The following is a 129,280-nucleotide window of genomic DNA, read 5'->3' on the forward strand; positions in this document are numbered from 1 at the left end:
TCTGTTCTCTTTTTAATTCTGTTCTAATTTTTATTATTTGCTTTCTTCTGGTGCCCAAGGTCTTCTTTTACTGTTCTCTTTCTATTTGTTTGAGTCATAGGGTTAATTCTTCGATTTTGGCCCTTTCTTCTTTTTGAATGTGTGCATTTATTGGTATAAACTGACCTCTGAACACTGCTTTTGCTGTGTCCCATGGGTTCTGGTAGGATATGTTTTCATTCTCATTTGATTCTATGAATTTCTTTATTCTATCCTTAATTTCTTCTGTAAATCAATAGTTTTTTTTTTAGCAGGGTGTTGTTCAGTCTCCATGTGTTTGATTATTATTTTTTTTTCCTTGCTTTTTCTGTTATTGATTTCTACTTTTATGGCTTAATGGTCAGAAAAGATGCTTTGTAATTTTTCGATGTTTTGGATTCTGTTAATGCTTGCTTTTTGGCCTAATATATGGCCTATTCTGGAGAATATTTCACGTGCTTTGGAAAAGAAAAGAAAGTACACTTGGCCGCTGTTGGGTGGAGTGTTCTGTACACGTCTATGAGGTCAAGTTGGTTGATTGTGGCATTTAGATCTTCCGTGTCTTTATTGAGCTTCTTTCTGGATGTTCTGTCCTTCACCAAAAGTGACGTGTTGAAGTCTCCTACTATTATAGTGGAGCTGTCTATCTCTCTTTTCAATGGTGTTAGCGTTTCTTTTTTTTTTTTTTTTTAATGTATTTTGGAGCCTGTCATGGGGTGCGTAAATATTTATTATGGTTATGTCCTCCTGATGTATTGACCCTTTAATCATTATATAGTGTCCTTTCTTATCCTTTCTGGTGGATTTAACTTAAAAGTCTGTTTTGTCAGAAATTAATATTGCCACTTCTCCTTTTTGGTTGTTGTTTGCTTGATATATTTTTTACCATCCTTTGAGTTTTAGACTTTTTGTGTCTTTAAGTCCAAGGTGTGTCTCTTGTGGGAAGCATATAGAGGGTCGTGTTTTTTTAATCCATTCTGTCATTCTCTGTCTCTTTATTGGTGAATTTATTCCATTTACTGTCAGCATAATTATTGATAGGTATGAGTTTAATCCTGTCATTTTGGTGTCTTTCTTTGTGTCTTGTTGACGGTTTCTTTTTTTCCACTTAGTTTTCTGCACTGTCATTTTTCTTGATATATTTTCTTTTCCTCTTTTTCATTGTTGTTGATTTTGTATTTGCTGCATCTTTATGTTTTTCCTTTTTTATTTTGATGTGTAGGCTTGTTAGTTTCCTTTGTGCTTAATATTTACCCCTTTTTTCCTTAGTTTAAGCCAATCCTTTATTTCTTTTTATCACCTTGAATTCCTCTCCAAATGAAAGCTCTGTGTGTACATTTTTTAGTCCCTCTTTTTTGTTTTAATGCTCTCATCTTTTACATAATGACATCTCTGTTTCTCTGTTTTGGTTGTCTTAGCTTTGGTTTATTTTTTTTTGATTTCCCTGTCTGGGTTGATATCTGGTTGCTCTGACCTGTGTTCTAGTTTTGGGTTGTTAGCTGATGTTATTGACTTTCTAACTGGAGGACTTCCTTTAGTATTTCTTGTAATTTTGGTTTAGTGTTTGCAAATTCCCTAAATTTCTGTTTATCTGGAAATGTTCTAATTTTGCCATTAAATTTGAGAGACATTTTCGCTGGATACATAATTCTTGGCTGACATTTTTTTTCCTTCAATACTTTATATATGTCATCCTGTTGCCTTCTTCCCTGCATGGTTTCTGCTGAGTAGTCTGAACTTAGTCTTATTGGCTTTCCTTTGTAGGTGACTTTTGGTTTATCCCTAGCTGCTCTTAAATTTCTCTGTTTATCTTTGGTTTTGTCAAGTTTGATTATGTGTCTTGGTGACTTTCTTTTGGGATCTACCCCGTGTGGGGTTTGATGAGTATCTTGGATAGATATCTTCTCATCTTTCACGATATCAGGGAAGTTTTCTGCCAACAAATCTTCAACAATTCTGTCTGTATTTTCTGTTCTCCCTCCCTGTTCTGGTACTCCAATCACCCATAGTTTATTCCTCTTTATAGGAAAAAAAAAAAAAAAAAAAGAGTCCCACATAATTCTTAAGATTCCTTCATTTTTTTAAATTCTTTTATCTGATTTTTCCTCAACTATGTTGGTGCCAACTGCTTTATCTTCAATCTCATTAATTCCGACTTTGATTGCCTCAATTCTACACTTATAATTTTATTGTTAATCTTTTGGATTTCTGTTTGCTGTCTCTGTATAGATTCTTGGAGCCTACTAAATTTGTCTTTGTGCCCTTGTCTAATCTGCTTAAGTTCCTGTAATACTTTGTGTGTTGCTTGGCTTGTTCTGCTTTTTGTCTGCTCTCCTTCCTGCTCTCTTGAAGAGTTCTGTACGTTAATCTTTTGTATTCTACCTCTGTAATTCCAGGACATTCTCTTCATTCAGAAGATTTCTTGATTCTTTGTTTTGGGAGCTTGCTGAAGCAATCATCGTCTTCCTCTTTATGTAATTTAATATTGATTATTGTCTCTGAGCCATCAATGTTATTTATTGTATTTATTTATTTTATGTTTGTTTACTGTGTCCTAGCTTCCTGTTTTGATATGGCCAAATAGGCTTCTTAAATGAGCTAGTTTGATTATTTGCACCTTTGAAGCTCTAATGTCCCTTCACGAGGTGGTTAGAACTGCTACTAGATATGTGAGTCCAGGAGTCCATTCGCTTTTCTTGTATGGATTCAGCTGAGGTACCAGGTAGTCATTCTCCAAGGGTGTGGTGCAGGATCTCACCTTCAGTCCTAGATAAGCAGGGGTGAATGGTGTAGGCACAGGTATCTGGGTGCAGTAGTGGGTCACACACTGAGCAAGGCAGGGGGCTGACAACAGCCTCGAGTGTCTGTGAGGAAAGTGTAGGTGGGTGGGTTTTGCAACCAGACTATCAGCACCCAGTGCTGTTGGGTGTAAGGACTAGGAGGCACCACTCATTCTTGGACCCCTGTTGTGGGTGGCTTCGTGGCATGGGTGGAACCACTAGTTCCGAGGCACCTGTTGTGGGTAGGTAAGGACCTTCCTTAATAGGTAGAGCTGTGTCAGATGTCAGAAACCTGCCCCTCCATCATGTAGCTGAAACAGTTGAAGTTAGACTTCAGGTATATGCCCTGTTGCATTGTGCTAATGAGGGCCTATGCTGTTGAAATGGGCCCACACAGGTCTATCCAGGGGTGAAAGGCATTCAAAGACTGTGGACCCCTTATGCCTCTGCCTAGACAAAGGAGCTGTTTCTGCCCTGAGTTCCTGGCTTAGGGGAGCCAGCAGATTATTTTTTCCCGTGTTTGTTGATTTGTTCCCTCCCCAAGGCCAGCAGAATGATTCAGGGTGAGTATGGGGTCACTCCTCCAGTCCAGGGGATGCAGCTCGCTGGGACTCAGTACAGAGCAGGAAGGGAACAGATAAGTGGGAGACAGGTTTTTCCCAAAGGGGTATTTTTGGATCCATGAGGTAGGTTAAACACAGGTACTTATCTATTTGTTGATCTATGGCCACTTTTCGCTTGTTCTGGAGGGTTGAGCAGACTCTTTGCTACCTGTTCCCTCCCGATATGGAGAACGTGCCCCGAACTCCACTGCTTGCTTCATGGTGCTCATACCAGAGGAATCAGCCTGCGGGGTTCCAGTTCCCACAGGGGCAGGTCTAGCAACTTCTTGCTGCTTCTGAATCATTTCTCCCTCCCCCTGCCACTCAGTTCAATTCCTCAACTTTGCCTTTGATGTTCAGGGTTCGTAGCTTGTCGTATATAATCAATTCACTTTTTTCTGGTCTTTGTGTATAAGAGGGCCTACAGGAAGCATCTTATGACTCTTCCATCTTGGCCCCACCTCCCAGAGTCAATGTAAGGGGAAGGTAGGATAATTGATAAAGTAAGGTCCCTGAAGAAGTGATAGGCACTAGAACACTGTTGTGTCTCTCTAAGAGTAAGCAATTCCATAGACTAGTCATAATTTATTCAATTTACTCCTCCCCGGGCTCTTCCCTCATCACAGCAAAACAAACTCCCAGGTCTCAGTGACCTTAACAATAAAAAAAAGTAGGATACTTTAGATAATCTCAACAGTCTTTTTTGGTCCTGAACCTTTATATTTATTATTTTAGCTATAAAGTCAACCATTACAGAACTGAAAAGGACCTTCAGAGCTGCATGGTCCATCTCCCCGCTTCCAAGTTGAATCTGTTACATGTATTTTTGTCTCTGAAAGGCAGTTCCCAGGTATGTCAGTGAAACTTTGTTCAACTATGTTAAACTTCAGATTATAGAGGACAAATCTTCGCCAAGGGACAGCTGACCCAATCCATGAACAGAAATACCATCTTAATCAACTCTTGGGTCTGGATAAGTTGACTTCTTCGTAAAGAATTGACTCTTGAGCTGTCTAAACTGGAGTAACTTGTTTTGGGGCCTCTTTCTCCCAATTCATTCATTTTGATTTGACATCCTCATGAGTGCCTCCACCAGCAGGTGTTCAGAAAGGCTTAATAGGCCCATTTTTCACCTAACTAGGGGGCTGCAGAGTATATTGTTTAGACATGGAGCTTTTCCAGACTGTCTTGAATTTCTTAGTCCATCACAAGACAGTCATAGGTTAGTCTTTGGGACTGTGGGTAATACAAGTGAAGGTTTTCTTCCCTTTGTCTATTTTTAAGCATTCCTGCACTAGTAACAGAGATATGTATGGCCTATTTTACTTCATGACTCCAGCTTTTGTGCTGCTTTTCCTGAGGTATTTTTACAATAGTAGCAGTTGGCAAATTCTGTGCCAACCCCAGGAGAATCTTTCCCAAATGGGAGTGATGTCATTTCTTTTATATCTTTGGGGCAATCACCTTATAAATCTAAGTAGACTTAGTTATGTGACTTTCTGTGCCTTCCTTCTTGGTCATTTCTATGTGTGTTACGAACTGCTTTAGAATGCAGGAGTGCCTAGAGAAACTTTGTAGGCACACACCCAATTGGTGCTTGAAACGGCTCCCTAAGATAGCTTGCAATGAAACCTCCTGTCTCTCTCAGACTGGAAGAGATCATGTTCATGTTGATGACCCATGAGAATTCTGAGATAAGCATGTCCAGTCAGTTTTATCCCCTGTATGTTGGTGCGAGGGTGGGAACCATTCATGAGGGCACAGGTGAGGCAAAAGTGATCTGTATTTTCTCCCGAGGGATGCATAAAGCCCAACCTGAAGGCTGAGAGTATGGATAGTAGCCTGCCACAGAAAGTATCCTCATCCAGCCTCTGTCACTTCCTTCTCTACAAGACCTTGAATCTTGCTTCACAGGGAGGATTGAGACCAATGGTTATGAGCTCTTGCAAGGTCTTTCCATAACACCTGGAATCTCATTCACATCTACCACTCTCACCTTCATCACTTTTTTCTCAGGGAGAGCACAGTATTGATGAAGATCAGAGTCGGCACTTTCTCTTTTGGTCTAGATCCTGCCCTTTCCCAAGCCTCACAGTCCTTGCTTCATCAGTTATTTCTTCTCTCATATGTTTTCAAACCACCATTTCAGGAGGTAGCATATGATCAAGAACCAATGTTATTGAAGGAAGAGATCCAAGCTGCACTGAAGGCATTGGAGAAACACAAGGCCCCAAAATTGATGACAACATTTGAGAGCCCTGGAAACACTCACTTGTCTATTGCAACAAATTTGGAAGATAGCTACCTGGTCAACTGACTGAAAAAGATCCATATTTTTACCCATTCCAAAGAAAGGTGATCCAACAGAATGCAGAAATTATTGAACAATGTCATTAATATCACACAAAAGTAAAAGTTTGCTGAAGTCAATTCAAAAGTGGTTGCAGCTGTACATCAAAAAGGAGCTGCCAGAAATTCAAGCTGGATTCGGAAGAAGATATGGAACAAAGGATATCACTGCTGATGTCAGATGGATCTTGGCTGAAAGCAGAGAATACTAGAAAGATGTTTACCTGTGCTTTATTGATTATGCAAAGGCATTCAACTGTGTGGATCATAACAAATTATGGATAACATTGCAAAGAATGGGAATTCCAGAACACTTAATTGGGCTCATAAGGAACCTTTACATAGATCAAGAGGCAGTTGTTCAGACAGTAAAAGGGGATATTTCATGGTTTAAAATCAAGAAAAGTGTGCATCATGGTTGTATCCTTTCACCATGCATATTTGATGAGTATGTGGAGCAAGTAATCTGAGAAGATGGACAGTATGAAGAAGCACAGGGCATAAGGATTGGAGGAAGACTCATTAACAACTTGCGATATGTAGATAACACAACCTTGCTTGCTGAAAGAGAAGAGGACTTGAAGCACTTACTAAGGAAGAACAAAGACCACAGCCTTCAGTATGGATTACACTTTAACATAAAGAAAGCAAAAATCCTCGCAACCGGACCAATAAGCAGCATCATGATAAATGGAGAAAAGATTGAAGCTGTCAAGAATTTCATTTTACTTGGATTCACAACCAACACCCATGGAAGCAACAGTCAAGAAATCAAATGATGCACTGCATTTGCAAATCTAATGCAAAAGATCTCTTTAAAATGTTAAAAAGCAAATATGTTACTTTAAGGACTAGGGTGCGCCTGACCCAAGCCATGGTGTTTTTAATCATCGGCATGTGAAAGCTGGACAATAAGGAAGGCCAAAGGAAAATTGATGCCTTTGACTTATAGTGGTGGCGAAGAATATTGAATATACCATGGATTGCCAGAAGAACAAACAAGTCTGTCTTAGAAGAACAATCAGAATGCTACTTCGAAGCAAGGATGATGAGACTTCGCCTCATATACTTTGGACATGTTATCATGAGGGACCAGTCCCTGGAGAAGGACATCATGCTTAGTAAAGTAGAGGACAGTGAAAAAGAGGAAGACCGTTGACAACATGGATTGACACAGTGGCTGCAACAATGGGCTCAAATATAACAACGATTGTGAGGATGGAGAAGGACCAGGCATTGTTTCATTCTGTTGTACATAGGGTTGCTATGAATGGAAACTGACTTGATGGCACCTAACAACATATTTTCAAATATCTGCTTTCTTAAAAAAAAAAAAACTCCCAACTCTGCACTTCATATTCTGTCTCTCCTTCCATTTACAGCCAAGTTCCTGAAAAGAATCATCTATATGTAATGTCTCACCTCCCAATAACTCTTTAATCCTCTGCAATGAGACTTCTGCCTCTGCCACAGGACTGAAATCGCTCTGAGGCAAAGACATCCTCATTATCAAATTCAGGGTTCCTTTTCAGTTCTAACCTTCTTAAGTTCTCAGCAGCATCTGATACTTCGGACCACTTTATTCTCCTTGAAATTCTCTTGACATCACTGTCACCACATTTTCCCTTCTATGTCTTTGACTGAAAGTTCAGCCTCACTTGTGCTGTTCTTCACTTGCTGCCCCTTGAATGGTGTTATTTCCCAGGACTCCATCTTTACCTCTTATATTTTCTCAAATCCATGCTTTCCCCAGATGCTGCCATCCACATCCACTGCTCTTACTCTTATCCATGTACTGATGTCCCCAAGGTCCATCTTCCATTCAGACCTCTCCTCTGAACTCCTGGTATCGTCTGATTGTCTCAAAGCCACCTTGAACTCAAAATATATGAAGTTTGTTCACTTTTTTCCTAAACTGCCTACTCCTGTGGCACCTCTTCTCACTCAGCCCCCCAAGATTAGAACCAGTCCTGACCCCCTTTACTCACCAGCACCATATGTAAAGACTAAGTGCTGGAAAATGTAGCTCTTTTTTAGTTTCATAGCCACCATTTCTCTCTGTTACAGACTTAAAGTCTCAAAGATTGTTGTGAAAATAAAATAAGATGCCACACACACACTGATTTGCACGGCATCTGATAAAATGTTGATTGAATCTATAAACAAGAAGTCAGTATTTCCAGGTGATTTTCTTGCTTGATATATATGGACCTTTAGGAATCAGCATTTCCTCTTTTTTAAGTCACTAAAATCTATGTGACTCACACACTACACTGAAATAGCAAGTAACTAAATGTAGTTGGCTGGCTTGTAAGATTTATGTACTGGGAGGCTCCTGAAATCGGCGAATTACTTAGATTTTGGAATCCTCAAGTGACTCGTGATGTGATTTAAGTTTCCACTGGAAATGTGTTAAAGAAAACAGAAATGTATGAATTTGGGTTTCTTTTAACCAGGTATCATTAATTTAAAATTATGTCTTCTCTTTGTGGAATCTCCCTTTTCTGGAACTTGGAGTGCTGGGTAGATACATGCTATAATGCAAGTCTCTGTCTATTTGCTCCCTCTTGTGACCTTTTCCTCTCTGTGAGGAGGAGTGCTCTGTGAGTATAAGTTTTATTTCATTGAACACTCAACCATGTGTAAAATGTAATGAGAAATAGTTTATTCTCTTTAATATTCTCCAGTACATTGTAAATTTTCTGACCTATCACATATTTATCACACAATGAACGTTGTTACATTCCTATTGATGAGGATGGGGGATTTGGCAGACATAGTACTTCAGATTCTGTTGGTGCGAGTAACAGAAACCCAACTCTACTCCCTTAAAGAATAAAGTAAATTTGTTGGCTTATGTAACTGAGATGTCCAGAAGCAGGGACGGCTTTTCTTCAATGCAGTCATCTTTGTCCTCCTCATGACGCTGAGTTCTAGTTGAGTTCTATCACTATCACATCAGTTACACAAGTTTTAACTGAGGATGTCACATGAATTGTAACCGTCCCTTGTAGTTGCGTTCTCTAAAGAGTCTGGTAGATTCTGGGCAGCTCTGCAGGCTGCTGTAGTGTGTGATGAGGGTCTAGTGAAGATTATTTTTTATTTAATCTAGGATGTTTTAAATTTTAAGTGGAAGATTTTTAGAGGATAAAAATGATTTTTATAATTAAAAATTCTAAGTGAATAAGCATTGGGGTAAGAAAGTATTCCCAAAGAACATTATTTAACCCTCATTTTAGAGATTTTCTGGCCTGGCCATCAGCAATATTTCATAAGAAAAAGATGGAGTTTGATTAATGCCAACTACCTAAAAATTAAATTTAAAAACTAAATGAATTAAAATTAAATGCTGTTTTTAAATGTTTCAAAATTATCATCCAAATAAATAGCCTACCTTACTTACCACAAATCAAGAGCAGCTTCAGGAAGCTGAAGCTATCAGCCATGCTAAGATACGAGAAAAATCACATTAGCAATTTCTCAGAAATATGGAAAAATGTTACAAATGGAATTGTTTCTATGGAGAATGCAATATACAATATCTGGAAACTGCCTAGAGTAGTTAGCTCTCTACTGTATCATTTCACCCTTTTTCCTGGTAAGAAAAGTAAATATACTGTTTGTATAGGTGGTGTGTGTATGTGTGTGTTTTCTGTTACCCTAAGTAAATGAAATGAATAGCCTCTCTTAAGATGGATTGCACAGTATGTGGAATTCACGCTTACTGTCTTCTAAGGAGTTACTTGTACATAAAATCTTATGGACACAAATTGAAAATATGTGTAATTTAAAAAAAAAATTTTATAAGCAAAGGAAAAAGAGCTTTAAAACTTAGGGCAGAGCATTTAAAATACTGTCTGATTTATAAACTTTCAAAAGCTCATGCTACTAAACAATTAAAAATGTCTATGGCTATACATATTTAGCTAATAGTAACTCTTCAACTAGCCACCCTATGGCATTTTGCATGCTCTTCTTCATTTTTTCTGTCTATATTTTATTTCATCTAGCTTTTTCAGAAATTTTATTCCTATTTCTGTCACACTGTCACCTTTTAGTCTGTCTTGCAAGAATGTAACATCAGCAGCCAAATGAACCTAGGGAAAAAAAAAAAAAAGGCTTGTGTAACTCAGTTTTTAAAAAAAGGTTTTTCACAGTCCTGCTTTCAGCTGTATTTATCCCATAAGCAGTTGACTTTATTTATGGAATAAGAGCCAGTTCTGTGTGCTAAGGGCCCTTTACTATGTGTCCTCCAGAGATGGTCTGGCTGTGTGTCAACCCCAAGGTATGAGTCTGGAAAGAGAAAGGCACTAGAGGACCTGGCCCAACTCAGATGGTTCTGGGGCAGACCCAGAGGTATGGGCCTCTGCCAATTTTTGCTCACAGTGCAGGGCTGAACTACAGCTCCATCTCAAGTAGAACACAAATTCCCAACTCAAAGATAGCCTCAATTTAGTGTGCAGCCCAAGCAGAACTTCCAAGGAGAAGTGGATCCTTAAATGGTTCCTCTCAGACTGATTTGCCATAAATCATTCTGTCTTTTTAGCTAAATCACATAATCATTTATCCTAACATTTAGCAATCACTTATGGCTTTTAATTTTTTTTTTTTATGGCTTTGAGAGCTTTGAAAAAAAATCAACTAAATGAATTATGGATATAAAATTAAAGACTGAAATCACAGACCTGAATATCTGATGCTCAGGTCTCTTCTGCAAAGTATTTCCCGCTTCCTGGACCCCGCTTTTTCATTACAATTTGTTCACATAGGAGAGCGTGGAACTCGACCTACACTCAGCAGAGTATTCATTCAGACTTATTTTAAGTCATTGGGATATATATGAAAAAATAAGAAAAACTATTCAATAAAAGCAAATAAAACCGAAACCAAACCCATTGCTGATGAGTTGATCCTGACTCACAGCCACCCTATAGGACAGGGTAGTACTGCCCCATAGGGTTTCCAAGGCTGTAATCTTTACGGAGCCAGACTACCTCATTTTTCTCCTGCAGAATGGCTGGTGGGTTCAAACCGCCAACCTTTTGATCAGCAAACACTTTCTCACAGTGCCACCAGGGCTCTTTTCTAAAAGCAAATACGTGAAAGTGTCTGTGTCTAGTAGGAAATTAAGAACTATTTATTGAAGCTAATCTGACTCGTTATGAGCTGGAATCGACTCGACAGCACTGGATTTGGTTTTGGTTTTAATCTGACTCAATTCTCTTATCTCACTAAGAATCCCTTGTCCAACCAGGCTGCATTTACCAAACAACAGACCTTGGTGGGACAAATTATCTAGCTCATACTGGGAAGAAAAACCATGTTTTTGTGATGCCCACCACTCAACAGAAGGCTGAGAATGCACTTTGAAATACAGAAGCCAAATTCACTCTCAATTTTTTTTTCCATAAAATCTTTTGTGTCTTTGTCAAAATTTAGCAGAAAATCAGTTAAAATAACATGGAGGCTAAGTTGAAGCTATTTTGGTATTTGGGGCCACAAAAGTTTGATGCCTATTTGTCATTTAGCATACGAATCAGCTGTTATTCATGAAAACTGGAGACTTCTTTATCTTATTTTTGACTTGGTTTTAAGTCAACCCTTTGCACATAAGCTCCCAGAACTCTTCCTTTCCTTTCCTTGCTCTCATGGCCACTGATTGCAGAGCAAAGCTAGAAAAATGCTAGGGTAGCAGCATGGGGAATGTGTGAATAATATATTATTTCTATTGTTTTACTATGTCCTTCCACTAATTATCACAAATAATTGAAAATAATATGCATGCCTCGTTATTGGGTAGGTCAACACATATCTAGCCTTTGGCTACTATCTGGTTGTACCACTCTTAATAGCTAAACTTCTGGAAAAACGAGACCTGTTGATTGTAATCATTTAGATTGTTACCTAAGCTGCTCTTGGCTCATTCATTGCGGTTGAATGGATTCCTACTCATAGTGACCCTACAGGACAGAGTAGAACTGCCTTATAGGGTTTCGAAGGAGTGGCTGGTGGATTCCAACTGCCAACATTTTGGTTAGCAGCCGAACACTTAACCACTGTGCCACCAGGGCTCCCTTGGATCATTAATCTGCGATTGTCTCCTTCTTCCTCTGCTTACCTTAAATAGCTTTTACCAAGGTCCTCCCTGACTTTTGGTTCCTAAATGTTGTAAATGTTTTTCAGATCTGGTTTTACTTAGCCTCTTTGCTGTACTTGATCTTGTTAATCATTAGCTCTTCCTAAAATCCTCTCCTTAATTTTTCTTTTTTAAATCAATGAATAATCCAAGTATGGAAACCAGCCTTGAACACAGCTCCCAATGATTCCCACATCCTGGTATTCATGTCCTCATGTGGTTCCCTCCTGCATTGCAACAGGGCTATGTCTGTGGCAAATAGCATACAGCAGAAGTGGTACTATGTCACTTCTGAGATTAGGTTATAAAAAAAACTATGGCTTCCATCTTGGGTTCGCTGTCTTTCCCTCTCACTCTTTCTCTGGTCATTTTTTTTCTGGTCAAAACCAGCTGCCATTTTATGAGTAGTTCTCCAAAGAGGCCATGTGACAAGGAACTAGAGCCTCTGGCTAACTGTTGACAATCATGTGAGTGAGCTTGAAAGCAGATTCTCCAGCCCCAGTTAAGTCTACAGAGACAGCAACCCTAGACAACACCTTGATAACAATCTCATTAGCGACTCTGTGCCAGAATCACCCAGCTAAGCTGCTTCTAGATTCTTGATCCTCAGAAACTGTGTGAGATAACAAATGTTTGTTGTTTTAAGCTGGTACATTTGGGGTTAATTGGTTATACGGCAATAGATAACTGGAAAAAAAAAAAACAGTTGTTGTTGAGGTGATTTTGACTCATGGTGAACCCAAGTGTGTCAGAGAAGAACTATACTCCATAGGGTTTTCAATGGCTGATTTTTTTGAAGTCAATTGCCAGACCTTTCTTCCAAGATGCCCCTGGCCTAGCTCTAAATGCCAGTGTTTTGGATAGCAACCGATTGTGTTAACCATTTGTATCACCCAGAAACTCCAGGTAACTAATACATTTGGCACAATGAAGTATGTTCTTTACCATTTCCAGGGCACCTCTGATAATCCCACAGAGTAAGTTACAGTAGCACAGAGAAGGTCGCCCAGCGGGGAGCTCTTCCACAAACTCCACTAGAGGATTCTTGTCCAGAATCAGAGAAAACTCATTTCTACTCAAATTGTTACAGGTCACATTTGGTGTAATTCCCAAGTACATCTTGAAAGCAACCTGATGAGAAGAAGATTAAAAAAAAAACTTAATAAAACTTGGTCAAGAGCAAATATCTATTAATAGGGAAACTTACTGTTACCAGCATTGCAACACAACATTGAGCATGTACAGCGTGTAGTCAGAACGCCCGGGTTCAAACTTACCTTTACAATTCATTGACCCTATGACTTGTGCAAATTTTTAAACATTTTAATTTTTAGGGAGCATCCTAAGGGACTAGTGTTCTGTGGCAATATTATGGCTTAGGAAACACCAGACTAAGGAATTATTTTCAGAAAAAAAATGTTTTTCAAACATAAATATCATCTAGGAGAGTAGGAAATTAAAATATTATCATAAACATACCAGCATATTTGTCACATTGAGCCTAGCAAAGTATAAGTTCCTGAATTCTTAGAAGGTTCCCAGGAGACATCTACTGCAATAGGAGGGTAACCATCAGAGCAGAGGATGCTACGGGCACACTAGGCTCAAGTGAGTTTTGGGAGTCGGTGGAACTCATGTTACTAAGGATAATCAGTCTCTGAGAAGGACCAAGTGGCAATGGTGGGAAGCACAGAAATACATGATAAAGTAACTTTTCAAAAAAAAGCTACCATTTTACTGTGTTCGAAATGCAGAAATGGAAGAAATCGTGGAGATTATTTCTTTTACAACTCTAGTTTCAGGAATGAGTAAACTAAGATTCAAAAAAGTAAAATGGTATATGGCCAAGTTCATACTGTAAGTTAGTTCCTTGCATCCTAGTCCAAGGCAATTTCTTTTCACAAAACATAAAGGCCTGGACTTTGAAATTCAGTAATGAAAATTTGTTCCCTTCCAAATGCCTTAATGAATTTAGTTTTTAAATTAAGAGTAATGTGGGAGAGAGATGGAGACTATTTCCTCAAATTAGGTATAATTAGAAGTACTAAAAGTTTCATCATTCACGCATTCAGCTTGTACTTACTGAGCACTGCCTATGGAGCACAGTGTCTGGCATAGGATGGGAGTTTAAGTTCTATCTCAAAAATTAAATTATTAAATGAGCATCCACTCTGTGTTTGAGACCATGATTAGCCACAGGATATATAATAAGATGTAGTTCCTGTTTTATAAGAGCTTATAAGGGGCGCTGATGATGCAGTGGTTAAGCGCTTGGCTGTTAACCAGGAGATTGGCAGTTAGAACTCACCAGCCCTTCCTAGGGAGAAAGATGCAGCATTCTGCTTTCATAAAGATTACAGTCTAGGAAACCATATAGGGCAGTTCTACTTTATCCTATAGAGTCACTAAGAGTTGGAATCAATTCAATGGCCCACAACAGCAAGAGTTCATAGCCAAAGAGGGGTTACAAACATTAAATAACATCAGTGGTGTGATAAGTCCTACAAGTACAATGTTATGGATTAGGAAGCAATTAGGAATGTATTTGGGAGAAATTCTGGGAAATATTCACAGAGAAAGAAACTTGTACTATATTCATGAAATTGAGTGAGAGTTTGTCAGATGGATGGGGAGGAGGCATTCTAGGCAAAGAGAAGAAGGCATGAGAAATACCATGACAAGTCCTTATGATGAGGTTTAGGGGAAGGTGAATGAGATCTATCATCCTGGAAGCAGTGGGGAGCCCCTAATGTGTTTCAAGCTAAAGCCGATTTGGGTTTTTGTTTTAGAAGAATCTCCTTGGTATTGGCATGGAGGACAGATTTAGGGTTGAGGGTTAAGGTGGGTGGTGAATTCAAAGGCAGAGATGCCAATCAACAGGTTACTGTGATAGCCTAGGAAAGAAATAATGAGGCACCGTCTCCTTTTGTCTTTCCTTCAAAACTCAAACCCTCCCTAATACTTTTCCATATAAATTTCAAAAACCCCAAATCCTAAAATTTAGTTCAAGCCTCTAACCCTAGGCAGTTTAAAAGGCTATATAACAAATTCCTGTCTTCCAAACCTTAAGTCAACTAGCAAGAGAAAAAAAACCATCATGAAACTCTAGGCTTGGAGATTCGACTTGGCCCCCAGTCAATTGGCTGGTACCCATTTCTGCTAATGTTGATTCCTTCAGCTGGAAAATTCCAAGACTGTTATTCGTCTGAGTATTTCTTTCTAATTCTCTATCCAAAGTGCCTGGAAATAATATAAAATTGGATGCTGTGTAATTTGAATTTACTCTTTTTGTCGGTGTGTAGGCAGCAGTTTCACGACCCAGTGTCCACCAGTAGGAGGCATTCTCTGGACATGGTTGGGAAATACTCATTCCTAGCAGATGACATTGTTTCCTTATCTGGCGGAATTCTGTCTGAGAAGGAGGACTGTTGTTTCTATGAAGAAAGAGCTAGCTCCACCCTCGGCTGCTGCCACAGCTGCTGTGCCCATAAACAAGGACATTTTCTCTCTTTGTGGACTTCCAACATGGATGCTTTTCAGGGGGTTTTAAAATTCCTCCTTAACCAGAAAACTGCTATAGGGTATAGCTTCATGGCTCTGCTGACCGTGGGAGGGGAGCGGCTCTTCTCCCTCGTGGCTTTTAAGTGCCCCTGCAGCACTGAGAACACAGTCTATGGGCTCGTTTTCCTCTTTGGTCCTGCTTGGGTGTTACTAATCCTGGGATTCTTTCTGAACAACAGGTCGTGGAGACTGTTCACAGGCTGCTGTGTGAACCCCAGGAAGATCTTCCCCAGGGGCCACAGCTGCCGCTTCTTCTGTGTCCTCGGCCAGATCACTCTGAGTTCACTGGTGGCTCCAATGATGTGGCTTTCAGTGGCTTTGCTCAACGGGACTTTTTATGAATGTGCCATGAGCGGGACAAAGAGTTCCAGACTCCTGGACCTGATTTGCAAGGGCAAGCCCAAAGAGTGTTGGGAAGAACTTCACAAAATATCTTGTGGCAAGACCAGCATGACACCCACTGACAATGAAGAACTGAAACTGTCACTTCAAGCCCAGTCTCAGGTAAGACGGCACAAATTCGCCTTTCCCAGCATGAGCTGGAAGCATTCTCTCTGTGCTCCTTTCAGCCAGGATTGAATCAGAGCCTTGCCAGAACATTTTGAAGCTAAATGGAAATTAGAGCATAATGCAGCATTAAGACAATCTCTGGAAAAGCTTTTTAGAAGTTGGATAGCATGATGAAATTGCTGACTGGACCATGCATTTTCCATTTCCAAAAAGGAAATATCCTTTGGGTTATGCATACGTAAATACTTAAGTACTTTAAAACAATCTCTCTGGGTTGACTTTGTAAATAATGCAGGGCACTAAATTACAAACTGGGTGTTAATGGCAAAGCTGCAATTAGAAATTACTGCCTCCTCTCAATTACTTTCAAACTGCCTATTATAATTTAGCTGAATCAAATGAGCTAATACTTTTTAAAGTTGCTTGTAGTATAATCAGTGTAGAGATTTCCTCGAACGATTTCTGGCAATTGCCCTCCCTATGTAAACATTGTCAAGACTGAGAATTTACCATATAAAGTAGGACTCAGCAGTCTTTAAATAGCCTTCAGTGAAAAGTGACTGTATTCTCCAGAGAGATTATGTCTTATACTCTTGTGCTGTACAGCTAAAGAAGTTCTTATATTACTTTTGGTGCTCAGGGTTTGGGGCATTGTATTATTTAACAGAAGGAAATAATAGCTTTACCCAAATGACGCAGGGAAATAGCTTGTCATTCCTCCAAGTGCATGAGAACAAATCCAGATGTGCAGCCTTGCCCTGGCCTCAGGAAAAGCCTGACTGCCTATCTGTGAGTAGTAGGATTGCATTCCCAAAACCAAAACAAGCAATAAGAGCAGACAAACAGACCCAGGATTTATCAGAAATGCTATTTGTTTCAAAGTAAATGCACTGAAGATAGTATAATTTCAGTTTTTTCAGCAAAGATTTGCCTTTATAACACATCAAGGCAAATTTTACTTTTAAGACCATACATTCCAAAGCTCGTTATCAGTCTAGTCTTACTATTTTCATAAGCTGATAAGTCAAAATATACTCCAAAGCAAAATCTTTTGTTTAATGCATAAAACACGTCTTAGATAAAACATGCCAGGCTCCCAAATGTCTTTCATCTTTTGTTGTAGGAAGGTATTAATTAGGAATGCTATGACACAATAAATGATTTATGACTGATGCCCTCAGGAACCAGGCTCCATTCAGTTAGTACCAGGTTCAAGCACTTATCGCTGTATGAGCGGTTCTTCTCTAAACGCTGGCATAAGGAAATCATGTACATCCTGTCATAGCTTACCTGGGCACACTTACCTGTTTACTTTTCAGTAGAATGAGAAGAGGCAGAGCCTGGGGCTGACTCCAGTGGGGAGGGTAGATGAGGTATGTAGACAAGGGGAGCTGTACCAACAGCAGGTGCTGACCACAGAGATTCAGATAGGCAGGAGGCCATGTACAGTCCAGGCCAACAGCTGGGTATGTGGGTGGTAGAGGTGGGGGTGGGAAAAGTACATTCATCCATTTATCCATCGGTGGAATGGAGAAACAAGAAATCCAGCTGGGTGACTTCTCCATTCTTAAGGAAGTTAGGGTAGAGTAGTGGAAAAAACTTGGCCTTAAAGTTGGCTAGTCTTGAGTTTAAATACTGACCTAGAGCTAGTCATTTGACCTCTCTGAGCCCCAGTTTTCTCATAAAAAACTAGTTGCCATGGAGTTAATTCCTACTCATAGTGATCCTATAGGACAGAGTAGAACTGCCCCACAGGATTTCCAAGGAGCAGCTGGTGGATTTGAACTGCTGACCTTTTGGTTAGCAGCCAAGCTCTTAACCACTGTGCCACCAGAGCTCCTATTTGCAGGTAATAAAACCTACCTTGCAGAGTTGTTGGAATGTTTAGAGATAGTGGGCACGAAGTTCTTGGTCCATGGTAGGTATTCCAAATCGATGAGATAACTAGGAGAGGTTAGGCAAGGAGACTCAAGCGGAATTGGACACCATTGAGGATTTGGGTAGGGGCACGCACCATGCTCTAGTTAGACTTGAGGAACTAAGAACTGAAGAACAACAAGGAGGCTCAGCATCCAGGCAAGGGAAAGTCAATGCTAAGTTCATGCAGTGGGAGAGGGGTCTGAAGCTGATCAAGTAGTCTGTGACTCAGGCAGAACTGATTCAAATACTGAGGTGAGATACCTGGTTGTGGGGAAAGAGGAAGGCAGAGGATGAAGAAAAGAGGAAGATCTGAGGGAGCCAGCCCCTGGAGATTCAAGGTAAATAAATATGAAAACTTTCACTTAACTGCAGTTGTGCCTTATTCATTAGTTTTAATAACAGAAAGATACTCTGAGCTCAGTAATGCTTTTACATAAATACACAATGAAACCTATGAGAGGCAGAACTCAACAGGACTGCTTTGCTTTTTGGATCTCTCAAGTTTTCCGTCTTTGATAGGGTACACGGTCTTACCACTTTTCTATCACTCCTTTTAGTGGAAAATATTTGAGTTTTCCTTTTCTGACAAGTTTCCACCTTATACAAGTTTCAGCTTTTGCAGGTTTTACTGTATATACATTTGAAAAGTAACAGTGTGTTATAACTGCCAGCAGCTACTGCATGTGCATATGTGTCCACACTGCCCTATGCACTCCATACATATCATCTCATTAAACCCCATAACTACCATCAGAAATAGGTGACCCCTTTTTTATAATAGAGGAAACTGAGGCACAGAGATCACCATAGTAAAGCGAAAGCTGGTATCGTTTGGCTACTAACCGAAATGTTGGTGGTTTGAATCCACCCAGATGTACCTGGGACAAAAGGCTTGGTGATCTACTTCTGAAACAAGGGCATTGAAAACCCCATGGAGCGCAGTTCCACTTTAAAACACACGTGGTTGCCATGAGTTGAAATCGACTCAATGGCAACTGGTTTTGATTGTTTTCAGTGGGAATCAAGAGCTTATTATTCTGCTAGTACAGACAATCATGGCACCTGTATAGAGTCTCAGACCCTTCACAATACTCCCTGTTCTGAGCCAGGGGTTGGGAACTACTGACCTAAAGCATTGGAGCTTATTTGTGGTTCTGTTACGTTCTGAAGAAACTGGTTCATTTGAATATTACTGTTTCAATTTTCAAATTGGCCTATCTGCAGAGAAATACTAAGATCATTTAATTAAAATGTCAAGAGACATTTTGAAGGAGATTTGTTTGTTGTCCAAACATGAAATTAACTCCAGTTATGAAAAAAATAATTGGAACAAAAAATATTTCAAGGATAAATTGAAGTATCTAGCCTTCTGGTTTTATAATTTAGTAAACGCAACACACAAAAAAACAAAACAACGACAGTTGAATCAGTTTGTATTTTGAGGGAAGTTTGTTTTTTTTCCAATTACCAAAATTCAGAAAGATAATAATCCTGAAGATTTAGAATGACCTTAATTTATTTTCCAGCTTCTAAGCAGGCTTTAATTTCTTATAACTTCAGTTTCCTTAATGTATTATGGCTGGTTCTATTTACCGCTGATAACGAATAATGATATTTCTCTCAAGTAAAATCCATTTAAATGTAATACATTTAAACAAAGTAATGTCAGAAAAACTGGTTACCTAGCCAGGTATATGCGTTCATCAATGCCTAAAAACATTGGATTAAGGAACTGGTCATTTACCCAAATGACCACATTTACTCAAACATAGAATTCTTTCCTCTAATAGTTAATACTATTTGAGGGGTTGGTTCATCCAATTCTGGGATAATCTATATTCTTCTTTTGCCTGCCTTCTGGTTATTTCCTTGAATAGCAACAATAGTGGGTAGGAGAATAGAGACTAGGCAAGCTTTAACTTTATTGTGACAGTTGAAAATTTTGTTTAAAAAATAAGATGAATGATTTCAAATGAGGTATGGCAATGGCTATGTAGTTCATTTAGCATACACTTCCTGATAACACTACCTCAGACCTCTGAAAAGCAGCTTTGCTTTTACATGCTCTCAATATTTCTCTCTTCCTAAGATTCTAGGATGGTGCCTGATCTGTTCTGCATCTTTCTTCTCCCTGGTCACCACTTGTTATGCCCGCTGCCGATCTCAAGTTAGCCACCTTCAGCTGAGTTTCTGGAAGACATACGCACAAAAGGAGAAGGAGAAGCTGGAAAATATGTTCCTGGACTATGCCAACAAGCTGAGTGAGAGGAACCTGAAGTGCTTTTTTGAAAACAAGAGGCCAGAGGCCTTCCCCTTGCCCTCCTTTGCGGCCTGGGAGGCTGCTTCAGAGCTGCATTCTTTCCATCAAAGCCAGCAACACTACAGCACCCTCCACAGGATGGTGGAGGGTGGTCTGGATCTCAGCCCTGAGGAAAACGAGACAACAATGGTGCTTGTGGATACCACCCACAAAATGTAGCTCATCCTCCATCACTGACTCAGAGTATACTCATCTAAGATCCTCCTACTGCATCAACAGTGACCTGTATATCTGTATTTTCATCCATTTAGCGTTTCTTTACAAGACAATGACACAAAGGAAGCAGCTTTGAAGCACCCAAACAGAGTCAGATGGGCTCAAGCTGAGGCTGAATGACTGGTGTAAAGGATGGTGACAAAAGTCCTCTGGCATTATTGGTTGGGGTTTTGGCTCAGTGGCCCCTAAGGTCCCTTCAAGTTCTAAGATTTCAAGTTCTCAGACACATGCAAGAGGATCTGCCACCCTCTGCAAATATTGGCATGGCACCTGGGGGCAGAAGCAGTGTCTCATGAGTGAGGGAGGCACTCTTAACTTAGACTGCCCTACACAGTACACAGCAGGATCTCAGGTGTGACTATCAGGGGTCCTTGTCCTGCATATCTATCCTACTGTCTTTTGAAGAATGTATGAAATTCTACCATTTGAAATTCATTCCCTCGGAATCTGAAGATCTCAGTTCTCAAAAATAGCCAATTTAAAGGAGACGATGTCTAAAATTTAGAACTTTTAACTTGTTTTCCCAGTATTCTGAAAATATGCCACTGCAGGCAGGGCCACATTGTGACCTTCTTTGGCCCTAGGGACTCTTACCTTTGTGGGCCCCTTCTACATTAAAAAAATATACATTTATGACCACATTGATATAAAGATGAATATATTAATATTATATATTAAAACATTTTCTCCAACCTAAAAGTTCATTAGTTGTCAATTTAAAACACTTTTGTGGGCCCCTAATAGTATCGTGGGCCCTAGGCACACCACGGTGCCTCCTATATCTAATGGTAAGTTGGGCCTAAGTGGAGGTCAGAGTATACTGTCCAAAGCAGTGCTGGTGCAAAATGTTTTTACAGTTTCAAGTTTGCCAGAAATAAGACAAATTTTTGTATTCTTCTATGTAATATATCCATATATATATGGACTCCTGGTGGCACAGTGGTTAAGAGCTCAGCTGCTAACCAAAAGCTTGTTGGTTTGAATCTACCAGTCGCTCCTTTGAAACTGTATGGGGCAGTTCTACTCTGCACTATAGGGTCGTTATGAGTCAGAATTGATTTGACGGCAGCAGATTTTACATATATTTATATATATACTAAAAATGGGTTTATACATGTATATGTTCATATATATATATAAATATATATATATATATTCCAAAAAACCAAAACCAGTTGCTGTTGAATCAATTCTCATAGCACCCTATAGGACAGAATAGAACTGCCCCCGTAGGGTTTCCAAGGAGTGGTTGGTCGATTCGAGCTGCCAACCTTTTGGTTAGCAGTAGAGCTCTTAACCACTGCACCACCAGTGCTCCACATATATATATATACACACACACACACACAACACACATATATATGTATATTTTTAATGTGTGTGTGTATATATATTTATATATATATAACATATTTAATTCTTTGCAAATCTCTGAATGGTACTGATGCTTAAGGAAGAGGCACTATGTGTTATGCTGTGGTTCATACTTTTTATTACCCGGAATCCTTGTCCTGTTTGAGAAGCCCAGAGATTAACTCTTAATTACCACAAAACATAATTGCAAACTGAGGGCAAGACCCTGCAGGTGTAAGACCCAGAACATAGCTTTGGGAACTTGGAGGTGCAGGGTCAGATGTGTGTGTGTGTGTGTGTGTGTGTGTGTGCATGTGTGTGTGTGTGTGTAAAGCAAGGACAGGACAAGCATAAAAAGGGGTAGAAGTATCAGTATGAAGGGAGACAGAAGTCACCAAAGACAGATGTTCCCATTTAACTCTTTTTGATTCAGAGCTATCATGCCTTAACTGCTGCTGAGCTGGGAGAGGGTATGTGGGAATGGGCCACTGCCCACTGCATCTCTTGGGGTGGGTGAGAAACTGAAACAGCAGTTATACAGGATTAGTAAGCAGCTGAGGATTTGGTAGTCAATTCTGGATGTATTTTGCTACCCAGGGACTTTCTACAGTTGGAAAATTTACACTCATGGCAATGGCAGCCCCATTCAAGAACATCCAAGCTCTCTAGTAACAAGCCACAGCTCAGAGCACTCTTCACTGTTGCCTGGTGAGTGGCAAAAGAGTTCTTCTTCCCTCTCTGGAGCAAGGTACCTCAACAGGTTCACATCCTGACTCCTAGTGGTGATTTCCTTCAGGATAGTAAGTACTTCACTCAGGATTAAAACTAGTCCAAGAAACTTGACATGGCCCATGGACATCTTTGCAGAATGGGGGTAGGAATAGGCGTCTGTTCTTGATTTAAGCCAGTATCCAGAGGCAGAGGAATAAGCCAGTTTTAGTAGAGGAGAATTTAGAAGTATGGGCAGTTGTGTCTGGATTGGATTCTCTAGAAGCAGAGTATGAGACAGAAAATCAACTGGAAGTGAACATAAACCTCTCAAGAGAAACCAGTAATCCAGATATACAAGAAAAGAACTGGTTTCAGGTAATGTTTTAGCCTGATCCCACAGGAATCTCTGGGATGTCAGCTGTTGGCTATGAGTTGTCCCAGGGCTGTTATAGTTAGTTGACATCAAGTCGATTCCAACTCAGGGTGACCCCATGTATGCAGAGTAGAATTGCTCCACAGGGTTTTCAAGACTGTGAACGTTCAGAAGCAGATTTCCAGGCCTGTCTCCCCAGGTACCTCTGGGTAGGTTTGAACCTCCAACCTTTCAGCTGGTATTGCTTAACCATTTGCACCATCCAAGGACCAGGCAGAGGAGGGTATTTCCCAGGCAATGCTGATGAGGAACCTCCAGTGACCCAAGAGAAATCCTCCAGAGAATGTTATACCACAGCAACTGGGGGATAAATCCGTTGCTGTTGAGTCAATTCTGACTCATAGCAACCCTGCAGGACAGCGTAGAACTAACCCATAGGTTTTCCAAGGAGCGCCTGGTGGGTTTGAACTGCCAACCTCTTTGTTAGCAGTTCAACTCTTAACTACTACGCCAGCAGGGTTTCCAACTGGAAGGTGGGTACCCTGAAATCAGAGATCTGGAGAGGGCACCAAAAAGGCCCCACAAATGACTGCTACAACAGTCCTCTTTAGTGGTCTGGAACTGAAGCATACCAGGCTGCCTCCCTTTCTTAGTTTCTAATTCCCTGACTCCAAAGAGCCAAACGTGGGTGTTGCTAATCTCCCTACCATACCATTCTGTTACATACAAGGAAACAGTTGGAGAACGTTCTTTGAAAAAACCTGATGCTTTCCCATACAAGGAATATATAGATTATACAAAAATTTGATGGCATATAACGGTGGTGTAGTGATTAAGTGCTACGGCTGCTAACCAAAGGGTTGGCAGTTCAAATCTGCCAGGTCCTCCTTGGAAACTCTATAGGGCAGTTCTACTCTGTCCTATAGGGTCGCTAGGAGTCGGAATCACCTTGACAGCACTGGGATTTTTAGTCAAATTTATCCCATGATTAAAATGTGTGCAAATATATATGGCTCTTTTTTTCTGTGTAGTTCACACTTTTTTTGTTGAGGCTCAATAAGTGAACTCAATAGTTTTAGGACACGTTCAGCTTATTCATATTTAATGTAAAAAGGTAAAAAAAGTTATTCAACAAAGATTACAAAAATAAGACATGGTTGACATATGATTACATAAGTCTATGTAATGTACCTTTAAGCAATACATTGCAAAACATATGTGTGCCCAAAATAATGTTTCAGAAATGTGTATGGTTTCCTACTTGAGACTTTGAAGTACCATTGAAAAAGTATACGTTTAATAAGAAAAGGATGAAATTATTCATTGAAATTAGGCATTTCAAAGCCTGATGATTCACTGGTTTGCTATAAAAAACGGGTTAAAAGACACAAAAATCACTGGATAGCAGAAAGCTGACACTTTTTCTCATTAGGTATTTCAAAGATTTATTCTACTTTAAAAACAAAAAACCAAACCCATTTGGATTCCAACTCATAGCCACCCTATAGGACAGAGTAGAACTGCCCCATGGGGTTTCCAAGGAGCAACTGGTAGATTTGGTTAGGAGTTGAGCTGTTAATCACTGTACCACCAAGGCTCCTTATTCTACTTTAGTGGTTCTGAATTCTCTAAGGCAAATATCTTATTTTCTAATATCTTTCTTTTTTCTCTGTTGTACAAGCCAGGGGATATGCAGCTTTCTTTGTAGGTAGTACTTAGACCTCTCTTGATATTCCCAAATCATTAAGAAAAATCAAAGACTTCCACGTGAGAGATTGGTTGCAAAGTATCTGCGTTTGTCAGTGGCTCTCAACACTGGCTGCACATAGGAATCACATGAAGAGCTTTAAAAGTCCTAATGCCTGGACCCACTCATCTCCCCATACCCCCCAGAGATTCTGATATAATTGTTCTGAGGTGAGGCCTGAACATCAGACTTTTAAAAGTGATTCTAATGTGTAGCCATAATGGACAACTACTAGTTTTATATGGCAAGTTAGTGGGAGTGTGGATGGTAGTGGGTGTGAAGTTGCAGTGTTTGATACATTATTTGGATTTCAAACAGTGGGGTGTGATAAATGGTTAACAACTGGCCCCTGGGGTGGGAGCAGGAACCCCTTATTTGAAGTGTTTTCCAATTTTAACGGTGTAATTTTAAGCCATCGATGTGATGTCACTGAATGCAGAGTTACAAAGAGATGCTAACGATGGCTTCTCTTGAGGTGGTATGAGCTTTCAAAGGAGCTTTTACAGCTAGCTAGCTTCTGTTTTATGCATTTATATTGGCTCTAGCTAAAAAAAAAAAAAAAAAAATTTTTCTATCTAAACTATCTTCAGTACATCTTTGGTGGTGCATCTGTGTCTCACTTCAATAAAATCTAATAGTGGTAAATTAAAGATAGCTCAAAGGATCCAAATGAGAGGTAGAGTCTTATTCTCCCCTTGAATCTGGCCCTAATGAGCCCACAGAATGTAGCAGAAGTAAAGCTGGATTATAAGAAGTGTTGCAATTTATGCCTTGGTTTCTTGCCATGCTAAATACAGGAGGAGTAAGCCATCCTATAAGAAGCACAACTACCCTGACACTGCAGTGCTGTGAAGAGGCCCAAGCTAGCGAAGTGGAGAAAGAGAGCAAGGCCCAGCAAGCTCCAGTTGTTCCAGACATGTAAGTTAAGGAGCCATTTTGAGCATTCCAGTCCCATCATACATGACATAGAGAAGAACCGGGGAACCCAACTACCAACCGGAACAAAGACGCAGACCTACGGCCCTAGTCAAGCCCTCCCGCCCATCTCTAGACATTTGAGCCACCCCAACTGAGGATGCAGACATTGTAGAGCTGTCCCCACCATAGCTTGTCCAAACTCCTGACCCAGAAAACCATGAGTATAATAAAAAGTTGTTTTAAGCCACTAAATTTTGTGGCAATATGCAGCAATAGGTAACTCGGACACCAACAGATGAAAATCAGAATTTACAAAAAGAGAAAAACTAGAGGCAAATTGGATTTATACATAGATTTATGGAAAGATTCTTTCTGCGCATGCGATTTTCCTCATTTTTTTTCCTCAGTTTTTTTGGTAATATATCCTCTGAGGCATGATTTGATAGATGCTGAATAGGTACCTCTCCCAAATAGCTCCACCAAAAGCTGAAATTCTACTCTTAATTATTTTTGCTTAAATTTTGTTTAAAAGGAACACATTGCTGTGGATTAAATTCTTTAATTAAACATATTACTGGGAGGACTAGCACATGAAGTTATCATTGGTTATTAATACTTAAGAAAAAGTTGAGTGGGAGTAAAAGATAGATTAGCCCTGAGTAAGTCAGAAACAAACAGGTCTTCTAGTCTGACTCCTCAAAATGTTGCCTTCAGACCGTCAGTATCACCTGAGAACTTGTTAGACATAAAGACTCTCAAATCCCATCCCAAACCTACTGAATCAAGTCTGCAGTTTAGCAAGATCTCAGGTGATTCTTATGCACCTTAAAATTTGAGACTCACTAGAACAGAGGTAGAAAACTTGGTGGTGTAGTGGTTAAGAGTTATGGCTGCTAACCAAAAGGTCAGCAGTTTGAACTCACCAGGCACTCCTTGGAAACCCCATGGGGCAGTTCTGCTCTGTCCTTTATGGGCTCTATGAGTCAGAATCGACTTGTGGGCAACGGGTTTGGTTTTTGTTTTAGAGCAGAGGTTCTCAAACTGTAGCTTGTATCAGAATCACCTGGAAGACTTGTTAAATTCTAGATTGCTGTGCCCCACCCCCAAAGTATCTGATTCATCAGGTCTGGATTGAGACAAAATAATTTGCATTTCTAACAGGTTCTCAGGTGATGCTGCTACAGGGACCACACTTTGGGAAGCCCTGCTCTAAAGCATAGTACAGCCTGTACTGGGGAAGGCACAGAAATTTCCAGAAGAAATTCAGAATCTTGCGCCCCTCCCCAGATCTACTGAATCATAATCTACATTTTAATAACATCACAAATTGATTGGCATGTACCTTCAAATTTGAGAAGCCCTGTTCTAGGGTATGTATCCAGGAGTGAGCAGAATTGCTGCAGCGTAGGGTATATGTATCTGCAAATTTATTACATAGCACCAAATTGTCTTTAAAACTGTTGTTTCAAAATTACCCTTCTACTAGCAGTGGAGAAGTGTTCCTATTGCTCTACATACTCACCAACTGTTAAATTCTCCAACTTTTTAATTTTCGTTCAACTGTTTAAATTAAAAAAAAATATTAATTTAAAATTTTTGGGAACAATATGGAGTATCATTGTGATTTTTAAAAGGTATAATTTTTTTTTTTTATTTCCTTAGTACTAATAAAGTTAGTCATTTTTTCACATTTTATTGTCATTTGTTTTTCTTCTGAAATGTTTTTCATTGTCTGTCCAAGTCTTTTGCCAGTCTTTTCTCCTGGGTATTCAAATTTCCTTATTGATTTTTAAGAATTCTGGCATGTCCTTTGTCAGTTACCTATTGCAAATATCTTCTTCAAGTTTGTGGCTTGCCCTTTTACTTTCTCTAGGATACCCTTTGGTAAACAGACAAGTTCTTAATTTTAAAGCAGTAAAATTTACTTTTTTTTTCTTATATAGTCAATGCTATTTAATATTTATTTTTTTATATTAATTATTTTGTTACCTGCACTCACAAAAATAGTCTATTACTTTTTCTGTAGAAGTATTATTATTATTTTTTTTCCTTTACATTAAAAATCTATTTTTTTTTTCCCAACATGTCCAGAACCATTTATTGAATTGGGGCCACACAAGGAGTGTGAGTTCTGTCCTCAATCCCTGTGAGGGCAGACTTGTTATTTATTCTCAAAGGAGACTTTCTTTTTCTCAACCTAAGGCTACTCTAAGTAGTTCCAATGCTTGGTGGGCCTTATTCCAAGGCAGAATAATTTAATTGGCCAAGGGTAGAGCCTGGGCATCAGGAGTTTTTGGAAAGCTTCCCGGGTGTTTCTAAGGAGGCTAGCATTGAAAACCACTGTCCTAGAGCATCACTGAAAGCTCAGGGCAAGTCTGAACCTCTGTTAGTCTTAGACTCTGCCATAAGCTAAGAATCACACCAAGCAGGACTGACCCAGAGTTTGGTTGACCTTCCCAGCGGGTCTCTGGATCCTTAGACCAGATAGGTTATTGCTGTAGCCTTAAGGGCTTTGTTTCCTAGAGTATTTACTCCATGGTTTTCATCTACCTGTAAAAAAACTTCATTGTAAAGTTATATTAATGAAATGCTTCCAAAGCTACTGCTATTTTTAATCCACACACTGAGATTTGTTTCATAAGCCTCTCATGAGTTCCAGCCAAATAAATTAAGCAATAGCAATAAAACTAAGAATCTCCAGTGGAAATTTAGGGCACCCTAGGTTTTCAAGCACTGAGATATCTGGAAGAGTAAAAAGTTCTCTCTGGAGCCTCTTTGATAACAGTACCAAGGAGATAAGACACCTAGATAAAGCCAGATTTCCTGAAAGTATTGATCACAAACAGAAGTGGAAGATGGACATTCGTAAATAAGGCAAGAGGCAGTGCTAAGTTATCCTAGTGACTTACAGGACTGACTGAGAATTGAGCCTTAAGAGATACTTCTCTGTGACTAAAGGAAAAAACAATGTTACACGAATATGGTAGCAATAAAAGTTTAAGGGTAATTGCCCTCCAGGTGCCTTTTCTTTATATTGGAACTCTGCCATAAGTAGCCAATATGGTCTTCTGGGTAAGATCCAACTAGTTTGCAAAATCCACAGACCTTGTTCCTGTGCATACACACACTCTTCTGCAAAAGAAAATTTTCTACACTTTTCCTCTTTTGCCCCTCCCAGAAGTATGAAGGAGAATGAATCAAGTGTGTGGGTGTTTATATAAAGCAGTTCTTGCCTACTCAGTGGGGAGAATCAAGCCTGGATGATTATGTTTGTTTAGATAAACTTCTCATTTTTAATAATCAGTCTGCATGTTTTTGGCCCAAATGGTAACAAGTCTCAAAACATTTTACAAATTGGTTTTGCTTTCAGTATTTCTCATTTTTCAAATATTGAGAGTTTTTTTACTTTTTTTTTTTTTTTAATTTTCTCCACGCCCTTCCTCTCTGTTTAGCAGTGCTTCTATCTATGAACATGGCCTGACATTCAACTAACTGTGATGCCAGCCTTCTCTGGAATGCTGTGCTGTGTTGTACTGTGACTTCGTCGGAATTCAACCCGTTTACCAAGGGCTCCCACTTATTTTAATACCATGTTGGAAAAAAGTAAAGCAATGCAAGAGACGCTCCCCTGCCGCCCGCCCCCCTCCCCCCCGCCACTAATTTGTGAGTTAGGCTTTGAAAAATAGTAATAGTGAAGAAAGATGTTATATGTAGGCTTAATCTGATTGGCTTCCATTGTGTGGTTGAGGTAGTGTCCTAGGAAAACACTGAGAATGAGACACAGCTGGGGCTTCAGCCCTTGGCGTCTCCCCTGGCTGCTACTGCGCTGAAAACTGCTCTCTCTGATCTAGTCTCCACCCAGTTTCCACCGTGCTGATTGTGCAGCTGCGTTCTGCACATCTGACAGACCCTTTCCGTTAATACCACGCCTTTCATCTGGTTTCTCCCCTTGAGTTCCACTCCCTGAGATGCCCGGTAAGCAACGCCTGGATCCCCAGCCCAACCTAGACTCTGAGAACTCTGGACCATTCCAATGCCTCTGTCCCTCTTCAATTATGTTTTGTTTTGGAGGGGACACATACAATAATGCCTAAATTCTCAAACATCCATTTTATTCTAGTATGATACAGTGGCAAGATAGCCAAAATATTTTAGGATTGGGGGATTTTTGTAACAGAGTCACAACTGTTGGCTGCCTTATGTGGGTGAAATAGGTGATATACATAAACTAAGCAGAGGGTTCGTAGGTAAAGTAAAAAGACAAAACAAAACAACAGTTGCCATTGAGTTGATTCCAACTCATGGCAACCCCATGTGTGTCAAAGTAGGACTGTGCTCCATAAGGTTTCCAATGGCTGATGTTTTAGAAGCAGATGACCAGGCTTTTATTCTGAGGAGCTTCTGGATGGACTTGATCCTCCAGCCTTTTGGTTAGTGCTGAGCACATTAACCATGTAAGATTCATAAATTACTGTTACTGATTTCCCAGACAGGAAGAACAAAGTTTTTGCTAATTACTCTCCTGTTCTCCGTGAAAGCTCTATCCAACTGAGGGGAGAGTGGTTGACTGGACAGGTTAGAGCCTTTCTTGGTAAGATTTTGAACATGAAACGCACATAGAAATTCACAGTTTGGGTGACTGATAAGACAAAGGATATCTGGAGAAAAAGCAGTAAATAAAAGCCATGAGGCAGGAAAAACCGTGAATGAGCAGAGAGGCACTGAGGTGGAAAGAAGAAAAAGAATAGAAAGATATTAGTAAGTACTTGCAAGAACAAAATAAGCAGAGAACAGTTGTCACCAAAATGGCTGAGGACCAAAGAGGGAACCACAAATGCCTGCTGCTGAGGCAACAAGACATACTAAATGATTTTCCAATTTCTGTTTTTCTATGAGGTCCAGTTGTTCTTGCGTCCCAGAATATGCTTACTGTAAACCCCTATGACCTGACATAACCCCAATGCTGGCAACCTAAAGGAGTCTATCTAAATGCAATTTGGCTCCATGATGGATTTTAGAATACATTTGAAACATTTTCTACAGTAAATGGAAATGTACTACATTACTGTAAAATGTATTATCTAATGACTTCATTATCTATTTAATGCTTGCATTTTGTAATCACAATTGACCTTAGAGTAGCAGGGATAAATCTTTCTCTTCTCCTGAAACTTTCTGTATTCATATAAACAGACAGTGGGAAAAAAATTTCAATAAAATTATCAAGATGAGTTCACTATCTATTATTTAAGAAGAAACAGCTATTTTTGTGTGCAGAATTCTATTCCAGTTCAGATCTTGTTATTGTGGACTTGTTGTGGGCAATCAGATATTTTTTGGAGTACTGTATTTTCAATATAGTCATCATAAGGGGGCCTCTCTGGCCCCTCTTTGGCAGGTGGTGGAGACTAGGGTGCGGAAGGAAGGGGTAAAACCAAATAAACCAAACTGGCTGCTGTCCAGTCAATTCTGACTCATAGCAACCCAATAGGACCAAGTAGAACTTCCCGATAGCTTCCAAGGAGCGCCTGCTGAATTCAAACTGCCGACTTTTTGGTTAGCAGCAGTAGCACTTAACCACTACACCACCAAGGTTTAGAGATGAATGTAGACTACGGCCCTCCTCTGCACAGAAATGCACATATGTGTGAAAAGATCTTCCGATGTTTTCTAAATTCACGTCAACAATATTTAATAAGTGTCTACAATATGCCGGTTTGCCATGGCACAGTGGGCCAAATCCTAAAAATGCTTGAAATTACCCCTTTCTTTGAAAAGCTTATAAACTAGATAGGGAAGAAAATTCCCAGAAACGAAAGGGAACTTCAGTGGATAATATAATAAAGCATCAAGTTAAACAAAGCTCATGTGTCTTACTGTAGCCTGGGAAAACTCTGTGCTATTTCTGCTCTGTTAAACGCTTTTGCTCTAGTTAGATAGAGAATGGATAGACACAAAAGAAGCCAGTCAAAAGCAAATTCTTGGAAGATAAACAGGCACAAAACACAATAAAAGTGTATTTCACAGGCTGATTATAACATTAAACTGAAAATCAGACTTATGTAGTTTTAGTTTTGTAATATTTTAAGTAAGGTTAATCGTTGAGTTCCCTTATCTTCTCAAGGTTGTTCTGTCATTTTCACTTAATTATCTCAACATTAAAACTTCTGCCTCATACAATGCAAACCAACTTTTACACTTTGGCAGAGTGAGACCTATGGACATTTCAGAAAGTGGACTCAGTTGATTTAAAGTCTTTGAGACCCTCACTTAGGCTTTCAGTCTATGACCTAGCTCCCACTACACCTTTCACTGGACAGTATCTTAAGTGCCAATCTGCCATTGTGCCTTGAATATTACTTCCCTGGACTTGCATGGAAGATAGTCCAAGTTAACAGCCAGTGGTATCCTAAGGTTCCTGGTCATATGTCATTTAATAGCACTTCTAACAATCAAATAGAGAGAGTAGATTTAACGGTCATGAGAGAGATTGAGAGAGAACACAGATTCGCTTATAGGAGTTAAGGAAGTAATTTCTAGGAAAAAAGCAGGCAGTGGCTCTTAAGTATTTATCTAATAATTTTTGCAACACTTAATAGATGAAAGTCCTTATTTCAGGAGAAATGTTTGCTCATTGAAAATTGCGCTGTTTGGTCTATTTTGTGTCTTCAACTGCAGAAAGTTGACACCACCCTGGGCAGGAAAGAATGTGGCTTCGCTGGCCCCATATGCCTCTACTAGCCAGTTAGAGTTGCACTTAGAGGCAAGAATAGTTCCCGTGTGGGCAAGCAGGTGGGATAGGGTGAAACATGAGGCCATCAAAATAAAAAATGGCCATAGAAGTGTAATAATCACAATGGCTCATGCCCTCTGTGCTGCTTGGCAGTTTATTGACTCTCAGCTCCAAATCCACCCTCTACTGCCCTGCTTGTGATACTGGAGCTCAATCTTGCAAACATTTCTCCTCTGCTGTAGAAGGTACTGGAGGAACACTGTGGGAGGAAGGAGCTTTTCTCTTTCTGGTTCTAGCATGCCTTTGCTTCGTTTGCGCGAGCTCTGCGAACAGTGATCAGTAGAGCACAGAATACCCAGCGGTGCTCACTCACAGACCTAGGGTTCCCTGTCTGTAACCACAGCCGCCTTATACCTCGTAGAGGTTTCCTGTTTGCCAGTTGTGACCCATGACTTCCTGCCCACCATTCTCAGTCCAGCAACTGTGGATCAACTCTGGCAGGGCAGCCAGTGAACTTCTCCATTATCCTGTGAACCGTAAATGCACCTTCCCCAATGAGGTCTGAATTTCAGCCTTGGGGAGGGGCCTCCTTTAAAATTTGTTCCTTTTTGGGGCACTCTGTCTCAGCCCAATTTATTCTTTAGCCTTTTTTTTTTTTTCCTTTTTTAGTAGATAATCCCCTGTAGATATTTAATAATTTTTCATATTAAACCTTCCCTGGGTGGTTTCTGTCTCCTGACTGGACCCTAACTGATAGTCCTCTCAAACCTTGAAACTCCCTCTGAAAATGTCTAACAAAGTATGATGCAGGCATCTTTGTTAAAGTATCAAATCCATGCCTCTCAGTACAAATCTGTATTGGAGGGAGAAATTCTACGGCCACAAAGCTGCTACCCTTCTAAAATGCTTCAGGAGTTTTAGGCTTCAAATGCTTGAATTTCTCCTGTAGACACTCTTGTGCATTCAGACCAGATGCAGGATTAAAAAAAATATGGCCAGTAGGATTTTCTGGAGTCATTCTGTGTAGACTCAGCCTTAATTTTACATGGACCACTTTACTGAAATAAAAAAAACTCATCCAATAAAAAAAATCCCTCTGCCATTTAGATTCCTCTTTGGATTATGTCCTCAATTCTTTTGCCCTAGAGTTTATGCTTACATTATTCACCACTTAGAGTTCCTTCCCTGCGTTAGGCATCCTCATTTATATTGCCTCCTATAAATATTTTCTTTCAATCATTTCATTGATTTTATGTCACTCACCAAAAAATCATTGCTTACATTATTTAATTAAGGTAAAATTTCAGTTTATACTATTAAAAGGAAAAGATTTCATTTTTGCTTTACAGAATTAAGATTCCCTCAGCAAGTACAACCTAGTGAATTCCAATCTTTTAACCTCAAGATTAGAAGCTAAAGTTTTGCAAGACTTTTTACAATGTGTTTTTCTCCATTTAAAAATTTCCTTTTACTGTGCACCAATGATGTGAGGTGTTCACAGAAAAATAATACCTTACCTCTATGCCCCTTGGCATAACGATCATACTGACCTGACAATAAAAGATTTCCCAAGTTTGAGGAACAGAGTTTGTGCAAGGACAAGCGGTTGTAAACACTGTTCATAACTAGGAAGTGTGGGTGCTCTGAGGGAGGCTTTTTGCCCGTTTCACTGCTTCTGAGTACAGCTCAGTGACTAGACTTTAGCTAGGAAAAGCGGTATCCTGAATGTCAGGAGACCTATAGCTGAAAGGCTCTCTTCTGACAAATATGGAAACTGAGGTTCAGACAGGCTAAATGACTTGTTCAGGCTCACACAGTCAGAACGTGTCTGCGCAGGATTTGGACTCTCTTAACACCACGTTGGACGTGGTTAGACTAGTACTCATCTGCTGCTACCTGGATGAGTTCCTTGGGTTTAAACTACATTTGAAAGAGCAACATTATAACGTTTCTAGTCATGCCTAAACTTTATAATCATCTCACTCTAAATGATAAAGTTTATCTCTAATTAGCTTCTCCCAGTAATAAAACTATTCTCATGGCTGTGTTTGGAAGCCATGCAATGTGTTTTCGTGTAACTAGAGGAGTTTTTTAGATCTTAGATCAGAGGGGGTACAACTGTATTTTCTACTTGCCTCGATAATAAACTGAAAAAATATGCCTGTTAAGTAAGTGGTAAACTCTCTTATACTTCATCACTGCAGCTAATACCAGCTATTACAACTCTACCACCAAACTCCACATTTGCCTTTACAGCAACATTTTTCTCAGAACAATTATCATAATAGAAAAAAATCTTCAAAGTTATACTTTAAAGAAACAATTTGTGGGAAAAGCATTAGAGTAGGTTCAGAAGAATTAAATTCTAAGCTGGCTTTTCTTATTGTGTCCATAAAAAAAAAAAAAGCCATTGCCATCGAGTGGATTCTGACTCATAGCAACCCTATAGGACAGAGTAGAAGTGCCCCATAGTGTTTCCAAGGAGTGGCTAGTGGACTCGAACTGCTGACCTTTTAGTTAACAGCTGAGCTCTGAACTACTGCGCCACCAGGGCTCCATCATGTTCATGGTGAAATCAAAATGGAGCTAATAAAAAAAAAATAATAGTTGACCATTTTTACTTCACAAGGCTTCTGTTGTGATAATAGGAACTTTTTGGAAGAAAGGTTCTATACTATTAAAGTTTTTTTAATATCATTTTATAATGCAGATAATCGTTGCAAAGTAGTTTATCTTATTTGATGTTTATAGTTTTACTTCAAGGCAACCATCACAATATGTAGACTTTTACATGATAAAATTATATTATAAAAATGAGTACATTTTTGTTACAGGAAGTTGACTCTAGAATTAACCTGTCACCTCTTTTCTAAATAAAAACATAACGAAAAAACCAAACCCGTTGCCATCCAGTCGATTCCGACACATAGAGACCCTATAGGACAGAGTAGAACTGCCTCATACGGTTTCCAAGGAGCGCCTGGTGAATTCGAACTGCCGACCTTTGGGTTAGCAGCCGTAGTCCTTAACTACAATGCTACCAGGGTTTCCAGTAAAAACATAAAACCGAAACCGAACCGAACCCAGCGCCGAATAAAAACATAAGGCTGGCTAAAGTTTGGCCTCTGGTATGAGATTTCTTTTCAAACCACTAGATGGCGCAATTTGGGGTTGAAAACCTACCAAAAGAAAATTTTCAGAGGCCAGTAATAAAGTGACCTCTCTTCTGGAAAAAGCACAGTGAAGAAAACGAGTGAAAGGATAATATTATTAATAACTGAAGTTACACGATCATTCTCTCCCAGAGGCAGAGGAGGGTAAAGTAGAGCGTAGGTCAGGACATTTATTCCTAACTGCCACTGTTTCACTCACTAGCTTTTAAAGTAATTACTGCCCCCATAGGGGCTTAGGTTTTATCATCTATTCCATTTTCTTCAGTTGCATTGTTTTTCTCTATTTCCCCCTTTTTGTTTCTCTAGAACCAGAACAGAGATTCTGAGTTCTGTGGAAGTCACAGCATGTAGGTGCTCAGTACTTGGAAAGGGTGATTGTGGTGTTCTGCATAAACATATGGTCTGAGAGAAATGCCAAACAGAATTCACAGCCTTTAGGTGCTGCTATTCCTGACCCTGCAATGCTCTGTGGGCAGCATGTCAGTATGCTCAAGGCGCAGTTTCTCTGACCTTGCCCTACTTCCCAATAAAGCAGACTAACACTTGACACTTACCTCCTCTGAGGAGAGTTTACGAGGATTAATGAGACAATGCTGACAAAGGCTAGGCCTTTCAATTAAAGCTGCTAATTATAAGTGAAGCAACAGTGGGTGAGTAAATACCTAAAGACTGACCCTTCATCTGTGTCAGTCACTCCCACGTGAAAAAGAACATTCTGCTGGAGAAGTTAAAATGATTTTTGTTGTTAGGTGCTGTTGAGTCAGTTCTGATTCATAGCAACCCTGTGTACAACAGGATGAAACTCACAATCGTTGCTATGTTTGAGCCCATTAATGTAGCCACTGTGTCAATTCATCTCATTGAGGGTCTTCATCTTTATCGCTGACCCTCTACTTTATCAAGCATGATACCCTTCTCCAGGGACTAGTGCCTCCTGATAGTTATGTAAGATAAAGTCTCGCTTCTAAGGAGCATTCTAGCTGTACTTCTTCCAAGACAAATTTGTCTGTTCTTTTGGTAGTCCGTGGTATATTCAATATTCTTTGCCAACATCATAATTCAAATTCATCTATTCTTCGGTCTTCCTTATTCATTGTCCAGCTTTTGCATGCATCTGAAACAACTGAGAATACCATGGCTTGAATCAGGGGCACCCCAGTCCCCAAAGTGGTATCTTTGCTTTTTAACACTTTAAAGAGGTCTTTTGCAGCAGACTTGCCCAGTGCAATACATTGTTTTATTTCATGACTGCTGGACATTGATTGTGGATACAAGTAAAATGAAATATTTGACAGCTTGGATATTTTCTCCATTTATCACGATGTTTCTTATTGGTCCAGTTGTGGGGATTTTTGCTTCTTTATAAAATTATATTGAGGTATAATCCATGCCAATCTTCATCAGTAAGTGCTTCAAGTCCTCTTCACTTACATCAAATAGACTTGTTTTTAAGTTGATAAAAATATGCTCTCTTTGACGGTCAAGTATTTTAGAACCTTAACTCTTTCAAAGGCAGAATATGCCTTTTGAAATGGGGGAGATCCTGGGGAATATTTTCTTTTATATTATTTTTATATCCATACTCTCACTAAGTTCCTTTTCAGTCTTTTCTCCTTTTGTCTGGTGCATAGAAAGAGTCCTTGTTCTATTTCCCCACACTGAAGACTTCACTGTCAGCTAACATGCATAGGTTCTACTGGAAGGGACTCACAGAGCCCTCATGGAGCCTTTCAATTTGTTGCTGGGCAGCACGAGGAGTATTCCCAGGACTCTTTCCTGCTGAGAAAGAGCTCCCATCCCAAGGGTCCTCAACCAAAGTTCACTTACGTTTCTTTCTTCCTCCTTCCTCTCCTCTTCCCTTTGGCTCATTTCCCTTCCTGTTTTCCTTTCTGTTCTTCTTTTCCTTTCTTTCAGCTAATTTTTATTGAGCATCTACCAAAGAGCAAATGCTGTTAGGCCCTGCATAAACATGTACCCCATATTGGCATATTTACTTTTGCATTTAGCTTTATATATCTTCTCCTGTGGCTAACAGCACATGAGACATATCCTGGCAGAGGATAACAGGTACCTAGAAGGTTTTACATGAGACTTCCAATCGATTTAGCTACATCGGGGAAGGACTTTGATGGAATATTTGTTAGCAGCTACTTTTAGGTTAATGGTGCTGCTAAGAAGTCATTGCTTATACTGCTCTTTTTATACTAGAGAAACCTACTTCCATTGTGTCTTTCTGATTAAACTGAACTTGTTAAACTACTCCTTTTGAGTCTACAAGTCTGTACTCAGAGCCAGGAATAGACAGTAAGAAAAAACTGAAGAATCCTCCCATGTCACTGCACTATTCTGACTGGGGCTCAGTTAGACAAACACCCGATATTCTCCGGATCAAGGGCATTTACAGTATTTAGCACATTTCCGAGGAGCCCATTCTTCCAACGTGTGTCAGCGAATAATTCCAGATTCTCAGTGGGGAGTTTATTTATATATGCTTCTACTGCTAGTGATTTACTCAACAGATTTTTGTGTGTGTGTGTTCTGTTAATCATCTCTTTTTAAACATAAGAGAATATATTATTAAATGGACAAATACATGTACCATACAACACACACACACATATTTAGAAGAATACATATAAATATATATATGTATATTTAGATGAATAGATTTAAAATCCCCCTTTCACTGGATCTTTAGGATGGAATCTCCAATCAGACCTCGCAGTTATTTTCTCCTTCAGATGCCTAAAACCTATCAAGCAACCTTAAATTTGTAAGAGCCAGGTTTTATTTTCCATATTATATAACTCTCCAAATTATGAGTCAATGGTCTGTTGACATGAGGGTCTTCAAGCTTGACTTTTCCTAGACACATTTTTTGTTTAATATTCTATATCTGCACTAAAACCATGGGATGGATTTGAGGGGGGATCCATGTGGGTCATTCTCAAAGCAATCTGACCATCCTCACTACAGAAAGGCTGTGCTCCACCAGTCAAAAGGCCTCAGAGAACTACAGGACAGAAATGCAACAAAAAAATACAACCGTCTACATTTATATAGTCCAACTACATATTTTCCATTAAAATAGCTAATATTCTTGGACAATTGGTTTAGTGGAAAAAAATTCTATTTTCAAACTACTGGTTCAGTATCTTAGTTATATTTTGTCAATATAGAAAAAATATTTTTAAAACCTGCTTGACAGTATGGTAAAGTCACAGCACTAGGGTAGGAAAACATAGATTCTAATTTCAACCACTTGAATCACCAGTCATAAAATAATAAAAACAATAATAACACTAAGTGAAAAAACATTTCATTTGGATTGTGTTTTTGAATGCACATTTTTCCCCTGTATATTATTGTTCAATTGTCATCTTATTCTTTTGGGGACTCAATTTTCTTACCTGCCAAATGGGAATAATAACTCCTACTCTGCCTATTTCATAGGGCTATAGTGAGACTAAAAGAAGAAAACTACATAAAACTGCATTTAGAATCACAAAGCACTATACAGAAACAGCCATTCATGTAAAGAATCAGTTTGGCAATATATAACATTAAGGTTAAGAGTAGAAAAGAAGAATGAGGCTGACTTAATTGGTCAGTCCTGAAGACCAAGAAGCAGCATACCTGGGCCTCATAAATACCTCCCAGCCATGCATACTTTCTTGGTCTCCCACAAATGAACACTTGGTTGATAGCAATAGGCCTGCAGCTTGAAGGAATTTTGGCTAAAGATGCATTTTCCAATTTTGTCTTATATACAAGAAATTTGAGATGGTCCTGGATGATGCTAGGTTGCTCCTTATGCATCAGGGCTGTGAAAGTACTTAAACTACATGCATTTACAAAGCCTCTATTTTTCTCTTGGGAAAGAAAACATTGTTCAGAAATGACTACAACAATATCCTTTGAGACAGCTGGAGACTACTTCCTTCTACACACTGAAAATGATTATCTAAAAAAACTGGCTTGGGGCATACACACTGTTATAGGTTTAACTGTGCCCCCTCCAAAAATATATGTTGGAATCCTAACCCCTATACCTGTGAAGGTAAGGTTTAGGGTTTTCTTTGTTATGTTAATGAGGCCATATCAGTGTAGGGTCCTAAGCCTAATCACTTCTGAGTTATAAAAAGGCAGCATAGACACAGAGATAAGCAAGCACAAATGGGGGGAAAGATAGAGGCCAGGTAAAAACTGTCAAGGAAAGGATGAACACTGGGGCTATAGAAGATGAGACAAAGATCTTTCTCCAGAGCTGGCAGAAAGAGAGGCTTCACCTATAGCTGGTGCCCTGAATTTGGACTTGTAGCCTTCTGAACTGTTAGAAAATAAAAATCTGTTCATTAAAGCCACCCACTTGTGGTATCTGTGTTACAGCAATGCTAGGAAACTAAGACGCATACTATACAAGTTGCCCTGTTAAAAAAATCACGATAATAACATGCTCCTTCTGTTTACTTTCTCAAAACATTTTCCCCAGTCTAAGACATACTTTCCACACACACCACGTGGTGAAGAAAATCTATAGATGCTTAACTGCCTGGAAGTATTTCTCTTTCAGCTCACTGTTATCTCTTCCAGTTATCTCTGTACTGAAATCAAATGCTTTTTGATTAGAATCCCCTCTCTCAGCACCTAGCAAGGAATATAGATGGAACCTATCCAATCAGAACAAAAAACCACTAAAACCAAGAAGATTCAAAGATTTTCAAATCATACTGATAAAGCTAAAATGTATTTACCTGTGCAATTATATTTGCAATTTCTGAATAACTATGGCATCTTCTCACACAGGACCGAGCCAAAAAGTCTTCCACCAGCCGTGTTCCAATGCCGTATCCCCTGTGGATAGTGGAAAGAATGCCATCTGAATAATCAGTAAATCTATCAATCGGAATCAACTCGTCAGCAACAAGTTTTTGTTTGGTTTTGTTTTATCAGTGTTTGGAGCCCCGATGGTGCAGTGGTTAAGAGCTCAGCTGCTCACCAAAAGGTCAGCAGTTCAAATTTACCAGCCACTCCTTGGAAACCCTATGGGGCATTTCTACTTTGTCCTATAGGATCTCTAGGAGTCAGAATTGACTTGATGGCAATGGGTTTGGTTTGGTTTTTTATCAGTGTTTAAAAATGGATTCATCTGTTTAACACTTGCAGAAATGTGTAACAAACTGAAGCAAAGAAGACAAGTAAATGGATGTTCGGCAGTGAGTTTCTTTACCCCATAGACCCTAACCACAGAAGCACAGAGCAACACACCCAAGAAATATTAATTAGTCTACAAGCAGAGGAGTCTTACTAGAATCAAGACTGGGCCAGGCTTGACAGCGTAAATTAAAATTAAAGAAGGTTGGTACCTGCAGCTTAATGTTTCTTATTGGCAACTTTCTCACCATTAACTACTGACAGAAACGGGGTGAGAGTCTAGCTGGCTTACTGTCTGCTACAGGTGTGGTTACTACATGTTCCTACTTCCATTAGCATAGTATCGTGGTAGGAGGGCTGGCATGTCCAGGATGGGCTTGGCGAGGACAGGAAGAGGAACACAGAGAAATAATTTTTTTTTTTTTAAACCAGAGCAGGTTTCATTCAGCAACTGGGACTCCGAATTTTACTTAAAAAAAAAAAAAAAAGCCAAATTCAAAAAATTCATTTTTAATTCCAGGGAAACTGAATCTGTGAGTCTTAAGGAACATATATTATTTCCTTCCCACAGCAAATGCAGTAGTACCTGAAGTACTATTCTGAAAGCATTTTATTGAAATGTGATAATACAACTGAGTATGTAGCTGAGGGGGCTCACCATACACCATCAACAAGATAGACTGAGAATCTATGAAATTTCTGAGAGGTGTATAAAAACTCTGTTTCTGTCTAATAAGAATGTTCAATATAGTTGAAGAAATATGGCCTTAATGGTGGAATTAAAAAGGACTAAGACTGCTTTTGCCATCCACTGGCACAAAATTGGTCTTTCAATTTCACAGCTGTGTGTACACAATCGAAAGGATTTGGACGAAGCAAGAAAAGGCTCAACAAGATAAAGACCCCACCGTGTTGTACAAATAAGAATTGTGCCATAAGCAAACCCAACCCAACCCAGTGCCATCGAGTCGATTCCGACTCATAACGACCCTATAGGACAGAGTAGAACTGCCCCTATAGAGTTTCCAAGGAGCGTCTGGCGGATTCAAACTGCCAAGCCTTTAGTTAGCAGCGGTAGTACTTAACCACCACGCCAGCAGGGTTTCCGGAATTGTACCAGGGGGTCTAAAAAGAGGTGAGATCTTTGGCGACCAAATGGTTGAGGGAAGATTGATTTGGTGTCAAAGTATTTATTAATTGATTCATTCCATTGAGATATTCTATTTGTATTTCTGAACGGATAGAAATATTCAATTTAGCTTACTTAACTTTCAAGAAAAAATGCTTTAATAAATCTAGCCTGGAAGCTCACACTGAAGAGATCTTAGAGAACAGAATGTCTACAGTACACAAATAGTGATATCAGGATTTTAAAATATTTTCAGTGTTTTCTAATGACCACGAGGCATATCCATAGCCTCTGGGAAGAGCGATGGGAAGTCCGAACACTAGAATAGTGTAACTAACGTCCATGTAAGTTTTCTTTGTTCAAAGAATGTTTCTGCAAAGCAGATGTTTTATAAATCTAATTAAAAATGTTACATGCTCTCAAGAGAAGCTATGAAGAAATCCAGATGTGAATTATTTTTTTTTCTTAAGGCAAGGCTTTTCTGTAGCCTATCAAAATTTATTCTTTACCTAATATTTCTTTCATATTTGTTTATGTGCACTCAACTAGCTAACAAAAAAAAAGAAAAAAACAAAGGTATGATTTTTAGTCAAATAAATGAGCTCCTTTGCTTTCTACAGTTATTCCACAAAACAACGTAAAGGCAACAGGAGCCAAAAATCAGCCCCTGAAAACCTTAGGGAGCACAGTTCTACTCTGACACTCATGGGGTCTTCATGAGTCAGACACAAGCTTACGCAGCTCCCACAGTTACAGACGGTTCAGCCAAGCAGCCTAATTGATAAGAAAGGAGCCCTGGCCATACAACTGCTAACACAAAGGCTGGCAGTTAAAACCCATCCTGTGGCACCTTGGAAGAAAGGCCTAGAAGGTCCTATAGGGCAGTTCTACTCTGTCACATGGGGTCACTATAAGTCGAAGTCGACTTAACCACACCTAACAACAGCATCAAAAAAAAAAAAAAGCCACATGGACCAAAACAAACATAGGACAATTAAAAAAAAAAAAGAACTTTCTAAATAGAAAAAGAAGAAACATAGAAAAGGCATTTCTGAAGGGAGGAAATCAAGGGTTCAAAAAGAAAATCTTCAAGCTTTCCTTTATGCTGTCTTCTTCTGTCTTCCAATTGAAAATGCAATGAACCTTTTTTAAAAGCTCTAAAATGCTCAAGTGGGCTAACCTTCCCCTCCAACCTACCTAAATAGAAAAAAAATCTTCTAATCGGTACACATTTTCCAGTCATTGCCCTGTCCACAATTAAGAGGCTCAAAAATGTTGATAGATATTTTATTGCTGGGCAATAATCTGATGATCAAATAATTATTTGGGAAAAAAAAACAAATTAGGAGGCGGAGCCAAGATGGCGGACTAGGCAGACGCTACCTCGGATCCCTCTTACAACAAAGACACGGAAAAACAAGTGAATCGATCACATACATAACAATCTACGAACCCTGAACAACAAACACAGATTTAGAGACAGAGAACGAACTAATACGGGGAAGCAGCGATTGTTTCCAGAGCCTGGAGCCAGCGTACCAGTCAGGTACGGCACAAGCACAGAGAGCTACTCCACCCCCCTGAACTAACCCCGGGAGGGGGACCAGCCGGTTCCATGGGCGGCGTGGGACGCAGCCGGTAGGAGAAGTCCCCAGGAGGCAGTGACTGGTCTTGGAGCAGAAAGAGCAGCGTCCGAGCCGGGGAACCGTCCCGCAGGGATTTGGACTGGACGCAGGTACGCCATAAACACGGAGAGTTGCTCCACCCCCCTGAACTAACCCCAGGAAGGGGACCAGCCGGGTCGCGCGGGTGGCATGGGATGCAGCCAGTAGGAGAAGTCCCTGGGAGGCAGCGACTGGTATTGGAGCGGGGAGAACAGCGTCCCAGCCGGGACACTCGGTCACGGCACAAGCACGGGGAGCTGCTCCACCCATCTGAACTAACCCCGGGAGGAGGCCCAACTGGTTCTCGGTGGTGGCACGGCCACGCGGCTGGAGGGACGAGAAGTCCCCGGGAGGCAGTGACTGATTTTGGAGTCGAGAGTGCACCGTCCCAGTAGGGGAGCCTTGACGCTGGGCGTGGGGCTGGAAGCGGAGGATCTGACCGTGACTCCAGTGGGCCAGACCCCCCGGGGGCAATCTCCACACAGCCAGCACACATAGGCGACGAGCCCCGCGGGAATCTCAGATATAATAGTCATTCCAAGCAAGACAAGCAACTCTGGCTATATTCTGAGGTGCTACTCTCCTAGCTCTCTGTTCCCTCCCCCACCCTCCCCAGGCAGCTTCATTAACATCTGAATAGCCTGAGCCAGAGGGAGAACTCTGATAGGGATCTGACTGCATTTTTTTTTTAGCGGATTTTCTGGAAAAACTAGTTTTCCAGTGATGGCTCGGAGACAACAATCCATATCAAACCACTTAAAGAAGCAGACCATGACAGCTTCTCCAACCCCCCAAACAAAAGAATCAAAATCTTTCCCAAATGAAGATACAATCTTGGAATTATCAGATACAGAATATAAAAAACTAATTTACAGAATGCTTAATGATATCACAAATGAAATTAGGATAACTGCAGAAAAAGCCATGGAACACACTGATAAAACTGTTGAAGAACTCAAAAAGATTATTCAAGAACATACTGGAAAAATTAATAAGTTGCAAGAATCCATAGAGAGACAACATGTAGAAATCCAAAAGATTAACAATAAAATTACAGAATTAGACAATGCACTAGGAAGTCAGAGGAGCAGACTCGAACAATTAGAATGCAGACTGGGACATCTGGAGGACCAGGGAATCAACACCAACATAGCTGAAAAAAAAATCAGATAAAAGAATTAAAAAAAATGAAGAAACCCTAAGAATTATGTGGGACTCTATCAAGAAGGATAACCTGCGGGTGATTGGAGTCCCAGAACAGGGAGGGGGGACAGAAAACACAGAGAAAATAGTTGAAGAACTCCTGACACAAAACTTCCCTGACATCATGAAAGACGAAAGGATATCTATCCAAGATGCTCATCGAACCCCATTTAAGATTGATCCAAAAAGAAAAACACCAAGACACATTATCATCAAACTCACCAAAACCAAAGATAAACAGAAAATTTTAAAAGCAGCCAGGGAGAAAAGAAAGGTTTCCTTCAAGGGAGAATCAATAAGAATATGTTCTGACTACTCAGCTGAAACCATGCAGGCAAGAAGGGAATGGGACGACATATACAGAACACTGAAGGAGAAAAACTGCCAGCCAAGGATCATATATCCAGCAAAACTCTCTCTGAAATATGAAGGCGAAATTAAGATATTTACAGACAAACACAAGTTTAGAGAATTTGCAAAAACCAAACCAAAGCTACAAGAAATACTAAAGGATATTGTTTGGTCAGAGAACCAATAATATCAGATATCAGCACAACACAAGGTGACAAAACAGAACGTCCTGATATCAACTCAAATAGGGAAATCACACAAAAAAATTAAGATTAATTAAAAAAAAAAAAACACATAACAGGGAATCATGGAAGTCAATAGGTAAAAGATCACAATAATCAAAAAGAGGGACTAAATACAGGAGGCATTGAACTGCCATATGGAGAGTGATACAAGGCGATATAGAACAATACAAGTTAGGTTTTTACTTAGAAAAATAGGGGTAAATAATAAGGTAACCACAAAAAGGTATAACAACTCTATAACTCAAGATAAAAACCAAGAAAAACGTAACGACTCAACTAACATAAAGTCAAGCACTATGAAAATGAGGATCTCACAATTTACTAAGAAAAACGCCTCAGCACAAAAAAGTATATGGAAAAATGAAATTGTCAACAACACACATAAAAAGGCATCAAAATGACAGCACTAAAAACTTATTTATCTATAATTACCCTGAATGTAAATGGACTAAATGCACCAATAAAGAGACAGAGAGTCACAGACTGGATAAAGAAACACGATCCATCTATATGCTCCCTACAAGAGACACACCTTAGACTTAGAGACACAAACAAACTCAAACTCAAAGGATGGAAAAAAGTATATCAAGCAAACAATAAGCAAAAAAGAAGAGGAGTAGCAATATTAATTTCTGACAAAATAGACTTTAGACTTAAATCCACCACAAAGGATAAAGAAGGACACTATATAATGATAAAAGGGACAATTGATGAGGAAGACATAACCATATTAAATATTTATGCACCCAATGACAGGGCTGCAAGATACATAAATCAAATTTTAACAGAATTGAAAAGCGAGATAGATACCTCCACAATTATAGTAGGAGACTTCAACACACCACTTTCGGAGAAGGACAGGACATCCAGTAAGAAGCTCAATAGAGACACGGAAGATCTAATTACAACAATCAACCAACTTGACCTCATTGACTTATACAGAACTCTCCATCCAACTGCTGCAAAATATACTTTTTTTTCTAGTGCACATGGAACATTCTCTAGAATAGACCACATATTAGGTCATAAAACAAACCTTTGCAGAGTCCAAAACATTGAAATATTACAAAGCATCTTCTCAGACCACAAGGCAATAAAACTAGAGATCAATAACAGAAAAACTAGGGAAAAGAAATCAAATACTTGGAAAATGAACAATACCCTCCTGAAAAAAGACTGGGTTATAGAAGACATCAAGGAGGGAATAAGGAAATTCATGGAAAGCAACAAGAATGAAAATACTTCCTATCAAAACCTCTGGGACACAGCAAAAGCAGTGCTCAGAGGCCAATTTATATCAATAAATGCACACATACAAAAAGAAGAAAGAGCCAAAATCAGAGAACTGTCCCGACAACTTGAACAAATAGAAACTGAGCAACAAAAGAATCCATCAGGCACCAGAAGAAAACAAATAATAAAAATTAGAGCTGAACTAAATGAATTAGAGAACAGAAAAACAATTGAAAGAATTAACAAAGCCAAAAGCTGGTTCTTTGAAAAAATTAACAAAATTGATAAACCATTGGCTAGACTGACTAAAGAAATACAGGAAAGGAAACAAATAACCCGAATAAGAAATGAGAAGGACCACATCACAACAGAGCCAAATGAAATTAAAAGAATCATTTCAGATTATTATGAAAAATTGTACTCTAACAAATTTGAAAACCTAGAAGAAATGGATGAATTCCTGGAAAAACACTACCTACCTAAACTAACACATTCAGAAGTAGAACAACTAAATAGACCCATAACAAAAAAAGAGATTGAAACGGTAATCAAAAAACTCCCAACAAAAAAAAGCCCTGGCCCGGACGGCTTCACTGCAGAGTTCTACCAAACTTTCAGAGAAGAGTTAACACCACTACTACTAAAGTATTCCAAAGCATAGAAAATGACGGAATACTACCCAACTCATTCTATGAAGCCACCATCTCCCTGATACCAAAACCAGGTAAAGACATTACAAAAAAAGAAAATTATAGACCTATATCCCTCATGAACATAGATGCAAAAATCCTCAACAAAATTCTAGCCAATAGAATCCAACAACACATCAAAAAAATAATTCACCCTGATCAAGTGGGATTTATACCAGGTATGCAAGGCTGGTTTAATATCAGAAAAACCATTAATGTAATCCACCACATAAATAAAACAAAAGACAAAAACCACATGATCTTATCAATTGATGCAGAAAAGGCATTTGACAAAGTCCAACACCCATTCATGATAAAAACTCTTACCAAAATAGGAATTGAAGGAAAATTCCTCAACATAATGAAGGGCATCTATGCAAAGCCAACAGCCAATATCACTCTAAATGGAGAGAACCTGAAAGCATTTCCCTTGAGAACGGGAACCAGACAAGGATGCCCTTTATCACCGCTCTTATTCAACATCGTGTTGGAAGTCTTAGCCAGGGCAATTAGGCTAGACAAAGAAATAAAAGGTATCCGGATTGGCAAGGAAGAAGTAAAGTTATCACTATTTGCAGATGACATGATTATATACACAGAAAACCCTAAGGAATCCTCCAGAAAACTACTGAAACTAATAGAAGAGTTTGGCAGAGTCTCAGGATATAAAATAAACATACAAAAATCACTTGGATTCCTCTACATCAACAAAAAGAACACCGAAGAGGAAATAACCAAATCAATACCATTCACAGTAGCCCCCAAGAAGATAAGATACTTAGGAATAAATCTTACCAAGGATGTAAAAGACCTATACAAAGAAAACTACAAAGCTCTGCTACAAGAAATTCAAAAGGACATACTTAAGTGGAAAAACATACCCTGCTCATGGATAGGAAGACTTAACATAGTAAAAATGTCTATTCTACCAAAAGCCATCTATACATTTAACGCACTTCCGATCCAAATTCCAATGTCATATTTTAAGGGGATAGAGAAACAAATCACCAATTTCATATGGAAGGGAAAGAAGCCCCGGATAAACAAAGCACTACTGAAAAAGAAGAAGAAAGTGGGAGGCCTCACCTTACCTGACTTCAGAACCTATTATACAGCCACAGTAGTCAAAACAGCCTGGTATTGGTACAACAACAGACACATAGACCAATGGAACAGAATTGAGAACCCAGACATAGATCCATCCACGTATGAGCAGCTGATATTTGACAAAGGACCAGTGTCAATTAACTGGGGAAAAGATAGCCTTTTTAACAAATGGTGCTGGCATAACTGGATATCCCTTTGCAAAAAAATGAAACAGGACCCATACCTCACACCATGCACAAAAACTAACTCCAAGTGGATCAAAGACCTAAACATAAAGACTAAAACGATAAAGATCATGGAAGAAAAAATTGGGACAACCCTAGGAGCCCTAATACAAGGTATAAACAGAATACAAAACATTACCAAAAATGATGAAGAGAAACCCGATAACTGGGAGCTCCTAAAAATCAAACACCTATGCTCATCTAGAGACTTCTCCAAAAGAGTAAAAAGACCACCTACAGACTGGGAAAGAATTTTCAGCTATGACATCTCCGATCAGCGCCTGATCTCTAAAATCTACATGATTCTGTCAAAACTCAACCACAAAAAGACAAACAACCCAATCAAGAAGTGGGCAAAGGATATGAACACACATTTCACTAAAGATATTCAGGCAGCCAACAGATACATGAGAAAATGCTCTCGATCATTAGCCATTAGAGAAATGCAAATTAAAACTACGATGAGATTCCATCTCACACCAGCAAGGCTGGCATTAATCCAAAAAACACAAAATAATAAATGTTGGAGAGGCTGCGGAGAGATTGGAAATCTCATACACTGCTGGTGGGAATGTAAAATGGTACAACCACTTTGGAAATCTATCTGGCGTTATCTTAAACAGTTAGAAATAGAACTACCATACAACCCAGAAATCCCACTCCTAGGAATATACCCTAGAGATACAAGAGCCTTCATACAAACAGATATATGCACACCCATGTTTATTGCAGCTCTGTTTACAATAGCAAAAAGCTGGAAGCAACCAAGGTGTCCGTCAACGGATGAATGGGTAAATAAATTGTGGTATATTCACACAATGGAATACTACGCATCGATAAAGAACAGTGACAAATCTCTGAAACATTTCATAACATGGAGGAACCTGGAAGGCATTATGCTGAGCGAAATTAGTCAGAGGCAAAAGGACAAATATTGTATAAGACCACTATTATAAGATCTTGAGAAATAGTAAACCTGAGAAGAACACATACTTTTGTGGTTACGAGGGGGGGAGGGAGGGAGGGTGGGAGAGGGTTTTTTATTGATTAATCAGTAGATAAGAACTGCTTTAGGTGAAAGGAAAGACAACACTCAATACATGGAAGGTCAGCTCAATTGGACTGGACCAAAAGCAAAGAAGTTTCCGGGATAAAATGAATGCTTCAAAGGTCAGGGGAGCAAGTGCGGGGGTCTGGGGAACATGGTTTGCGGGGACTTCTAAGTCAATTGGCAAAATAATTCTATTATGAAATCATTCTGCATCCCACTTTGAAATGTGGCGTCTGGGGTCTTAAATGCTAACAAGCGGCCATCTAAGATGCAGCAATTGGTCTCAACCCACCTGGAGCAAAGGAAAATGAAGAACACCAAGGCCACACGACAACTAAGAGCCCAAGAGACAGAAAGGGCCACATGAACCAGAGACCTACATCATCCTGAGACCAGAAGAACTAGTTGGTGCCCGGCCACAATCGATGACTGCCCTGACAGGGAGCACAACAGAGGACCCCTGAGGGAGCAGGAGATCAGTGGGATACAGACCCCAAATTCTCATAAAAAGACCAAACTTAATGGTCTGACTGAGACTGGAGGAATCCCGGCGGCCATGCTCCCCAGACCTTCAGTTGACACAGGACAGGAACCATCCCCGAAGACAACTCATCAGAAATGAAAGGGACTGGTTAGCCGGTGGGAGAGAGACGCTGATGAAGAGTGAGCTAATTATATTAGGTGGACACTTGAGATTGTGTTGGTAACTCTTGTCTGGAGGGGGGATGGGAGGATAGAGAGAGAGGGAAGCCGGCAAAATTGTCAAGAAAGGAGAGACTGAAAGGGCTGACTCAAGAGGGGGAGAGCAAGTGGGAGTGGGGAGTGAGATGTATGTAAACTTATATGTGACAGACTGATTGGATTTGTAAACGTTCACTTGAAGCTTAATAAAAGTTATTAAAAAAAAAAACAAATTAAAGTTTATGTACAAAGAGTCATACATAAAGAATGAGCTTTACTTGAAAAAGGAAGGAATGAGGTTTTCTATTTATTAATTTATTTTTTTAAGTAAAGCATCATCATGGTAAAAACATCCAAACAGTAAAAACCCTACCTAGTGAAAAGCAAATCTACCTTTTACCCACAGTCCCTCAGAGCCCTGGTGGTACAATGGTTAAGTGCTGGGCTGCTAGGGGAAAGGCCAGAGGTTTGAACACACCAGCTGCTCCAGGGGAGAAAAGACCTGGCAATCTGCTACCTTAAAGATTAAAAAACAGCCTAGGAAACCACATGAGGAAGTTCTCCTCTGCCATAAAGAGACACTATGAGTCAGAATTGACTCCACGGCACATACCAACAGTAACACCCTTAGCCCCCAGGCCTATAGGTCACTTCCCTGGGAGGACTACTGCGGGCAGTTTTTTGCATATTCTTCCATAAGTGCTCAATGCTTATATAAGCATATATTTATGTTGGAAGGAGTTGTGTTAAAGCAAAAAAGTGCAGAGAAGAATCAAATTTGATGTTCTATCATTGTTAAAAGAACAATAAGTGTTTTACCACATTTTTTACTTCTAGGTGACTAGCAAAGAACTAAAAAGAAAATGTTCTATGTTGGATATTCATGGAAAGAATTCCTTCCTATTCCTTTATGCTATCAAACCCTGGTAGCCTGGTGGTTAAGTGCTACAGCTGCTAACCAGGAGGTCTGCAGTTCCAATCCACCAGGTGCTCCTTGGAAACTCTGTGGGGGCAGTTCTACTCTGTCCTATAGGGTCTCTATGAGTTGGAATCAACTCGACGGCAATGGAAATAGGTTTGGTTTTGGTTTTTATCAACCCCAAGTGGCGGTTGTACGAAATTATGTTCAACTTTAAGATGATTCACCGAAATGGAAGAAGAGCTTCTGAAAGGGAGAGAAAGAAGTTATCAAAGGAGAACGAAACGGAGGTAATATTAAGAAATGACTTGCATTCCACAAGAATGAAAGCCTTCTACTTACATTTCATCTAGGTATTTGTTTACATCTTCATCCTTTTCGTAATCCTTACACAGCTGGGCGACCAGAGCTCCATAAGTAAGGACAAAAAGATCTTTGTTCTGGAGAAAAAGAGATGATTTCACTTTATAGGCAAAGTTACAAACAGTATACTACTATAGTTATTTGTTACAAAATCTTGGAGTTGGAAACAGCCTTAGAGATCATCTGTTCATGTTTTCCACTCTCCTATTTTTTTTTTTTTTTACTAATTGTTGCCACAATCTTTCACTTTTGGGAACAAATTGCGCTCACATTTAGATACATTGCTGAGGGAAAAGTAGCTGTGAAATAAATGTCTTCATGTCAGAACATCTTTCTGTGCATTTGCTTACATTATATAAATTCAGATATACTTTCACGGAGGAAGTCCCTTCTTATACTAATTGGTGATATAAATTCCTATTGTTTTAAAATCGCCTGTGATATATGCCTACCCTGTTTTCAGTTGGAAGGAATAATTTGATGAGACTTCTTTCTTCTTCTTTTTACAAACAAATCAAAGGGGGATTTTCACTTTCCTTGTAGATCTTCAAAATATGTCCTATTTTCAGAGTAAATTAAAAATAAAAGATAAAACCAAGGACTAATGAGGTTTGGCTTAGCTTAGATATGTTGAGAATACAGGAAACAGAAATTGCAAAGCTCAATCGACCCATTCTTAAAAGCCTTTCTATTTTGCTTCTGCTTTTGAATATTGTCTGTGAAAGGGAAGGGGATCTGAGAAATAATTTATTCCAATGCTCTCATCCTACAGTTGAGGGAATGAGGCCTCAGGAGGGCTGAGGACTTGCCCAACTGTCGGCAAGTAGCAGAGTCAGGATGGAGCCTCAGACTCCAGGCTTCTACTCTGAAAGCATTTATCTCTGGGGTGAACAAAGCAAGGTACTGTTTGGAGTAGAGGTGAACAGGGGAGGGAGAGAGGGGAAGAGGAACCACTGCTTAAGGAAATTAATCTTACTTCGAACATAATCTTGTACTTTCATAAAGGGGTAATATGACTTCAGGTTGAAAGAGGTGTTTTCACCTCTACACCAGGTATCATGGACAGTCTAAAGTAGAGAGGAAGATACTACATATTCATTCTCTATCTTTATATATATATATGCATACACATACATACATATACAGATATACATATACACATACACATATGCATACATGTGTATATATATACATATACTTTTTATCATGGGCAGCAATGGCTCAACAAACCCATAAAATTATTTATTCAATATTATATTTAATAATTTTAATCCAAATATTTCCAAAATTGGCCCCAAATCACCAGTGCCTACTCCCTTATGTATGGGTTTATATCATGACAAACACGTTTCTTTAATCAGGTGGAATATTATCACTAAATGAGTTTTCAACTGATAGAAGTTAAATATTTGGATGACACACATGGATGTAATTTATGTGGCAAATATAAATCAAAATGTATATAGAATATGCATTAATTAAAACATTAAGAACACTACTATGTACAATTCAGGTATAAGAAAATAATGAGTACATTAATATCTTTACTAGGAAACAAGGGATGTAAAGCAAGTGGTATAAGCAAAAATCCTGTTAAACAAATCACTGAAGTGTCACCATGTATTCAATTTTTGTTTTGTTCTTCTCATTTAAATCTCCCAAGAACCCAATCATAAATGGCAAGAAATGTCTGGAAGCGATAAGTGAAATATCTGCCTAACATATAAAGAGCTGCAGGAGACAAATTATTGCTATACCTAATACATACGAAAATAAGCATAAAAAAAAGCAAAGGTGATGGAAGGAAGGAAGGAGAGAGAGAAACGGAGAAAGGACAGGCATGGGAACAGGGACATAAATCTTTTGTTGCCACTAGTAGCAAAACAAAAGCATTTGAAAAAAGACACAAGGAGATAAAATTATACTTGTTAGACTCAGCATTGTGCCATTTAGAATCAAGGTCAAACAATGGCATTCCTTCCCTTTCTCTTTCTGATGGATATATCTGAAATAAATTTTACTTCCAGCTGAGTTTCAAGTTCAATACCCATAAAAGCCAGTTTGCTTCAGTTCACTTCATTCTGCTTCATGGCCAAGGGCTGTACCTTGGACTACATGCCCAGCTGGGTCTCAAATCCGTACCATTGACCACAGGAAGTGTCGACATAACTTCATCTTCACAGTTTTTAAAACAATAAAAAGCAACCATTCTCACATAGAAAAAATAGAATACCATTAATTTTTCAGGAGCTTTGGAGATCTCAGGATAATTTTTTAAATTAATATATAAATCAAATGATTTAGGTATGACATGAATATATACAATAATTATGTACACTATTTTTTTAGTGCCTGAGAGCTGCACAGAAAAATGAATCAAGATGTCAACATGCCACAGAGGGAGCCTGCAAAGCATTCCCAACTGGAGTCTGACGGCAGGTCGGCTACAATTCTAAGTACCTTGGGCTGAATTTACCTAAGTTTATCCAATGCCTGTCAGTCTCCTAAAATAACCAACAGTGCTTTAAACTTAATGATGAGTTTTCACATCTGCGACTTCTTAATGCTTAAAACAATAATGGGAGGATTAAAAGAGAATATATAATCTGCAAAACATTAAGTTTTTAAAAATAACTCTGAACCTGAAATATACACAGGATTTAACGCATGTCAAATTATGATAATAAACATATTTAAGAGTAGGAAGTGTATTTTTAAAGGCAAACATTTAATACCTAATTTCCTGATTATCTAATACTATTCAATTTAACTGTTTTATGTACATTCTTGTTTCATGAAGCAGCAGCAAAGAACTTCTTGATCTTTTTATATTTTCTGTCAGAGGCAAAAGAAAAATCTGTCACTTCTATGGACATAATTAGTTAGAAAAGAACATGCTAAAATATGTATAAAGAATTGATGATTCTACTGCAGTGTGTAAGAGATAATTATAACTATTCCCACAGTTGTCATTCAGGACTCCCTCTGCTAAACACTCCCTTTGCTCCACTGAAAAAATTCTACCTGTAACATCACCTTTCAAAATAAATCAGAAATCACTCCAGAAAACATTTTCTCTGAAATAGAAAAACAATCGCTGAGAATATGATATAAAAAGATCTTACTATTTTATGATATCCTGGTCTTCCGTGTGCAGGGCGAGACATAGCGCTTGTAGATGACGACTATGATCTTCAGTTTCTTTTCTTTTTGCCTGTAACCTTAGGTCTGTGTTCTCTTGTTTTGTTTTTGTCAGTTCCTCCTTGCTTTGAGACAGAAGTGCTACTTCTGCACTCTACTGCTTTTGCTTTTTATTGAACTGACAAGGAAAAACATTGTGAAAATACAGCTGTCTTGCAGCCACGTAACTTGCCACAGATCAAATAACTGCTTCACTTGTGAGGCTAAGCTGGATTGTAGAGGGCTAAAAGCTGATCGCGTGGGCTCAGAACCAGAAGCACTGAGATACCGAAAATTGTTTAACCCAAGGGACGTCAAAAGTGGTGTTTTGTTCTTATGCCAATGCATTGTTTTAAAATCGTAAACAGAAACCTTCACAATCCAAGATAGATCTAAATGTTAGCATGATCCAGTCTTTGTATTGATTGTTGTATGAAGTAGAGAGACACAATCAGCAATTTATAGGTACTAAATCCTAATCAACACTCTAATGGATATCACATTGTCCCCAAAACATAGACTCCCAATCCTTTGTGATGACAAAATTCAGCTATATCCGATAACCTTTTTGTTTTCATAAGCAGTAATGTCAAAGAGCGATAGAATTTAGGTGACATTTTCTTATAAAACTCTTGCTCAAAATTGGAGTTCTACAGTTTAATAATGTATAATGATTCTGGCAGAGAAAACAAGCCCTTACCTTTTTTTCTATTTTAATAGTGCCTGAGAGGTTAGCTGTAAGGCTATCTTTATTTATGCACAAGTAGAGATATTTAAAGTTCAAATGAGAAACCCTCTCATCCTGACAACGGCAGGGTGCTAGGGATCAAAATTATTCCAGAAATAGAAGAATAAAATTCAGTTTAAGAGAGTAGCTTACAATTTCTTACATCTTGAATCTGTTAGCCCTATTTGTCCTGGAAAATTCTTGCTATACAGAGACAGGCTAGTGAACACTGTGAAGAGGACTGTGGTATAGTTGAAAGAACCTAGGGAGATTTGGAAGGCCCAGGAAAATTTGCAGTTCTGACTTTTACTGGCTGCGTGATCGTGGGCAAGCCATTTTATTGCTGAGCTTCCCCATCTGCCGGATGGCAATAATAATAACCACCTCACAGAATAATTGTGAGTATCAAAGAGACAATGCGTGTCATAAAACACATTATAATGTACTATATAAAGCACTAATTATTATATATTTTTCTTGTAGGTGAATATATTGAATGTAATTCTATAATATTTAAGAAATTTCCATTAGTTCTTATGTTCTATGACACCATTCTTAGGAAAATCAGTTCTGGTAGGCTGTGGGTTGTAGGGAGCTTTTCAGTAGCAGATTAATAATAATGTACACTTATATAAACTTTGAAGCCCTGGTGGCACAGTGACTAAGAGTTCAGCTGTTAACCAAAAGGTCAGCAGTTCACATCCACCAGCTGATCCTTGGAAATCCTATGGGGCAGTTCTACTCTGTCCTATAGGGTCGCTAGGAGATGGAATCCACTTGATGGCAACATGTTTTTTTTTTTTTTTTTTGGTATATAAATTTCGGCATCCTGGGGTGGTACAGACAATTAGTGCCCTAGGCTGCTAACCAAAAGGTTGGAAGTTCATGTTCACCCAGAGGGACCTCAGAAGAAAGCCCTGGTGATATAATTCTGAAAAGTCAGCCATCGAAAACCTTGTGGAGCACAGCTCGACTGTGACACACATGGGATTGCCGTGAGCCAAATCGGCTCTACGGCAACTGGTTTATACAAACATCACAGTTTATAACATGATTTCCATTTTCATTACCTCATTTTCATTCAACTGTTGTTATCAGGTGCCGTCAAGTAGGTTTCGACTCATAGCGACCCTACATACAATGGAAGAAAACACTGCCAAGCCATGTGCCATCCTCATAATCGTTGTTATGCTTGAGCCCATTGTTGCAGCCACTGTGTCAATCCATCGTCTTCCTCTTTTTCACTGACCCTGTACTTTACCAAGCATGATGTCGTTCTCCAGGGACTGATCCTTCCTGATAACATGTCCAAAGTATATGAGACTTAGTCTCGCCATCTTTGTGCCTAAGGAGCATTCTGGTTGTACTTCTTCCAAGACAGATTTGTTCATTCTTTCGACAGTCCATGGCATATTCAATATTTTTCGCCAACACCACAATTTGAAGTGGTCAGTTCTTTGGCCTTCCTTATTCAACATCCAGCTTTCACATGCATATAATGTGATTGAAAACACCACAGCTTGGGTCAGGTACACCTTAGTCTTCAAGGTGACATTTTTGCTTTTCAACATTTTAGAGAGGTCTTTTGGGTCAATAAGTGAGTGACAACTTCAATCTTTTCTCCGTTTATCATGATGTGGCTTATTGGTCCAGTTGTGAGGACTTTTGTTTTCTTTATGTTGAGACATAATCCATACTGAAGGCTGTGGTCTTTGATCTTCATCAGTAAGTGCTTCAAGCCCTCTTCATTTTCAGCAAGCAAGGTTGTGTCATCTTTATAACGCAGATTGTTCATCAGTCTCCCTGCAATCCTGATGCCCCGTTCTTCTTCATATAGTTCAGCTTCTCAGATTATTCACTCAGAATACAGATTGAATAGGTATGGTAAAAGGATACAACCCTGATGCACATCTTTCCTGACTTTAAGCCACACACTATCCCCTTGTTCTGTTCTAACAACTGCCTCTTGATCTATATATAGGTTCCTTATGAGCACGATTAAGTGTTCTGGAATTCCCATTCTTTGCAATGTTATCCATAATTTGTTATGATTCACACAGTCGAATGCCTTAGCATAGTCAATAAGACACAGGTAAACATCTTTCTGGTATTCTCTGCTTTCATTCAGGATCCATCTGACATCCACAATGATATCCCTGGTTCTGCATCCTCTCCTGAATCAGGCTTGAACTTCAGGCAGTTCCCTGTCGATATACTGCTGCAACCGCTTTTGAATGATCTTCAGCAAAATTTTACTTGTGTGTGATATTAATGACATTGTTCAATACTTTCCACTTTCGGTGGGATCACCTTTCTTGGGAAAGGCATAAATATAGATCACTTTTCCATATTCGGTGGGATCACCTTTCTTGGGAATAGGCATAAATATAGATCTCTCCCAGTTGGTTGGCCAGGTAGCTGTCTTCCAAATTTCTTGGCATAGGTGAGTGAGTACTTCCAGGGCTGCATCTGTTTGTTGGAGCATCTCAGTTGGTATTCCATTAATTCTTATAGCCTTGTTTTTAGCCAATGCCTTCAGTGCAGCTTGGAGTTCTTCCTTCAGTACCAGTGGTTCCTGCTCATATGGTACCTCCTGAAATGGTTGAACGTTGACCAATTCTTTTTGGTATAGTGACTCTGCTTATTCCTTCCATCTTCTTTTGATGCTTCCTGGTCATTTAATATTTTCCCCATAGAATCCTTCAGTATTGCAACTTGAGGCTTGAATTTTTTCTTCAGTTCTTTCAGCTTGAGAAATGCAGAGTTTGTTCTCTTTTGCATCTCCAGGTCTTTGCATATGTGATTTTAATACTTTCCTTTGTCTTCTCCATCTGCCCTTTGAAATCTTCTGTTCAACTCTTTTACTTCATAATTTCTTCCTTTCTCTTTAGCTACTCAACGTTTAAGAGCAAGTTCCAGAGTCTCTTCTGACACCCATTTTGGTCTTTTCTTTCTTTCCTGTCTTTTTAATGACCTTTTGCCTTCTTCATATATGATGACCTTGATATCATTCCACAACTCGTCTGGTCTTCCTCATTAGTGTTCAATGTATCAAATCTACTCTTGAAATGGCTCTAAATTCAGGTGGAATATACTCAAGGTCATACTTTGGCTCTTCTTGACTTGTTCTAATTTTCTTCAGTTTCAATTTGAACTTGCTTATGAGCAATTGATGGTCTAATCCAAAGTTGGCTCCTGGCCTCGTTCTGACTGAGGCTATTGAGCTTTTCCATCATCTCTTCCTTCTTCTTTGTTTCCAATTTTCACATTCCTGTCTCCAGTAATTATCCTGATTGTATGTTCAGTCAATATCAAACTGCAAAAGTCGGTAAAAATCTCCAGTTTCTTCATCTTTGGCCTTAGTGGCTGTTGTGTAATAGTGGCTGTTGAATAACAGTGATATTAACTGGTCTTCCTTGCAGGCATATGGATTTTATTCTATCACTGACAGCATTGTACTTAAGGATAGATCTCAAAATGTTCTTTTTGACTATGAATTCAGTGCCATTCCTTTTCAAGTTGTCATTCCCAGCATAATAGACCATATGATTGTCAGATTGAAAATGGCCAATAGCAGTCCATTTCAGCTCACTAATGTCTGTTGTTGTTAGGTGCCGTTGGGTCGGTTCCAACTCATAGCGACACTATGCACAACAGAATGAAACACTGCCGGTCCTGTGCCATCCTTACAATCATTGTTATGCTTAAGCTCATTGTTGCAGCCACTGTGTCAATCCACCTTGTTGAGGGTCTTCCTCTTTTCCGCTGACCCTGTACTCTGCCAAGCATGATGTTCTTCTCTAGGGACTCATCCCTCCTGACGACATGTCCAAAGTATGTAACACGCAGTCTCGCCATCCTTGCTTCTAAGGAGCATTCTGGCTGCGCTTCTTCCAAGACACTAATGCCTAGGTTATCTATATTTATGCATTTCATTTCATTTTTGACGACTTTCATTTTTCCTAGATTCATACTTTGCACATTCTACGCTCCAATTATTAATGGATGCTTGCAGCTGATTCTTCTCATTTTGAGTCGTGCCACATCAGCAAATGAAGGTCTCGAAAGCTTGACTCCATCCACGTCACTAAAATCTACTCTACTTTGAGGAGGCAGCTTTTCCCCAGTCATCTTTTGAATGCCTCCCAACCTGAGGGACTCATCTTCTGGCAGCATGTCAAACAACATTCTTCTGCTGTTCATAAGGTTTTCCCTGGCTAAATCTTTTCAGGAGTAGACTGCCAGGTCCTTTTTCCTAGTCTGTCTTAGTCTGGAAGCACATCCGAAACTTGTCTGCCAGGTGTGACTCTGCTGATATTTGAATACTGATGGCATAATTTCCAGCATCACAGCAACAGGCAAGCCCCCATAGTACCACAAACTGACAGGCATGTGGTGATGGACACTTACATAAATATTTATTTTTATGATTTGGAAATATATAAAGTGTGAATATAAATACAAATATAGACAAAGCCTGCTGATTTTGTTCTTCACATCTTTTATATCCTTTCTGATGTTTAATTGATCAATTCATTTCTGATAAAGGTATATTAAAAATCTCCTTCTGTGATTATAAGAATATCTTCTTGTAATTCTGTCACTTTTTGTTTTATGTATGTCAAAGTTGTGCAGTCACAGACATACACGTTGATGATCGTCATATCTTCATAATGAATTTTCTTTTGTTATGATAGTGTCTAAAAGTATCCCTTTTGACAATTTTTTGCCTTTAGTTCAGTTTTGCCATATATAAATATCATTGTTCCTATCTACATGTATTTTCAAGGTTTATGTGGTCTAGTTTTGGGTGTGTCACTTATAAGCAGCATGGCTGTATGTTTTAAATCTCTCTGCATGTCAGTTTAATCCAGCCTTGGCATAGTGGTTAAAAGCTCAGGCTAGACCACCTTGGTTCTAATCCTGATGCTTCCACTCACTCTCTGAGTGACCCTGTGCAGTTTTCTTAATCTCTCTGCATCCTGGTTGTCTCATCTGTGAAAAACTGAAGATAACATTAGGACCTCATCGTAAGGTTATTGTGAGGGTTAAATGAGATAATACATATAAATTTCTTTGAACAATGCCTAGTAAGTAGTAAACACTCAGTAATTGCTAGCTATTAATTTTTTGTTGTGATTATTGATGTATTTGGACTCATTACTGCCATTATTTTGTGTTTTCTATTTTTACCATTCTTTTTCCTTTGTTTACCATCTCCTTTTCTGTCAATATTCCCTTTTTATTTCCTCTGTTCGGGGGATAATCTATTCATTATATTTTATTCTTTTAATGATTATCCTTAAAATTTTATAGTTTTATTGAGGTAGAATTAATATATAGTTTGATTAGTTTTGACATACGTATAAACCAAAACAAAACAAAAAAAACTAAACCTGTTTCCATTGAGTTGATTCCAACTCATAGCAACCCTATAGGACAGAGTAGAACTGCCCCATAGGGTTTCCAAGAAGCAGCTGGTGGATTTGAACTGCTGACCCTTTGGTTAACAGCTGAGCTTTTAATCACTGTGCCACCAGGGCTCCTTACATATGTATACTCCTGACGTCATCAAGTCAATCAATGTAATTAACATTTCCATCCCCTGAAAAAGTTTTCTCTGCCCCTTTCCTCTCATCCATTCTCCTCCCCTTCCTAGTCAAGCACAAGTCTGCTTTCTCTCACTGTAGATTAATTTACATTTTGTAGAATTTTATATAAATAGAAATATAAAATGTGTACTCTTTGACTGAACTATTTCATTCAGAAAAATTATTTTGAACTCATCCATGTTGTATATAACAATAAACCCAGTTTATTGTATATAACAATAGTTTGTTCTTTTTCCTGAGTAAAAAATCCCATTATACGAATATACAGTATATGTACAGTTGTGTTGATCTATTCACCTATTCATGACATTTGAGTCATTTCCAGTTTGGGGCTATTATAAATAAAGCTGGTATGAACACTTGTGTACAAGTTTCATGTGAACATATGCTTTCATTTGTACATCTTATTGCAGATATATGTTTGACTTTTTAAGAAAATGACAGTTTCCAAAGTGGTTGTACCATTTTACATTCCTACCATTAGTTACTCTGTATCGTCAACAACTTTTATCATCAACAACTTTCAGCATGGTCGGTCTTTTTAATTTTAGTCATTTTAATAGATATGTAGTGGTATCCTATTGTAGCAATGTATTGTCTTAGTTGTATCTTCTAAAATAAAAAGTAGTTATTTACACAGTTAAAAATTAAAGGGATTTTTAAAATATATTTGTGTTTGTCATTTTTGCTCCCATGTTTTTCCTTAGGGTACATTTTTCTTTTTGCTGAAGTATATCCTTTAATAATTCTTTTAACTATATTCTGTAGGCAAGAAATTACCTTAGTCTTTTTATATGTATCTTTATTTTCCTCTCAATCTTAAATGATAGGTTAGCTGACACGAAGCACTCTGAAGATACTGTCTTTTGGTCTCTATTGTTACTAACGAGAAGTCTGCTGTCAGTCTATTGTCATTCTTTTGTAGGCTGTCTTTTCTTTCTGGTAGCTTTTAAGAATCTCTGTATATTTTTAACACTTTTCAGTTTTGCTATGATGTGTTTAGATGCTCAGAACATTTAACACTTTCTCTGATTTTGCAAAATTTTCAGTTATTTCTCTTCAAATATTACTTCTCTGTATTTCCCCTCTATTTTTTCCTTCTGGAATTCCTATTAGATGGATCATGGAGTTTCTTAATCTGCTTTCCATTTCTCATAGCTGCTTTTTATATTGTTTCTTTGTCTTTTTGTACTGTATTCCAGATAAATTCCTCAGTACTATGTTTAAACTCACTAGTTCTGTATTTAACCATGTCCAGCTGAGAGTGTACTTAAGAAGATAAATTTTTATCTTATCTGCCTTTGTATAAACCCAACCAAGCCTAGCCCAGGGCCTTTTATATACAAGCTGTACAACAAATGTTTGTTGATTAAATAAACATATCAAACATTGTACATATTTGATCATTTTGTTTCTTGATTATATATACATAACTTTATTAATAACCAAACATCATTTTCATGTAACAAAAGGTCACCATATAAAGAAATCTGTAACTTAACTTTTCAATAAAACATAGCAATATTTATCAATACAAACAAATCTTAAATTTTTATGCGAAGTTCATGATAAATGGAGAAAATATTGAAGTTGTCAAGGATTTCATTTTCCTTGGATCCATAATCAATACCACAGAAGCAGCAGTCAAGAAATCAAATAACATATTATACTGGGCAAATCTGCTGCAAAAGACCTCATTAAAGTGTTGAAAAGGTGAGAAGTCACTTTGAGGACTAAGGTACACCTGACCCAAGCCATGGTATTTTCAATCTATGGACAAGGAATAAGGAAGACTGAAGAAGAATTGATGCTGCTGAATTATGGTGTTGGCAAAGAATATTGACTATACCATGGACTGCCAGAAAAACTAACAAGTCTGTCTTGGAAAAAATATGGCCAGGATGCTCCTTAGAAGTGAGGATGGTAAGACTCCTTGTCATGTACTTTGGCCACATTATCAGGAGGGATCAGTCCTTAGAGAAGGACATCATGCTTGATAAAGTAAAGGGTCAGCGAAAAAGAAGAAGTCCCTTAGTGAGATGGATTGACACAGCGGCTGTAAAAATGGCCTCATGCATGGCAACGATTGAGGATGGTGTAGTACTGGGCAGTGCTTCGTCCTGTTGTACATAGGGTTATTATGAGTCTGAACCAACTATATGGCACCTAACCACAACAATAACATGCAAAGTTAAATGTGTGAGTTTGTGTGTGTGTATGTATGTGTGAAAGAGAGTGAGAGAGAGAGAGATCTGGCTGTAAGGCTGACCAGGCCTTGTTATTTTTCTTTGAGAAAGCTTCTGGGATCTTCTGGCAGAATCCTTAGGTCATGAACCCTCCAGCCACCCCTAAACTTTGGATTGCTCTTGTATGTGATCATTTCTGTTGTTCTCTATATTGTAACTTTATGGTGACTAAATCCTGGTGTAGTACAAGGGTAAGAATTTTTGGTTTTGCTTCCAATGTTTTATTTGGTGGTGCTCAGCATTTCACGCCATACAAAGTAGCACATGGGAAGATGGCAGCAGTTTGCTTTGTAAGCAGGCTACCCTACCATCTTTTTAGTTGGAAGATACACTGAAGAAATTTTCCCTCTTCACTCATACAGATGAGTCTGTCCCTCAATTTCTTCCATCTGTAATCTCAAGTGCCTTTAATAGCTCAGGGTTCACAAAGTACACAAGGAAAGATGCTCGCATCCTTTAAACATGTAGGGATGCTGGGTCACTTGACACAACCAGTTAAACCAGTACTATCCCATTAAATGGCTATAGCTGGTGGAGTCTAACGATCAGAAAGGACTACAAGCTGATTCATGTAAGAGCCTCCCACCATGAGCCCAACTTTCAATGATATTGTATCCTCTCTGCAGAGAAGTGGAACATTTATCAATTCCTTAATCGCTATTTTGACGATTGGTGGGCAACAACTGCTCTCCTCTTTCACATTCAGTTGTCCCTGTCAAGTTGGGAAAAATTTCTACTACGGTTCTGCTTTTCTAGTTATTCCTGCCTTGATCCTGCTGATTGCTGGCTATGCTCTGAGAAGCCAAATGTGGACAATTACTAGCGAATACTGCTGTAGTTGTGCCCCTCCATGCCGCCAAATCAGCCCCCTGGAACGCAAGCTGGCTTGCCTTAGGTTCTTCAGCATCACCGGGAGAGCACTTGTTGCTCCATTAACGTGGCTGGCAGTGACCCTACTGAGGGGCACCTACTATGAATGCGCAGCAAGTGAGTTTACATCTGTGGACCATTACCCAGCATTTGACAACATCAGTGCCAGCAAACGAGAAGAGATCCTAGCTGGGTTTCCGTGTTGCAGATCGGCTCCTTCTGATGTGATCCTAGTAAGAGATGAAGTGGCTCTTCTGCACAGATACCAGTCTCAAGTAAGTTCTTGATTTTTTTTTCTGAAAAACAATCTCATATCAAATACAGCCAGTGGAAAATTTTCTTTTTCCTGCTGCTTCTTGTGTTATTTGACATACAAGGTCTTTCAATATCTGGCCCCTGACCACTTTTCTGCAGGATCCCTGTGACCTCGTGAATCCAAATTTCTAAAGATTCTATCAACTCTTCATGCTCTTATTTTTCTGTCTTCTTCCCTTATTACAGCTCTCTGCCAGCTTCTTACATCTGGCTAACTTCTCTTTAATAATTTAAGTCTCAATTTCAGCATCATTTCCTCTGCGAAGTATTCCCTGATACTCTTCTTCAAATAAGTCAATTTCGCTTCTGTTGTGTTTCTTCAGCATCCGTGTTTACTGTATCAAAAACTATTTTACTATAACATATTTCTTGGTTTTCTGGTTTATCTCCTTCTTTAGGCTTAAAGATTGTGATGAGAATGAATGTATCTTAAATTATTTACATCTAAGCACCCATAACCAAGCACCATGCCCAACCCGCAATGGGAGCTCAATAAGTGATAGTTGCTGAGATAATGGGTAACCTAAGGGTCGGCAGTTCAGATCCACCAGGCACTCCTTGGAAACCCTATGGGGCAGTTCTACTCTGTCCTATAGGGTCGCTATGAGTCCGAATCGACTTGACGGAACAGGTTTGAGATGGCCTTTCCTCTACCATGCTGGCCTCTGTTAAGTTAAGCTGTGGTGAAGTATCACTTTGTAGGTTTTAGCCTCCATAGAGTACAGCTACCCCACTGTGCACACACTGATAATTCCAGGCTTGTTGATGAATCACAAGCTGCAGAAAGACCTTCATCTCCCAAACTGTGGCTGTACACTGCTGGCTTTCCTAAATGTGTAGAACTTGTTTCTCTTACTTTACATCACAACTGGTAAATATTTGAAAAAGAAAAAGAAAAAAAGATTTCTAAGAGCAGGAATCTGTCACTCCAGTCTTTAAAGGTAGACACTAAATAAAAATTTACTTATGGTGCCCTCTTGTGTGTCGGAGTAGAACTGTGCTCCACAGGGTTTTCAATGGCTGATTTTTCAGAAGTAGGTCACCAGGCCTTTCTTCTGAGGTACCTCTGGATAGACTTGAACCTCCAGCCTTTTGGTTAGCACTCAAGCATGTTAACCATTTGTACCTCCCAGGGACTCCTAGACACTAAACAGTCACAGAAAAACCCAGGTCATTTTTCCTTCAAAGTATGTTTAGAAGACAAATCATAAAACTGGTTAACAAACAACTATTTGAAAGGGGAGGGAAATGGAAAGGAAAACTGTTTGATACCCCAAGGCACAACGACTATACTATCAATAATATGTCTAGGGAAATAAATTCTACTTACTGATTTTCTTCTTTGGTGGCGAAAAACAGGAGGTAAAGAGCAACTCAGGAAGAATATCAATGAATACTTGTTGGAACATAATTGAAGACACTATAGGAGTCTACCATTATCTATCATATCATCATTTTCATCACCATCATTATCAAGTATTTATTAAGCACCAACAGAATGCATAGCCTGTATCTGATGGTTGAGAAGTAAGATCGGGCTAAAAGCAGAGAATGTAGTTTATGTACCTTACATCAAGTGTATTTGGTGGGTTATAATGTCTTTCACTTCAAGAACAGTACTTCGAATCGATTCTAAGTAAACTGGTCAAATTCCTGTGTAATCCAAAAGCCATGTTGAAATGGCTAGGCCTATATTTTCTTTTGGAGTCCCTGGGTGGCACAAACCATTAACACAATTGGCTGTAAACTGAAAGGTTGGTGTCTCAAATCCACCAAGATGTGCCTTGGAAGAAAGGCCTGGCAATCTACTTTCAAAAACTCAGCCACTGAAAACCATCTGGAGCACAGTTCTAGTCTGACATACATGGGATTGCCATGAGTCAGAATCAACTTGACAGCAACTGATTTCTTTCTTTTTTTTTTTTCATATATAGTCTTTCAGACCTATATCTGCATGAAATGATCAGCAAATTCCTCTTGTTAATATTTTGCTGTTGTTGGGTGACATTGAATGAATTCACTCATAGCAACATCATGCAACAGAGTTGAGCTGCCTCACAGGGTTTTCTTTGCTGTAGTCTTTATGTAAGCAGGTCACCAGGTCTTTCTCCTGTGGAGCAGCTGTGTGGGTTCGAGCCAACCTTTCTGTTAGCAGCTAAACATTTAACCATTGCATCACCAGGGCCCCTTTGTTTACGTTTTAGATAGAGGCTGGAAAAACAAAGTTCTTACCACATTTCAGCATTCAGCTTTGTAGGGATCTCTCCTGCCATGCCTGTTTCTTGACTCTTCGATGTATTAATGCTTTCTGTTTTTCTTTTTAATAACCATGTGAAGATGCTGGGCTGGATTTTGATCACCTTGGCAATCATCGCTGCTCTAGTCTCCTGCTGTTTGGCGAGGTGCTGCTCTCCCCTCACCTCTCTGCAGCATCACTACTGGACCACCCACCTGCATAACGAGAGGGAGCTCTTTGAACAAGTGGCAGAGCAGCACTCGAAGCTCCTCATCATGCAGCGCATAAAGAAAATATTTGGCTTCACTCCCGGGAGTGAAAACGTCAGACACATCCGTATTCCTTCTTGTCAGGATTGGCGAGACATTTCGGTACCTAGTTTTCTATGCATGGGTGACGAACTGCAGGGTCACTATAGCTTCCTTGGAGACACGGTGGATGAAGATAATAAGGGAGGCAAATCAGAAGGTATTGAATTAAAACCTTGATGTCAGCACCTTTCATAGTTCAGGTGGCTTAACAGATACTTTATTTTTATGATGATGGAGTTTCAGTGTAATCACTTCATCTTTTCCCTCTCCTCTGATATTTATTTACATAAGGACACCCAAAATTACCTGATAATTGTGCCAAAGTCTCTCTCTTTTTGAAATTTCACTGATGATGTGGTAATGCCTAAAATGCCCATACTGGTCTAATGAAAACAATCCGGAACTTGAAATCATATCAAAATTTGAATCTTGGTTCTGTTACATAGTAGCTGTGTGAGAATTAACATTTCTGTGTGTCATTTTGACATCTGCACAATGATAGTAGCCACCCCATAGAGCTGTTATGAGGATTAAATGTGAGAATGTATGTAACGTGTTCTGCACAGTGCTCTTCATAAAATAAGTGCTAATAAATGTTAGTTTCTCCTTTCCTCTTTGCATTCCAATGCCTTCCAGCATGGTTTTCCCCGTCTCTATTTTCTTATTTTCCCTATTTCTACCTCTATGTCATATCCAGGAACTCTTTACTGCCTCCTTCTCTTTCTTCACGCTTAAACGTATGACCTTTTGAAGTAAGGGAAACAGCTCTTTCTAATGGTAACATGCGAGGGAGAAGCCCATGCAAGAAGGTCTTGAGTCATCCTGCCATAACCAGGGCAAGGCGATGCATGACTATGTCATTGTTATACCATAAATGCCATTTTTAACACCTACAAGCTAGGAGCATTTTTATAGCAACTACATATAAAGCTTATCCAGAGAACTTCCCAAACTCTCCTCCACTAGAGGGATACTATCTGTGCCTTTTCGAAGTTGTTATTATCAAATTGCACCTTTGCACTCAAAATCCATTTGGGGAACCAAGGCTGCAACCCATATTTGTATATCCATTACCTAGAACTCCAAGAGGGAATCCCTGCCTGACTTTTCTATGCCTGGTTTTACTAAGTAGAACCTCCAGTATCTGACAGCTTTCCAAATTATCTCGATTATTTCTGATGGGTAGTGTTTAGTACCTGATCGTTGCCATTTTCACTAAAGCTATGGGTCATTGGCCAAAACAAGCAATCAGAGGGTTTTTACTTTCTTTTTAGCCAAAGTAATGGTTTCTTACTGGGCAATGGACCAGCTGCCAGTGGTCAACTTATTGTCAAGGTTCACTTTCAATGACAAGAGAGAGCTTGACTATCTAAACTGCAATTAATTATTTGGTGATCTACTTTTATACAGTTATGGAATAAAGAGTCTGTTTTGTAAAACTCTTAATAGAAACAAATAGAAAGTGAATTTTAAGGAAAGAAAATGTTTTCTGTTTCTTACCAATTACAGACTGTGTAGTATAGGACTTTCCTCAGACAGGAGACCTGTCTCGCCCTCACCATTATTTATTAGTTACTTAACCGTGGGCACATCAGTTAGTCTTTCTGGGACTCAATCGTTTCATCTATAAAATAGGGATAATGATACTTTACCTGCTGGAAAGCAAGAAACTGAACTAAATGAGTTTTTGAGGACCTTCCAAATCTAATTAGATTTTTAAGTTTATGTTTATACGTGTATGAGTCAATATGTGTACAGCCCTCTAGACTGTCACTAGACCCAGGTGGTTTTTTTGGAAGGAAAATATCAATGAGTTTGATTCTGAGCTTTCTCCAGAGACATTTATTGGCATTTCATTTTTAGAAGATTAATGTACTGATGTTTCTCAAGTGGCCAAGGAGAACTATTTCATTTTGTCACCTAACTCTATACCTTGTACTGATAGGACATTATAAGAGAGATTTAAAAAAAAAAAAAAAAAAAAAAAGAGGCATATTGTGGAAGGCTCTAGTTTTGTTCCAACATAAATTAGCCATATATACATGGTCACAACCCCTTTAAATTTCACTCTAAAATCTCTTCCAACTCTATAGTTCTCCGAGAATTTTTGAAAGTCCCTGTATTGGCACGTTTAGTTAAATTAGCACTCTACACTGTGCTCAGAATTAGTTTAGCAGGGTCCTGGGAATACACCGCAGTAAAAACTCTTCAGTAAGATTTTCAGTTAACAGCAAAAACTAAGAATGTATGAAGTTAAAGCATTATATCATTAGAAATAAGGTTAATAGTTGTTTATACCTAAATAAGGAAACCCTGGTGGTGTAGTTGTTAACAGCTATGGCTGCTAACCAAAAGGTCTGCAGTTTGAATCCCCCAGGCGCTTCTTGGAAACTCTATGGGTCGGTTCTACTCTGACCTATAGGGTTGCTATGAGTCAGAATTGACTGGACAGCAGCAGGTTTAAACCCTAATACCAAGAAACTTTGTTTCCACTCGCTTCTGGAAGCCCTTTCTACAACAAAGTCTTTAAGGGTGTGATATACACAGTTTATATTTTAAGCCTGTTAAGAATGATTTTCTTCTATAACTTTCTAGCAAAAGATTGTATATTTTCTGGCTCCTCCACATGGCTTCAAAGTTCTTTACAGCATCTACGTGAACATATGAAGGATAGTACACATTCCTGGGTTTCACTGTATATTATCCATTTCAAATTAAATTAAATTCCCTATATATTTTTTTTTCAGTCCAGAGTATTCTTTTGTACCACAGCCAGTTAGACAAAAATTTCCATTAAGAACATGATACTTCCTCCCCTTTATGCTTAATGGATTTATATAATTATAAAACATATAATTACAATCAATTATGTGCTAATGCTACCTTACATTTTGCTACCAAATGCTTTAGGCTACCACATCAAGTGCTGTGGCTTGGCACATATACAGACTTACTCATTTCTTAACTTCAATTTTTTTCACCTCTACCCTCCACCATGACAATCTAAGTTACCTCCTTCCTAGGACCCACAAATACAACTCCAATGCTTAGATTAGATGTGTTTTACTCAGTTTTCTTTATGTTTCCCGATGCTGAATTGTGGAACCACATTACACATTGTCATCTTCTTTGTCTCCTCTCTGTTTTCCTTCTCCAATTCCTTTTAAAAAAAGAAAAGATTCTAATACACAATTGCAGTGATACACAACAATGTGATTTTACAAAATGATTGCTTGCATTCTGTTTGTAGCACAAAGGGAAATCACATTAATCCTAAAAATTTTTTTGAAATATTATCACCAACCAACCAAAGTCTTCCTGAATGCAAGACTAGGTAACTATTTGTTATTTCAAAATACAAGGTGTAGAAGACACAGCTTCAGCTTTTGACTAAAGTCGGCCAAAATTAACAGTGGTCACTAACGAACAGATACTGGGATATGGGGGCAGTCTGAGGAGGACCTACAACTGCTACACAGTGTTCCCCTTGAGATGTGGGACACACATCCGTAATGTGACTCCGGAACAGAAGAGCAATGGATGACATTTTCAGAGAGGCAAGAAACATTATTATTGACTTGTACTGTTTTTTTACTAACAGCCAAGATTAAATTTCTCTAATTTCAATACACAGAAAGTCAGAAAGTAAAAGGATTTTAAGTGTGGTTTCCTCTGCTGCCCCCCAGTGGTCTAGACAGATATCTGCGCCTATCTGTGGCGGTGATGGTAGTAACCAGTTGCCTTAGAGCAGATTTGGGGATTATCCGGAGGATGTGAATGCCAGTGGGATCACTGGGGGCCATCCTGGAGGCAGCTTCCGGGGTTGGATTATTCACTGATTAAAACAAAAACAAAGACAGTTGCCCATCCAGTCTACTCCAACTCACGATAGAACTGTGCCCCGTAGGGTTTTCGATGGCTGATTTTTTGCAAGTAAATCACCAGGGTTTTGTATCACCTAGGGACTCTGTGGTGATAGTAGTAGCAGTAAAAATAGTAACTATATTTAAATTTTTTTTATGAGTTGGAATGGACTCCACAGCAAAGGTTTTTTTTTTTTTTAAATAAAGTACTTGCTATAAACTGGCTACTTTAAATGAATCATTCCATTTACTCCCTACAACAAACTGGCATACAGAGTCACATATTAGAAAACAACTTGCTGGAATGACATTGAGTAGCATAGAGAATGTGAAGGAATTTTGTGAAAAATCCTATAAAAATAAAATGTTTTCTTATTCATATAGTTATTGTATTAGCTAACTGGTGAACCATGGGTCATAATTGGAATCCAGGTCTGTCTAACCTCAATGAAGTAAGTTACCCCCATTTTATGGAGGAGGTAACTGAGATACAAAGGAATCAGGCAATTTGCCAAAGGCCACATACCTATCAGTGATGGAGCCAGCATCCAAACCCAGCAGTCTGGCTTCTGAACTTGCTCTCCAGCGCACCGTGCTAGAATACAGCCATGGAGGCAGCGTATCAACCTGCCAGGGCCTTACAGGCATTAGGAAGATTCTGCTCCCACTTCTGTCAGTGAATAACTAAAACATCTTGAGCTTCAACATAAGGTACCTTATCGCTTCTGAGTACCTATATTTCTACTTTTACTGTCCCTGCATACAAAGGAGTGCATCTTCAAGACACTGTGCTTCTTCAAGAGTGACTCGTCTACTTTCACTGGAGCATAGCTTTGGACTTAGGCTGCCCAACCCCAGTGGCACTGACTCCATTAGCCAGACTAATCCAAGGCTGCCCAAATGTCTCAGGTGTTCTCTTATGTGGGGATGGGCCACACCAATCCAAACCCTTTGCCATGGAGTCAATTCCGACACATAGCTACCCTATAGGGCAGAGTAGAACTGCCCCCATAGAGTTTCCAAGGCTGTAATATTTATGGAAGCCAACCGCCACAGCTTTTTCCCATGGAGCAGCTTGTGGGTTCAAGCCGCCAACCTTTCAGTTGGCAGCTGAGCACTTATTCACTGTAGCTATAGGGCATGGCCAGGCCACCACTATAATTTGTCCATTTGTTTTCTGTAGGCCATAGTTATGAAGGTCCCTGGGTGGTGTAGATGGTCAACATGCTTGGCTACTAATCCAAAAGTGGCAGGTTTGTGTCCACCCAGAGATGCCTCGAAAGAAAGACCTGGTGCTCTACTTCTGAAATCAGCCACTGAAAACCCTATGGTGCACAATTCCACTGTGACACACATGGGGCCTCCATGAGTCAGAATCAGACAGCAGTTGGTTTTACTGGATACTTATGAAGGCTCAAAATGGGAGTCAGGCAAACATTGTCTCCAACCATTCGTATGGTCTTATATAAACCAATCTCTTAATTTTCCCTACACAGGATACAGAAGGGTGAGTAAATTATGGGAGTGGGTGATTAACGTATCTTGAGTCACAGATCTCTTTGAAGAGCCATTCTGGGGAAAGCCATTTTGAGAAAATGATCCAGAAAAACCGTGTATATACACAGACACAGGCTCACATACTTCAGAGTTTACATACCTTAGTACACTAAATAACGTCCCCCCAAGCCCCCGCCCGGCAAAAAAAAAAAAAAAAAGAGAGCGAGAGATCCACATCCCAGTCTCCGGAATTCATGAATGTTACTTTATAGGCAAAAAGAACTCTGCAGATATGATCAAGGTAAGGATCTTAAAATGGAGAGATTATCCTGGATTATCCGGGTGGACCCTATGTAACAGCAAGGTCATTGTAAGAGAGACACAGGAGGATTCAGTCAGGGAGAAGGCAACGTGGTGACAGAAGAGGAATGTCAAGGACCGTTGGAGTGACAGGGTGAAAGGCTAGAAATATGTCTCCCTAGAAAATATGCGCCTTTGCTCCAATAATGATTTAATAGAGTATGAGGTCCTATGAGAAAGGCCTATATTTTGTGTAGAAGAACAAAACAATTCATGTTATTACTGACCGAGATGGAATAGTAAAATTTAGTATTCAATTTAACCATGCCTGCACTCACGTCCTGTGCTTTGAGCCCTTTCTTCCAAATTTCCTAGAACGCCCTCTGGTGCCTGGGAGCCAGATAGAATGGCAAAAACAAACGTTGCCGCCCAGTTGCTTCCGACTCATAGCGACCCCATAGGACAGAGTAGAATTGCCCCATAGGATTTCCAAGGAATGGCTGGTGGATTCCAACAGCCGACCTTTGGTTAGCAGCTGTAGCTCTTAACCACTGCACCACTAGGGCTCAGATGGAATGGCAGGGGTCCTTTTCTCCCCTTTTGGGCGCTATCTGATGCTCTTCCGCGCTTGGGACATTCATGGCCCAACTTTGGGTTTGAGGTGGCACCGGCACCATCTGTGTTCTGATCAGAGGGCCAGCTCCATAACACACCCTAGGCAGCACGGTGATGGTAGGTTCTTTATTCAGTGCACCACCCCTGCTGGCACCCAGGGTGAAGCTCGGTGACACAGGTCAGGCAGTTGCTAGGTTGGTGCATCTACTATCTCCTCTGACGGTTTTCAAAAGGCCCTTCAGATCGCTATCCTGTCTGGCTTCTAATAGCTGTAGTGAATCTATGTTCTAGGAGTTGTCAAGGACCTTCCTTTCTAGAGAATAGCACGGCTCTCCTAGCTCCACCCACAGGCGAGGTTCGCCTGTCCTCTGAGCTGGTGGCGGTGTGTGGAAGGTAGGATAGGATCAACATTGAAAGAAATCTCATTCTACGTTCTAGGAATGCATACTCATGGCCTAAAGACTTCAAGAAAAGACATGGTTGGAAAGTATGTTTTCTTATATTTACACTCTAAAATTCCAATTGTAAATTTTACATGACCAGAAAACAAAGTAGTATTCACATTTCCTGTATACTCTGGGTGGGACTTGCATTTGTGGTCATCATCAAGGAAGCACAGTAACAACCTTTGAGAAGGTCATTTGAAGCCAGTTTTCGGGAGCATCGCGATGGATGATGGAGCTTAATGAATGTCTTAGTTACCTACTGCTGCCTTAACAGAAATACCACAAGTGGGTGGCTTTGAAGAACAGAAATTTATTTTCTCACAGTTCTGGAGGCTCAAAGTCTAAATCAGGATCTTGGCCTGATTTTTTCCTTGTTGGTAGCCCCAGGATGTTCCTTGGATTGTAGATAATCCTCACATGTCATCTGTCTCCCCCTGTGTGTGTGTCTGTGTCTATTCTGGTCTTTTTATAACTCAGAAGGGATTAGGATACCTACATCCGTATGATCTCATTAACATAGCAAAAAAAAAAAAACCTATTTCTAAACAGGATCACATCCACAGGTACAAGGATCAGGAATTCAACACATATTTTGGGGGACACAATTCAATCCATAACAATCAGTAATGATGTAACTAGCATTAAATAAATGGCATTGAAGATGGAGGAAGGGGTCACCAGCCAAGGAATTCAGGCAGCCTCTAAAAACTGAAAAAAGCAAGGAAATAGTTTCTCTCCTAGAACCTTCAGAAAAAAGGCAGGCCTATCGACACTTGATTTTAACGGTATTATATTATATAAATGGTATCAAGATATTGCAGAGGCAAGAAGTATATTTTTTAATACAAATTCCAAAGAGACATGGCATTGTGAGTAATAACAGTGCTGCTACCTCTTTCTCATGGAGAGGGATATGAAAGCAGACAGGAACAGTGTATTTGACAACAGAATATATGAAGAGATGGTTCCATGACTCGAACAGGAAGAAATGGTGCCTGGATACTATGAAAATCTTCACATGCATTGGTTAACAATAATAAACAAATAGCATTAGTACTTCTTCTTTACTATTATTCTATTTCTTCATCAATAAATCACTATGTCATAGATGAACCCTTGAATCTTTTAATCAAATTTTGTATCTAGAAGGGGATGATGCAAAAAAGGTTTGCCCATGACCCTGCACATCTTAGGGGTAACCAAGACTCAATTCCTCACTATATTTTCTTGCAGGAAGTCAAATAAATGGATTTGGCTTAAATTTTAATTTTGCACTTTTAACTCCCATCTATTTTTCCTCCTATACATTTTTATTTATTTATATTGCATTTCACTAAAAATATCTTCTTCCATATCTTGTTTGCTCCTTCATTTTCTCACCTCCTTCCCATCCAGTCCCTTGAAAATCCAAAGCCCAAGAAGCATGTGTGTGTGTGTGTGCATGTGTATGTGTCTGTGTGTGCGTGTGAGAGAGAGAGAGAGAGAAGAAGAAAGAGCATGAGAAAGTTAGGAAGAAGACCAAAATAGTCATTGCTCTAGCTAGAGAAAAGGTGCATGTACAAATTGTATATCTTTTCTGCCCACCTCATACTTTGTCTTTATGGGTGAGGTAATGTTAGAAGTTAGCCCACTTAAAATTAGTGTTATTCCTGCTCTGTTTTTGTCCACAATCAAGGCTCCCATTTGTTACATGGATCAAGGTCATTAGCATCAGAGTTGTTAGGGGAGTAATACCACCAACACCAGAGGTACTACTCTTCCTACCAACACCAGAGATGTTAGCCGCTAACTTTGAAGTCTGGTTCCACACAACTGACTCCAATACAAGCACGATTTTGAGGAATCATAGACTTACACATGGAAAGAATCTTGAAGCACAGGTTGCCCAAATCTCTCATTTTGTAGGTGGGGACACTGAGGCCCAGAGAGGGTGTTTCTCCCAAAGTTACATGGTAAATTAATTGTAAGGAAGGCCTGTAACCTCACTTTATAACCTCCTGGCCCAGCAGTGCCCTATGTACTAATATACAACAGTGAACAAACAAAGGTCCCTGCCCTCATGGAACTTACATTCTTACAGAGGGAGAAAAAACATAATAAATAATTTTAGTACATATTTGAAAGTGATAAATTCCCATGCAAAAATAAATCAGGGTAAGGGAGATAGAGACTACTGAGAAGGGAGGGGTTATAATTCTAAGTAGGGTGCTCAGGGTAGTCCCATTGAGAAAGTGACATTTGAGAAAAGACTTGAAGGAAGGTGAGGGAGTGAGCCATGTGGGTATGGAAGGAAGAATATTTCAGGCAGAGGGAACGGACAGCGCAAAGACTTAGGAAGGGAATTTGCATGGCATGTTTGAGGAAGAGCCAGAAGGCTAATATGGCTGGAACAGAGAATAGGTGGCAGAGTAACAGGAGATAAAATCAGAGAGGTAACAAGAGCCTCAGCTGAGGGTGGGGAAGCCGGATTGTATTAAAAAAAAAAAAAAAAAAACCAAACCCATTGCAGTCGAGTCGATTCTGACTCATACCCATCCTATAGGACAGAGCAAAACTCCCCTACACAGTTTCCAAGAAGTGTCTGATGGATTTGAACTGCTGACCTTTTTGTTTAGCAGTCATAGTTCTTAACCACTATGGCACCAGGGTTTATTATAGAGACATGAGCTTAACCTGAGATGCAGTGGGGCAGGCTATGAGCAGAGGAGTGACATGACCTGATTTTAAATATATTTTAACAGAATCACTCTGGCTGCTGGGTTGAGTCAGAGTACAGGAGATAAAGATGGAAGCAGGCAGATGAGTTAGCCTAGAAGATATGTTACTGGAATTCATAACCCTTCAAGGGAACTCTTCAGAGTTCACAGAATGAGAATTTCACATGATTTTATGTATTTGTGACTGGTGATAAGTCCTTGAGATACCTGCCTAAATGAAACATTAGTCACATAAACTGTTTACTGTGAGAGTTAAAATTAACCTTTAAATAGGGAAATCCCAATTGGGAACTTCGAGAGCAGTGTGAAATTGCCCAGAAAACTCATAGCCACTGAAAGTATATAAACACCAGACCATTTTTCCAAAATTGATATTACTAGTAAATAGCAACTGTGCATGGGGCCTGGATGAACCCCTGAAACTATTGCCCTGAGATAATCTTTAAAACTTACACCAAAAATATCCCCTGAAGTCTTCTTTAACCAAACGGCAGTGTAGCTTAACATACTGACAATGGCAATTCAAAAGATTAGATAGGAACCTCAGGGGCAGTGAGTTTATGTTAATGAGGAACATTTCAGAAAAAGAGGGTGAGAATGGTTGCACAACTCTAAGGATATAACCAATGTCACTGAATTGTACATGTAGAAATGGTTGAATTGGTGTATGTTTTGCTGTGTATATTCTCAACAATAAAATAAAATGGCAGCTTTGAAGAAAACAAAATATAAATGAGTAAGACTAATCTCTTACAGACAGATTTCTTAATTAGTAAAGATGAACAACAAAGAACAGCAGCAGAGAACACTGCTTCAGAGGACAGAATATTTTTTATAATTACTAATAAATAACATATGCATTATTTCATGTTATTCAATTGACCTTTTAAGCTTATATAGCTTGTAAATGGCTAAGGCTGGGCTTCTCACTTCTGTCTCCAGATTCCATGATGGTTGTTCACACTGCACCATATGTCTACTACCTACAGAGCTTGAAACACACTTGTTCCATAACCCCTTTAATTACAAATTAAAACACCAAAATAAAGTCTGAGATAATGCCAGAAGATGAACTCCTCAGGTTGAAACACATTCAAAAACAACTGGGGAAGAGCTGCTCCTCAAAGTAGAGACGACCTTGATGATGTGGCACAACTCATTAATAATCAGAACATGAAATGTATAACGTATGCATCTAGGAAAATTGAAAGTCATCTAAAGTTAAATTGAATGCATAAAGATTGATATCCTAGGTATTAGTGAGTGAAAACGGACTGGTATTGGCTATTTTAAGTTGGACAATCATATGGTCTACTATGCTGGGAATGACAACTCGAAGAGGAATGGTGTTACGTTCATTGTCCAAAAGAACATTTCAAGATATATCCTGAAATACAATGCTGTCAGTGATAGGATAATATCCATACGCCTACAAGGAAGACCAGTTAATATGACCATTATCCAAATTTACACACAAACCACTAAGGCCAAAGATGAAGAAATTAAAGATTTTTACCAACTTCGACAGTCTGAATTGATCAAGCAGGCGATCAAGATGTATTGATAATTACTGGGCACTGGAATGTGAAAGTTGGAAACAAAGAAGGATAGGTAGCTGGAAAATATGGCTGTGGTGATAGAAATGATGCTGGAGGTTGCGTGACAGAATTTTGCAAGACCAACTACTTCTTCACTGCAAATGCTTTTTTCAACAACAGTGACTGAAACACGTGGATCTCGCAAGACGGAATACACAGGAATCAAATTGACTACCTCTATCGAAGGCAATGGGTTTTTATGGATGGAAAGCGATGATGGAGAAGCTCGATATCGTAAGTCAGAACAAGGCCAAGGCCAACTGCAGGACAGACTATCAACTGCTCGTAAGCAAGTTGAAATTGAAGTGGAAGAAAATTAAAACAAATCCACAAGAGTATAACCTTGAGTATATCCCACCTGAATTTAGAGACAATCTCAAGAATAGGTCTGACACATTGAACGCTAATGACTGAAGACCAGACGAGTTGTGGAAGGACATTATACATGAAGAAAGCAAAAGGTCATTAAAAAAGACAGGAAAGAAAAGACCACAATGGATGTCAGAAGAGACTCTGAAACTTGCTCTTGAACATACAGTAGCTAAAACAAATGGAAAAAAAGGGCAGTAAAAGAGCTGAACAGAAGATTTCAAAGAGAAGCTCAAGAAAACAAAGTAAAGAATTACAATAAAACGCGTAAAGACCTGAAGTTAGAAAACCATAAGGGAAGAACATGCTTGACATTGATCAGGCTGAAAGAACTAAAGAAAAAATTCAAGACTTGAGTTGCAATATTGAAGGATTCTATGGGCAAAATACTGAACGACACAGGAAGCATCAAAAGAAAATGATGGAAAACACACAGTCACTGTACCGAAAAGAGCTGGCTGACATTCAACCATTTTGGAAGGCAGCATATAATCAAGAACCGATGGTACTGAAGGAAGAAGTCCAAGCTGCACTGAAGGCACTCGTGAAAAACAAGGCTCCAGGAACTGATGGAATACCAATTCAGATGTTTCAGCAAATGGATGCAATGCTGGAAGCGCTCACTCATCTATGCCAAGAAATCAGGAAGACAACTACTTGGCCAACCGACTGGAAGAGATCCATATTTGTGCCCATTCCAAAGAAAGGTGATCCAAGAGAATACAGAAATTATTCCAAAGAAAGGTGATCCAAGAAAATACAGAAATTATTGAACAATAAATATCATTAATATCACACACAAGTAAAATTTTGCTGATGATCATTCAAAAACAGTTGCAGCAATACAACATGGAGCTTCCAGAAACCCAGGCTGGATTGAGAAGAGGACGAGGAACGAAGGATATCATAGCTGATGCCAGATGGATGTTGGCTGAAAGCAGAGAATACCAGAAAGATGTTTACCTGTGTTTTATGGACTGTGCAAAGGCATTTGACTGTGTGGATCATAACAAATTATGGATAGCATTGCAAAAAATGGGAATTCCAGAACACTTGTGTTCATGTGGAAGCTGTACATAGACAAAGAGGCAGTCGTTGGATAGAACATGGGGATATTACACAGTTTAAAATCAGGAAAGGTGTGCATCAAGGTTGTATCCTTTCACCATACTTTTCAATCTGTATGTTCAGCAAATAATTGGAGAAGCTGGACAATATGAGGAAGAATGCAACATTAGAACTGGCAGCTCATTCACAACCTATGATATGTAGATGACACAGCCTTGCTTGCTGAAAATGAAGAGGACTTGAAGCTCTTACTGATGGAGATCAAGGGCTACAGCCTTTCATTATGGATTATATTTCGACATAGAGAAAACAAAAATCTTCACAACTGGACCAATAAGCAACAGCATGATAAACAGAGAAAATACTTAAGTTGTCAAGGATTTCATTTTACTTGGATCCCAATCAACCCCCATGGAAAGAGCAGTCAAGAAATCAAACAACATATTGCATTGGGCAAATGTGCTGCAAAAGACCTCTTCGAAGTGTTAAAAAGCAAAGATATTACTTTGAGGACTAAGGTGCACCTGACCCTAGCCATGTGTTTTCAATCTTTTCGCAGCCATGTGAAACCTCGACAGTGAATAAGAAGACCAAAGAAGAATTGATGCATTTGAATTACCGTGTTGGTGAAGAAAACTGAATATACCATGGACTGCCAGAAGAACAAACAAATCTACATTGGGAGAAGTATAGCCACAATCCTCCTTAGAAGTGAGGATGGCAAGACTTCTCCTTATGTACTCTGGTCATGTTATCAGGATGAATCAGTCCCTGGAGAAGGACATCAAGCTTTGTAAAGTAGATGGTCACTGAAAAAGAGAAAGATTCTTAACGAAATGAATGAACACAGTGGCTACACCGATGGGCTCAAACATGGCAATGATTGTTAGGATAATGCAGGACTGTTGTATTGTCATCTGTATTGTTCTGTTGTATTGTCTTCACTATGATTTAGACTGGATGGCACATAACAACAGTAAAGGCAATTTACCTGGTAAGAATTCTCCACCTTCTCTGTTAATGGATCTCCTGTGCTTTGTGAAGTGTCTGTTATTGTTAAAATGAAATTACAGACTAACCGAAAAATGATAATGCTGCCCATCTAGATGTGACAAAGTAAAGATCTGTGTCTTGATTTCATTAATGCTGGAACTCTACTAGGGAATTATCCACGGTATTTAAAAAACAAAGAAACTCGAGCATTCTGAAATATAAAGACTTACTGTGAATATATAAATAGGTTTGAAAAGATTGAGTTTTACCAAAGATTTTATATCAATAAAATAGTAAAGCAAATACAGTGGCTCTCCATTTACTACATTAAAATTTGCAATCTATAGTAATACTTTATACTACAGCAAGATGATCTAATAGCAAAATGTCTGACATTTTCCTTAGTCAAGTACATTATTATTTCGATTAACTGCAATAAGTTTTTGCACTGCCATGCCTTCTCTCAATATAAATTTATATTTTATAGAATTTCATAGAAATAGAATGGAGGTAGACACTCTTTGAATTATTTCATTCAACAAAACTATTTTGAATTCATACATTTGTTGTTATGTATCAATAGTATGTTCTCTTGGTTTCCCAAAGCTCCATTGTGGACAGATTAACAATTACAACCAATATATTCAGCTAGCACAGATATAGGTAATTTTTAATTACAAATTCATCAGTAGATATTGAGACACTGTTTCTTTTGTTTGTATCCAGTTATTGAATTTATACTCTTTTAATATCTTAAATTATTTTATTAGTGTTAATATTTATACATTCCCTTATTATTCTTTTAACGTTTATAGGATCTCTAGCAGTGGCCCTTCTTTCACTTTTGATATTGGTAATTTGTGTTTTCTCTTTTTTTCTTGGTCCATCTAGCCAGGAACTTATCAATTTGATTGATTCCTTAAAAGAGCCATTTAGTTTCATGGATTTTCTTGTTCTTTTTTACTGATTTCTATCTTTTATTATATCCCATATTTTATTTAAGTGGGTTTAGTTTGCTCTTATTTTTCTTGCCTAAATTGGAAACTAAGACCATTATTTTTAACCTTTTTCTAACATAAACCTTATATTAGTTGTTCTGCATCTTCACTTAATTTCATAGATACCTTTGATCCATGAGTTATTAATATTATCTTCCTTACCAAACTCATTCTGTCTTCCTCATCTCATTTTGGTCAACAGAGCTTTATCTTCCCAGTTATTCTAGCAAAAACCATCCTTGACTCCTTTTTCTCACAACCCAAATCTAATGTCAGCAAGTTCTGACATTTCTACCTTCAAAATATATCCAGAATTTGATCATTATTTTAGCACTTCTATTCCTACCTTTCTGGTCCAAGTCACCATTGTCTTTTGCTTAAATTGTTGCCACCTAAAAGGTTTCCATATTTTCAGACCTTAGGCCTGGTGGCGCAGTGGTTAAGAGCTATAGCTGCTAACCAAAAGGTTGGCAGCTCAAATACACCAGCTACTCCTTGGAAACTCTATTGGGGCAATTCTACTCTGCCCTATAGGATCACTATGAGTCAGAACTGACTTGACAGCAATGGGTTTGCTTTTAACCCCTTTAATTATATTCACACAGCAGCTAGTCTTTCCAAAGCTTAAAGTCAGAATGTGTTACTCTTCTGTTTAAACCTCTTATGGTCCTTCATGATTTACAATTACCCCTTCTCCCCAGGTCACTGTGCTCCAGCCACACTGGCTTCCAACATGCCAGGTGGGACTGCAACCTTAGGACCTTTGCATTGGCTGTTCCCGATGCTCAGAAACTCTTTTCCCAGATAACAAATCATTATAAACCCTGGGCACTGAGGATATCCTGAAAAATAAGCACTGTACACTAGCAAAGTTACTTCACATATTTTATTTAATCCTTACCAGACAGGAGAGCTTTCACTTTTTTTTTTCCCTCTCCTTAAAGTTTAAAACAATGCCTAGAATCAACCCTAAGTACATGGAATCGGTACCTAAGTGTGCCTACGTATGGTTGTTTCAACCTATTCCTTTGCTACAATACTCCCAATAAACTATCAAGATGCCTCTGGGCCATGGAACACCATCATCTTCATAGCAATAGTTCACCTTCTTTAGGGAGCTTCTTATTTAAAAAACGTTCCCTCCACTATACAAATGAAAAGCAGCTTTAATACCAACCAAAACCCGTTGCTGTCCAGTTGATTCCGACCCATAGCTACACTACTGGACAGAGTAGAACCGCCCTATAGGGTTTCCAAAGAGCTGCTGGTGGATTCGAACTGCCTACCTTTTGGTTAGCAGCCGTAGCTCTTAATCACAGCGCCACTAGGGCTCCAGCTTTAATACAGGGGGAAAGAAAAGGAAAAAAAAAAAGTGGAACGATCTTTTACTATGTTGGAATTATCCTCTTATGCTTTTCCACGCTGTTCTTTTCTGACTAAAAAAAATTATTCCTTTATAATAAACAAGTTACATATATATATATACATATACAGGTTAAGCTGTCATTTTAGCCATTTTCTTAGCTTTTGCTATTACGGTTTCACAGGATGAGATGCAGATCAAAAATGGATGTATCTTAATTATTTCCTTAGGTTTATTTTCAGGAGCGGAATTACCGAATCAAACGGTCTGAACATTTTTTGGGGTATTGATATTTAAACGGATTGTTAAAAGTTACCGAAATCTACGTCCCCATTATCAGTTCACAGAAATAACGCAATTACAGAACTGTGAAGATCGAGATTGAATTCACACATCTTTATCCACCCACCCTCATTGTACAAATAAACTTAAAAGTGAAGCCTAGAGATTTGATCCCAGAACCAAGTCGACTTCTCCCGGGATTCGATTTGTTATATGCTGGGCCATCCCTTACGGACCCACTCCACGCACTGGCAGAGCTTCTGTTCCTGGGATCACTGGGCTCTACACTGGTCCGGGCCCCTCACCCCACGCCCATAAAAAGTAGGGAAAAAGCGTAGAAAGCACCTCGACCCCATCACTTGACGACACTGCGCCGACAAGGTCGTACACCAAAAAATCTGGACATTCCTAGACACCCCCGAATCCCACCACCGGCTACGCAGTCTGCCGAGGCAAGTGAGGCCGGCCTTCAGCCCAGACACATCGAGCGAGGACGCCACGCCGCGGGGCTTCGCAGGCTCAGGCCCTGCAAAGCCCAGGAACGCGGCTCTAGGTGTCCTTGGCGAACGCCAGACTGGACACTTTTGTCAACCCGGCAAATCCCGAGCCCGCTTGGGGCAGGCGGCAAATCAGTGCCCCTGATGGCCAGGCCGAACGAGTCGAACGCGGAACTAGGGAGCAGGCAGAAGCCGACAAGAGGTTGTGGCTCATCAGGCCGGGCTTGGCTTTGGGCCCCGGGCCTCCCAGCCAGGTACTCTGCGCCTGCGCCCGTCCGGCCGCCGCCAACTCTCCCGGCGCGCCGCGGTCCCGGCTGCAGCGCGCCGCCTCGGTGTCTGGGCGATCGATGGGCAGAGGCGAGGGTCACGATGACAGATTACGGCGAGGAGCAGCGCAACGAGCTGGAAGCTCTGGAGTCCATCTACCCTGACTCCTTCACAGGTGACTTCCGCGGCCGCGGACCCGCATCCCCCCCGGGGCGGAGTGGGGCAGTCTGGAACTGCCCCAGCCCCCAGCCCCCAGCCCCCAGCGCCTGGCCGGGGTGAAGAAGGGGACAGCGAGGGCGTGCGCCCACCTCGGCCACGACTCTCCTCAAGTTCTGCCGAGTTACTTGCCAGTAACTGCAGCTGTTTCCCTTTCCTCCGCTTGTTTCCTGAAATTCAAAAGTCTGGATGACGCTAGTGAGGGCCCGGGAGAGTATCAGGCTTGGTTGAGTCAAGGGCACTTAGGTTTCTGTGCAGCACATAGCAACCTATGGCTTGGTGAAATACTAAAAAGAGAGAGAGAAAAACTCCTAACGGGATCAGTCTTTCCTTCCCAGGGCCGCGAAGGTGTCAGTTTTCACATTTTCAGGCTTTATTAAAGCTTTTTTTCCCCCCCTTCACACGGTGGTGTTATATTTTCAGATTTGGGGGATTCAGAGGGTTATTCTCAGAGTCACCCCAAATCGGTTTTGAGAGTAGCATAGTCCCTGAAATTTGTCACTTTTTTTTTTTTTTTAATGGCGTTCTGCAGAATACCTAATGAATGCTGTGTTCATTCTCAGTTCTGCTGTAGACTTACAGATTGTTAGACTGGGAGGGACTATAGACATAATATAGTTCAGACGCCTCTTGTACAAACACGGTATTGGAGGTTCAGGAAAGGTAATTGAACAAAACAAGCACCGTTGCCATCGAGTCGATTCTGACTCATAGCGACCCTGTAGGACAGGGTAAAACTGCTGCTGGTGGATTCTAACTGCTGACCTTTTGGTTAGCAGCCAGGCTTTTAACCACTGCGCCACCAGGACTCCTCAGGAAAGGTGAATGGAAAAAACAAAACAAAAAACCCAAACCCTTTGCCGTTGAGTCGATTCCAACTCATAGCGACACTGTAGGACAGAATAGAACTGACCCATGGAGTTTCCAAGGCGCGCCTGGTGGATTGGAACTGCCGACTTTTTGTTTAGCAGCGGCATCATTTAACCGCTGTGCAGGTGGCCTGCTTTTCGTTGGCCAGCGAGTTAGCAGCGAGGCTAGTGCTGAGTTAGATCTGGCAGTCTCTCCTGAACTTTCACCTTACAGACAGACGTGTGGGACTTGGGATCCAGCTTCAATAGGGATGAGGGGGAAGAGAGGATTACATGGTAGTTTAAGCTAATGTAAAATATTGATAATTTCATTAGGTACATTTAAAAATATACATTTTATATTAAGCCATGCTTCAGAAGATTCTGAAAACGCTGCAGATGACCTTATCAACATGGCTTCTCTCAAATTTCATTTTTGAGAAGTGATCAAATAAAACTAACATGAACAGGTAGAAACCTAAGTTTGTGGGGTTTATGGTTCCCATCCCTTCCTTTGAGTGTTGTCCATCATTGCTTGTCAGTAATTCAGAGTGTAAAGCATGTACATTAACTCATCAACTCCAACCTCTCTCCCTCTACATTGTTTTGCTTTGCTTTCTTGGCTCCACCCTTTGGCCATTGCCTGTGATGATAGCGTACTTTGTTCTGCTTAGATAGTGTATTTTGTTCTGCTTTGTCAACAGGCAGATGTCTCTCAGCTTCACCTTTATAGGTCCAGTTATGTTCATGTTGTCTCTCACCAGCAGTACAGCTGTGCTGTAAGAATGTTAAGGGGGTGAGGGAAGGGGGCTTGAGAGAGTTGTGGGTGAGCATGTATGGAGTCTAGCTCCCTTCTCTATATCCTTGCTTATATGTTGATTTCTAAATAAAACAGAGTATAGCGTACTATGTTGGATATATTCTTAACCATGACATTTGCTTATTTCTGGTACTTTGGAAATATAATAGGTATGAACACTGAGGCAGTCAAGAAAGCATAGTATATGTCATTCTTTTCATTTCTTTGGACATAAGGTAAAAAATAAGGTAGCCGTCATTAAATACTATTCCTTTTAGCATTTATGAAAATGGTACATTTTTAACTTTAAAACAATTTTGTGGCTCTTCCAAATTACTCAGCCTTGACAGCTTGATACAGTTCAATATATGAAATTCTGATCAGAATCACAGCACATGGGGATTACGAGCCAGGGTAATAAAAGTTAATTTATGAATCTTCGATGCATTCAGTATTCTGCAGTATCAGCTGGGCCCATTTGTCTCTAATTTCTATCAACATTTATACAAGCTTTGAAATAAATTAAGATAAAAAGTCTTGATTTGTAATTCTTAGGGAACTTTGCCTTACTCATGATCCTGTTCTTTATGAAATCTTTCAGGGAATAGGCAGAGGGCTTTGAAATGAAATGTTTCCGTGTTTGATCTTTTGAAATCTTGAGGATTTCCAGGGTTCACTGTTTTATAACCAACTTTTGTGTTTGAGATCCAATGCTTTTGTATCTTCATGCCAGGTTTAAGGAAGAGAGCTTGTTGCATCAGTTTGCTAATTTCATTTTTAATCACATTTCATATAAGGTTCTGGTAAATGCTCAGTGCAGTAGAATACTTCTGTGTGTGTGTGTGTGTTTAATGGGTGACGTAGCCCTTGACAAAGAAGCCTCTGTTTAGCATATCATGATCCCATGTGGATGCTGAAGAGGCACAGTCAGCCCCATAGACCTAGCCTAACTTCAGAATTAAATACTTGACCTATTTGCAAAGAACCTTTGCTCCAATGTTGCATTCATTGATAACAAGTCATAACGCGGTTTCTTCTTTTTGCCCGTTCTGTAGTTTGATTCTACACTGATCCAACCCTCCTAACAACTAGCCTTCCAGAATAAAAACAGACTTTCCTGATCCCACATTCTGCTTCAGTAGCGCTTCACTTGAAGGGGTCATGCTGAGGTAGTAGAATTTGGTTATTTCCATATATGTATCAGAGTCGCTGGCTGTAGGCAGTTTTGCTGCAAACGGTTGGTATCAGGCTAGGCAAAAGCCAAGTTCCCATAATTTTGTTTGGTTTTACAAAGAAAGGTTCATAATCTTGTATTTATGTCAGTACTTCTAAGTAGCAGCCGTGAGCATCTTAGAGGTAGGGCCAAAGTCATCTTGTGAAAGCAGCTTTTCTAAGACATACTTTTTGAAATGACAGACATTCCCTGAGTCCCTGAGAACCAAAGGGACTCGTTTTGCTATAGACTTTCTGGTTCTTTGTGAAAACCTTATGGTCATTGTATGTGCCCTTAGCATCCCTTTTAACCACTGCTTCCATCATCCCTGTTCTCTCCAAAATTCTTAATTCTTCTCAGCTCATCATCATCTCCCCCTCCTGCCCTTCCACCAGTTCCTTCCACTATGCCCAACAACCTTCCTTTTTTTTTCAAAAGTACTTTGATTTACTCATGATGGCAGAAACCTGGCACTCTTCGTGAAGCCTGGTGGCACAATGGTTAAGTACTCAGTTGCTAACTGAAAGGTTGGCAATTGGAATTCACCAGCCACTCCACAGGAGAAAAGACCTGGTGATCTACTGCTATAAAGATTAAAAACAAAAAACCAAACTTGTTACCCTTGACTCGATTCTGACCCCTAAGGTTTCTGAGGCTATAATCCTTACGGAAGCAGACTGCTACATCTTGTCTCCCACGGAGCAGCTGGTAGGTTTGAACCACTGACCTTTTGGTTAGTAGCTGAGCACTTAACCACTGCACCACCAGGACTCCTCCCCATAAAAATTACAGCCTCAGAAACCTTATGGGGCAATTCTACTCTGTCACATTGGATTGCTATGAGTCAAAAATTGACTGGACTGCACCCAACAACAACAACACAATTGTTACTTACCCCACCTCACGGTAGTGTGTTGGAATGAAATTATTCCTCTGTCAGAACTCAGGCATCACTCACCTTTGCAAGTCCAGCTGAGTAACTCCCATCCCTACTTTATCTACCTCCACTCCAAGCTTTGGAATATTCTTCCTTTCTTCCTTCCTTTTTTTTTTTTTTAGTATCAGCATCAGCAGTGATAGAAAACTCCAGCTAAACTAACAGTGGTTTTTGGAACCCTGGTGGCACAGTGGTTAAGAGCTTGGCTCCTAACTAAAAGGTCAGCGGTTCAAATCCACCAGCCACTCCTTGGAAATCCTATGAGGCAGTTCTACTCAGTCCTGTGGGTCACTATGAGTTGGAATCGACTCGATGGCAACAGATTTTTGTTGTTGTTGTTGTTGTTAACAATGGTTTAAATAAGGTAAAAGTTGCACATAAAAATATACTTGTGACAGTTGTAGTCCAGGAAGTCCTCAGGCACCTAAGTTTCTTCCATCTTAACTCTCTGTCATCCCTAAGATGTAGCCTTACTATCATGGTACAAGATGGCAACAGTACATTTCCAGGTAGTAGGATAGATAAAGGGATGAATAAAAAGAGAGGTAAAAATACCAGTTCTTAAAGGAAATTTCCTGGAAACTATCAAAGGACATATCTGCTTACATCCCATTAGTTGGAACTTAGTCATTTGGCAATGCCTACCTGGAAGAAAGACTGGGAAATAGTAGTTGCTATTCTGCATGGCCAGTGTGCTTGGTTAAAATTTATCTAACTTGAAGAAGGGAAGAGTGAATATTGGGGATATTAGCAGTGTCCACCAATACCCTTTTTCTTTGTTGCACCTGGTTCACAAATTTTTTTTCTGTAGTGGCAGCTTAATATAGAGGGTATTAGCTCTGAGCCTTGAACACAGCATTGAACCTCTCCAAACCTAGTTTCCATATCTGTATAATGGGGAATAACATCCATGCAAATACTTTATAACCATTGAACAAATAAATATGAGATATTCTTTAAAAGAAATTTACTTAGTTATTGATTCTTCTAATAATCTGGCTTCATAATTCCTTGTGTTCTTATCAACTAATAGTTTTGATTTACACCTACTTCAGTCACACATTGACTTAACCACGCCTTGAAAATGCCATCTCTAATATTTTGGCCTCTAAAATTCCTCTTTCTGTTCATAACTTTTTAGCTTTACAGTTCTTTCACTTCCATGTTCTTACTGAACATACTTTTCCTTGTGATTGTTCACAGATAGCTTCTTCCTGGTCCCTTTTGCCTCCTCCCTTACTCTGGCTAGGAGCCCTGGTGGTTCAGTAGTTAAGCAAGCTGCTGCTAACCGAAAGGTTGGTGATTTCAACTCCCCAGCCACTCTGAGAGCAAAAGATGAGGCAGTCTGCTTCCATAACCTTGAACCCCATGGGGCAATTCTACTGTCCTATAGGGTCACTATGAGTTGGAGTCACCATCTTAGATTCTTCTCAGTTGCCATTCCCATAGCTGCCAACCTAGTTCTGATCCTCGTTACCTTTTGCGTAGACTATTCCAGTAGTTGTCTAGTTTCATCCTGCCTTATTTCTCTCTTTACATTTTGTTTAACATCGCTAAATTTATCTTCCTTTATTTGGAAATACAATTCTGACCATATGATTGATGCTGTGTGCTGTTGAGTTGATTCCGACTCATAGTGACCCTATATGACAGAATAGAACTCTAGGCTGTAGTCTTTATGGGAGCAGATCACCAGGCCTTTTCTCCTGCGGAGATGTTGGGTGGGTTTGACTGCTGACCTTTGAGTTAGCCGCCAAGTATTTAACCATTACCCCACCAGGGCTCCTTACTGACCACATTACTGCTGCTAAAAATGATCATTGCCCACAGCCAGACTTTCAACTATATTTTCAACTAGCCCTTCTTGAAACACATAGGTTCACCAAACTGAATAATTTGTTATTCCCCACAAAAATAAAAATGAAAAAAAAAAAAAAAAAACCCTTTGCCATCGAATCAATTCCGACCCATAGTGACCGTGTAGAACAGAGCAGAACTGCGCACAGGGTTTCCAAGGCTTTAAATCTTTATGGAAGTAGACAGCCACATCTTTCTCTAGCAGAGTGGCTGGTGGTTTCAAACCACTGACCTTTTGGTTAGTTATTCCCTATGTATTCCCTAAGTTTTCCATTGTTTTACCCTTGCTGATGCAGTACCTCACTTGTAGTCCCTTTCTCCATCTCTGCTTGCCAATAACCAGTTACCATCCAGTCAGTTTTGATTCATGGCAATACCACGTGTGTCAGAGTGAAACTGTGCTTCATAGAGTTTTCAGTGGCTGATTTTTCAGAAGTGGATTGCAAGGCCTTTCTTCTGAGGCGCCTCTGGGTAGAGTCAAACTGCCAATCTTTTGTTTACCAGTCAGTTGCATTAACTGTTTATACCACCCAGGGACTTCACTTGCCAGTAAGCAGCTTGTAATTCACAGCCTAGCTCTATTGACTTTGCTGGAATCTCTCAGCTGGAAATAGAATTTTTTTTTTTTAATGAAACTGTACAGTTACTCAGTTCTGCCACTTACCCACTGTGTAGTCTTGGGCAAATTATTTAAAAGCTCTCTGTCTCAGCTTTGACGTCTGTAAAAAATTGGGATGATACTGTATTTCATTGATTCTGAGATACATTTTTTTTTCCACATAAAGTAGGTGTATCTCATACTTGATGGTATCTTAAATTTGGTGAAATATGGCAGTAGTGTAAGATCATGGTCTTGGCATGCAAATTAAAAGATCTTCATGTAAATGCATAACACAATCACAGGCAAAATAAATAAATTAATAATGCTCATCAAATGTTAGTTGCTATTGGGTATAGATGACCCCTGGTTTATAACCTAACAGAGTTCTAGAAAATGGTCACAAGTTGGAATGTTACTGGGTTGAACCCTTACGTCTGTAGTTGTAGTTTACACTTCATGACATGTAAATACTAACACTGGTCATGAAAAGAAATAAGAATGAAATATGACAGATATATTTTATACACATTTGTTTTAAAAAAAGAAATAAGTAAAGCCAGTCATAAAAGCTTTGTTAAATTTACCTTTCAAAGGCTTTTTCAGCATGGGCTAGACTGTTTGAGCCTAACCCAAAACCAAACCCATTGTGCTGAGTCTACTCTATAGAACTGCCCCATAGGGTCCCCAAGGCTGTAGTCTTTACAGACGCAGACTGCCACCTCTTTTTTCCTTGGAGCGGCTGGTGAGTTGGAACCGCCAACCTTTTGGTTAGCAGCTGTTGAGTGCTTAACCACTGTGCTACCAGGATTCCTTGGACTATCTGAGGCCTATTAAAATATGAGTTCAGTGAGTAATATTTCTTCAGTCTTCCTGGCAAACATTTCTCTGGTAATTATAGGTGTTCACCATTTAATTTCAATTAAAATGAAGGCATTTATCTAGAGAATTTTATTGATAATGAATGTTTACGAAGATTTCTGAGACGTTCCTGAAAACCAGATAGTTTCCATGGTGATGCCTTCAGTGGTCCTTTGTTCTTTCCTTTTGGAGTCTGTCGAGTTGCTGCCACCTTTTAATAGGCGCTAGTGCTTCCCAGGCTTGGAGTGAAGCATAGACTCACTAGGTTTAGCAGCAGTCCCTGGTGGCTTGACGTTTCCTTGTTTACTCTTGTAACAGTCCTTTATCTCCTTTAATCCATTAATTTATATTCTTCCATTGAGCCAATATTTATTGAGTTTCTAGATACTCATAATGATCTAGGAATTCTCACAGTTTTTTAGTATTCTTATGGGGAAATAGATGATAGATATATAGCGTCATGTAGACAATAGGCTATAAATGATACATAAAGCTTTCTTATTTATATAAATGTTGGCTTACATGTCTTGTCTTACATAATGAATTGTTTGGATTCATAGCCAGTTCATTTTTTAATTCCGTAAAAGATGGTAGTGGCTCATTAAGTATTTGTGAAAGAATAAAGTTTGGTTTCAGAGATGATGTCAGAGAGAGATAACAAGAAGATACAAACTCTTAAATTAGTATTTACTCTTTGTTAGGGAGTTTCTAAGGTATAAGTTTAAAAATTATTGATAATACTGAATATTTATCAATGAGTGGGTTCCGGTTAGAAACATTTTTTTTTTTACTCCATTTGGGTTTTTTTTAGAATTTTAATTTTCCATACGTAAGTAGAGATATTTAAATAAAATGTAAATTCCTTAATTATTCTATTGATTTGATAAAACTCCAAGAAGATATCTACCATAGATACTTCTTTACAGATTAAGGGCAACCCTAGATTTAAACAGCACATCGATGTACATTTTATTACGTAAATGTTCTGTTCAGTCTGTATTTGTAGAAATGGAAATACAGGCTGGGAACCAGTTTCTAAGACTGGGTAGTGGTGTTTTACTAATAAGGAAAAAGCATCTGCCTTAAGAAGCGTCTTAATGACTTAACTTCTATTTATATTTTTTTTACAGTATTATCAGAAACTCCCCCCAGCTTCACCATTACAGTGACATCTGAGGCAGGAGAAAATGATGAAAGTAAGTGCTAACCAAAAATACTCATGATTTTCCCAAGCTTCTCTCTCAGGAGTTTCACTTACTCTGCAGCCATTGTGCTGGGCATTGCAGGTGTGAAGGTGCTATTAGGTGTGGTTCCAGTTAGTACTTGTTGTGTAAACATGAGTCCTAGAGAAATAGAGAGGAAGTCAGTGAGATGTATTTTGGCACAATAAGCTTATTTTTTTTAAGCAGAAACAGAAAAATTAATCCAGCAGATAGAGAAAAAGAAAGAGATATTTGTCCAAAAACAGGACTTTGCATGGAAACGTATTTCAGTGGTGGTGTGGTATTCTTTTGAGTGACTGTTATTTTTTTACATAACTTTTTCTCTTTGGATAGATTATTTATAGGACATTTGCTGTTATAAATGTGGCTGGAGAAACACCTATCTGCATGTCTTTCTCTCTTTAGGGTGGATATTATGCTAATGTTATTTAAATATATATAAGCATGGAGCCAGATAAAAACAGCTATTATACAACTATAGAACCAAGACAAATGTACAAATTGAAATAAAGGAGCTATACAACCAGTATAGGAACCCTGGTAGTGCAGTGGTTAAAGCGCTTAGCTGCCAACCAAAATGTCAGTGGTTTGAACCCACCAGCCACTCAGTGGGAAAAGGATGTGGCAGTCTGCTTCCATAAAGATTACAACCTTGGAAACACTATGGGGCAGCTCTACTCTGACCTATAGGGTTGCTATGAGTCAGAATCAACTTGATGACAATAGGTTCATTTTATACAACCAATAAATTAAAATTATAAATTAATTTAAATGTGGCAGATATGAGGATCATAGGTTTAATTCTGCTTTTAATCAAGTTCATTTTTTATAGTTTATTAATAGTACTATAATTTTATTTAAAAATTATGTGAATTGGCATTAACATTCCCAAGGATTTTTTTTTCCTTCCTTTATGCTAGTCAACCAGAATTCTGCCATGGGTACTCAGCAATAGCCAATTTCACTTAAAAACTCAGTCTGTCTTCTGCAAATGAAAAATGAAGCTATTTTTGAGATATTCTTAAAATCTGAATTGGAAGCATATTAAGTAGACCTATTTATTACTAGATTGGTACCCAATAAACTCTTGCAGGTTGATACCTAAAAAAAAATTTGTAATACATTAAAGCACACAATAAATATTGTGCTGACTGCTCTTCAAACTGTTGAAAATATCCGTTTGTAAAGAAGCCCATGGCATCATTTGGGCTTCATATGATGCCATTATGGGTGCTGAAATGGTATGACAGTGCTCACTTATAGAATCATCCAGAATATAATTTTCCTTAAGGTTACATTGAGATGAAAAATAAAATTTTAAAAGTTTCTAGAGAAAGCTCCCATATCCTTAATATCTCTGTAGTTCAATATCTGAAGTTTGAGAAGTAGCTTTTAAATTATTTCTTTAGAGCAAATTCCTAGATTGTACTAACCATTTTTTCCCCCAAAATGGCATTTTAATGAGCCTACCAGTAGAAAAGTGAACAAAGACATAGATGTACAGTTTCTAAAACTAGAAAATATAAGTGATCATTAAAAATAAGTAGTTAAAAATGATAAAAATTCAGTCTCACTAGTAATTAAACAATGCAGATTAAAATGAAACTAAGATTCTATTTTATCCAACAAATTGTCAGTGTTGGTGAGAATGTGAAGTGATAAATGCATTCAGGAGAGCCGTTTGGAATCATGAAGCGGAGGCTTAAAAATATTCCTACATTTGATGCATTGAGCGTTCTATTTATGGAATATTTTTTCTGAGGAAAGAGTCATCACACAAAGATACTCATGCAGGGGTGTTTATTGGATCATTGTTCCCTAATGGGAGAAAAGAAATTTATTAAATAAACTAATAAATGGTGACATATTTATGGAATGGAATTATGCTTTTATTGGATATTTTATGACCTGGAAAGATACTTATGTTTGAGATTTTATATATACACTTTTACAATGTATATATAAATGTATGTAAATCTAATGTTATTTTGAAATGTAAAGCTAGGTATAAAAAAAAAACGGCACCACTGCTGTTGAGTTGATCCTGACTCATAGCGACCCTATAGGACAGAGTAGAACTGCTCCATATGGTTTCCAAGGCTGTAAATCTTTACGGAAACAGACTGCCATATCTTTCTCCCACCGAGAGACTGGTGGGTTCGAACCACCAACCTTTTGGTTAGCAGCCAAGAGCTTTAACCACTGTGTTACTGGGGCTTCTTCTAAAGCTGTGTATAGAAAGATAAAAATCAAACAAACAAATTTGCTGCCATAGAGTCAATTCCAACTCAAGGTGGCCCATGTGTTACAGAGTAGAACTACTCCATAGGATTTTCTTGGCTGTAATCTTTATGAAAGAAGATTTCCAGGCCTTTTTTTTTGCAATGTTGCTGGATGGGTTCAAATTGCCAACCTTTGGGTTAGTCGAGTGCAAACCATTTGGATCACCCAGGGATCTGCATAGCGAGATCCTTTCAAGTAAATATACCAAAACAGTAACAGTGATGAGTCCTTCCTGATGATGGATGATTTTATGTTTCCACTATTCTGTATTCCTAAATTCGCTAAAATGAATGTTTATTATTTCTAAGAGAATCAGTGTATTAAAAAACATAAAAAAACCCCACTTATTCTAGCAATAAAGTTAGAAACATGTTAGTATAAAAAAGATAGAAAAATGTCAAAACACACTCTGTGTTGTGAATTGGTGTATAGCATAGGACAAAAGAATGAGTGAGAAGATGTGCTTGAATCAGGTTAAAAGTTTCCCAGACAACCTTTCAAGCTGTCCAGTTTAAAACCAGATCATCTGAAAACCTCTGGCATTATACAAATGTTGGGGAACTGGGAACTAGCACTGGTAGAGGCCTGAAAACTGGCCTGAGGTGGTAATTTTTCTGTATCCTATGTTCAGTGCCTTTTGCCTATCTTTAGGAGGGTTTTAAAAAGTGGCTGTGTTCATCCTTTTTCCCTGACACGCAGTACATGTAATAAAATGCTGACAAGTAGAAAACGTATTTCACGTGTAAAGAGTGATTCTTTGGTATTCTCATGATTTGTTTTATCTTCTGGTAGTATGGGTTTGGTGTTTGTATCACTGATTATCTTTCCGGTCTTATAGTAACCTTGTTTTGCTTTTATATGAAAATGTATTATGCTATTTTTGAATGATACATTGTAAATTAATGACTGATTAAAAGATGTTGACCTTTTTTATATTTTACATTTTAGATTATTCACATCAAACTCCTATCTTGTATTTTTAGCTGTCCAGACTACGCTCAAGTTTACATATAGTGAAAAATACCCAGATGATGCTCCCCTTTATGAAATATTCTCCCAGGAAAATCTAACAGATAGTGATGTCTCAGACATTTTAAAATTATTAGCATTACAGGTAAGGAAATAACATTTTGTTTTCTAGTGGCATTATTTTATTGGCCATAACTAGTATACATTAATTTCAACGGTCGGAAAATTTTATCAAATATGTGCAACCAGTACTTTGAACAAACACAACTCACTATGTATAATCAAAAAGCATCTTTATTTTTGTTTTTCACTGTCCCTTTGAGTAAGAGAAGGCCCCCCTACACATACCCCACCTGTGGTTGAAACTCATTTAGCCCCATGACTTTTCTGCTCACTCTTAGGTCATGAAATGTCTGACAGGTAACGGTTGCACACACAGTTTTAATTTGGTTCTTAGAATGTCTAGTCTCATGTATAGTTAAAAATTCCAATTGTTTTAAAAATTAAAGCTCCTAATCCCTCTGACCTGTTGTGGGCTAGTTGCCTGCAGCATAAGAAGAGGACTCATGATAGATTTTTTTTTTTCCTTCCCCTACCTCTTCTCTCTCAATTTACAAACAGCAGCCATGGTTTCTGGCCCTTAAAGGATTGGGGAAGATGGTGTAAGAGAAGAAATAGGTATGGGAAAGTTATAGCCTGACTAGTTTGTGATAGGAAGTTGACTGTTGCTTTGGTAGATAGTTTTCACAGGTTCTTCAGAGCAGCCACCACTCCCTGCTACCAACACACATTGGCTTATCTGTCACCAGCACTTCTACCTGCTGTATTGCCAGAGCAGCCAACTAGCCTGTCTCACCTGAGGCTTATGTCTCAGATGGGAGTCAGACACCAGTCTACTCTGTCTACCTAACCATGGGGCCACTTATCAAGTTCTGCGTAGTCCTTGACTTGAAGATAAGGGAGCTGTTCCCACCACTTCAGATAGGAGGAGAATGAAACCCACAGCATATTCATAGCTTCTGCTAGAGATCTTCCTGCAGATCCTCTGTATAATCTGGACCCTTCACATCCTTGTTGTGCTTGAAGGGTTTTTAGTTATGTAACTGATTTGGAGATATTTTCTTTGAAAATGTGTGCCTGGTACTTCACTTTGGAATGCCATATCCATTTTATATTGGTGCCTCAGTCAAAATTTATAATTTATCATACATATGTTACATATGTTTTGTTATGGATAATGATGCAAGTTTTATATTTTGGTAATTTTTCATATCTTTTAGTTTATTTTTAAATTTAACTTTTTTTTTTTTAGCAAATTATTATAGGCATATAGTTTTAAAAAGATAGGGAGTACTAGAAGACTTGTAACAAAAAATTCTGCCGTTCCCATATATGCCCCCCCTTTCCCCAGACCTCGTGCAGTCTTTGTTCTCAGTGACAACCTCTTTCATCTCTAAGTTATTTCTTCTGCAATTTACTTTCATGTCTCTAAATGTATATCCTGCTATTTCTTGATTAAAGAATTTACGTCATTATCTATTATGGCAGAATATTTTAGTTTTCTAATATAACAGTAGTATTCCCAGCTCCCTTCTCTCATTCTTCCATTAAAATTTATAGCACAGTTTTTGGTTAAATCCCTTCAGTGTTTTTGTAATTATGATTGCATAAGCCAAAATGTATGTGGCTGAGCCAGTTAGTTTCCCGTGATTGCATTCCCTTTCTTGAAACATTTTCTGTTTTTTCCTAGGGTTCAACAATTGCCTCATTTTTTTCATTTGAACTGAATCTTTTCTTATAATCCCGTAGCCTCTCAACACGAGTTTTCATAGAGCCAAACCTGTCTGATAGCCAGCCAGTCCCACTTCTTTCATGGATCCATCCCTTCTAGAGCCTTTGGTCTTGATTCCAGTTCAAGCCTACTGGGCAGTTGTTGACCCGTTTACCTTCATCCTGACAATTTCTTTTACCTCTTCTCTCTTGGATTTCCTGTTTCCTAGATCCCATGCCATCTTTCTTTGTTTACTCCTTTTCTTGGTAAAACATTCTCCAATAGCTCTCTGAAAAGGAGCATATAGGAGAAAGATTTTTTGAAGTTTTGTATGTCTCAAAAAAAAAAAAAAAAAGTAACTGAGTGTGGAATTCTTGCATAGAAATTTTATTTCCTCCTCATTTTGAAGGTCTCGCCCTAGCTTTCACAGTTGCTGTTGAGATGTCTATTTGTATTCTGATTCTCAGTGCACTGTATGCAATCTCTCTTTTTTTTCTTTTTCTGTTAATGAAAGCTTTTAAGATTTTTTCTTTTTCTTTAGTGTTCTGAAAATTCTTGTTGGTGTGCCTTGTTCTGAATCTGTTTTTAATCATTACACAGAATACTTTCAATCTAGGAAATTAAAGTGTTTCATTTCTGGGAAGTTTTCATATATATATTTATAATTGTCTTTCCTCCCTTTTCTTTGTTCTCTCTGGAATTTCTGTTAATTGTTTGTTGGATTGCCTCCCCATCTTAGAAGTGATTTCTGGAATCCAGGGACCACTGTCCTGCTGAGTATTGGCCTTATAAAAGCAGCTGGGGCTATCAGAAGATGAGGAGTGAAGCAGAATACGTCAGTCAGGAATTTAGACTGACCTTGGGCCCCATTCGCTCTGGAATTACGCTAAGTCTGACATCATTTGGTGTAACAGGTTCCGTTTTGAAACATTGCAGAGAACCGGGAAAGAGTATGCTGTATTCAGTCACATATTAATGTCGATTATTCAACCTGGGGGAATTTTTTCGTGTGTTTAATATTTTACTTATATTTCAACTCTTTCCTTCCAAAAAGACAGTTTTCATTTCTTTTTGACACTACCTGAGATTAGATGTTTGGTGGGAGTATTTGTATTTTTCTCCAGTAATAGTTGTATTAGTTTCCAATTATAAAAATAAAATTATTTTGCAAAAAACTCAGAAAATAAAGAAAATCATGAAGAAAAATTGAAGATTACTTTTAATCCCCCAACCAGGTATAATTGTTAACATTTTGATGTGGTCGTATCCTAGAATATGTTTCTTAGCCTTATATACATAGTCCCCATTTTTACCCCAAATTGGATCATTCTGTACATAAAGTTTTATAACATGGATTTTTCACAGAATAGTATATTATTGGCATCTTTTATTTCAGAAAAACAACGTAAATGCACATATCCTTTTCAAAACAGCTTACAGTTTTTTTCTCATTTTTGGCTGATTTAATATATAATTCTTTGAACATGTCACTACTAGTAAGTCCTTAGAGCAGAGTTACTATTGAATCCTTAGTATCTTGCACATAGAAAACACACAAATATTTGTTGAATAAATGGATGAATTACTGATGGATATACTAGTCCACTCCTGGAGCCCTGGTGGCACAGTGGTTAAGAGCTAAGGCTACTGACCAAAAGATCGGCAGTTGGAATCCACCAGCCGCTCTTTGGAAACCCTGTGGGGCAGTTGTACTCTGTCCTGTAGGTCACTGCAAGTTGGAGTTGACTCAACGGCAACAGGTTTTTGGTTTTTTGTACTAGTCAAATGTTTTCTAGAAGTAGGATTGGTGGATTATAGGGTATGCATGGTTAAGAACTTTGTACACTCTGACCTGTCAGTTTGACCTGCAACATAGTTGTGCCAATTTTTGATTTCACTCACAGACCTTGAGATATTTGTTTGCCCACATTTGCTAACATTAGGCATTTTCATTTAAAAAGAAAAAACTGGTGACAAAGCAAAAATAATATCTAATTTGTAATTTTCATTTCTTTAATTGCAAAACCAAACCAAAAAAACAAAACTCGTTGCTGTCGATTCCTACTTATGCATCTTTCCACATGGCTTTTGAGTTGTCTGTTTTTCATGTGAATGATTTTCTTTCTATTGGAATTTTAACTTTAAAAAACTAGATCACTATATGGAGTGAATGTTTTAAGTAGAGATGTGTAATTTTAGAGTGCTTTGGGTAGAAGTATGGGAGAAAGATGTGGCAGGCTGCTTGCGTAAAGATTTACAGCCCTGGAAACCCTACAGTACAGTTCTTCTCTTTTCTACAGGGTTGCAGTGAATTGGGATCAACTCAGTGACAGTGGGTTTGGCTTTGGTTGGGTTTGGACAGTAGGCATTTGTTATTAAACTTTTGATATGTGCCAAGCATCATATTAAGTGACTAGGATAGGCACTTCCAGTCTCATAGATTTTACACTCTAGTGAGGAATATGGACTAGCAAACTAGAAATCATTGTTGTGTGCAAAAAATGGTATGATGGGTGAGGTATAGGATTGTGTGGATGGACGTAGACCAGAGGCACTGCAGAAGCTGAGATCAGAAGGAAGAGTATGTGATACAGTAAAGGCAGTGGAAGAATTTGGGGGTAGATGAGTAAGAGGTATGGAGGTGAGAGAGAAATCCTTATTTCTCCCTGGAACTTCCAGTCTAACTGAATTACTTGAACTTTTTTGAGGTAGGTAGTGATAAGTGATGGAACTAAAAAGGGTAATTCCTGAAGAGTGATTAGATCACTTTCATGTTTTAAAAAATCTCTTCAGCTTATAAATTAGATTAGCTGTGTGTGTATGTGTATTTCAGAGTCTGGGGAGGTTGATGACAGGGATGACAAGACCATATGGTTTAAAAAGACCAATTATAAGTTTTCTGTAGTATTCCAAGCTAAAGATGATCCTGTCCTAGGCAAGAGTGATAACAATATTGACGGAGAACAGTAGGGGAATTTAAATGATAATTAAGAATAGATAAGAGATAGTAGTCGAGCTTATGATGGGATGGGGATGCTCAGGTTTGGTGAATGGTGGTGTGATTCACTGAGATGAATAACCTGAGAATAGGCTTTGTGGAAAAGATTATGGTTTTGGAGTTGAGGTACCTGTGAGACATCCAAACGGCCGTGTCCAGCAGTCAGCTTTAGTATGGGTCTGGCACTTAGGAGAGAGATTTTAATCATAGATTTAGGATCGTTAGCACATAGACAGGATAGGGAAGCCCCCTGAGGAGGATTACAGTATCTAGCTTGAAGCCTAGGACTCATAGAGGGCCCACCATGTAAAACACCCACTCAAATGCTGCCGAGGCCAGCCCTGTTAAAGAAATGCCTGAGATCTCTGCCTTACTGAATGATACGGTCCTTTGCTTCAAGGACCAAGATTCAGGCTAGTATATTTTGAAATTATCTTTTTGTCTGTTTCTTTGAATGCTGTCTACGGAGAAACAAGATACATGGCTTATTTTGTCTGCCTTCAACTTCCAAATCCAAAAAAAAAAAAAAAACCAAACCCGTTGCCATCGAGTCGATTCCGACTCATAGTGACCGTAAAGGACAGAGTAGAACTGCCCCATAGGGTTTCCAAGGAGTGCCTGGTGGATTTGAACTGCTGATCTTTTGGCTAGCAACCATAGCACTTAACCGCTACGCCAACAGGGTTTCCAACTTCCAGATAGACTTTAGAATTACAGCCCTTTCATGAGTTTGAGATGTTCTTACATTTACTTTTAAACCATTTCAAGTTTAGAGGGACAAAAGGTAAAGATAAATCATAAACATACCTATATTCTTTATTATTGTATTAAATTATAAAATCATTTTGGCCTCAAAATTCAGTTGATTTTTACCACTCAGAAGGAACTAAATATTCAGAAGGAACTAAAATACTGAAAACATGTTGGAAAACTAATGTTACTAGTTATTGTTGGAAAAGGTTTTCTGAATTCTACCTTTACTTACTATTATTAAAGTTTACTGAAATTTCTGTTTTAGGTTAGATACAAGAAATTATTCACGTGCCTTGTAAAGGATATTATGGCCAGCCCTGGTGGCACAGTTAAGCTCTCGACTGCCAACCAAAGGGTTGGCAGTTCAGGTCCATCTAGCAGGACCATGGGAAAAAGACCTAGCTATCTGCTTCTGTAAAGATTACAGCCACGAAAACTCTATGGGGGCAGTTCTGCTCTGTCATATGGAGTCTCTATGAATCAAAATTCACTTGATGGCACTTAACAACAGCAAGGAACACATAGTGTAACTGAATTAGTAATCGTATTATAAATGTATGGAATTTAGTGATTATGCTTAAATACTTTTTAACTCGTTAGTTTTATTTCTCTGGGACGTGTGTTTCTCACCACAGCCTTTTTATCTTGTCACATAGGCAGAAGAAAACCTTGGTATGGTGATGATCTTTACTTTAGTGTCAGCTGTGCAAGAAAAATTAAATGAAATAGTAGATCAAATAAAAACTAGAAGAGAGGAAGAAAAGAAACAAAAAGAAAAAGAAGCGGAAGAAGCTGAAAAGGTATATTAAAAAGCAGTTTTCCTTCATTATTCTTTAAATCTTTTCTTTTTTTTTTGGAAATTGCATTTTTTTTAGAAATCACAGAAATAAAAGAAAATTTTAATTAAATTTTACTACTTTATTAGGGTAAATTTTAGAGAGCTCTTAATTTGATGGCATGGCATGAGTAATGAATAATAATCAGTAAAGGGCTCATGCAGGTAAGACCAAGAAATATATTTATTAAATATAAATTACTTCCTCTGTGCCAGGCTCTCCTTGGAAAATCTATGGGGCAGTTCTGCTCTGTCCTATAGGGTCACTATGAGTCGGAATCAACTCGCCGGCACTGGGTTTGGGTTTTTTTTTGGTTTTTTATAGTACAGGTAGATGAATTATAAAGCCCGCACCATGTGACCTGAATATATACTAAGTGTAAAGGAGACCTGAAATTCTAAAATGCAGTAAAAAAGCTAAGCTGTGATGTTATCAATGTAAATGAATATATATTCAAAATATGTCAATACTGGTAGCAATACCTTTTTTCTTAACATTGAATAGCTGTGGGGAAACATTGTGTATGATCTGTGTTCCTTGTAATAAGAATCAAAAACATACTTTTCCAAAGTAAGTTACCAAAATCAGTGAGAGTAGCAGTGCAGACAGAAATCAGATTAAATATTTCAAAATTTGAAACATTACTTTTCTGTGTTTCTCCTACAGGAGTTATGTTCATTTGTCTAAAAGATAGAATTAGGCTTTTTTTTTTAACTGTTGCCTCACTTATTTGGTGACTCATATCCTTTTTTTCACACCCCCCCCCACCCCCAGCAACTGTTTCATGGCACTCCTGTTACGATTGAGAATTTCTTAAGTTGGAAGGCCAAGTTTGATGCAGAACTCTTGGAAATTAAAAAGAAACGAATGAAAGAAGATGAACAAGCAGGAAAAAATAAATTAAGTGGTATGGCATCTTCTCCCCAAACCCCCATCACATGTTATATAGCCAGAGGATTGTTTGGATAGATTTCTGAAAATAATATACATAGACATTTAGGACAAAAAGAGAAAATATATTTACATGATGATATTTCTTCACATATAATTTGTAATTAATTTTGAAGGCTTACCTTTGAAAAAAAAAACCTTTGATATAAGTGTTGTACCTGGTAGATCCTGAGGTGCAGGTCACATAACCCTCAGGATCACAGGCCTTAAAAGCGGTAGAGTCAAATCCATTTGTTTTTCTAGGACTGTAAGACAGACTAGGTTTTCACTTGTTCCATTTTAATGCAAATACATTTTATATGCCTCTCAGCTACTGAATGAGTTGATAAATTTATTGAAATTCACAGAAAAACGTAGGTTTTCAGACTTGTTTTCCTGTTGTGTTTTTTAAAGGGTTACAGGGAAGATACAGGTATACTGTGCTATTTGAATTAAGCATATTTATTTCTTTTAGGGAAACAGCTATTTGAAACAGATCATAACCTTGACACATCTGATATACAGTTCTTGGAGGATGGTAAGATAATAATTAGAATTCTGCATTTACATAATATGCTGTCTTTAATTTTAAACTGTGAAAATCAGAGTGATAACATTAATGTAAAATTTTCCATCCAAGGCCATGCAATTTAAAGACTAAATTTCTAAAATCCATTTGGAGTCATTGAAAATGTCTAGTTTATACAATCAAACTGAAAGTAATTCTACAGCAATGTGTTCTTTTAAGTTCTCTGACAACTAAGTAACATCAACAGTAGCAACAGATAGAAAAGTATGGTCATACTAGCATCTAACAGCTATTAAAACTGGGCCATTTTGACTCAGGTGACTGTGTTTCCGGAAATATCTGAATGTGTGATAAAGTCAAAAGGAGATCGTATTCCATGGTCTGTCACGGAGCTGAGATTTGGAACGGCTAGCATGTCCTCTAACCAAAACCTCTTACCTTCTTTCTGCCCTTGGAGTATCTAGTCACATCCGCTTTTCTTCTAGCCCTTATTCCCTTCTTGTCTACCATCCACCCACCTATCCACAGATACTTATTGTACCCCTTACTATAAGCTAAGCACCGTCCCAGCAACTAAGGATACACTGAGAACAGTATAAACAAATGCTCTTCCCCCTGGAGCTTATGGCCTATGTGGGTTTCTTAAACTGGGCCCTATGTTCAGTCACATATCCAGCAGCACCTTAGAGCCCTGCACTCCATTAACCTTCTGTCAGCCCCGTCTTGCCAGTGGGGGACTATAGGGTTTGATCTTTCAACCTTGATCCTGGATTACTTCTTGGAGAAAGTAAAGAAGCGGTATTGATGTGACGCACTGCTAAATCATGCTGTGTAACCAGAGCTGAGCCCTTACTGACACTTGGCTTTTTTTTTTTTTTTTTTATGTTATTACATTCTGTGTAACAGCTGCCCCACAATTTTTGTAATCTGCCTTTGTTACCTAGTGCTGCCTTAATAGAAATACCACATATGGATAGCTTTAAAGGGCAGAAATTTATTTTCTTACAGTTCTGAAGGCTAAAAGTTCAAATCAGGGTTTTGGCATTGTTGATTCCTTCTGTGAGACTCTCTTCTAGTTCTTGTATCTGCTAGTGATCCTTGGCTTTCCTTCGCTTGTAGATAATCCTTAAATGTCCTCAGTCTTCCCCGTGTGTGTCTTTGTATCTATTCTGTTTTTTTTTTTTTTTTAACTGGGACGTGATTAAGTTTAGGATCCACCCTACGTTGGCATGACGTCATTAACAAAAGAAAAACCCTCTTTCCAAACAGGGTCATATTTACAGGTACAGGGGTCAGGACTTCCACATTTCTTTTTTGAGGAACACAATTTAATCCATAACAGAGTCTTAAAAAAAATTCAAAGCAAACACCAAGGATGACCTTTTCTATCCCCCTCTCACTTTAGGAGTTCATCTTACCTCCCTTTTTCCTGAAAAATTCTTGATCCAAAAAGCTTCATTTCCTTCATTTAGCAGTTTTTAGTATCTTTATTCATTCTTGATTTCTTTCCCTACTTAATGGATCAAGTATCTGCTCATATCCAATAAGTTACCAAAAGCTTCCTGTTGATTCTGCCTCTGGCATGTCTTCCCAGTTCTTTCCTCTTCTGATGTGAGACGTTTACCAGTTTTTGCCTGGACTTTGCAGCAGACTCTCAATTGTCTACCTACATCAGACTCCCTCTCCACCTAGGTCCCTTATCTACTCTACAGTTGCTGCCTCTGAGGAAATATTTCTAAAATCCATATTTAATCATGTCATTTCACTCCTTAAAATCCTTTGATAGTTCTTTACTGCTTAGAGGAAGAGATTGAGCAACATGATAATTCTCAATCTGGCCCTCATCTACGTAGCCTCCAGGCATTCTTCCTATAAAGAATTTTGTGTTCCAGTAGAATTATTCAGTCTTAGCTCTCTCTGCCTTTGCATAAACTCTACCTAGAATTGTTTCATCCTGGACCCTTTTTTTCCTGGTGGATTCCTCTTTATCCTCAAGATATTTCAGATGCCATCTGCTCTGTGAAGTCTCTCTATTTCTCCCAGACAGAAGCAGTTATTCTTGGCCTGGGCTTAGAAAATTGTATTTTATTACTGAACGCTTCATAGGTGTAAAGCAAGATTCATTTTCATCATCTTCCCATTGAACTGAATATCGGTGGGCTGGAATGTAAAAGAGAGAAGGAAGACGTAACAAATTGTGGTGATTTGAGAGTGCTGTAACACTTTACCTTTTTCTACTTCAGACAAATTGTAGAGTCATGATGTTTAATGTAGATGAATCCAGAGCCCAGGTACTGCTTCCTGGGCTTAGATATTTGGAATCTTCAAAAGGCATACTATTGGTTATCAGGGAGGCTGGGGTGGGGGGAGCGAGTTAAGATCATTTTAAGTCTATCGATTAAATAAAATTCATTCTAGGAAACCTGCTTTTATAACTCGTTTTTTAGATTATGAACTGAAAGCTTAAAGTTACTCTAAAACATCTGAGTCTCTGCTGACCAATACAGATCATTTTTGATTTGCAGTGGTAGTTTGGGATTTTATCATGCGTACCTCACATGTACGTACATTTGGAAGTTTCTGTTTGGTACTGCCAATGAGTTATACCTTTTCTTTCTGAGTATAAGGCTGAAGGTGAAATCTCATTGACTTTTGCAGCTGGAAATAACGTGGAAGTAGATGAGTCTTTGTTCCAGGAAATGGATGACTTGGAGCTGGAGGATGATGAGGATGACCCAGATTACAATCCTGCTGACCCGGAGAGTGACTCAGCCGACTAATGGACTGTCCCCATCTGCAGAGAGGCGTGACTGCCACAGCATCTGTGGCTATGCTCAGAGGGTTTTGATTTTCCTTTCTGTTTTTTCTAAGAAAAAATAATTTCCAGGAGAATATTCTTCTGATAACTTTCATCATTGAACTTAATAAACTGACCTTAAAATTTCAAATATAAAATGTTTAATTCCTCTTGTGGTGGATAGAAAGACGTCTATTTAGAATCATTTAGTGTTGGAGAGAGCTCCTACCTGTAACACCAAGACTGGAAGAGAGGCTGCTGCTGTGCACAAGCATGAGCTTTATGCGATGAATTGGAATAACTCGGAGTTTCTGTCCTGGGGGCAGTGCTTGCTTTTGGGTTCTGTGTTGCCATTCATATGAAGTATTAGAGGACTGAGGTGAAGCGAACATTAGATCTTCAAGATTCTAGCCTTTAGGCATGATAAATTTAGGTCTTAACAAAACTGTAGCCCATATTATAGCCAGAAATACAATTCTCACCTATAGTATTTGAATCATAGTATTTTAGTCTTTAGTAGTATTTGAATCAGAACCATCTTCATCTATGGAGTTTTTGTTTGTTTGTTTGTTTGTTTAATGTACACTCCTTGGCTCTTCTTAGCTTAGATTCATAAACATTGAGCCCCAATCTGAATAATAAAACAGCGGAATCTCACATGCCAGTCCTGTGGTGGTTCTGACGCACGCTCCTACTTAAGAAGCACTGTCCTACAGTTGTGAAAACTTGAAGCCTATGCATTTTGGTGTTACCCTCCCTCTTTCTAGTTACCCAGGGTTAAGGGATCTAAATTCTTGGAGTTGCGTGTTATCTGTGGGAGCAGCCACATATCTGCAGCCATGTTATAGGGAACCTTATTCATAATAATCTGCAATGACTGACCTGAGGCCAAATATGTACAGGCAGAGAGCCAGGCTTCATGTAAGTTAACCCAGTCGCTCCAGTTTTGGAGGATTGAATTTGAACCCCAATAGGAAATCAATCACTTGTGCTCTGGCAAATTGCTGCCTCCAGTCAAAAACATACACCACATGCCCACAAACACAGAAATATGAATTCCACATTTATTTTTGGAGTCAGACCTTATGATTAAAAACAAATTATTTAAGATAATCAAAACTGTCATTGGGGATTTTAATACTTCCCAAGGAATAGCCGTAATGTTCAGGGTTTCTATGCAGAGGGAATCCCAAAAGTTTATGTTATGTGAGATTCTTGCTTTTCCTGGGGAGATATCCTTTGTCAAGCTGTTCAGCAGGTGCCTGGAACCAGGAAGAAGCCTTTCAGTTAAGCTTAAAAAGAGTGATGGTGAGCAGTGTGGTGCTGAGGTCAATGAAGACTTGACCTTGAAGAGTCAAGGTTGATGCCTCTCCCCTTCACACGTGATTATTGTGTTTTTTTTTTTTTTTAATAGTAATCTCTTTAGAAAAAGATGTTAAAGATGTCTTCTTAATGTTGAAAATAGACTTTAACATTCAATTGTCAAGGTTTTCTTCAGAATTAGTTTAATATGTTTCCTCCAGAATTGGTAACAGAAAAGAAGGACCTTTGTGGAGTGGTAGATGCATGTTGGGAAATCATGAGAGATACTAATTCTTTAATTTTTCAGTGTGATCCCCTTAGGTGCCTCATGGAACTAAAGTTAAAAATTAAAAAATTAAGTAGCCTAATATTTTTTTAATAGCCCCTGGCATCAGGGTATGATCTGGTGGTGGAGAATGTCCTACATTGTTCCAAGGAATTGAAAGGAGAACAGGACTTGGATAAAAAACCAAACCAAACCAAACCCAGTGCCGTCGAGTCAATTCTGACTCATAACGACCCTACGTTGTTAATTGTTGCAGTGGTGTTGGGACAGTGCCATCCCTGAAATTGGGCTGCTAAGTAGAACTCTGGAGAGAGGGCTGTGTGTAAAGGAACTTATTTTGATGTGGGCAGCTAGTTTAAACGCAGTGGTGGCACAGTCATGTTACACAATCTTTAGTGAAGGAGATACTTGTTTTGGCAGCTTAGTGTAGGAGCAGGCCCTAAACTCTAAGCTTTGTTGAAAGGGCTGTATTTGTAGCTTAGCTCAGGCTTCAATGTCTGAGGAGAACTAGAGCTATCTGATGGCTAGAGGCATATCCTATGTGTTACTGAGGTGGTGAGCAGGCTCTGTAGGACAGGCCTTTCAACAGGAGACAAATATCCTGAGGAAGCTTTCCTGCTGAGGTCTCAAAGTGATGGCTGTGTGACTGAGTGGGACTCAGACTAGTATCCTGCTGATAATGACAATTTAAGACAGCTTTAATAAAACTTTTTTTTTTTTTTTGCTCTGCCGTACCTATCTCTTGAAGATTCTTTCACATTTGTCCTCATTACTTCATACCTAGACTGTGTTCCCTACCTCCAGTCCGTACCCTTTTCCATTACAGCCCCTACTGCAAACACACACACACCTCTGAGATACTCACCTTGCCCAAAGCCTGCTTTTATTGTTAGACTACTTGGCTCAAAATTCTCCATTTGGTTTCCTTTACCAGTATGCAGTGTGCCTCTCAAACAGCAGAAGAGAATAAACACATTTGCCTGGTGGTCTGCAAGTGTAACTGAAGCAGACCTTTGTTAGACATTTTCTTGAAGTCTCATGTTTATACTAAAAGCTTGCAATTTTCATTCCACTTCATAATATATCCACTGTTATATGTAAAAAGAAAAGCTTAAAAATTACTTATCAGGGCAAAAAATTTTTCCAGTTTCCATTAGTTTCTACCTTTTTCCATTGCTGAGCAAGATTATATTGAATTGACTAATAATTTTGGAAATATGGGATAAATTAGAAGAAAAATTGACTCTGCATATCAAATTGAGTAGCCTAGTTTTTTTTTTTTTTTTTCTTTTTGGTGTTAAAATATTTTAAGAACCCAGATCCGTATAAATATGTACATGTATGTGACCTTAGTCTGTTCACTGCTTTAGGAGCTGTGTCAGGGTAACTGAGATGAAAGAATTTTACTAGAGAGGTTATATATCATTAGGTTTTCAGGCTTTTTCTGTTGGTGAAAAGTTTGATATAATCCTCCTAAAAGATCAAGTTACTGCTGTCAGAGAGTGGAATGAAGGGACCATTTTAATTATTGGGCAAACTCATCAAAGGTTTTTTTTTATTATTATCAAAGAAAACTGGCCAATGATATTTTTTATCTCTAAAACTGATTTGCATTATTCTATGTATGTGACTGAATTTCAACTCAGTTCTCATTTTTGGTCCAATTTTTAATTTCATTTTCATTGACACCATGGACAAAACCAAAAACCAAACCCATTACCATTGTGTTGATTCCAGCTCATGGCAATCCCATGTTACAGACTAGAACTGCTTCGTAGGGTTTTCTTGGGTGTAATCTTTACCAAAACAGATCGCTAGCCCTTTTTTCCCTGGTGCCAGTGGGTGGGTTTGAACTGCCAACCTTTAGGTTAGTAGTAGACCACAAACTTTTTGCACCCCCAGTAGCACATGACACCATGGACAGAACAGTAAAAGAAATACACAATTTGTCCTGCAGTTGTTGATTTAAAATGATCACTTAAAAAAATCCATCAAAGAAGTCAGCTTATTAAGCCACTCTTCCTCATTAAGGTGAACAGTTTGAGTGCTTACTGTGTGTGAGGGTCATCCTTTGTGGTAAGGTCTTTTTTTCCTCCCCTGTATGAAGGGAAGAAAAATAATACAATTCAGCCCTGAGTTTTAGTATTCTGACCAGCATCTTATCCACTTGCTGCTAAGCCAGCAAATATGCTATGTAATATATCAAACTTTCGGAGTTACCTCCCAATATAACGGAGTCTTGGACAGAATAGTGCTGTCCAGGGTCCTGAACAGTCATTGATTAGCATCTCTTTGTGCCTTCCAACCCTGTATCGTCACCATTGTTTGCTAAATAACAAACAGTGCACTGTGGGATCAATTGGCTGAAAATAAGTTGGAAATATAGAAGAAAGATAAAATTCAAAAAAAGATTTTTTAAAGATAAAGTACTTAACCAAAGATAAGTTGCAAAACTACCTTGTGGTGCACCAATATACCGATATCAAAATAAAAATTCACCACAACAACAAAATTAGCAATTGGGAAGTTATGGCTTTGATGAACGTAACATTTCAAAGTCATGTTTGCCGCTTTGTTCCTACCCAAATAGCTTTAGACCAATTTCTCCAAATTATTTTCAGTAAACTATTTTCAGATTTGTCTTTTTTTTTTTTTTTTTAAGTCAGATTTACTGGAGAAGTAGTTTCTAGGTGGCTACTGGAAATAAGGCTGGAAAGGTATGTTGTAGCCATATTGGCGAAAGCCGAGACAGTAGGACGGGAGTGAAGATCAAGTTTCAATTATATCCTAAGCTGCTTTGCAAGCTAGCTCCTTTCCACTGCATACATAATTGAAAAAAATTTCACCTGTTATTCTATCATCAAGTCCTGTGTAAATCAACAGTTTTTCTTACTGTTACAACTATATGTTTAAAACACCAATAAAGCTGCCAGATCACTGGTATTCCTGCTTTCATCCATTATAAGGTAATATGCTAGGCCTTCAGATATGCCTTTGAACAGAAAACGGATGGAGCTGAAAATTTATTTAAGATTCCTTTATAGGAGAAACAAACTTTCTAACCTAAATTCAAGATTCTTTTTATAGCGCCTTTTTTTTTTTTTTTGGTTATTTTCTTATCTAAGTATAAAATCATTACCTATTTTTTACAGTAAAATCAAAACCAAGAAGAACATTAGAAAAGTTGAAATCCCATCCACTTAAAGACACCATTATTGACATCTGGTTGCATAAGTTGCCAGACCCTTTTCTAGTTATTTCTGTTTAAAAGGAAGACACACTACAATGCAAACGTGTCCCCGTCTGTCTGCTCCATCACTTTTTTTTCAGTGCTAGAATAGTGCCTGGTAGAGAGCAGGCACTCAACAAATACTTGAAATGAATAAATGAGTCCTTTTTTTAATTGTACATACTATATTGTAACATACTATAATTTTTTAAAATACACAAATGGTCAGATATTTTGGTTGGAATTATTCAAAACGAATCTGAAAAAAGGAACCCCACAATTCAGAAAAATGAATAAAAATGTTTAAGGCTGCACAAAGCTTTGAGAAACTGCCCCTCCCCTCTCCCCTGCTCACTAATGCACTGGTATTAAAAACCATATAAAATAAGAAACATATTTATTTACTGTAATAAAAAATATCTGGCTAAAATTGCCCTGTTAATGAGTTTGCTTTATGCCAGAATGCATTGGCCAATGTCTTAGTTATCCAGCGCTGCTAAAACAGAAATATCACAAGTGGATGGCTTTAACAAACAAGCTTATTCTTATCCACTTGCTACTAGGAGGGTAAAAGTCCAAATTAAGGGCACCAGCTCCAGGGCAAGGCTTTCTCTCTCTGTCAGCTCTGGGAGATGGTCCTCGTCATCAATCTTACCCTGGTCTAAGAGCTTCTCAGTGCAAGGATCCTGGGTCCAAAGGACATGCTCTGCTCCTGGCTTTTCTCACTTGGTAGTAATGAGGTCCCACTCCTCTCTGTGTGCTTGCTTCTCTCTCTTATATCTCAAAAGAGATTGACTCAAGATACAACATAATCTTGTAGATTGAGTCCTGCCTTATTAACATAACTGCCTCTAATCCTGCCTCATTAACATCGTAGAGGTTAGGGTTTAAAACACATAGAATATTCACAGAAGATCACAAAATGGTGGCCAACCACACAATACTAGGAATCATGGCCTAGCCAAGTTGACACAGTTTTGGGGGACACAATTCAATCCATAACATGCCAAATTGCATTTAGTCAAATTGTCTTCAGCCAGACCTTATGCTCACATGCTAGGCAATGGAATAATAGAGATAGAGGACCTAGCCTCTCTTCTGGAGGAATCCTCATGTTTCTAGGGGTGATAAATACAGTGCCGAATAATAACCACAGGATGCTATGGGCCCGCATACGAGGGACATCCAATCAACCTGAGGTACTTGAGATGGCCAGTTGGCAGGCAGGAGCTGTGTTTGAGTTGGCTTTATTATTTCTAGATTGGTAGAGAATCTATGCAGGGGAAAGATGTGCCAGTCTGCTCCCATAAAGATTACAGCCTTAGAAACCCTGTGGGGCAGTTCTACTTTGCCCTGTAGGGTCAGTATGAGTTGGAATCGACTTGACAGCAATGAATAGAGAATCTATATTCAATAATTTATAGGATGAATAAAATCAAGTTTAGGATGGAGGGGATGATGTATCCTTTCACATCATTTAGGCTGGATGGAAAAAATAAAATTTAGAAGAAACGTGGAGTAAATCTCCTGAAAAAAATAAAATAATGGAAATAAGGCAAAGTGAATTGGAAGGAGGGAAGGTTGAGATTTGAGGGCAGAATAAGAGAATTTAAGATTTCTGAGGAGAAGCTGTTTCAGGTTATAAGTTTCAGAGTGGCTCTGGGGGGGGTGGTGGGAGGGTAGGAGATGGCTAAAATGGAGAGAATATAATGGTATTAAGGGTATTAATAAGCTATGAGGTTATGGTGTTGGGGATAGGTTATATACGAGGACATTGTATCTGCTGGTGGTAATGATGGGATGTAGAGTGGAGAGGAATTCCGGGAGACTGTTGGAAAGTAAGAGGAGGTGTGCTGATGAGGAGGAGTAATTCTCTTTTAACTGTGAAGCTCTTTTAGATATGTTCTACTTACGCGAACAGATCACGCTCCTCTTAGCAGGCAAGGTAAAAAGACAGCTGTGATCTTAGATCTGCGGTATTTGTGCCAGATTTAGAAGATGGAATCCTGAGGTCGTGCATATTTGATGCTGGCCCTGTAGTGACTACAACTTGAAAATCTCATATTACAGAGTTAAGCAGGAATATCAATTATAGATGTTTTCACATATAAAATTGTCAAAAATGAAAGAGAGTGGTGATGCCCAAGTATAAAGCAGGGTACACGCAGATTTTTTGGTGGCAGTGTAAACTCAGTGCAACATTTTGGAATGCAGCATGCACCAAGAGTTAACACATTTTTATACCTAATTATCCCACTTCTGGAAATATCTGCCAAGAAAATAATCTCAGATATAAAAATGTTTTATGCATAAAGATGTATGTATATTAGTTTCCTGTTGCTGCTGTAGCAAATTACCATGAACTTAGTGACTTAAAACAACATAAATAATTTTCTTACTATTATGGAGATTATAAGTCTGAAATGAGTTTTACAGGTTTAAAATCAAGGTGTCAGCAGGGCTGGTTTCTTCTGGAGGCTCTAAGGGAGAGTCCTTCCCTTGCCTCTTTTGTTTTCTAGAGACTGTGCTCATTCCTCGGCTCATGGTTGGCATCACAGTGCCTTTTCTCCCACTGCCTCTGTCCTCATATTGTCTTCTACTGACCCTTATCCCCTACTCTTTCACCTTTAAGGACTCTGTAATTATCCTGATAATCCTGTGTAATCCCCCCTCAAGATCCTTTAATTTAATCAAATTTGTAAAATTCCTTTTGTCACGTAAGGTAATATTCACAAGTTCTGAGGATTTAGGTCATGGACATTTTGGGGGGCCATTATTCAGCCTACCACAGACGGTAACTGCACTTGTTTTTGCAATGATAATAATAAATGTAAGCATCCAACCAATTCAGATAGTTTAGTCACTAAGCAAACATGGCATACCTTTCTGAGAGACTATTATCTAATTGTTAAAGTTTGATTTACAGAGGATGATCTTTTCTCCTAGTTTGTAAAATCGAGAAGATTTGGGCTTGGTTCCCCACAGTAAGTAAAACCATTTGAGAGAACGCATCCAACAAAGAAAACATGGTTGATTAAAAAGAGTGTCTGACAGTGTTAGTCTTTAACTCAGTCTCTACAGAAGTGGATCTGCTCCAGCCCTTTACTCCTTGGTTACACAGGCCATGTAACAGAAGCAGAAAAGGAAAATGTTTAGGTAGCGGTGCATTGCCTGGCTCCCCCTTTCGGACTGAAATATATTCCGCCATCTGCTGGGACTATTGGCTCCTGATGGCTCACACCTGTTGCTCCCAGCCGCAGAAAGCCATCTCTCAAGCTCAAGTTCCTGGCTCCTTGGTGGCAGCTTACATCCAACCACTGGCCAAAGTTAGTGGCCCTCTTGCCTCTGAATGAACAGCTCAGCTCCAGAGCTCCCTCACAGTGTTGTACCCAGGATTGTGTCATAATAAATTTCCTGCTTGCAAATCTCCATCTTAAAAAAAAAAAAAAATTTTTTTTTTTTTTTTTTTTTAACCCAACCTAAAATCATTGGCAACAAGAACAGTTTGAGGAAGCAGACTCCAAAATGAGGTATTTGGAGCTGGGTCAACCACTGCTGGCTGGAAATGAGGACCCTATCACTGGGGGTAGTATCATAATTGTTAAAATACCTGAAATGCCATAGTGTGTGCTCTGGGGTATGTCCCAGATTCCCCCTTTGGAAATAGGCATATTCCCTAGTGGCCTGGAATGTTGACTGCTAGTTCTCAGCTTTCTGGGGATTTCTCTTAACTGAAGGGCAATAGCCTTACCTCAGGTTATGCTACATCCCTGGTGCAGCCTACCATCAATGACCGGCCAAGACGAGATCAGGTCCCTTGCCTCAATTTAGGACAATTCTGAAGGCCATCCCAGCTCCTTAGCTCCCTAGCTTCTTATTGGATCAGCAGTGACCTTTGTTCCAACTGCACTGTAGTTCAACTTCTCCCTCTTCCCAATTTTGCTTCCTTTACTCCCTCTAAAAAATTGTTCCTGAGTGCACTTCCCAACAAACTTCAGGTATGCAAATCTCAGAGTCTGTTTCCTGGGGGAACCTAACTTAAGACAGTTTACAAAATGGTTTAAAGTATCATGCCCAATGGCAGAATGGCAGTAGATCAGAATTAACTACGGCCAGATTTAGGTGAATGGGCCAGATCTAGAGCCCCTGGTTAACCACAGATCCCAAGTGATACAGGGGAGTGGTTCTGGGGTGGAGTTTGGAAATATGTGGGAGCAGTTTTCATTGTCATAGTATGTTTGAGTAGATAGGAACGAGGGCTGCTAGACATTTTGCAGTTTGAAGACAATCCTACAAAATGAAAATCTGTCCTGAATTCTGCACAACTATCTAACGTTCCTCTTAACATTCTTGGCTGTAAAAAATCTATATATATTTGTTTATCAGAGTATAGAATCTAATTCCACTTTGCATGTAAACTCAAAGTTTGCTTTGCATGGTTTTAATGACCACTGAAGGTTGTAGGAATGCCTTTACCATGTAAATTGAGGAAAGATTTTTTGCGTGTGCGTTCAGAAATCTATCAAGAGTTTTTCAACATTTAAAAAATAACATTATGATGACAATGCCTCATATCATATGTGAGTTGCTAAGGCAGTGTATCTGTTGTATGCATTTGTAGTTGTTGAGTTTATGGAGATTGTAGTTATAGGTGCAATACTTTCACTACTTTATTATGTGTCTTCTAGTGTAGTAATACTCGAGTATTTCATATATAAATATATATTATTTTACTTTGTTACTTTCTATTTATTTTATTTATATATGCTATTTCCTTTATAGTTAGGGCATTATATCTATTTTTTTCAAATTATGCATATAGTTAGGTCATGTTATTTGTGGATTTTTGTCTCAGGAAAGTAAAGGAATTATGATTTTTTCAATAAATAAACCACAATAAGATATCACTTCATACTCACTAGAATGTCTAAAATTCAAAAGACTGAAAATACTAATGCTGGTGAGGATGGTATGCAACTGGAAATCCCTCACACTGATGCTGGAGCCTAAATGGTACTATCACTTTGGAAAACTGGCAGTTTCTTACAAATCAGGCATACACCTGCTCTATGACCCAGGAGTTTTATTCCTAGATAAGCAGGAAGTAGAAAAATGTATGTCCATAAAAAAAAAATCTTGTATAAGAATATTCTATTATTATTCATAATAGCCCTAAACTGGAAACAAATGTCCATCAACAGGTAAACAGACAAACAAATTGTTAGATTTATACAATGGAATGTTGTTGTTAGGTGCTATTGAATATGTTGCAACGCATAGTGACCCTATGTACAGTAGAACGAAACAATGCATACTCCTGCACCATCCTCATAATCGTTATGTTTGAGCCCATTGTTACAGCAACTCCGTCAATCCATCTTATTGAAAAAGAGGTCTTCCTCTTTTTCCCTGACCTTCTACTTTACCAAGCATGGTACTTTATGGTGTCCTTCTCCAGGGACTGGTCCCTCCTGATAACATGTCCAAAGTATGTGAGTCGAAGTCTTGCCCTTCTTGCGTCTAAGGAGTGTTCTGTCTGTACTTCTTCCAAGACAGATTTGCTTATTCTTCTGGCAAACCAAACCCATCACCATCAAGTCAATTCCGACTCATACTGACCCTGTAGGACAGAGTAGAACTGTTCCATAGAGTTTCCAAGAAGCACCTGGTGGATTCGAACTGCTGACCTTTTGGTTAGCATCCGTAGCTCTTGACCACCACACCACCAGGCTTTCAGTTCTTCTGGCAGTCCATGGTATATTCAATATTCTTGGCCAACACAATTCAAAGGTGTCAATTCTTCTTTGGTCTTCCTTATTTATTGTCCAGCTTTCACATGCATATGAGGCAATTGAAAATACCATGGCTTGAGTCAGACGCACTTTAGTCCTCAAAGTGACATCTCTGCTTTTTAATGTTTTAAAGAAGATCTTTTGCAGCAGATTTGCCCAATGCAACACATCGTTTGGTTTCTTAACTGCTGCTTCCATATGTCTTGATTGTGGATCCAAATGAAATCCTCGACAGCTTCGATCTTTTCTCCATTTATCATGATGTTGCTTATTGGTCCAGTTGTAAGGATTTTTGTTTTCTTTATGTTGAGGTGTAATCCATACTGAAGTCTGTAGTCTATGGTCTTCATCGGCAAGTGCTTCAAGTCCTCTTCACTTTCAGCAAGCAAAGTTGTGTCATCCGCATAATGCAAGTTGTTAATGAGCCTTCCTCCAATTCCGATGCCCCATTCTTCTTCATATAGTTCAGCTTCTCAGATTATTTGCTCAGCATACAGATTCAATACGTATGGTGAAATGATACAAGTGTGACACCTGATGCCTTGTTCTGTTAGAACGACTGCCTCTTGGCCTAAGTACAGGTTCCTCAGGAGCATAATTAAGTGTTCTGGAATTCCCATTCTTTGCAATGTTATCCGTAATTTGTTAGGATCCATGCAGTCTAATGCCTTAGCATAGTCAATAAAACACAGGTAAACATCTTTCTGGTATTCTCTGCTTTCAGCCAAGATCCATCTGACATCAGCAAAGATATCCTCAGAATACTACTCAGCATTAAAAATGAACCAACTGCTGGTACACATGAAAACATGGAAGAATCTCAACACTATTATGGTTAGCAAAAGCTGATTGATTTTACGCTGTTAAGAAAAAAATCAAAGCATTTGTTGTGTCTTAGTTGTGAGGAATTGACTGGAAAAGTTTACCTGGAAACTTTCTGGGTTGATGGAAATGTATATATTTGATAAAACTCATCTACTGTACACTTAAACATCATGAGTATTAAGTATATAAATTATATCTCAATTAAACAAAGGTATTGAGAAAAAATGGAAAAAATTAAAATGAAAAGGATGGGAATATGATAGGATTGAAAACAGTTTTTCTAGGATATAGAGAATTCCAACGTGCTCCTGTAAAGGATGAAGTGCTCAGAGAATCTACTGACCTACTCGGTAGGAATAATGAGGCTACCTAGTATATGAAACTTCAAACCCTAGGCAAGGCAAGGTCCATGGTCACAGCAGTGGTTGCCAGTTTCATGCCGCCCCTCAGCAGATGCCTGTGCTAGATGCTGAGATGGAATGAAAGACATCTTAATGGAGGCAAGTAAAGACCAGGGAGACAACATAGCTCAAGCTAGAAAATCCTTCCTCCACCAACATACTGGGACACTAGGCTTCTTTCTATGTTATACGCTATTTTGGGAAAGAAGAATAGGAAGGAAGGTACACTGAGGGGGAGAAACAGCCCTGACAGGGACTTTACATTGTCTTAATTAATATTTATTTAAAGTCACTGTTTAATACTGGAGGAGATATGTGCCCTCTGATCTATAGCTTTAGGGGCTTTTTTAATAGTAGGAATGAAGATATGAGAATAAAATGAGACTGGTTATAGAAAATAAATAATCTTTTGTTTTTGGAAACATGACTGAGTTCTAATTATGTAAAAGTTTTGACCCCCACCCTATAGGGTTTTAGGAGAAATAAATGAGATAAAATACCCAAAGTCCTTAGCTTGAATTTAAAAAATACTGGGAAGGAACTCCTAGGGGGCAAATCACTTAGCTAATGAATAAGCACAGAGGACTGGCCTATTAAATATACCTGTGAATATTTAAGTTATGTCACAGGCAGCTATACTTCAAAAATATTGTTAGTTATATCTAAAATATGTACATATATATAAAAGAGACAGCAGTGCTTGTGTTTGAGCAAGTGAGACAGGTTTCTTTCTACAGTCCAGTATTTTTATAATGAAAAAATAAACACATACACAGATTTACCTGACGTGGTTGTGACTGGGAGAAATGAGATTTATGTGGATGTCAGTCTGAATCATCACGTGATACAAATACACGATTACCATTTCATAAGAAATCTTTTTTTCATAATAGGTATTCTTTTGCTAAGCACAAGTGTGTTTCTTATAATGCTTGTATCGGTGAATGGTAAGCGATGTTCAATTTAAATGCCTCTTCCACGGTGCAGTGGTTAAGTGTTTGGCTGCTAACCAAAAGGTGGCAGTTCGAATCCACCAGCTGCTGCTGGTTGGAAATCTTATGGGGCAGTTCTACTGTGTCCTATAGGGTTGCTAGGAGTTGAAGTCAACTCAAAGGCAACAAATTTGGCTTTTTTGATTATGAAGAGAGCACTATCACCGTCTACCAACCAAATGGAGTAAATTGTCTTTATAGTGTGCTCACGAGTGCCATCTAGTGGTGTAAATATCTACCTACTGGCTTTTTAGGTGCCAGTGCCATTCTGCAGGAGCCCTGGTGGCATACTGGTTAAGAGCTTGGCTACTAACCAAAAAGAAAAAAAAAAAAAAAAAGGTCGGCAGTTCGAATCCACCAGCCACTCCTTGAAAACCCTATGGGGAAGTTCTCCTCTGTCCTTTAGGGTCACTATGAGTTGGAATTGACTCGACGATGGTTTTTTTGTTGTCGTTTGGTCGTTCTGTAATTGTGGCCCACTGCAGGAGCCAAAACCCATTGCCTGGAGTTGATCCCAACTCATAGCGGCTATGTAGGACTGCTTCATAGGGTTTCCGAAGCTGTAATATTTACGGAAGCAGACTGCCACATGTTTCTCAGACAGACCAGCTATTGGGTTCGAACCTCTGACCTTTCACTTAGCAGCCGAGCACTTCAGCATTGTGCACCATCAGGGCTCCCTGATGCAGGGGCAAAGTGAAAACAAATAAACAAACATCAGAAACTCGCCCCTCGTCCTGGCCACTTCTGCAAGTTTTGTTTTCCTTCTGCAATCTGCCTGCTTTTGTTTGCTCGTCAATATCTTCAGCTAGCTGTGTTTCTTTGTATTTTTCCAGACTTTATAGATGTTTGAGATACGGTCTCTAGGGGGCTCACACGGCATTACTGGAACCAGGACTTAGGGGAAAGAGTTTTGATTCTAGGATTTTAGCAAACTTTGGATGTCTGTGCTGGGTTAGCTGGACTTCCAAGCTCTTTTAGATTGGACTGATGTCAGACAAAATACTGACCTCTCATGTATCCGTCTCTCTCCTCTCTCTCTTCTCCTATGGATAAGGTCTCTATACAGAACAATAGACACCTGTAAGTTCTTCCTGGGAACATGCCTCTTTCTGATTCCTTGCCTGACTTTTCTTGTTTCCCTCTTTTTTCCAGGTAACAATTTCTACTGCCAATTAAACTTCATCTCAGGCCTAACTTAGACAAAATTCCAGGGATAAAAGATTACTTATTCCTAATATCACAATCACCCATTGAAATGAGGGAGCTAGACAGACCCTTGACATTCTTGAGGGTTGATCTGAGAGTTTAAGATGTTCCCAAGCTCATCTAAACCAGTTTGCATATTTGTCACAATAAAATGCACGTATAAGTGAAAGTTTACATTTCTTTTTTAGACCTTCCTACGAGTCCTGTATGTTTCAGAATCTGTAAAGATTTTTCACAACTTGCCTGTCAGTTTGCTGTACTGTGGTTACTTGCATCTTGCTGTGATGCTGAAAGGCATGCCACTGGTATTTCAAATACCAGCAGAGTCACCCATGCTGGACAGGTTTCAGCAGAGCTTCCAGACTAAGATTAGGAAGAAGGGCCTAGTGATCTACTTCTGAAAAATTTGGCCACTGAAAACCTTATGAAGAGCAGTGGAACACTGTCTGATATAGTGCCAGAAGATGAGCCTCTCAGATTGGAAGGCAATCAAAATACAACTGGGGAAGAGCTGCCTCCTCAAAGTAGAGTCTACTTTAATGACATGGATGGAGTAAACTTTCAGGGATGTCATTTGCTGACGTGGCATGATTCAAAATAAGAAGAAACAGCTGCAAACATCCATTAGTAATTGGAATGTGAAATGTACAAAGTATGAATCTAGGAAAATTGGAAGTTGGAACTTCCAACTTCTATTCCAAAAAAATGAAATGGAATGCTTGAAAATCAATATTCGAGACATTAGTGAGCTGAAATGGACTGGTATTTGCTATTTTGATTTGGACAATCATATGGTCTACTCTTCCAGGAGTAACAAATCGAAGAGGAATGGTGCTACATTCATTGTCAAAAAGAGCATTTCAAGATCTATCCTGAAGATCGATGCTGTCAGTGATAGGATAATATCTATATGGCTGCAAGGAATACCGGTTAATACACTATTATTCAAATTTGCTCACCGACGACTAATGCCAAAGAGGAAGAAATTGAAGATTTTTGCCAACTTCTTCAGTCTGAAATTTATCAAACATTCACTGATAATTACTTATGGTTAGAATGTAAAAGTTAGAAACAAAGAAGTATCAGTAGTTGGAATATACCACCTCGGTAATAGAAACGACACCAGAGATCACAGGATAGAGTTTTGCAAGAGCAATTACTTTTCACTGGAAATACTTTTTTCAACAACATAAATGGTGCCTACACACAGGGACCTTGCCATATGGATTATACAGCTATCAAATAAACTACATCTGATGAAAGAGATGATGGTGAAGCTCAATCTTGTCAGTCAGAGCAAGGCCAGGGGCCAACCATGGAAGAGACCATCATTTGCTTGTATGCAAGTTAAAGTTGAAGCTGAAGAAAACTGAAACAAGTCCACGAGAGTATAACCTTGAGTATCTCCCACCTGAGTTTAGAGATGATCTCAAGAACAGATTTGACACATTGAACACTAATGGGCGAGGACCAAATGAGTTGTGGGATGACATCACAAACAATACCTGAAGAAAGCAAAAGGTCATTAAAAAGATTGGAAAGAAAGAAAAGACCAAAATGGCTGTCAGAAGAGACTCTGAAACTTGCTCTTGAACATAGAATAGCTAAAGAGAATGGAAGAAATGATGAAATAAAAGAGCTGAACAGAGTATTTCAAAAGATGGCTCCAGAGGACAAAGTAAAATATTATAATGACATCCAGGAGTTAGAAAACCAAAAGAGAAGAACACACTCAGCATTTCTCAAGCTGAAAAACTAAAGAAAAAATTCAAGCCTTGAGTTGCAATCTTAAAGGATTCTGTCAGCAAAATATTGAATAATACAGGAACCATCAAAAGAAGATGAAAGGAATATACAGAGTTACTGTACCAAAAAGAATTGGTTGACCTTCAACCATTTCAGGAGGTAGCATATGATCAAGAACTGATGGTACTGAAAGAAGAAGTCCAAGCTGCACTGAATGCACTGGCAAAAAAATAAGGCTCCAGAAATTGATGGAATACCAATTGAGATGTTTCGATAGGCAGATGCAACACTGGAAGTGCTCATTCCTTTACGTCAAGAAATTTGGAAGACAGCTAGCTACATGCCCAACTGTCTGGAAGAGATCTGTATTTGTGCCCATTCCAAAGAAAAGTGATCCAACAGAATGTGGAAATTATTGAATAATATTATTAATATAACATGTAAATAAAATTTTTACTGAAGATAATTCAAAAGTGGTTATAGCAGTACATCATCAGGAGACTGCCAGAAATTCAAGCCAGATTCAGAAGAAGACAGGTGTGATAGTTAAGGTCGTGTGCCAGCTTGGCTGGGCAGTGATTCTCAGTGAACTGGCAGTTATGATGTGGTTTGGCAGTCCTATAATGATGTGATCACCTCCATAATGAGATTTGATATAATGTGATCACCTCCATGATGGGATCTGCTTGGAGTAACCAATCAGTTGAAAGGGAGTTTCCTTGGGTTGTGGCCTGCATCCAAAACCTCAGGGGCTTTTGCTTTCTCTGGATCCTGCAGCAGGTTCCTGTTCATCTAACGTCTGGTTCTTGGGACTTAAGCTTACCTGCCCCCTTGCCTTCTAATCTTGGAATTCACTGGTCTCCATAGCCTGTGAGCCAGGAGAAGCCTCCAGTCTGATCCATGGACTTGGGACCTTCCAGCCATTGGCACGAGCCATTTCCTTGATATAAATCTGTATATTTATAGGCTTTACTGATTTTGCTTCTCTAGAGAACCCAGCCTAAGACATTTGGTATCAAGAGTGGTTCTAGAGAAACGAAATTGTAAGCATGAGTTTTCTAAATTGTTTTTCAAGTCTTAAAAATGTTGATGACTCTGCTTCCAGTAGTAAAGAGGGCACTGCAGGCGAATACCTTTGCATAGTCAATAAAACACAGGTAAACATCCTTTTGGTATTCTCTGCTTCCAGCCAAGATCCGTCTGATGTCAGCAATGATATCTCTTGTTCCACTTCCTCTTCTGAATCTGGCTTGAATTTCTGCTGCAACCAATTTTGAATGATCTTCAGCAAAATTTTACTTGTGTGTAATATTAATGATATTGTTTGATGATTTTCACATTCTGGTTTCATAGAAAAACCAAAAAACCAAACCTGTTGCTGTCGAGTCAATTGTGACTCATAACAACCCTACAGGACAGAGTAGAACTGCCCCATAGAGTTTCCAAGGAGCACCTGGTGGATTCGAACTGCTGACCTTCTGGTTAGCAGCCGTAGCACTTAACCTCTATACCACCAGCACTGCTAGTTGGTAGACCCTTAAATATCTTTGTGAAACATTTAATTTTCATCTGTATCTTTCTCCATGAGTAACCAAAAAAAAAAAAAATCAAACCCATTGCCGTCAAGTCAATTCCAACTCATAGTGACCCAAAGGACAGAGTAGAACTACCCCCATAGAGTTTCCAAGAAGTGCCTGTTGTGATTCATACTGCTGACCTTTTGGCTAGCAGACAAAGCACTTAACCACTATGCCGCCAGGGTTTCCTTTACATCAGTAGCATCACAATTATCCGTCTCCCTTGCATTTATATCAGACTTAAGACTTCTCTCTCAGCTAAGTTCTACGGTGAGTAGTTTCATTCTTGTCTATACTGTACTAGTTATATGTAGTTAAATCGTTAGGTGATTTTTCTCCTCCAGTGCCTGATATTCTTCCCCTCACCCTGTAACTCTTCTTTGAAGGTTGAAATATAGGAGGTTTCTGGGTTACCAACATCCTACTTAAGTATAACCTCCCTAAAGCCTATTATGTTAAAAATTCGACGTACATACACTGGTTCCTGAAAACAAATGGGCACTGGACTGTGACACACGCTGAAACATTCTTCTTATTATTACTGAATTATTATGTTAAAGATATTTTAGTGTGTCTGGAAGTGTTTCTTTAATGTTTGTTATGCATATAAAGGCACACTATGTACAAAGACAAACATATGATACAAACCATACCTAACCGTTCCAATTTATGTACAAATTTGACTTAAAGACAGACTTAGGAACAAAACTCATTTGTAATCCAGGGACTGCCTGTATACTATAGCTGTTTCTAAACAGTAGGATACATATGTGCAACACATCTGCTCTGCTCTGCTCTACAAGAGGCAAAAATATTCTGTAACTGTTTTGCTTTGTTATTGAGTAAACTCAACAATGATGTAGTTCCAAAATATTTACTTAGAGTTTGAGAAATTATTCTTCTAAAACAAAGATATAACCATCATTAAAAAAAAAAAAAAACTTCTTCTTAAAGATATAATTCACCATGACAGCAGGACTTATGTATAGTGCATAGAAATTTCCTGGGACCTTGATACAGAAGGTTTGGAGTGGGCCCAGAAATATAAATTTTTATAAAGTACTGAACTGATTTATATTTAAGTGGTCCACTGATCAGACTTTGGAATTGACTCAATGGCAATGGGTTTAGAAAACATCGACTACTCCCAGTTAGGTTTTTTGTTTATGCAATAATATTTTTCTTCAGATTAATATTGACAAAGTTAACAGAAGAAATTTTATATTCATACTTTGATATCTTCTTGGTGTAACTAGAGATTTTTAAAAATTATATTACTGATCACAATGTTTCTAAATTCATTTCATTAGAATAGATGAGATTTCCAATTTGGAATAGATATTAGGTACAGCTTGTTTGTCTTCTATTCCACTCCCCCTTATGATTAATACATCATGCTCAACTTTGTCCAAATTATGTGAGACGCCATCTTGCCATCCTTGCTTCTAAGGAGCATTCTGGTTGTACTTCTGCCGAGACAGATTTGTTCATTCTTGTGGCAGTCCATGGCATAGTCAATATTCTTCGCCAACGCCACAATTCAAAGGTGCCAGTTCTTCTTCGATCTTCCTTATTCATTGCCCAGCTTTCACATGCATGTGATGTGACTGAAAACACCATGGCCTAGGTCAGGCGCACCTTAGTCTTCAAGGTAACATCTTTGCTTTCCAACACTTTAAAGAGGTCTTTTGCAGCAGATTTGTCCAATGCAATGCATCTTTTGATTTCTTGACTGCTGCTTCCATGGATGTTGATTGTGGATCCAAGTAAAATGAAAACCTTGACGACCTCCAACTTTTCTTGGTTTATCATGATGCTGCTTATTGGTCCAGTTGTGGGGATTCTTGTTTTCTTTATGTTGAGGTATAATCCATACCAAAGGGTGTGGTCTTTGATCTTCATCAGTAAGTGCTTCAAGTCCTCTTCACTTTCAGCAAGCGAAGTTGTGTCATCTGTATAATGCAGGTTGTCAATGATTCTTCCTCTAATCCTGATGCCCCCTTGTTCATATAGTCCAGCCTCTCAGATTATTTGCCCAGCATACAGATTGAATTACCTATTTCCTTTTTTTCTGTAATGGCTTTGTCAGGAAAAGACGACTTTGAGTGCAGTCAGTGAGACAGGGGGATAATATGTTGACCATGCTAATTTTAATCTGGATTTTAGGCTAACAACTATGTTTTTGAGAAAAAAATGTTTTCCTTCGCTGGTCAAAACCAGGATGTGAAACCATATGCCTGGAGGTGTCTTAATGAAGTGACCATCTGCACACCTTAAATACCCGTACTCTGATGGCGTAGTGGTTAAGAGAAGTGCCTCCTAACCAAAGGTTGGCAGTTTGGATCCACCAGGCACTCCTTGGAAACTCCATGGGGCAGTTCTACTCTGTCCTGTAGGGTTGCTATAAGTCCAAAACAACTAACTGACTGCAAAGTGTTTGATTGTTTCAGTTTCCTGTAACAGTGCTTGTCTGAGTGCTGTTTCCAGCAAGGTGGTTTTTCTTTTTGCAAAGTAGACATAGAAACCACATGTAAGCATCCTGTGACTATGATGATATAAGCATCTTGTGAAACTATCTATAAACACTAATTATACTACAAATAATCAGTAACCAATCAGAGTATGATTATTACAATATTCATTGATTTTCCTGTAATTGCTGTCCCTATGGTTTGGTTCCTCTTTTTACCCCTGTAAGAATACCTGTATAATGACTCTGCCATGGGACCACCTGGATCCATTTTCAATGGACTATGTAGTTCCCCAATTACAATTGTTTCAAACCCTAATAAACCTCTCTGTTTTAACTTGAAAACAGCATTCGAGGTTTTCTCTACAACTGACCCTTGGTCCAGGCTTCCTGGAATTCCTTCCAAATTGTGTAGCTCTGTTGCACTTTTTGTCAGCTACTCCAATATACCAATTATTTGAAAAGAAAATGAGAAAGAAATTGGTATTCTTTCTGGAAGAAAGCCAAAATCAATTAAAACCTCAGAGTCCTACCTTTTCAAAAACAATGCTGGTCTTCTGTCTATTCTTTTTCATAGGCCTATTTTAATGGACATAATTTGCTCTGAGATTTTCTTTCATGTTTTGTAAGTAGTTTGTTTCACTACAGATTTCACATTCTTATTAGTCAACTACTTTCCAAGATATTTGCTGATATTTAACACAGTGCTTCTGAGATCCTGAAATGGTTTAAGTAGATCACACATGAATACCAAGACAAGGAGATATATGCATATCAGAGTAAAGATCCACATGTAACTGGATGTGTGAATAAACATTGTGTAGGGTTTTTTTTTTTAGGGTAGATATATTTGAAAGACACGGGAGTGCATCTGATACAATTGAAAAAAAGTGAGAAAATGTTGAAAAATCAGGAAGAAATATGAGAAAAATTTTTTCTAACACATTCCATTAATCTCCACTTACCTGTGCACTCATGAGGCCTACCTGACTACCGTATTTAATAATGCAACCTGCCCAACACCCCTCCTTGCATGTCTAATGACCACCTCCTGCTCTGTTTTTCATTTTTTTTCCCCAGGGCATTCATGTCCTTCTAATATGTTAAACAATTTACTTTATTATGTTTATTTTATAGTGTGTCTTTCCCTACTAGCATGTGAGCTGTAAAGGAACAAGAAGTTCTGTCAAGTTTTGCTCAGTACTTATTGCTGTGTCCAGCATGTACCCAGCATGAAGTAAATATTTGTTAGATGAAAGAATAAATGGATAAACTACTGTTTTCTAACTTAAAGAGAAGTATGAAAGCATATGAATAATTTTAAACAATGCATTTGTTAAGTCTTCTAGCCAAGTTTCACTCATTGATAACTGCAAATATGTTTTTTTCATCTAAAAGGCCTTAGGCAAGTCTAATATGGTGAATGTCATTAATGTCACTAAACTTGACATGTAAACATGGTGGAAATTGTAAATGTTTTGTTATATAGCTTTTATCAAAATGAGAAAAAAAAATGTGCTCAGTCAATATTCAAAAGTTACAGGTTGCATGATGACATTCATTTAATATTCTTGCAATAAAATCACGCTGATGGAGAATAAATTAGGGGTTGTCAGAGATTGTGGTGATGGATACATGGAACTGCACATGTGATAAAATTCCACAGAACACGCACACACACAAATAAGTGTCTACAAAAAACTGAAACCAAACCCACTGCTGTCAAGTCCAACTCATAGCAACCCTATAGGAGAGAGTAGAACTGCCCTATAGGGTTTCCGAAGAGTGGCTGGTGGATTTGAACTGCTGACCTTTTGGTTAGCAGCCAAACACTTAGTCACTTGCGCCACCAGGGTTCCAAGTGCTTATAGTTCTGATAAAATATAAATAATATCTGGGGATTTTTCCAGTGCCAATTTCCTGGTTTGGATTTGCATATTATAGCTATGCAAGATGTTACCATGGGGTAGTTGGATTAAGACTGCATCAGACACCCTGTACATTTATTTTGGTAACTTTATGTGAGCTTAAAACTATTTCAAAGTAAGAAGCTAAAAAATGCTGAATTTGCAAATAAGCCGTAGGAAATATGTATTCAAATACATATATCATTTCCCCGTTACAAGCTGATTCGCAAATAATTTTACTAGAGTTCACTCAAAGCATACTACAAACCTTCTTCATTTCTTCATAGGTAATAAAGAGAATATTAAAGTCATCCTTATGGGTGTACCAGCCTCTAATATGATCAAACCAGGAACTGCCAATCACTGGTGAAAACAAAGAATATATAAATCAGAAATTTAAAAATCTAACAGCAAGACCTGAAGGAAAGTATAATTCCATGCACACTATCCAGATGCTTTTACCTTTCTGGATTGTGTTCAACTAACCAGTAGTTTTTCTGCCTGACATAGAAGATCAAATACAAACTCTCACTGGTCAGAAATACAGCAGAGATGCAGGAGTGAGCAAAGACAAAAGCAGGCTTTTCACGGTCACAATTTACCTGCTGTGACCCTGGTCTATGGACTGAGCTATGTTGAGCCTCATTTCCTCCTGTACCATGAGGTAGTAAGGATATCTACTTCTGAGGAGGTGGGGAATAAAAGATCACAAATGTGACAGCACCCTGCACTTATCACACGAAGACAACATGCAATATGTATTTCCTGTGCTAGGTATTTAAATAACTAGAGGTAGCTTGCTATAATGCTTCCTTTAATTTTAAGGACATGGGATTTTTGTGAAGTCACTAAGTTATTATTTCTTTCCACATTATGACATTTTATCTTTGCCACCATTCCCTTTGAGGGTCTCCTTGGAAGCTCTATGGGGTAGTTCTACTCTGCCGTATAGGGTTACTATGAGTCGGAATCGACTCGACTGGGCGACGGGTTTTTTTTTTTTTTTTTGGTTCAGGGTATGGAATCCTGAATATTGTCATAAATGACATATTTGTGTCCTCTGCTCTGAGCATGTTACTTTCCTCCCGAATACCTCATAGCCTACTACGTGAAAGTCACCAAGCTGTATGCTTGCTGTATTTAATTAATAGGTTAAATATTACTTTCACTAGTGCAAAAATTTTCTATAAATCCCTCCATTTTCTTTGGCTTCAAAATTAGTTTGACTGTTTTTGAAAAGCGAAAATAAGATGTCATCACATCTTTAGGGTTTGCGAATACATACACAATCTGAAAGTAAAACAAGGTAATTTTATCTGTCCT

At 38.8% G+C, this 129,280-nt stretch overlaps 4 protein-coding genes across 11 annotated transcripts; 3 read left to right on the plus strand and 1 right to left on the minus strand.

The window, feature by feature from the left end:
• Positions 1 to 8,433: 8,433 nt before the first annotated feature.
• TRAPPC3L (trafficking protein particle complex subunit 3L) lies at positions 8,434 to 83,800 on the minus strand. Of its 3 annotated transcripts, XM_049899602.1 has the most exons (6): positions 54,559 to 54,793; positions 51,886 to 51,992; positions 51,413 to 51,510; positions 40,175 to 40,274; positions 12,831 to 13,016; positions 8,434 to 9,846 (listed from the first exon to the last, which is right to left on the minus strand). In XM_049899602.1, coding segments are annotated over exons 3-6 (408 nt in total). In that variant the 5' UTR covers positions 51,415 to 51,510; positions 51,886 to 51,992; positions 54,559 to 54,793; the 3' UTR covers positions 8,434 to 9,726. The 3 variants fall into 3 exon arrangements, with proteins under 3 accessions (XP_049755559.1, XP_049755567.1, XP_049755550.1); XM_049899610.1 differs by lacking the exons at positions 51,886 to 51,992; positions 54,559 to 54,793 and adding an exon at positions 82,681 to 83,800; XM_049899593.1 differs by lacking the exon at positions 51,886 to 51,992 and having other exon boundaries at positions 54,559 to 54,795.
• On the plus strand, positions 15,318 to 40,306 carry CALHM5 (calcium homeostasis modulator family member 5). Of its 4 annotated transcripts, XR_007519065.1 has the most exons (5): positions 15,318 to 15,950; positions 19,966 to 20,764; positions 22,363 to 22,473; positions 25,394 to 25,514; positions 40,227 to 40,306. XR_007519065.1 is itself a non-coding variant. In XM_049899554.1 (2 exons), exons 1-2 carry the CDS (start codon positions 15,411 to 15,413, stop codon positions 20,353 to 20,355), a joined length of 930 nt encoding a protein of 309 aa, XP_049755511.1. In that variant the 5' UTR covers positions 15,318 to 15,410; the 3' UTR covers positions 20,356 to 21,527. The 4 variants fall into 4 exon arrangements, 1 of the variants encoding a protein (XP_049755511.1); XR_007519063.1 differs by lacking the exon at positions 40,227 to 40,306 and having other exon boundaries at positions 25,394 to 27,121; XR_007519066.1 differs by lacking the exons at positions 22,363 to 22,473; positions 40,227 to 40,306 and having other exon boundaries at positions 25,394 to 27,121.
• On the plus strand, positions 63,786 to 67,107 carry CALHM4 (calcium homeostasis modulator family member 4). Its single transcript, XM_049899579.1, has 2 exons — positions 63,786 to 64,343; positions 66,721 to 67,107. Exons 1-2 carry the CDS (start codon positions 63,786 to 63,788, stop codon positions 67,105 to 67,107), a joined length of 945 nt encoding a protein of 314 aa, XP_049755536.1.
• A 92-nt stretch (positions 83,801 to 83,892) lies between the features above and the next one.
• Positions 83,893 to 109,026, plus strand: RWDD1 (RWD domain containing 1). Of its 3 annotated transcripts, XM_049899523.1 has the most exons (7): positions 83,895 to 83,978; positions 92,263 to 92,328; positions 95,622 to 95,752; positions 101,786 to 101,929; positions 102,740 to 102,872; positions 103,371 to 103,433; positions 106,083 to 107,634. In XM_049899523.1, exons 1-7 carry the CDS (start codon positions 83,906 to 83,908, stop codon positions 106,202 to 106,204), a joined length of 732 nt encoding a protein of 243 aa, XP_049755480.1. In that variant the 5' UTR covers positions 83,895 to 83,905; the 3' UTR covers positions 106,205 to 107,634. The 3 variants fall into 3 exon arrangements, with proteins under 3 accessions (XP_049755501.1, XP_049755480.1, XP_049755491.1); XM_049899544.1 differs by lacking the exons at positions 92,263 to 92,328; positions 95,622 to 95,752 and having other exon boundaries at positions 83,893 to 83,978; positions 106,083 to 109,026; XM_049899534.1 differs by lacking the exons at positions 83,895 to 83,978; positions 95,622 to 95,752 and having other exon boundaries at positions 106,083 to 109,026.
• The last annotated feature ends 20,254 nt before the right edge of the window (positions 109,027 to 129,280 follow it).

Source organism: Elephas maximus, chromosome 1 (assembly GCF_024166365.1).
Source record: "Elephas maximus indicus isolate mEleMax1 chromosome 1, mEleMax1 primary haplotype, whole genome shotgun sequence".
NCBI classification, from domain to species: Eukaryota; Metazoa; Chordata; class Mammalia; order Proboscidea; family Elephantidae; genus Elephas; species Elephas maximus.

What these genes read in the sequence shown, in the direction of transcription:
- CALHM5 (XM_049899554.1), top strand. Translation starts at nt 15,411, where the DNA reads ATGGATGCTTTTCAGGGGGTTTTAAAATTCCTCCTTAACCAGAAAACT. An exon ending in CACTTCAAGCCCAGTCTCAG is followed by an intron (nt 15,951 to 19,965) that starts GTAAGACGGCAC and finishes TCTCTTCCTAAG; the next exon opens with ATTCTAGGATGGTGCCTGAT.
- TRAPPC3L (XM_049899593.1), bottom strand. Translation starts at nt 54,600, where the DNA reads ATGTCTCGCCCTGCACACGGAAGACCAGGATATCATAAAATA. An exon ending in GACCAGGATATCATAAAATA is followed by an intron (nt 51,511 to 54,558) that starts GTAAGATCTTTT and finishes CTTTTTCTCCAG; the next exon opens with AACAAAGATCTTTTTGTCCT. An exon ending in TTGCAAATATAATTGCACAG is followed by an intron (nt 13,017 to 40,174) that starts GTAAATACATTT and finishes TCTTCTCATCAG; the next exon opens with GTTGCTTTCAAGATGTACTT.
- CALHM4 (XM_049899579.1), top strand. Translation starts at nt 63,786, where the DNA reads ATGAGCCCAACTTTCAATGATATTGTATCCTCTCTGCAGAGAAGTGGA. An exon ending in TGCACAGATACCAGTCTCAA is followed by an intron (nt 64,344 to 66,720) that starts GTAAGTTCTTGA and finishes AACCATGTGAAG; the next exon opens with ATGCTGGGCTGGATTTTGAT.
- RWDD1 (XM_049899523.1), top strand. Translation starts at nt 83,906, where the DNA reads ATGACAGATTACGGCGAGGAGCAGCGCAACGAGCTGGAAGCTCTGGAG. An exon ending in CTACCCTGACTCCTTCACAG is followed by an intron (nt 83,979 to 92,262) that starts GTGACTTCCGCG and finishes TTTTTTTTACAG; the next exon opens with TATTATCAGAAACTCCCCCC. An exon ending in AAGCGGAAGAAGCTGAAAAG is followed by an intron (nt 101,930 to 102,739) that starts GTATATTAAAAA and finishes CCCCACCCCCAG; the next exon opens with CAACTGTTTCATGGCACTCC.